The sequence below is a fragment of the Balaenoptera ricei genome, chromosome 17, assembly GCF_028023285.1.
Source record: "Balaenoptera ricei isolate mBalRic1 chromosome 17, mBalRic1.hap2, whole genome shotgun sequence".
NCBI classification, from domain to species: Eukaryota; Metazoa; Chordata; class Mammalia; order Artiodactyla; family Balaenopteridae; genus Balaenoptera; species Balaenoptera ricei.
The window spans coordinates 78,331,841-78,442,020 of NC_082655.1; the positions used below are offsets into that span (position 1 = coordinate 78,331,841).

Below are 110,180 nucleotides of genomic sequence, written 5' to 3' on the forward strand. Positions count from 1 at the left end.
ATGTGTGTGCATGTGTGTCTGTAGTGTGTGTGTGTGTGCGCGTGTGCACGCACATGCATGTGTGGGAGTACATGCTAATATTCTCTTGTTCTGCTCACCAAGGGGACCTGGGGGCAGCAACATCCCCATAAAAATGAACACACCCAGTGCCTAGATCTTGACTTCTAAATACCATACTCCTCTAAGAAGATACAGGACTCCTTGGAGAAATGGCCAGTTTCAGGCTGGGGCAAGGAAAGTACAAGATGAGGGTGGAACATCTTGTTGAGACAGAAAGCAGGCAAGTACTCAAAAAATGGTGGAAACGTCAAAATGACACTTGCAGTCACTTGCAAATCTGGATCAATTTGAGTGTAAAATAAATAGTGAGTGTAACAAATTACAATGAATTTTAGGTAACAGATGATAACCTATTGAATAAAATAGAAAGGATGAGTTTCTGCTGGCATGTAAATTGAATTTTGATGAGGAACAGGATACTTACATAGTTTCAAAGTTTCTCCCCACAAAATACTTATTAATTATAAAGGGATACAGAGTAACTGTTCGGTAGGAAAGCCTGGCAGACACCAATTTCATCAAGTGACCAGAGTAACGAGGTGAATTGACGTCATCATGACCTGCTAGAATACACTGAGAAAGAAAGACACAGCATTGCTTCTGTGACATTCCACCAAAACGCAGAACCTGAGCATAATCATGAGATGAAAGAGCAGAAAGGCCCAAACTGAGGGACTTTCTACAAATAACTGGCCTGTAATCTACAGAAGGGTCAAGGTCATGAAAGTTAAAGAAAGACCAAGGAACTGCTCTGGTCTAAATGATACTTAAGAGACCTGATAACTACATGCGACATGTGATTCTGGTCTGGATCCTTTTGCTCTAAAGGACATTATTGGGACAAGTGGCAAAACTCAAACAGGGCCTGAAGATTAGGTGGTAGTAATGCATTAATGTTAATTTCCAAATTTTAACAGTGGTTTGTGGTTCTATAGGAATTATACATGAAGTATTGGGGGGTGATTGTGGTTTAATAGCGGTTTTATTCTTATTTAGGTATGGAAAGACTAACAGATCAGGAGATGAAAAACCATGCCATTGAAAACATAGTTTGTGGGCTTCCCTGGTGGTGCAGTGGTTAAGAATCCACCTGCCAATGCAAGGGACATGGGTTCGAGCCCTGGTCCAGGAAGATCCCACATGCCGCAGAGCAACTAAGCCCGTGCGCCACAACTACTGAGCTTGCGCTCTAGAGCCCACGAGCCACAACTACTGAGCCTGCGCTCTAGAGCCCGTGCTCCGCAACAAGAGAAGCCACTGCAATGAGAAGCCCACGCACCACAACGAACAGTAGACCCCGCTCTCTGCAACTAGAGAAAGCCCGTGCGCAGCAACGAAGACCCAATGCAGCCAAAAATAAATAAATTAAAAAAACAAAAACAAAAAAACAACAACATAGTTTGTTACTCACAGTTCCCAAGAGGAGGGGGCACAGCATGCAGGTCCACATGGGAAACACCAGGGTCAATGAGGGGGGCAGAGGGAGGGAGAGGGAAAATTGGGCAAGAGCCTTCCCTGTGGTTTCCATTTGAGGAACAGGAAAGGCAGGGTTATCAGGCTCAGGAGACAGCTCTAAATGCTCTGTGCGTATGAACTCATTCAACACACATAACAACTCTGTGAGGTAGAGCATGTCTTGCTGAAACTGACGTACTGGAAGACTAAGGAATTTATCCAAGTTCAAAGAGCTACTAAGTGAGGTAGCCAGGATTAACCCGGGTAATCTGGCTCAGGAACTACTGTACTCTTCTGCCCAAATAAGACTTAACAAACTGGGGACCCCCTATGCCCTAGACCTATGAGGATACAGATGGGTCTAGAAATGGAGCCTCCCTCTCTATGCCTTGGTTTCTCCACCTGAAAAACAGAGATAATAGTGACATCTATCTTATAGGGTGGTCACCAGGGTGACATGAGTTAATGTTTGTAAGGTACTCCATCTGGTATGTGGCAAGGACGAGCTAGTATTAGTCATCATTATTCTTAAGGAAAAATGAGGAATCAAAGATGGTTGTCACGATAAAAACTGTCAACAAACTGGACATAGAAGAAATGTACCTCAACATAATGAAGTCCATAAATGACAAGCCCACAGCTTACATAGTACTCAACAATGAAAAGCTGAAAGCCTTTCCTCTAAGATCAAGCACAAGACAAGGATGCCCGCTCTCCCCACTTTTATTCAACATAGTACTGGAAGTACTAGCCAGAGAAACTAGGCAAGGAGAAGAAATAAAATACATCCAAATCAGGAAGGAAGAAGTGAAACTGACTCTATTTGCAGATGTCATGGTATTATATATAGAAAACCCTGAAGACTCCACCAAGAAAAGTGTTAGAACTAATAAATGAATTCATTAAAGTTACAGGATACAAAATCAATACGCAAAAATCTGTTGCATCTCTATACATGAATAACAACTATCGGAAAGAGAAATCAAGGAAACAATCCCATTCACAATTGCATCAAAAAGAATGAAATGCCTAGAAATAACTTTAACCAAGGAGGTGAAAAACCTATATACTGAAAACTATAAGACATGGATGAAAGAAATTGAAGAAGAAACAAATAAATGGAAAGATATTCTGTGCTAATGGATTGGAAGAAATGACATTGTTAAAATGTCCATACTACCCAAAGCAATCTGAAGATTCAGTGCAGTCCCTAACAAAATTCCAGTGCCATTTTTCACAGAAATAGATCAAACAATCCTAAAATTTGTATGGAACCACAAAAGACCCCAAGTAACCAAAGGGATTTCTTTCTTGAGAAGGAAAAACAAAGCTGGAGGTATCACACTTCCTGATTTCAAACAGTTTACAAAGCTACAGTAATTAAAACAGTATGGTACTGGCATAAACACAGACACACAGATCAATGGAACAGAATAAGAGCCCAGGAATAAAACCACACATATATGGTCAACTAATTTATGACAAAGGAGTCAAGAATATACAGTGTGAAAAGGACAGTCTCTTCAATAAATGGTGTTGGGAAAACTGGGCAACCACATTTTTGCACATGTGCATTGAATAAAACTGGACCGCTATCTTACACCATACACAAAAGTTACCTAAAGTGGATTAAAGACTTAAACATAAGACCTGAAACCATAAAACTCTTAGGAGAAAACACAGGGTAAGCTCCTTTATATTGATCTTAGCAATGATTTCTTTGGATTTGACACCAAAAGCAAAAATAAACAAGTGGGACTGTATCAAACTAATAAGCTTCTGTACAGCAAAGGAAATCACCAACAAAACGAAAAGGCAACCTATAGAATGGGAGAAAATATTTGCAAATAATATATCTGATAAGGGGTTAATATCCATATATATAAAGAATGCATACAACTCAATAGAAAACAAAAACAATCCAATTAAAAAAATAAGTGAAGGTAGGTGAAATGGGTGAAGGTGTTGAAAAGGTACAAACTGCCAATTATGAGATAAATAAGTCCTGGGGATATAATGTACAGCATGGTGACTACAGTAATAATCCTGTATTGCATATCTGAAAGTTGCTAAGAGAGAAGATCTTAAAAGTTCTCATCACAAGGAAAAAAAGTTTGTATCTCTGTGAGGTGATGGAACTTAGTGCAGTAATCATTTCACAATATATACATGTAGCAGACCATCACGTTGTACACCTAAAACTAATACAATGTTAGATTTCAGTTAATCAACTTTTTAAAAAAAGGTGGTTGTCAGGGTGTTAATGAGAAGCCTTTTATTTTAGGCTTTAAAACTGCCTTCTTGGGCTTCCATGGTGGCACAGTGGTTGAGAATCTGCCCGCCAATGCAGGGCACACGGGTTCGAGCCCTGGTCTGGGAAGATCCCACATGCCGCAGAGCAACTAGGCCCGTGAGCCACAACTACTGAGCCTGTGCGTCTGGAGCCTGTGCTCCGCAACAAGAGAGGCCGCGACAGTGAGAGGCCCGCGCACTGCGATGAAGAGTGGCCCCCACCTGCCACAACTGGAGAAAGCCCTCGCACAGAAACGAAGACCCAACACAGCCATAAATAAATAAATAAATAATTTTAAAAAACAAAAAAACAAAAAAAACTTCTAAATTAAGAATTTAAAAACAAAACTGCCTTCTTAAGAATTTTGTGGTTTTTTTTTTTTTCTTTTTGCAAATGAGTAAAGTTAGAGGCATGAGTATTAGAGTTTTTGTCTTCTCCTTTTTAAACCTAAAATCCTCACCTTCCTGATCACTTTGTTTTAACCACATAGAAGTGTTGCTATTGGGCTTGAGGTCATAAGAAGGTAACTTAATGAGGTTTGGGCAAATCATTCAGTGTCTCTGACTCTGTGCTCATTAAAATAGAAATACCAATTCTGGCTTCACAAAATAATCGGGAGGATACATTAAGAGACAGTGGAGTATAGTGGTTAACATATAAGGTCTCAGATAAGGTCACTCACACATGTGTTTATAGCCCAGTGTCTTGCTGAACCTTCCTTGGCTCTGACTGTAAAATGGATGTGAGCACATCTGAGGCGTGTTTTCGGGCTGAGAGCACCCAGCACTGTTCCAGACACTGCATCGCCTTGGCACATGGGAACTAGTATGAGGATGTCGCGGAGGGTGCCGTAGTGCTATGAAAGTGCTAAGAAAATTCAGCCCGTGGTCGCTGCTCCTTCCTAAACAACTCTTTAGAAAAGGATTCACAATCCTAAGCTTCGACATTAAAGGTAGTTCTGGGGGCACTGGTGAGACAGCCACGGGACAGCTCCCTGTCTGCCGGTTTCTCCTGAGCAGCAAGCATCTCGCAGTGGAGGGCTTCCCAGGTGTGCTCGCCACGTCGTGCCCTCAAGTGCAAGGGTGAAAACAGATTCTTCAGTACGTGCTGCTGCTGCTTTTTTAGTTTCACTACCGGAAAAGCCTGCTTGGATGGAAAGATTTCATTTGCTATGCTTTCTGCCTTTGAGTCTGGTTCGCATCGTAAGCAGGTGTTTTTTTTTTTTTTTTAAGCAGGTGTTTTTTCATTCAAAACATGTTGTGGCCCTTGGTGAAAGCCATCCTGCCGAAAGCAGCCAGTGCAGCGGGGTCGGGGTCAGGGAGGCGGGTGGGAGGGACTCGGTGTGGGGCTGGGGAGTGACTGATCCAGAAAATCTCCAGACGGCCAGAACCAGTCTCGAGAAATATTTAAAGTGAGAAAGCTCCACTTCCTGGCCGTATACCTTATCTTACTTACCTGGCACCAACTGGCCTTCAATTTCCCATAACTAACCAAAGGGCGTGGTGACTGTTGGAAATTTCTCAGTTATTCTGGGTTGGAGGCCAGCAAACTGTGGCCCACAAGGGCAAATAGGGCTCAAGATCTTTTTTGGAAGGCCTGTCAGATAAGAATGGGTTTTACATTTATAAATTACATTTTAAAATAGTTTTTAAAGAGAAGAAAAGCATTTTATTTGATAGCACGTGAAAATGAAATTCAAGTTCTTGTGTCTATAAATTAAGTTCTATTGGAACACAGTGCATTGACACACTGCCTCTGGCTGCTTTGGGGCTGGAAGGCAGAGCTTCACTATTAGTGGGGAGGTTCCCCTTCCATTCAGTTTAGCAAACATAAATGAATAAACAAAACAAGAGATCCTTTCGGTTTTTTTGGGGTTTTTTTTGTTTTATTTATTTATTTATTTATTTATTTATTTTTGGCTGTGTTGGGTCTTCATTTCTGTGCGAGGGCTTTCTCCAGTTGCGGCGAGCGGGGACCACTCTTCATCACGGTGCGCGGGCCTCTCACTGTTGCGGCCTCTCCCGTTGCGGAGCACAGGCTGCAGACACGCAGGCTCAGTAGTTGTGGCTCACGGGCCCAGTTGCTCCGCGGCATGTGGGATCCTCCCAGACCAGGGCTCGAACCCATGTCCCTTGCATTGGCAGGCGGATTCTTAACCACTGCGCCACCAGGGAAGCCCGATCCTTTCGTTTTGATATGACAAATTCTGATCTTCCAGCAGCGCCATAAGTCAGAATTTAATCTGTAAATATTTAGGAACTGATCCAAACAAAGGGGAAAACCATGACAAAAATAATCTTTCTTCTGTAAACCAAGTGCCTAATGGGCACTCCCTAACCCGTAACTGTCTCTGAAATATTTATTCAAAAAGGGAAGAAACAATTGTTCTAGAATAAGCCTTAAGCTGAAATTGATACTAGAAAAATGGAATTAAAGCCTCCAGCTAAATTATTCAAGACTGTAGCAGGAGTTGTTGAAATAATTCCCCACAATTCTCTATTTTACTTTGGTGGCAAAGCAGGTGAGATCATGGTGACAAGGTTAAACCCTGCCTGGACTCTCAAAGGCTTTTCTTCACAAGACTCTGGATGCTTCCTGAACTGCTCCAGGTTCCAGCGATGCATTAGCCTTTAATTTTATTGCTCCTTCCTTCTGCCTCGTGTCCCCCTAGGAGGAAACGAGTCATTGGTGTGTGTGTGTGTGTGTGTGTGTGTGACTTGGGAGAGAAAGAGAGAGTGTTAAGAACCACCCAGCTCTGAAGACTAAGCACCAGAAGCAAGTCAGGAATGCCATCTCAGGTCCAGATCGTGTAACACTAAAAAAAGTCAGGCTTCAGGAGAGAAAGAATTTAAAGGCAAAATACAACTCACAATGTAAACATTCACTGCAGTGCTCTTTTGAGTAACGACTGAAAATGGCCTGGATATCCAAAAACAGTGAATTGTTAAACCAACTGTGGTACATACACTAAGAGAAATACTACAAAAAACTCTGTAGAAGTAGTGTAGACACACTATGTGAGGCTCGGTGGAGAAGGGCCGTTACAGCAGCCAGGTAGACCTGGAGCTATTGGTCTATTGATCCACTCAGGGTCCCCGTTTAAGGGCCATCCCCTCTATAAAGAGGCTGCATGTCCCCAAGTCTCTGTCCTCGTCTCCTGCCCCTGGGCTCAGCATTGACCATCCACCTCCGTGTTACCATGGCCCCCTGACTTTCAAAAGTCTCCACAGCCTGGACCCTCCCCATTCCAAAGGAATAAGGAAGGGAGAGAGGGGAGAGAGAAAAATAATTAAATTGCAATAAACTTATTTACTGTTTTTCACAAGTAGTCATTTATTCAAATGATTACTTGAACTTTTAAATTTGATTTGAATGTTTGATACAATATCCTGTAGACAGAAAAATCAACGAGGAATTACTGAACTTATTTAACTGGAAGATAATAAATGATTTAAATAGCACACATTTTCAGGCAGCTCATCATCAAAAGAACCAAAGAAAGATCTGCATGTTGGGATCAGTCTGGGATTTTGTAAGAAGTCCCTTTGTGGCTCATCCCCTGCAGCGTTTGAACCCCTAGTCTTTGCTGTTTATTTAGTAGTTGTATGCTCTTTATTTGGTAATCATTATGGGCTGAATTGTGTTCCCCAAAATTCATATGTTGAAGCCCTAGTCCTCAGAACCTCAGAATATGACGGTATTTGGAGACAGGGTCCTTAAAGGGGTGATTACGGTAAAATGAGATTATGAGAGTGGGTCTGAATCCAAAGGGACTAGTGTCCTTATGAGAAGAGATTAGGACACAGACACACACGGAGGAAAGACCATGTGAGGACACAGGGAGAAGACAGCCACCTACTCGCCAAGGAGAGAGGTCTCAGGAGAAACGGCCAGCACCTTGATCTTGGACCTTCAGCCTCCAGAACGGTGAGAAAATGAATTTTGGCTGTTTAAGCCCCCTAGTCTGTGGTACTTTATGACAGCCTTAGCAAACTAACACAGTAATTAATCATGCACTAGGGAGAGAGATCTCTTCCAAGTTCTTTTGTAATTTGACATGAGTACCATTGAAAAGCTTGTGTTTATGTTTTTTGTTTTTTTTCCCCCATCTAGATGGTTGTTGAGGGCACTTCAGCCCAAACCTATTTAGCTCAGTGTCCTTGTAGAACTCACCAGATGTTTATTGACTTAACCTAATAACAAAATGTGTAACTTGATGAGTCTATGAAAAAAGAAGAAGTGAGAAAAGAGAGGGGGAAAGTTAGTACAGGGGAGATATGACATTTCTATGTGAGTGATTCTTTTAGTTAATAATTAAGCAAAGATTGAACTAGTGCTTGAAGGCTTTACCAAGTGATTTTCTTGGACCTAATCTCATTTGCTCCTCACAACGTCTGGGAGAGAAATGCCACCATTGGCCGCTCGTGCAGATGAGGACATGGAGCTCAGAGCCAGCACGCAACTTGGGTCACACAGAACCAGAGCAGCAGTCCGGCTCCAGGGACCAGGCTGATGGACTGAGGAGTCCCAGTCCCCTGCTGGGCTAGACTGCATTCACCAAACTCACCCCCTTTGGAAACCAAGAGGATCTGCAAGTCTTGCCTTTTCCAGCTCAGCCCTTTGCGAGATACAGAACCTTGGACCAGCCCGGGAGAGGAGCTGTGCAATGAAAAAGAAAAGTGTTTTTGTTTGTTGTTTGTTTGTTTGAATTCGGGCGAGGGAACCCAGCCGTGGTGCTGATACAATGCACTTACTGCAAGTTCTCAAAGGCTTCTCTGAGCAGTTTTTTTTTTTTTTTTTTTCCATTTGCGGTTTTCCGGCCAGGGTCAGGGAGGCTGTGCGCTTAGCTACGATGCTGAAACGGTCTCACTTCTCCGTTCCCTGGTCTTCCTCCTGGCTGACCAGCTGGCTAGCAGCTGGCCCTTCTTTGTAGACCTGATAAGGCACCCCGGCCAGGAGGGCTGTTTCCTGATTTAACTCTGCTCCGTCTATGGGGAGGCCGGAGGGCGCCCAGGCCGCCTCTCCCGGGTCCGGCCAGTCTTTATTTGAGGCTGCAAAGCCCTCTTCCCCCTCCTCAAAAACTCAGTAAATACAGTAATAGCTGTAATAGCTGCTAAACACCTAGAGCAAGGAAGGATTTATATGCTAAAGGAAGGGATTTTTCTACTCTCCAAAAAATTAGTTAACTGTCTGGGAAAATGAAAGAAAATGACATCCTTGGGGCAGGTCCTGGAATGAGAGCACGGGACCCCCCGGGGCACAGGGACGACCTAGCCTCACGCCGCCTCCCTGCTGGGGTCGGGTCGCGGGTGATGCAAAGTAAAAGCAGCGCTGGACGAGCCAGCACAGGGCTGCCCCCGCTTCCCTGCGTGCAGAGAACAGCAAGGTGCTTGCCCCTCCCCCAGGGCGGCTGGGTTTGCTTCCTAATCCGAAGGAAGCCGTTTAGGTTATCATTCAATTACCTTCTAGATTCCACGCTTCAACCTCTAGGACCCGATGTGAAGGACCTTGCAAGTTTCTTAAAAACAAAACTCCCCAACTGCTCTCCAACGTCTAACTGAAAGCTTCCACCATGTTCCCTAATCAGAGTTCGAACCTGATTGTCCTAAGGCGTCACTCACCAAAACTACGCTGCACACGTGAGTGTGCCACGCGGCTGGCTCTCCAACCCGATTTTTTACTTTCTGGGCACGTTGAACCCTATAACTCGTGGAGACCTTATTTTGATGAAGAGCTGGTTCCTTCAAGGCCGAGCGGGTGGGGGAAGGGTGGGTGGTCTTTGGGTCCCCAACGCCCGGCCCGGGCCCCCGAAGCCGGTCTCCCGAAGGGCTGCGGGGTGAACGGGGCCCTCGGAGCAGGTGGCCCGCGGGAGGGGTGGCCGCGGGGCTGGGAGGGCGGGGGCCCGCCAGGTGCCGACTGCGCTACACGGGGAGAGGTGGCAGCTAGCTGTGAATCTGGTGGGGCACGCCCACGTGGACCGGGCAGAAACGCACCTTCAGGAAGGGCCCCTCGCGGCGCGGCCTCGGGCTGAGTGGGGAGGAATCAGGGCAGGGCTGGAGGGGGGGAGAGGGCGAGGCAGCGGCTCCAGCCGCCCCTCACGGGCTCCCCTCCCCGAGCCTCGGCGGCTCCAGGGCCCGAGTGCAGCCGGACAGGCCGGGCTCTGGCTGCCTTTGTGCCGCAGCCCCTGCTCCCAGCCATCAGCCTCAGGCCCCAGGACGACTTCCAAGGGCATCCCCACCAGGGTCTCCGGGTCACCCCTACCAGGTCCCCATTGTGACCCGCTGGACGAAGGCCCTGCTGCTCCTGGCGGAAGGGAAACGGCGGAGGGTTCCGCGGAACCCAAGGCTGGAGAAACCTCCTCCCTGGGGTGCCCCCGGCGGCGGGGCGCGGGCGGGCCGCCGCAGGAGCTGGTTCTGGACGGCAGGTGGTCTGGGAAACGCTCTAGTCCCAACGCCTGCTCCCCGGGGCCCTTTAAATACCGTTTAGGCAGTAAGACGCCTTGGCAAGTGCCCGGTCTGCAACCAAGTGTGGACTAAAGGCTTTTCTTTTTCAACAGGATTACATTTTGTCAATGTTCTGTTTTTACACGCGCAGTTACCTATGACACTATTTTTGATTCCCAGAGGGGTGTCAAAAGTTTTGCCCAAACCAACGGAGGGGTGTAATTATTTCCTTTATTGCTGGCGATGATAATAATCCTGGGTGTTTCCACTGAGAGGCTACCGGATCCCGCCACCCACCGCGCGGGCCTGCACGGCCGGGGGTGTGTGTGTCTTCTATAGCAATTATTGATCTGCTCGTCTCTTTCCTTTCCAAACGTTTGCAACACACTCTATCGTTTGGACCACGTGGAGGGCAATCTCGGCAAGTGGCTTCCGTAGGCTCTGAGTTACAAACAGCAGCTTGACGTTTCTAATCTATACCTTCCGTCTATCACCTTTTATTTCATTCCCTCTTCCCTCCATCCCCATCGAGCTGCAGGCCGCACATATACAAGCCCCTGTTAGGGCCCTGGCTCTGCTGCTCTCCTGGCCACCGCACAGAAAGTGCTGGAAGGCAGGGCGTGGAGTGGCCCGGGCAGGCGGGACCCTCCGGCCAGCCTTCTCCTCCAGCATCTCTCTGTGATTGCCTGTCACCCACCGTTCTGTCCCCTGCCCGAGGCCACTTCTCTTTACATTATTCTAAGTATACCGATGGATGAGGGTTCAAACAAGTGAACCCCCAGGATTTGCTTAGCCTACGTGACACAGCAGCCTGGCGTTTATAAATCAAGGGGATGAACGACCAAAGAAGGAACTACTTAGAGAGTATCTGCAGTCAGGGTCCGAAAGAAACAGGCTTCTGACAGTGTTGCCGAGGGACGTCGGCTTGCAGAGGACGAGCTGGGGTCCGGGACCACCCACTCAGCTCCCTGCGCGTCTGCAGGGTGTCGCTGTCCAGTGGGCAGCCCGGCGGCGTGGCCACAGAGGACTAGAAGCGCGGGCAGGTCCGAATTGAGATGCGCTCTCTGTGCAACGCACACACGTGGTTTCAAAGCCTCAGTACCGAAAAAGAGGTACAAAATATATTTAATAAGTTTTGTATCAATTACGTGTTTAATGGTAATATTTTGGATACTGGGGGGTAAATAAATATACGGTTAGGCTGAATTTCACCTTCTTTTCACCTAATTTAACGTTAGAACGTTGTGATATATGCGGCTGGCATTATATTTCCAATCAGCGCCGAACAATGGCCGTATCTCCAGCCTGCCAGGAGCCTCTCCAGGGGACTGGCCTACTCCTCTGCAACCACCAGGGACAAAAGTTCCCTAACTGTGTCCCCTGCCTCCCACTGCCTTCCTGCTCAATTCTCATCTTCAGTCGGAGACAGTCACCTCATGCACAGGTAACCAAACGGACCATCATGATGGGACCCTTCAGACAGGAGACCATCTTGACACACGGGAGGAATGGCTTTGTCCCTTCCAGGCCGACTCGACCATTCAGCATCCGCAGGCCCCATTATGAGAATTCTAAGATCTGCCCCACCATAACCACACATCCGTCGCAGGTCTTCCCCAAGGAAAATGTGGCATACAGGGCTGAGAAGTTACGAGCCCCATCCTACCGAGACAGGCTAAGCATTTGGCCATGTCTACATGACAGCATCGCAGGTCACGTGGGACAGCCGTCTCACTAACAGATGGAGGCTGTGGCTTCCCCATTGCCGCAGAGCTCAGAGAAAGCAACGCTGACCCCAAGAGCCAGGCATCTGGGCCTAATCTCGTCTAGATTTCTATCGGATTCACATTCTTTTGGTGCCTATAAAGGAGGAAAATTAACTTCACATTCTTACAGTGCCTATAAAGATAATCCTTGTGCTATGACTTGCCCGAGGGATAAGATTTTCCCTCCTTTTAGAGGTTAGAATCCTGGTAAGTGATGAGAGAGAGAGAGAAATAACAAGATCATAAGATCTGCCTGCATGATATGCTCAACAGCTGGATCCTGGGGACGTCCAAATGGTCAATTTCATTTACACCAAAAAAAAAAAAAAAATCTGAAGAGCAGATGAAATGTTTTAACTCTTCATTCAAATGTTTGGGTCTGGCATAAAGACAGCTCTAGATTTATGAAAGTGGTGTAGTTATCGGGAAAGGCTGTGGGTTACTAGATTTACACCAGCTACGGATGGTGTAGCACAGTCTGGGGGCAGTTCCTGATTCTAGAGGCACAAGGAAATAGGCAGCAACACCCTAATACAGATGGCTCCTGATAATTGACGATCTCCTTTCCAAGTGGTCAAAAGTGTCACTTCCGGAACACAGCACAGAGCAAACCATCTGCTAAGGGTCTGGGAGGGGCTTCAGTCGGTCACACGTGGAGAACACATCAAATTAGGTGGAACTCGAGCCCGGCCGTGGAACATGCCAGAGGTCACCCAGCACCCCCTGCTGAAACTCTCACCAGAAGCATCAGACGAGGTCACCTCCCAAAGGGAAACAGCAAGACCTTCCTGTGTGCTCATTACTACGTACACTCTTCTGTTCAACACATGCCAGAGGCTAGAATGTTCTGGACACCTTGGGGGATGCAACGTAAGACACCCCTGGCCCCCCAGAAGTCCAGTGCAATGAAAGTGGGCACACCTGTAAATCATTCTCTCTTGTTTTTTTTAAATTTCAGAATAAAGTTACAGAAGAGTTGCAGGTACTATACAAAGACTTTTTTCCTTCAATCAGTTTAAGCCAAGTTGCTGATCTGTTGTCCCCTCTGTAATAACCCTATCTTTTATTTATTTCTGTATTCGGATGCTTGGACATCTGGGGCCTTGCTGACCCTGGAGCATCTGCCCCACCCAGATAGCCAGTTCCTAGAGATAACACCTTGCAAGGAGGGGCTTTTCAATGCAGACCAACCAACCCAGAGTCTACACCCCACCTCTCACAGTCAGGGCCCCTTGCCACCTGCCCTAATCACCAGGGCCAAGTACCAGACAGCCAGGGCTGGCCCTGGCCCCAAGCCCTCTGACCTGATTCAAACTGGTGAATTGCAGTCTTCCAGTAATTCACTCTCTTGCTTTGCAAAAATCACAGAGCTGTTGTGTTAGATGAGTTCATCCACACAGAGCATTTGGAGCCGTTTCCGCCCACTGTGAGCCCTGCGTTACTTTGTTTTACCACAGTTGGAGTGAGCCCCGTGGGGCTGTGTCCCCGCCCCGAGGATGCCTCGTGCTGATGGCAGGCACTTTCTCTAGGCGGTTCCCCGTGAGGATCCAGGGCTGGGCTGGCAAATGGCTTGATGAGGAAGTGACGCAGGTAAGGCCACATTAAAAATTATAGCTATATAATTATGTAATAAATACTACATACCTGTGACAAAGTATATTTATATATATATATAATATATACTTTTGCATTTTGTATTGTGCTAAAAGATACATACAGTTTACCGTTTTAAAAAATGTATAGTTCAGTGGTATTAAGTGCTTTCACATGCTGTGCAATCAACGCCACTCTCCTTCTCTAGAACTTTCTCATTATCCCCAACATAAACTCCATTCCCATTGAAAAGTAACTCTCCATTCCTGCCCCCTCCCAGCCCCTGGCACCCACCCTTCTACTTTGTCTCTATGAATCTGATTACTGTAGGGACCTCTCATAGGTGAAATCATACAAAATTTTACATTTAGAAGTACAGCTGGAGCACCAAGAACTCTACGTGAGTGAGGAGTTACCCATACGCTCCACTACCTCTTCTTCCTTTCTTCCTTTCTTTTTTATTTTAAAAATACACCATCTTTCTTTGTTTTTTCACCTGGGGAGTAGGGTAGGGTACTCTGGGACAGGGAAACAGTGGCAAAGAGACGGATGAGCGTCCTAAGAGAGGAAGAATGGGAGGTCATCTTTAGAGGTCATCCCTCTAAAGAAAGAGTAGTCAGGCGAAGAAGGCAGAAGGCAGAAGTCCCTGCCCCTTGGGTGGGCCCCTCCATTTTCTCATTTATTTTTTTAATCATGTTTTTCTGGACTCTTTCCATCTGATGGCAGAAGCAGTTAAAGTCGCCCCAGCTAGTTGTGTTTTGGTCTTCACTGCCGACAGGCACAGTCTTATGGATCAAGTCTCGATGGCCACTCTGTGCTAGGATGCTTTCAGTTGCAAGAAAACCAAGCTGATGCAGTTGAATTCAGTACTAATGTAGAGCTCATCAGCCACGTGGTTTCAGGTGCCACTGGGCCCAGAGACGCTTGGCCGTGGTTTAGCCTTGGCAGTGAGATGGTTGCTCTACCCCGAGGGCTATAGCTTCTTATTTATTGACATCTTCTCACTGATATGCAGCAAGCCCTACGTTCCTGCTGATTGAAGTGACCTAGATTGTGTGTACATTTCTGATCCGGTTGCTGTGACGGGGCCGATGGGACTATACTGATTAGCTCTGGCTACACAGGGCCCACCCTGAGAACAGGGCCGAGGGGCCATCAACACAAACCATGGCAGGGAAATTCAGGATCCTTTAGGAATGACCGGTAGGTTGGTAGCCACTAATGATATCCTCTGTGATAGCGCGTGGGTTATTGACACAAAGCCATGGATACTGTACTTCACAGGGCAATTTAGGGAATATCAAGGCAGAGCTTAAATTAAAACACTCCAAGTCCACCTTGCCCTTATCATGGATTGACTTGTGTAGGGATTCCTAAATCAAGTGCTGACTTGAGACCCTTGACTCCACTTCAGGAACTGAGTGTTGGTTCTGGGTTTAAAAGACCCAGATTGGAGTTCCTCAGATTCCATTCCACTGCTTCTGCAGAAGGCTCTAATGGTGAACAGCCAGTGAAGGAGTGAACTATTTTATCCTAACAGCCTAGCGTTGGATATTACTATTTTTAAACTGCTAACGGATGAGCTGTAAACTGTCATCTTAAGCCTGCACTAACTGGTGCGATGAAGTCCCAAAGTCTAGCAGTACCTGGCACTCTTATTTGTTTAATAAATGATAATTAGGGAATAAATCTGTTCTTTGTCTTTGCATACTATTTGCATTTCCTAATGTAAATTAACGTGCAGATGCTTTTTTTTCTATTTATTTAATAGAAAAATCATTTAAAGAAATGAATTTGAATGAAGAAAGCATATGTCTTAAAACAGAGTTAATGGTTCTCCTGTCCCTTAGAAGGGGTTTCCCAGAATGCAGGTCCATGTCTCTTGGAATCATTACCTCCCAGGGAGAGGCTATCAGGCCTGAAAGAATTCAAATTCATCCAAGATCCACAGGCAGTCTAGGCTCAGGAACAAGTGGCTGAAACAGTTACGACAAAAACCTTCAGCGCATACATTTACTATTTTTAATCTCAGTTATATAATTCTTAATTACTTAAAGGATTAAAAAAACCTTGAATATACTTCAGTTGGGCCAGTCAAACTAGAACAACATTAATTTAGGACTTGCCGAGGACTTGCTTACCTGAAATACTGTAAAAGACTGATCTCCGTGTTTCTAGTTGGAAGGAAGAAGCCTTTTACAGTGTCGTGTCCTGTGCTGACAAATGCAAATCTAGTCATTTCACTTTCCAGCTTAAAGTCCTATGGCTCCCTGTCACCTAAGGATGAAATCTATAAATTCCTAAGCATTTTAGAATTAATTATAAGGGGCCAGAAGCCTCACAATGAGAAAAAGTGTTCTTTTTGTTCTCCAGAAATCTAGATCTGTCTGCACTGTTTAGACAGGAGCCCCTAGCAACCAGCTGCATGTGCTACTGAACGCTTGAAGTGTAGCTGGTACAGACTGAGATGTACTGTAAGTTTAAATTACACACTGGATGTTGAAAACTTAGTAAGAGAAAAGGTAAACTGTCTCATTAATTTTTTATATCATTTACAAGTTCAAATAATATTTTCAATATAGTTAAACATACTATTAAAGTTAACTTCACCTGTTTGTTTCTACCTTTTATTTATTTATTTATTTTTGTTTTTTGAGGAATTTGTAATCTAGTTTTTTTTTGGAGTATAATTGCTTTTTAAAAAATTAATTAACTTATTTTTGGCTGTGTTGGGTCTTCGTTGCTGCGTGCCGGCTTTCTCTAGTTGCGGTGAGCGGGGGCTACTCTTCGTTGTGGTGCGCGGGCTTCTCATTGCAGTGGCTTCTCTTGTTGCGGAGCACGGGCTCTAGGTGCGTGGGCTTCAGTAGTTGTAGCACGCGGGCTCAGTAGTTGTGGCTCGCGGGCCCTAGAGCGCAGGCTCAGTAGTTGTGGTGCACGGGCTTAGTTGCTCCGCGGCATGTGGGACCTTCCCAGACCAGGGCTCGAACCCGTGTCCCCTGCACTGGCAGGCGGATTCTCAACCACTGCACCACCAGGGAAGCCCTGGAGTATAATTGCTTTACAATGTTGTGTTAGTTCCTACTGTGCAGCAAAGTGAATCAGCTATACGTATACATATATCCCCTCTTCCCTGGATTTCCTTCCCATTGAGGTCACCACAGACACTGAGTAAAGCTCCCCGTGCTCTACAGCAGGTTCTCATTAGTTATCTATTTTACACACAGCAGTGCATGTATGTCAACCCCAATCTCCCAATCCATCCCACCCCCCTTTTGTTTCTTCTTCTAAACGTGGCTGCTAGAAAGGGTACATTTACACTTGTGGCTCATATATTTCTACTGAGCATGTATCTATCCACAGTGGGGCTCTAGATGATTCCCACCGATATTCTCCTGCATTTCCACTAGGCACCTGGCTTGGTCACAGAACGCCTTCCCCATTCACAGCTGGGGAATTAACCCACTTCTCTGGCGCAGAAAAGACGGTGGTGTCTTACAGGGACTCCAGGAGCTGAGCGCCCATCAGGGGGAGCGAGCGAGCGGGGACGCGCTGTTTCCTTTCTTGGAATGTCTTGGCCCAACTGGTTAACCTGGAAAGCTCCTGTGTGTCCCCCGGCTGTTCAGGGGCGGCCTTCACGGCGCAGCAAGCAGCCCAGGCACACTTGCCAGCTCCCTGCGGGACACCTGGCCCTTCATCGTCTTTACACTCGCGACCCATGCCGCTGTTCCTCAGGTGCGCAGCGTTTAGAAAGAAAATGGATGAACTGTGAAAATATTAATACATAAAGGCATAGTGATCTTTCCTTTACGGCAGTATTTGAAATTCTTTTTCAAATAAATTTTGTTTTAAAAAGTTAGCTGAGTTAATAAAGAACTAACAGCACGTACGGACACAGATGTGGCAGCAGGATCATGGTAGCAGACAACTGTCTGCAGGTTGGGAAGCACTGGCCGGGCTTAAGTCTTGCCTCTGGCTGGTTAGGATGTGACCTAACCCCTAGGGCTAGGGGAGCGTTTCATGTTGCCTTAGATTCCGCTGCTATTTCCTCCAGAATTGTCTGGGTCCACTTACGAAGAGTCTGAGATAAGATAGTCACATTTGGGAAGAAGAGTAAACAGTGTATGAAAATTTTTGGGGCTAGTTTTTCAACCTTTTTATGACAGAAATTACTAACAAATGAAAAGTTAAAGAATGAAAGCAACGCGACTAAGGAGCCCGCCTGCCACAACTGAGACCCGATGCAACCAAATAAATAAACATTTTTTAAAAAAAGGAATGAAAGCAAATATGAGAAAATGTACTAACTTTATATCAATAAACCATTAACCAACATCTAAGTAAATGGATGTTTTCCAGGGAATTATAAATTTAAAAGAAAACAACTTATCAAGACATTTTTAAAAAACCTGAATGAAAAGATTAATGTTATTTAGCACACACAAAAAAATAAAACACTTTCCAGAGCATTCTGCCAGAACAGTCTAACTCTGACACCAAAACCAAGCAAGGTGCACAAAAAACAAACATAAACAAAACAAGACAAAACAAAGTAAACTCTTCAAGTGAAGTTCAGTAGTGAACTAAAATAATACATTATGATAGAGCAGGATTTAAAGATAAAATGCAGATATGGTTGAATAACTGGAAATTTCAAAAGTAATTTGGTACTTTATTAGATTAAATATGAACAAAAAACTCTAGGAAAGAAAAGCAGTATCTTTAATTTTAATGCAAGCCGCAATAACATTCAAAAGAAATGCTTCTAATCTTTCATTGTAAGATAAAAAGCAAGGAAAAAAATGCCATTATCATAACATTCCTGGCATCCTAACCAACGCAATAGGAAGAGAATAAGAATTAAGAGGTATACACATTGGCAAAGAGAACGACTCATGCAGATGTCATGACTGCCTATTTAGAAAATCAAAGTGAAATAACTGAAAAGCTATTAGAACTATTAAAAAGAGTTCTGTAAGGTGATTGGATGTAAGGAAGAAATTAAAAACACTGTTACATACATACAATACACCTGTTAGAAAATGTAACAACAAAAAAGATCCCATTCAAAATCAAACAAAAAGTGTGAAATATCAAGCAACAAACTTGGCAAAAAAAGGCAAGATTTATACAATTAAAATGATGAAGTTTTATTGAAAGACATAAAACAAATTAATGGAGAAATGTTAGTTCCCTTGATAGAAAATGATGTAGCAGTTAGCTATTCATTTGGTGACAACATTAGATGCCTAACACGTGCAATTTGGGTAATATATTGAAAATTGCTCACACCTTACTAGTAATAAGGACATGCAAATTAAAATAACTTTACTGTTTGTTCAGATTGGTAACAGTAAGAAGTGAAAAAATATGCTATGTTTTTGAGGCTGTGGGGAAAACCGGCCCCTTTCATGCATAACTAGTGAGAATATACATTTTTGGAGGGCAACCTGACATGATACATTAAAGAAAACAATAAGCATGAACTTTGACTTAAAAATTCCACTTCTAGGAATCTACTCTACTTAAAAATATACACCATAGTGCTATCTGCAATTGCAAAAACTGGGAACAATGTAAGTGTTCAGAGTTGGGTAACGGTTAAAAGAAATTCTCATAGATTTATATTATGTGATTGTTAGAAGATGTATACGTATTGATGTGGAAAAACTTGTAAGACATTAAATTAAAAACAAAACTCAAACGCCAAAATAATATAATCCAATCCCACCCCATCCCACTGTGTATGCACAAGCTTATACTGCAGAGAAGTGTCTTAAAGGATATACACCAAAGTGTCAATAGCGGCTGCCTTTGGGAAAAGGAGAGGAAGTGTGGGAGACGGGGATGGAGAGGAAGGGCTCCAGGCAGGGGCGGATGGTAAGGTGAGGGTGCTGTGTTCACTTTGTATTTAAATTGTTGGAATACATATTCACTTTTATAAAAGTGTCTTTAAAAAGTTTTATAATTTAACAAGAAAATAAAACCGAGTTGGACCAGAACATGATTTGGCTTCTCGGGAAGATTTTATTTGGACACGGGGGTTGCTTAGTAGGTAAGGTTCTTTTGAGCTCTTCTAATTTGTAAATGAATCATTTTATAAGTCAGCTATATCTGTGCCATTAGAGGGCAGGAATATTTTAACCTTGGTTAGGCTTCCTGTTCTACTTATACACGATCACACATGTTCAGGAAGACAAATTAGTTTTAATGTTAACAATATACAAGAAAATATATTGTGGAAAAAAGTATATCCATGAAAGGTTAAGTGACAAAAACTAAAAAATAATTGGTGATTTTGGAAATCTGCTTTTACCCTTCCCATCTCCCACCCCAAGTGGCTAAGTAAGCATATTCTAGTGCTAAGGGCCACGTACATAGCTGTTTATGACCAACGCTGCCATTATTTAAAAAGTGGTGACAAGTTTACAGTTTAGACACTAATCCTACCTGATGAAAAAGTATAAAAACCTAGAACATCGACAGATTTTGATGTTGCAAATTCAATAATAAGAAATTAATTTAATCCTTAATGATCAGTTCAACTGCTACGGTATTGCAGGGCAATCAGGAAAACTTTGTAAAGTTTCAAGAGACTAAAGTTAGCACTGCTCCATTCTCCAACAAAGTTGTTTTTTATTTGTTTTTTTTTTCTAATATTTACTGGAAATTTTCCATTTTATTTCAATCCCCCAGCTCTATCCCAGCCAAAACCATGTTTAATATGCCCATATTATTACAAGATAAAGATCCCAGATCCCCTGTGGCGAAAGAGCCCCCTGTCCCTGAATTTTGACCTACTTTAAAAATGACTGAACACACCTTTTGGATGAATAGTTACGCAACACATATTCTTCTTCTTTTCACTGCCATTTTAATAGAAAAAGAATATAAACTTCTATATTACAAAATATATTTCACATTTTTTTCAATAGAAACTCAAAAAACACTAACTTTATAAGATAAATGGATGTTTAAAAGCAAATTCCGGATGGTACTGCATCAATGTGGGGAAAAAGTATATTAGGGTACAAATACCCATTTGACTATGGGTACAAAGTATCAGTGAATATAGAGAAGAAATTCCAAGTGAATAGTGTTCTGACCGCTATGATCTTTTGGTCTCTATACCACCTCACTTATGATTCAGAGGCTGATCTGCGGATCAGTTCCCCAAAATAAGCAGTGATTGTCTTCAATCTATTATTAAGAAAGTTTTGTTCTATTTCCACTTGCCCTCCAGGCCCAGCCAAGGACGCCACCTAAAAAGGGAACAGAAGAAAGTCACACATACATAAGCATGGTTACAAAAGAAATCTTTCATTCAGATGCTTTATCAAATAATACAGCTCTGGCTTTTTATTTAAGTCTTTCAAATAAGGAGGCATCTCAAACGTTCACTGTTACTTTCCAGGTGGGTATTAATGCACTATTTGGTGGCAGAAATACTTGTTTCAGACACTTTTGACATTACGGGTGTGACCACAGTGCTATGTTATTGTATAAGACCTAATCTCTCCAATGCCAGAAGTTACGGAACTTAGAGGAACAGAAAATCAACATGTCGTTCCCAAATATCAGGTTTACTTATTAAGATGGAATACATCAGAGAGCAAGACAGACCCCGCCCGACTTTCATGGGAGCTCCAGCCTCTACCACCTACACCTTTTACTTCTCTAGGTGGGTTCTGGTGCTGTTCTCCCAGCTTGAATCACCTCCTCCACCTGTTGCTCTTTTGTGTGTGTGTAGTTTTAAGTCTCCCACTCCCCCGTTTTTATTGTGGTTAAATACATCACTCTTTTTGAGGTCTACCGTATATGGTGACTAACGCCGTTATCTGGAAGCTAAAAGCACCGTCCCTCTCCACCTTCACACAGTTAACCTCAAAAGGATGCTTCAAATTGGCAATACTTTGCCCTAAGTCCTTAGACAGAAAAGGTCTGTTCTGGTCCCACATTTCTTCATCCCACCTCTCAGGTCCGTTACTAGCAAATATACTCCCTCCTTGCCCATGATTACATCACCAGAGACCAGTCTGCCAGGGCAGCAGCGGGGATGAAGGGGAAGGGTACGCACGGAAGCCCGGGGACTCAGAGAACTGAAGACACGGGGTGCTGGAGAGAGGGCTCCCCAGGTATCAGGGACCAGCACCAACCGCAGAGACACCACCTCTGTAATTACGTCACTGTAACGGGCAAAACCGTAGCTGCGTGTTTTGCAAAGAGAGGTGTTGTCGGTCTAGTTTGGTTTGGAGGTGAGAGATCTAATCTCAGTGGTATTACACATGCTCCACCAGCATCGAGTGGAAGGTAAGATTTATTGTACCTCACCAATGAGTATGTATTTTAAAGCATTTCAACTTCCTCTTAGAAAAACGTCACAGATACAGAAATAGGGAAGAAGCAAAGCTCATTCTATAGTACACACTATAAGAAAAAAAAAAAAAAGAGGCTGTCCCACTAAGGCAGTAACAATGTCGATTTCAAGCCCCCCCACCCCCCACAAAGAGATGCAAAAGAGACAGCTGTGTTTTTACCAGTAGGAACAGATGACAGCAGAAGTGAAACACAGTACCTGTTACAAGGATGAGACGCACACACGCATCCCACTGTTTACTAAGGAGGCACGTCATTATTCAGGTAGAACCAGAGCAGCACTTCTTAGGAAGAAGTGTTTTATTTTCTATTTTCATATCTTTATGTCGGTCTGATTTTTCACAAGGAAGGGCAAAATGAAGAATTTGTCTTTAACCAATAAAAGGCATTTTGACTAGTATATTTAAAATATAATTGTTAAAAAAAATATAATTGTTTCACAGTAATTTTTCTATGACTTAAGATATAACTTAAGTGCAGTATTTCTCCCATTCTTTTAAATAGTGATTTATTTAAAGAAAGTGAGACTGGCAAGCAGACGTTTTCTCTGGGGGTGGGGTTAGGGAAGGAGAGAGGAAGAGGAAGGAAAGGAGGAGAGAAGAGGTCGGGTGAAGAGAAGCAAGGCAGAGCTGAAACAGCAGCAAAAAATCTGCTAGGACAGGGAGAGCAGAGAAAAGCAATCAGAGGCAGATTTAAATACCAGTTCTACCAATAATTTGCTCACCAATATAGAAAGCCATTAAGACAGGGTTTGGCTTCCGAAATCTAAAAAACAGGAATACTACCTATCTCTCTAAAAAGAGCACCCTGTAAGCCATAAATAGAATAACAGAAAAACAAATCTCTGAGAAGGTAGGGTTGCCTGGACTTGGGTGCTTTGGATAGAAAAAGGAATGAAGACGTCTTACGTGGGAGTTTTTGAGGTCTATTATAAAATAGTTATTTATAAATTATTATATAAAATAAAATATCTTATTCAACAACTACTGAATAAATAGCTTAAAAGTTTTGGTTCTAGGCAGTGGAGTGTAGCAAAACAAAACAAAAACAACAAAAAAACCCAAAGAATGTTGCCTTCATGGATCTTACATTCTAGCTGGGAGACTCAGATGATGGACAATTAAAACAAGTATTGAAAACGCCTATCTAGGGCTTCCCTGGTGGCACAGTAGTTGAGAATCTGCCTGCCAATGCAGGGGGCATGGGTTCGAGCCCTGGTCTGGGAAGATCCCACATGCCGCGGAGCAACTAGGCCCGTGAGCCACAACTACTGAGCCTGCGCGTCTGGAGCCTGTGCTCCGCAACAAGAGAGGCCGCGATAGTGAGAGGCCCGCGCACCGCGATGAAGAGTGGCCTCCGCTTGCCGCAACTAGAGAAAGCCCTCACACAGAAACGAAGACCCAACACAGGCAAAAATAAATATAAATAAATTAATTAATTAAAAAAAAAGAAAACGCCTATCTAGTGTTCAGAAAGAAATTAAAAAAAACAACAAACTTAATATGTTACTTTAAGTGTTCTAATTAAAAATAATTTCTAACTTTAGCCTTTTTGTGTTTTTCTAATATTTTCACAAGTACGTATATTTTCAAGGTTAGAATTCTAGAGCTGAAAGACTAAAAATTATGTAGTTCAAGACATTAAATAACATTTTGTTTCAAGCAAACTTAATGCCATCAATTTCCAGCTCTCTTTATTTTTCACTAGCAGGTTTAACTGACAAAATGTCATCTGGTTCCTTCCCCTTTCTTAAAGTTTAATAAATTGAGAGAGAGAGAGAGAGAAAGGAAAGGGGAAAGGAGAGGGAGAGGAAGAGGAAGAGGAAGGAGAGAGGGGAAGGGGAGGGAGGGAAATCAGCAGCTCTGGGTGACATGCTACATTTTTGGTATTGTACTTGATTTACCAAAATTTGGTACTAGATTTACGAAAAGAAATCACAATTTGTTTGGGCTGGAACTAGAACTAAGGAATGAACTCTCATCAACTAGATTTCATGTCAGGCAATAAGGCTGTTCTTTGGGGATGGGGAAAAGAGAAATGGGTAAAGATCACAATGCAGGTGATAACTTTAGTGAAATAAAAGGTACAGTGTAGAAGATTTAAGAGTTAAATAAAGATTCAAAATTGCACTTTTAAAAAAAAGCAAACTGATATAAAGTAAAAATATATGGTAACTGAATGAGAGAAAGTAATTTCTAAACTGGATCCTCATGGAAAAATATATAATAAATACTTTATTATAAAAAGGATACAGAACAATTAGAACACTGAAAAAAATGTCCTATTACTACACTGGAGAAGTGATTATTTCTGCAACATGCAAAATCTTGCTTAGAAGCAAATTACACCAAGTGAATATGAAGAGTACTTTTTATGGGGCCTATAGATCTCTGTCAATTACAGTGACATAAGCAAAAAGCATCTGAAATATTGGCACTGATTAGAAACCTAATGACTACTGTATAGTACAGGGAACTCTACTCAGTACTCTGTAATGACCTGTATGGGAAAAGAATCTAAAAAAGAGTGGATATATGTATATGATTCACTTTGCTGTACACCTGAAACTAACACAACATTGTAAATCAACTATACTCCAATAAAAATTAATTTAAAAAAAAGAAACCTAACGTCCAACAGACAAGTGTCTCACCCACAATTCCCTTTTGTCCTTAAGTTTCTTTTGTTACATCCAACTAATAACTTCACAAAAATGAAGGTTGGACAAAAATATTTCTGATGAACAGTTCTCTGGGAAATAAAAGAAAATATTTTTTATCAATGGAAAACCAGGCAATATTCAAACTTATGCATATTTATTGAAATTAGTTCCACATCTCTGAACATGGTAAATAGAAGTGAGATTTCTATGCTTAAGTGAATAAATCTTATTTTTTATTTTTTGCTGTTTTTCATATAACTCGAATGCTACCTCAGGCTCTCACAGACATTATTTCCTCTCTGTTTCTCTCTTCCTTCAAATATTTATTTGTTGATTAAAACAAATAAGATTTTAAAAAGCCATCACTGTCAACAGGAGCACACTGGTGACATGTCAAAAAAATTCTCCTGGGCATCAAAAGCTCACCTACATGCATCTCTCAGGAGAAGGCTATAATAACCAGAGTTCACTAAGCTTCGTCCCTCACCTGTTACCAGAACAGGTACTGGAAACAGGAAGACTGTTCTTAAATTCAACAAGTTCCCTAAAGCACAACAGACTAGAGAACAAGGAAGCCCCTGGTTAACGGCACAGGACTTGCATACAGCTCTGTGTGTGGCGTCCTTTATTGAAAAACCTGTTCAGAGGCGGGAAGGAAATATAAGCTTAGGTTCAGAAGCGTTTGAACTTTCTCAGTTAGCCTTAGGAGGCCAGCTTCACAGGCCCCCCCAAGAAACAGAATGTACGTGCCGTACAGGAATGAATAATACTGCTCTAACTGTCCAGCGGCAAACTTTCCAAGGGAAAGGCTGGCTGGTGAACGTTAGAAGCTGACCAGTTGTATCCTGAATTGCCACGTATGGTTAAGCAGTGAATTTCACTAAGAACAGAGCTGGTCTAGAAGCCTGGGTGCCAGTGGCTGGAAGAGAGAAGAGAATCCCCGCGGCAGATAAAGCTCCGCAGCAAGCGCCGGTCATTTGGAGGTGACGTTTCAGCCCCCTGTTGTCCTTCTCACCAGTCAGCAATGAAACAACCAATTCAGCAAAAATTCTAATTCCCTTCGCTTCTCTTGTCACCTCAACTTCTGTCCACGGCTCCCGCTCTCACGGTGGCCAACTCTGTGACTGGTGATGAGGACCTTGCCAGCGGGAGACAGGAAGGCACTGACTGCCGCCGCGAGAAAGAAAGACCCGCAAAGGCCTACCCGTCCCTCGTTCACGCATCGGTACGAGCGGGCCGATGACCTGACCGGCTCACTGCAGAGCTGCCATGAGGATCCAGTGGAACGTGCAGGGCACCCTGCAAACTCTAAGTACGTGTGCCACTACCACAAGGGTCCTATGTTGTATATAAATGCAGGGGACAGTCCTTTGCAGGATGAATGCAATTCTGTAGGGTGAGTGCCCTGCGTTTTAAAGGCTGGGCATTTTCAGGGAAAGCAGTTTCAGAGTTACTACTCCTACAGGTACCAGAAGTGCAGTCCAGCTCTCAGCCCTCTTTCTGTTCTCTCCTGCTTCCGGTGTCCACACCTGGAGTTTAAGGGACCTCCAACTGTTGGGGTGATTTTATCACATTTACCACATGGATATAGTTTTGGCTACATGAAAGTGCTGCCATCAGACCAGATTTCTACTATGGAAATTTCATTTAGAGCAATTTGACACAATTTCTTATCAAGCTTAATATTTAGAAGCTAGTAAGGCCCCAATTTTCCTTTTATTGAATAAGCAGATTGCTATAATAGCTTAGAACTAATATTTGCAAAGAAATTAGTGGTAAACATTTATTGTATTCAGCCAAAAATCAAACACTAAAAATGCCAATGAACTGAATTTTGTTATATTTAAAGTGTTTCCCCAAATAACAAAATTACCTAATAGTTTCCATATCTATAAATAGTTTTAACTATTCAAATGCATATAATTGTATTCGTTTATATGGTAAGTTTTAGAAATGTTCCCTATAGATAAGTCCTCCCTCCCTATCTCACAAAATAAACCATTAGAAGTGTGATGACTGTGACACTTCCTAGACACTATGTATTGGCTCTGATGGGAGCCTCAAGAATTCTGCCGACTAGAAACGTCTCTTGATTAAATCTAATGTCAATTTCTATACTTAAAGATACAACTTAAATAATCGCAGGATAAGTTTTACCTACAGTGTTGGGTTAACCTGTAAATACTTTCCTGCTCTATCAGGCAATAAAATAGGTGCGGTCTGGCCCAACTGTTCTCATGATGTCTGTCCGGGGAAGTCGTGGAAGGGGGGAGCACGCCTACGAGACAAGTGCCAGGAAGGCGCCTGGTTAATTTTCTCAACACAACCCTTAGGGAGGGCGCCCAGTGTTGCCCTGCTCTCTGTACTGCTGTGAACAAGTTATAAGGAAAAGTAACTTACATTAATTTGACTTGAAAAGTACAAAGGCTCTCACTTTTCTGAGTAATCACATTTTAAGAGTTATGAAATCAAACAAAGATAAGGATGAAAAAAACAAACAAAAAACAAAAAAACGAGGATAAGGAGGCACTATATCAAACTGACCGGGAGCTGCTCCTCTCTCTGTCTCCAGGTCTGTCTGGGAGACAGGACACCTCCTGTTAGACGTTCCACCCGCAGGGCTTTCATACAAACACGGTGTCTGACAATCGTTGCCGTGTGGCTTCTTTGGGGAGACTAAGCATTCCACTCTGCTCAAACCTCTATCCATATTGTATACATTTACTACTTAAAAGAGAAGATTCTCATGTTTGGAAAGCATGGTAAACCCAAAGCTAGTACTGGCTGCAAATCTATGGCTGTCAAAGGAAAGAAATGAAGGAAAACACAGCAAGATACAGGCATCAAGTAGATAATATACAATAATCCCTCACTCCATCTATAGTGATTTCAATGAGTGAGCTATAACTTGCCTCCAAAGAGCCTGAGTCTGACAGTGAGAGTCTGGATAACAAGGGACACATGTCCTGGAATAAACCCCAAATAGAGGAAGGGAATAAGAGACTGAAGAAAAAGGCGACCTGGAAAAATATTTTACTAGATCCACAAAACAATGAGACTTATTACTTATGTGGAAAGATTATAAGACAACTTATATTTGTATTGAGTCCACAGTCAGCTTAACTACCCTAAATATAAATGTTATCCAGAGTACAGATCTCCCTGGATGGGAACTTAACTGCTCTCTATAGGCATTTCTATGAGAGAAACGTAGGCTGAGTTTCAAACAGCAGGACTCATAACCTTAGAACCCAACCCATTTGTAAGTTCAGGGTGTTGTGATCTTCTAAATGCTCCTCAACAAAAAAGTTGACTTCTCTGCTACTCTGCTCTTTCTAAATCTTGTAGCACCGTCTCTTCTCTCATTTAAAAAATCCTACATGTGGATAGGTTGTCTTCATTTTATTATAAAAAGAAAAGGTGATTTCCCACCGTAATTTGATCTAAATTCAATACCAGTATAGTGTGCTTGAAATCTTAAGTTTTCTTTTTGACTTTTATTATTCTCTAGTGTCATTACTCCCTCTAGAGGTAGAAAATGTGAATGAACTACAAAGCGGAATTCTGGCAGGTGTGTGAAGTAAACCAAAACGAAGGAAAAAAAGTTAACTTTCTCCTTGGGCAAGTGTTAATTTAACTAGAAAAAATGTACTCACTTGAACTTTCGTAAAAAATAGTGAATTTCCTATTGTCATTCAAGTACCCAAATATGCCCACCTAATGTTTAATATAAGGATCATCTAGCCTCTCATGAGACTAGTTATGATGCATAATATCTTTTTTCTTTTCAAAAATTTTTTTCTTTTCTTGATGCATAATATTTACATACGAGAAAAAGAGAATTATGGAATAGGCTCAGCCTTATCTGGGAATCTAGAACGCAGATCTGAGTCACATGAGTAGCAGATGTTAGGTTTAATATTCAATTTGATATAAAAATGCATAAAGCAAGGGGATAGTGCTTTTTCTTCTGTCTTGTAACAGCACAAAGTACTGGAGAGACCTAATGTTTAGACACAATAGCTCATCAGTAGACAACAGGCAGCAAGATCTAAGAGCAGCCCCTTCTAACTCACAGAGTAGGGGCTTGTTAATTCTATTTCCTTTTCTTTTAACCCAGAGAATCTCAACTCTGGCAGCACATGACAATCACGTGGGGGGTTTTAAAAAATTATGCTTGGGTCTCATCCCAGAAAATAAATTAGAGACAATCTTTCTCAGTAGACCTGAGTCTCAGTAGTTTAAAAAAGCTACTCAGCTGTGACTGTAAAACTCTTAGAAGAAAACACAGGGGAAAATCTTCAAGACATTGCATTTGGCAATAATTTCTTGGGTATGACATCAAAAGCACAGGCAACACACAAAAACATCAGATAAGCTGAACTTCATCAAAATTAAAAACTTTTGTGCAGCAGAGAGTAAAGAGGGAGTTCCCTGGCGGTCCAGTGGTTAGGACTCTGCACTTTCACTGCCGAGGGTCGGGGTTCGATCCCTGGTCGGGGAACTAAGATGCCACAAGCTGCTCGGCGTGGCCAAAAAAAAAGTAAAGAGGCAACCCATGGGATGAGAGAAAATACTGGCAAAGCATATATCCAATAATGGATTAATACTCAGAAGATACGCACATGAAAAGATGGTCAACATCACTTGTCGTTAGGAAAATGCAAGTCAAAAGCACAATGAGATACCATTTCATACCCATTAGGATGGCTATTACCGAACAACAACAACAAACAGGAAATAACAAATGTTACTGAGATTGTGGAGAAATCAGGACTCTTGGGAACTGCTGGTGGGAATGTAAAATCGTTCAGCTGCTGTGGAGAACAGTAAGGTGACTCCTCAAAAACCTAAAACTAGAATTACCATGTGATCCAGCAATTCCACTTCTGAATATATAACCAAGTGAGCTGAAAGCAGGGACTTGACTAGATATTTGTACACCCATGTTCACAGCAGCCTTATCCACAACCGTCAAAATGTGGACCCGTGGACCCTAAACATCCGTGGACGGATGAATGGATAAACAAAATGCAGTGTACGCATACAACAGAATGCTACTTAGCCTTAAAAATAAAGGAAATTCTGACACATGTTATAACATGGATGAACCTTAAGGACATTATACTAAGTGAAGTAAGCCAGACACAAAAGGACAAATATTGTATGATTCCACATACATGAGCTATGTAAGTATGAGGTATACACGAGTAGTCAAATTTATAGACACAAAGTAGAATGGTGGGTGTCAGGGGCAGGTAGTGGAGGGATGGGCAGTTAGTGCATAATGGGTGCAGAGTTGCAGTTTCAGAAGATGAAAAGGTCCTGAGATGGACGGTGGAGATGCCTGTACAACAACATGAATGTATTTAACACCATGGATTGTATGCTTAAAAATGATTTATGGTAAATTTTGTCATGTACATTTTACCACAATTAAAAAAAAAAAGCCACTCAGGTAATTTAATTTGCAGCCAGATCTGAGAGAGACCCAGTGTTCCAAAGACTAAGCAGATGAACCAAAGACGGGAAAGTGTAACACATTAAAATAAGATATGTCCAATACAAGTAAGTATTACTGGTTTCTGAGAGGAGGAAGAGAAAAAAAATCTATAATCTGGGATGTGTGTTTATAAATTAAATCCTGTCATTTTACAAAAAAAAAAAACCACATTTTTTTTCTGGGGGGGCCATGCCACACAGCTTGTGGGATCTTAGTTCCCCGACCAGGGATCAAACCCACGCCCCCTGCATTGGAAGCACGGAGTCTTAACCACTGGACCACCAGGGAAGTCCCCATTTTACAAATATCAAAGCTGTTTATTCTCTCCTCTAGAGAAAACATGACATCTTTACCTATTGGTCCTCTTCAAAATCTTAGTAATGCTTACATTCTTTCCACGATAACTTTATGACAGGATCTTCTAAGTAACAGACACATGACTTTTTGAGGTTTATGGTCTAGACGCACTGTGAAAAATGCTTTATCCCTTATTTCATTTGTTCTTCAAAACCACCACTAACAAGTGGCAGGGCTGAGACGAAACTTGGGCCTGACTCTCAGCGTCTCTGTTTTCAGCCCGTTACCGGAACATTATCCACATCCTCCTACTTCCGTGTCACTGATGTTCTGGCCACCTTCTCCTCAACTCCTCCAGTCAAATCTGCTTTAGCTTTAAAGTCTGGTTTATCTGCTGTATCATAGAGGGCCTTTCCTGAAGTCATCCAGCAGAAAGCCAGGGCTTTTAATCTCTGCCTTTCTTAGGAGAAGGCTACACTATCACTATCCTGTAATCCTGAGAAGATGCTGAACTAGCGTGCCTGCTGACCCCAGTAAGACAGGTCTGGAGACACAACAGAGGGAAACCACCAAACAAAAGAAACCTATGGAGAGACCTGGGGTGGCTCGAGAGAGAGAGGGAGAGAGTACTTGTGTAGGATGGAGGGCAGTGCCTCTGGCCGGGGGGCAGGAGGCAGTGGCTGTGGGAACTGAAAACAGGAGGAAGGAACACAAGAAACGTGAAATTCTGCTCTCGCTCTTCCCCGCCCATTGCCGTGGCCTCGGCTAAACAGCATCTGTGCCGCGCCTGCAGAGCTACAGCTGGAAAGCGAGGGCGGCTGAAGAGAAGCTCTGATGGGAGAAGCTGAGAGCAGCAGGTGGGCACCCAGCCCTGGCAGCTGCCCTCTCACCCCCTGCTCTCCAGACATCCTCGGGCTGATGCCGGACACTCTGTGGTGAAGGGGTACAGCCTTCAGTCGCTGCTTTTGCCCAGCCCCTCCCCAGGGGGGGCCGCTGTCCTGCGATGGTGTTTGGTGAAAAGGAACCGCAGTCCTGAGCTGGCGGGTGAGCAGCCCCAGAGCTCACCCACCGCCACCCCTGCAGGTGGCCACTGGGGCCCACACAGCCCTAGCTAGTGGTTTGCAACCCAGGCTGCACATCAGAATGACCCAGGAAGCTTAAGAAACTGGTTAGATCAATTTCTGGGATGGGCCTCGGAGAGTCAGTTCTTACAAATGCCCAATGACTCTAAAGGGCAGCGAGGTCTGACGCTCACTGGATTCTGGCCTGGCCTTTCTCCTTCTGCATTACTCGAGAATAGCCAATAGCCAGTAAAACAAGACATCTGAGGACCACGAGTATTTCATGGAAGAAAAACAAACAGGCCTAGAAATTATATCAAATGCAGAAAGGATAAAAAAGATTCATGATTTAAACTTCTTATAATAATAAAAATATTCGAGTGCAAAAGAAGAAAACAAAACACAATGCAGAAACATTAGGTGTAAAGAATATAAAAAACACAATAGATGGGATAGAGAGAATTTATATATGTGAGGAATGAAGACCAGACTGAGGTAATCTCCCAGAAGGAAAAAGGGGACAAAACACCAGAAAATACAGTTATGGGAGACTAACATCCACATAACAGATGCCCCGAAAAAGGAAAAAAGATGGTGAGAAAATAGTTGAACAAATAATGGAGATAATGTCTCCAGAATAAAGCATGATGAACAAAGCTCAATGACAGAGTTGGCTCTCAAGTACCAAATGGGAGAGAAAGGGAAAACCGGCACCCAGCAACACTGGAGTAAAATTTAAATATGAAAGACAAAAGATTTTCAATAGAATGCTTCGCACAAAGCAGACATGTAATAAGCGCTTATAAAAAACACCAACAAAAGCATGAAATAAAGACATCATCACATCTTTGTGAGGCAGTTATTATTCTAGGGAAAAAACCCAACATGTTTAAAATAAATGTTTATGATAAGAACGGAACAAGGACATCTGAATGTTAGTCAAGTGTCCTATGGTTAAAACTGTTCCTGGACACATGGAGGTTTTATTTGCCTGTGGATTTCTATCTAGGCTGCCATTTTCAGGAATACCCAAAACCTATTCTCAAGGGCGGCCGCAGGAACGGGATCTCGGCTCGGCGAGGTGCGCACATGTGAGACACCACACATTCACCCTTTCAGGACGAGGAAGGACAAGCCCAGAGCGCTCTGTTTATGTTTATGCGGGCCAGGACCTGTGGAGACGAACAGGATGAAACAGGCACGGATTTAACTGCTAAGCACTTCCAGTTTTCTAATAATAGTCAAAAAGCCAGGGACTTCTCATAAACATGTTCTCAAGTAAAGAAAGACCCTGTATCTTTTTCCGTCCAATCTCTGTAACAGTCACACAAGAGGCTCATAGAAGTTCTTCAGTAATGGCTTACCTGGTCAATATTAGCATTTCTTGGAAGAAAATAAATGATATTATTAGTGATCTTCTGGGAAAGTCTGAAAATTTCAAAGGTGGACAGTAGTTAAGGAAAAGTAACAAAAACAGTAGTTAATTTCTGATCAGAGATATATTCTTCACTTACTACATCATAACCCAAACGTACTCCGATATGTAACAATACCCTCTAATGGGACCTAAAAGAGAATTAAGTAGCATACTGTCCCTGACGGGTCAGGGATTAGAAGTTAAATCTATTTATTCAATTATCCTAGTGGTAGGAAACCAAGAGCCGGAGACACACATTCTTTCTTTCGGCCATTTCCTAGGTTTTGTGACAACAGGAAGAATAGGAAAGCACAATACCGTCTCTTTCTAGTAAAGAGTAAAGACAAGTAACTCTGTCCACTGTATTTTTCTAAATTTTAATTAGCAACTTAAAACACAATTCCTGTTAGTCATACATGACTCCTCTGGGGAGTAGAGATAGAGAAAGGGACGAATAACAAATGGTATTCTTTATGAAATAAGGGTTTGCTTCAGCATCCTGGAAGAGTAACAGGGAAACTTTGGAGACACAGAGGATTCAAGTCAGAGTGAGCTGAAGAAAAGCTAGGGGACAGTCACCCAGACTCTAGGGACAGGTCTTGAGGAAACCCCCATTTCCAGACAATAATGCCACACAATTAATGCCTTTTAGTTCTTGTTTTGTAATGGTAAAATTGGAGAGCAACCAATGGAAATATAACCTCACAGTTACATAAATACAACGTAACTTTTGGAGATCACTCACCAGTTAATTTTTATGCAAAACAAACTGGAATCTATCAAGTGCTACTAGCTAATAGCTCTCCTCTTCACTAATTTCTTACACACACACACACACACACACACACCCTTTCTCTCCACAACCACTGCTTGAGGAAACTCTAAGGACTTCCAAAGGATATCCATCAGGAGACATCATGGTGCTGATGTCGAAGATCTCAGCGGTGGCGTAGTCTGGTCCTCCCCAAGGCGGGCTGAGAAACACGACATCAGCCTTTAAATGAGAAGCCAGCTGCAGGAAATCTCCACAGATGAACTCAATCTTCTCCGCTACCCCATAAATTTCTGCATTATTGCGAGCAAGATCGATCTTAACAGGATCAATATCAATGGCGATCACTAAAATGGGAACAAGAAGGATGAGTTAAATGATGCTGATTATTAGTTATATAGACTAGTTCATCTTCTGAGCAGTCGGTTTATTTTCTGTGCAAGACCCTTTTTAAAAGACTTTTTAAAGGGAGATTAGGCCATATATATGAGAGAGAGAATTAAACATTTTAATCTAAACTAGAAAGATTCACTTGTGTGGTACCAAGAAAATGTGACTGAAGGGTGTGGCCTTCAGAGCTGCCTCAGTCAGCCCGCTGGGCCGAGGCAAGAAGTGACGGTGGCCACCCAGCAGCCACTGACCCCGGTCTGTGGTCAGCATCGTGCTCTGTGCGGTGGACGGCCGAGCGGCAAACACTTGGGAAGCTGATGGCGGCTGCATGGAAAGCCTATAAAAGATTTCAGATGAGACCAATTTCCGCAAAAGGCGGCAACTTCCAAAGGAAGCCACATTTGACAACTTCTACCGAAAGGCAAAATAAAACATTTTTTGACAAACCGATATAGCCAACTTATGAAGAAGAGATGTAAAAACATCTGCTGGTGACGTTTAATGAGACATTTTAGGTAGAGGGAACAGATGTTATGTTTTCACCACACGGGCTTTCATTGAATTTACTGCAATTTCGTAATTAGCAACACAAACCTAAGTTAATTCTGGCTCACTTGTGTCTTGCGGTAAATTACTCAAGTGCACCTGTACGTGCACCAGGATGTTAGTGGCAATATTTTATATCTGCAAGGGCTAAGTGGAATCCTGATACATACGCCATGGTTGTCAAGGAAACAACTGCATTCCAGAAAATAGTGGTTTCAAAATGTGTTGATGCTTTTGAGAAATAATGCACTAAATAAATCAGCTGAACGATGGATATAAGCACCAGTCACGTTGCAAAATCAAGCATCTGCAACACTATTTCTTCTGTTCTAAAAAAAATAACATTCATATTTATAAAAGAGAAAAACGTCCTTTTTAGCTGCTTAATCTGCTACATTTATAGTATAGAGACAGATGCAAAGATATACTGACAATAGCAAAAATTCAACGGAAAAAAATGACTTTCAACACCAAATGTATTCAGTTAGTTGTCATGTTTTCATCTGCGCTCCCCTCGGAGGCCGTCTTTGTTGTCAGGCCTAAGAGAGTGCAAGCAACTCAATCTAGCACGTGAAGGAAGTGCTGACAAGTGCTGGTGGATACTACGTAGAACTGTGCTGTCCGATAATGGCAGCCACTAGCCACATGTGGATATTACCTTTAAATCGATTCCAATTAAATACTATTAAGAATTTAGATCCTGAGTCACGCTGCCATATTTCAAATGCTCGATAGACACATGTGGCTAGTGGCTACCATGCTGGACAGTGCAGGTACATTTCCATCATTACAGAAAGTCCTAATGGGCAGACCCGATACAGAGCCACTGGAATTCATATAAAGGGGGAAAAAAAACTTTAACAGCAAAATGCAAACTCTGGGAATTCTCTAACCATTCAGTTGAGTACCTGCATAGACAGCAGCTATGTGGGTGGAAATCGGTCTGACACAAAGGGATCGTGCCGACTACACACGCCATTTTCTCACGTGTATGCACACACGCGCGCGTGTGTACAGCTGACCCTTGAACAACACGGGTTGCAACTGCACAGGTCCACTTATAGGTGGATTTCTCTTACTAGACGTGTAGGACAGGAGCACGTGATCTGCGGGGGGTTGAATCTGCGGATGTAGAACGTCAGGGACAGAGAGCCGACCGTATGTTACACTCGGATCTCTGACATGGGGGCGGGCAGTGTCAGTGCCCCTAATTCCCGCATTGTTCAAGGGTCAAGTGTGTGTGTGTGTGTGTGTGTGTGTGTGTGTGTGTAAAGAGTAACTGATTACATGCATATGTGTGTACACACACACACAACTATACTTTGAACTCCCTGCCCCAGTGGAGTCAGCTCGCCCACACTAGGGCAGCACCCACCATGACTGTGAGGGCCCGTGAGCTCCTACTGCTTCGGGGAGAAGGTTCCCGGGACACCACGCTATGAACACACTGAGGACTCCTGAGCTTCCGGCTCACAGGCTGCAAGCCAGACCGTGACCGCAGCCGGCAGGGGTGGAGTCTGGGTGTGCCTCCTTTTCTCCCCAGGGGCTGGAGATCTGTAGGTGTGAGTGATGGGGCTGTGACGGAGTCGGGCAGAAGCAGTCTTCTTTAGCTTGGGACCCACATTAGACATTTTCCTTTACCAAATGTGCACTAAGCTACAGAGAGCCTTGGCAACAGACCTGTATTCGTAGAAATACAAAACTACAATATGGACTGTTTCCGTAATATTCTGAAAAAATTTCCAGATCTATCTGCTGTTTTATCAGAGGGCAGATATTTTAATTCATGTTACAGTACAACGCCAAATGAAGACAGATTTTACAACTTTTGAGGAAAAAATCATTTCCATGCAATAAACACTGATTTGAGCTCATAGGAATGGCTTATCTGGCAAAGGCAGAGAAGAACTTTAAGAGAAAGTAGTAAATGCAGGAAGAACAAGAAAGTAACTACTATTCCAGTAAATATGAAAACAGCTTTCATCCAGACTCTTAGGAGACCACACAAAGATAGCAAATGTCCTGCTCTGGAGCATTGGTGTGACTGAATAAGGGCTACAGTTCATCAGCACTGGTCTTAACATCAATGTTGGGTTGCCCTTCATCATTTCCTAGCTCCTATATTATGCTTTCCAGAATCATATGTTTTCCTAGTTAACATAAAGAACTTTATATAAATCAATAAGACAACTGAAATTTACTGAAATGGAAGTTTTATATATAAAGACATTGGTGAAAAAAAGCATGTTCAGAGTATGACTTAACAGTTGCTATCTCTAAAATATCACATTATACTACATTTTAAAAAGAACTGAGAAAGAAAGGGATATCAGATACAGAGAAAGCCAAGTAAAAGCCCTGGATTCCCGACTCCGCCAAGTCAACTTGGGCAGACTGTCCAGTTTCATAAAGCCTTCTTTCCCCTGGGAAACAGCACATGTACTGCCTACTTGACACAGTTCTTAGCAGATATATACTGATATATCAATAGTAACAGAAGTTTTCTTCCTTGTGATTCTGAAGTCAAGCAAGCATGAGGACAGTTCAATATTTAAAAGGTTCTTGGGCTTCCCTGGTGGCGCAGTGGTTGAGAATCTGCCTGCTAATGCAGGGGACACGGGTTCGAGCCCTGGTCTGGGAAGATCCCACATGCCGCGGAGCAACTGGGCCCGTGAGCCACAACTACTGAGCCTGCGCGTCTGGAGCCTGTGCTCCGCAACAAGAGAGGCCGCAACAGTGAGGGGCCCGCGCACCGCGATGAAGAGTGGCCCCCGCTTGCCGCAACTAGAGAAAGCCCTCGCACAGAAGCGAAGACCCAACACAGCCATAAATAAATAAATAAATAAATAAATAAAAATTTAAAAGGTTCTTAGTGTCTTAGAATGTCAGAGCTGAAAGGTATCACAGAGGTTCTCTCAATTTAATGTCTCCTTTCAATGAAGGCTAAAGGATGTCCAAGGTCATACAGATGGTGAGGGACAGAGCTGGAACTCCCTGCCTACTCTTCTCTTCTTCCAAAGAATAGTCTCCCATTTCCATATTTTTAGTTTTACATAATGCTATAATCTTGGCTCCGCCAAGCTGTGTCTGTGTGATCTTGGGCAAGTTACTTCATCTTTTACTTCTTGGTTTATTTGTGAAACACAGATAGGAGTAAAAGATAACATATCACAAGATCGTTGACTAAATAAATACACATTAAGCACTTAAACCAGTATACAAAGTGTATGCTTAATATACATTAACTCTTATCGTTAAATATTTGGCATTAAATTATCAATGATTAAATCTCAGTAGAGATAGGCCGAAGCAAAATGAAGCCTTTATTGAATAAACCGAAATTAATTAATGAATAAACTATTGATGAGCAATTACCTCTCTTTCCTGTTAAGGCAAACTGAATGGTATTTCCTCCAACTCCACAAAATGCGTCGACTACGGTGTCACACCCGGAGCACCCGCTGACCCTTCCGGCGATGTGCTCAGCGATCTTCTCGGGTGTAACTGAAAACCAGCCCTCTGCGAGGGAAGAGGGTGTCTGTTATGACATTCGATGGCAAGAAGCCAAGCCAAACACAAACACAGCCAACATTACTATACACTAAATGCTTAAAAGAAAATACTTAGTTTCTCTTTTCAAAAAATTATATATTATCTCGTTTGAAAGGAAAGGTCCACAGATCTTGTTATAAAAGGGGCAGTATCATTCCCAGACCCAACTTCCACAGAAACAACCCCCTCAATTCTTGCCTGATTCTTTTGCAATATCCCTCCAACAACTGAATGCAATTCTGATTTTTCTGTTTGAAGTATTAACAACTGACTACCCATCATGGAAAATGGAAAGTTAGCTATTTTAATTGACCAACTCCCCAAACTTCACCGAGGTTCCCAATTATTTAATTCCTGAAGGGGAAGCAATGAACCGCATCTGTACGGGACACTTAGCAAAATCTGCACGTGTCTAGAGGGTCAGAAAAGCAAGGAAGTGACAGCAAGACTGCAGAGCTGAGGCTCAGCAGAACCTTCATCATTTGCAGAAAGGAGGTCCCATGTCCACTCCACAGAAAAAAAGGACACTGCCCTCCTTCTTTCCCAATAGAAGGAATTTACGTTTTTCAGAAAGATATTTCTCTGAACAAAATGATGCACCAATTTTCCTGTTCCCTTTCTTCATCAAAACTTTAAATGGCTCCTCATTGCTGGAAGAATAAAAACATAAACTCCTTTTATAGAATTGAAAGCTTTTCTCCAGTCTTATTTCCCCAACAAACTCTTATGTACTCTCCCTGATAGACAACATTTTACAAATAATTTTAAGAGGCTCAGAGAAGCCCTGAAACTCCACACAGATCAATACCTCCTGATTTGGACAGTTAATAAAGACCAATGTTTAGGTATAGCCCCAGTATGAAAGCAAGCCTCAGTCTGCGCAACTGAGTTTAAGTTAGCTCTTCAAGGTCATGGTGGGAAGACTTGAGAAAGAATTCAAATTTTCCAGTGTGAATTCATTAACTTACATCTATCTGCACATCAGATGTTCTGTTTAATAATCTATCAATTGCTTTTGCTATCTATCCTAAGATGCAAAAAATACAGATTAAACCTGAGTCTGAAGTTTAAAAAACACGTATGTACCCAAACTGAGAGACATTGTAGAAAATAACTGGCAGCTGTTCTCTGGAAAATGTCAAAGTCATGAAAGACAAAGAAGCTCAGGAACTATCCCAGATTAAGGGAAACTAAAGGAACATGAAAATAAATGTAACACATGACCCTATACTGGAAGAAAAAGAATGCTATAAAGGACATGATTAGTATAATTGATGAAACTAGAGTACTGATTTGTTGATTATGATATTGTAACAATGTGAAATTTGTAACTTTATCATTGTCACATAAAAATATCACTGTTCTTAGAAAATACACACCAAAGTACTAAGGGGTAGGGGCAACTGGATCAGAAAACATACCTACATACATGCACACAGAGAATGACAAAGCAAATGTGGCAAAATGTTAAAAATAGCTCAATCTGAATAAAGGGGATATGAAAATTTCTTACTATTCTTGCAACTTTTCTATGTTTGAAATTATTTCAAAATGAAGTTAAAAATTACATATATACCTTACCTCTGTCTAATTTAATCCCATCGTCAAAGCGGGAGAAGAGCCTGTATCTCTGGGCCCAGTACTTTGCCAGCTCAGGCACAGCAGTGATCTCAGGAGGCAGACCAATTCCCTTTCTGTTCTTGCTTTTCTTCTTCTTCTTCTTCTTTTTATTTTCAGCTACAATAAAAGAATAGAAATAATACAGATGCTCACTATAGAAAGAGGAAATCACAGGTGAATTTATCTAACGTGTGGCCACAGCAAATAACTACAGTTTGGGACTGCGCGCCACCACACGTACCAGCCACACGCCGGAGGGTGGAGGGCGTCTGGAAACAGCACTGGCTTCAGGTTATAGCCTCCATTTTGCCACTTCTTGGCTCCTTGAGCTTGGAAAAGTAACCCAGGCTCTCTAAGTTCCAATTTTTAATTCCTCAAAAAGAATGAATGAATGGGTAGTATTTTAGCTATTTACTTCACAGGATTGTTAGGAGATGTGGAGAGGTACTATTATAGGTATAAAAGTTATTACGTAAGTGTTTCTTAGATAAAGTTGCTTTAGTGGGTGAATTATGGAAATTCAAACATTTCCCTTCCCTTCTTTGAAACAAAAGCTCCCAAGGACTGATTAAGCTCTAACTCTCAGCCACATCAATCCTCTGAACCCAGCCATGACCTGCAAGTCCTACAGCCTCTGAGAAATTCAAACAGGGGTCACTAGCTCCATTCAATAGAAAAGGATCTCATTCATTCACACTGACTTTTTCTTAGATAAATGATTTTTAATTGTTTGGTTATTTGGTTTCACTTCTGAGCAGATTAGATGCAGCAACTTAGAAAGACAAGAGTGCTGTCATACCTAAGTATGATGACAAGAACTGATGCTGACAAATAATAAACATTAAAGTAAACATTGAAACGGTCCTCAAACAAAGGACTGTGTCCTAATATGCTCATCTGATGACTGCAAATAGCAAAAGGTGTCATCAATAGCAAAGTGCAGTGAGTTTCTCAAGAGAGGAGACACTAAGATTTTGAGTCATGAACTCATTATTGTGCAAGACCATCCTGTACAGGACTTAGCATTAAGTAATCTAAAGTACGAAATGCCGGAATCCCCCAGATCGATCTAACCCATCTTCCAAATACCTGAGATGGTGGTATCACCCCAGGTGAGAACACCAGCATCGTGACAAGTGGTGGTTAGGGAGCTAGGGTAGGGTGGAAAAATGGGATTTAGGAATCACACAACTTCGTACCAAGTTCTAGCTTTGCCACTTACTGGCTGGGTGATCTCGGGCAAATTTCTTATTTTCTCTAAGCTTTACTTATTTATAGAACAGGGATAATTTCACCTATCTCTATGGACTACTTTACAGATTAAAGGAGAATAAGGCATTCTCATTTCAGAAATCTGCACGTGCCACATGAACATCAGTTGTACAATGGCAATAAAAATATTAAACTACCTTAAGTATGCTGTTTAGAAAGGCAAAGAAGTATATAATACAAAGATCACAGGTTTACACACACATACACACACACGGAAAAAGAAAATCAAGAGTCAAATAAGGTATTTCGCTCAATACTAAATAAGAAAGCATCACAAATATAATTGTTTCATTAGGGCAAGTCTGAAATAATTCATCAGTAAAAATGAATACTATGTCAAATGAAAATTTCTGCCTTATAAAAGCCATAATGTTCCACTGAGTATAACTATTATAAAATAAATTCAAATAGTACAAAAGGGCATAAAGTGAAAATGCTACACTATTCTTCATTCATCATAGCCAACTACTGTAAATACTTTTTTATGTCAATGTACCATCTAAAAAACAAACATCACTACCAACCACCATCACCACAAAAAAACAACAAGAACAAAGCAATTATCCAAAAGAAAATCAGGGCAATGCTAGATGTCAACAGGAATCAAAGGGACTGGCACCTTTCGCCCACGGAACAGAGTGGCGGCGGCAGAGACCAGTCTTAATGGCACAGATGGAGGCGCTCAAACAGCTTCCCCTACTCTTTAGTGTTTCATTTTATCATGCTTGTTCAGCCAAGGATGCTCTGGGTGCGAAATCACGGCCATTAGCACATTTGCACTAAATATGCCTTCTTTCAACTTACGAATAAACAGCAGTGAATCCTTAGGTATAGATGAGTCGTAAGTGATAACGAGGGAAAAACACACTTAAAACAAGGAATGGAAGTCCGTTAGCAAGCGGGGGCACGTTTAGCCTCACCTTCGGCTTCTACGTGAAGACGGTCTGGTGCAGCCTGGGCGGGGCAGTCCCCCTCATCTGGCACTGCTGCTTCTGTGCTGTCCCTGTCAGTCTTCTCTGTTCCCACTTCCCCAGCTGGAGACACGGCACGACGCGTCCCAGGTTCCGGCTCACTCGTCTCCGGTGGGTCATCCCCTTTTTCAACAGACAATTCTTGTTCCTCTGAACCACTGCTTGTGCAAGTATCTTGCACGTTGTTATGAGAAACTGGCTCCTGCGATGCTTCGTCATCCATTGGTTCATTAACCCATTTTAGGAATTTTTCTACCTGAAATTTTCAGATGTTACCAGCATGAATTAATTCGCAATTACACAGAATATTTCCACCTGCTTTACCATTTGTGACTTGACAAGCTGTGTCACAGTATTAGCTCTGATAAGTACACTGTATCATACAGGTTAATGTGAATAAGTAATTCCAACCTAATTACACTTTGTTATCTGGATGTACCATGACCTTATTAAAGAGCTCTTTAAAAGGAAAAAAACCATCAGCTTAAACACAAGACTATGACCTTCCTGTTAGCAATTAACACTAAGAGGATAAAGCTCTACTGTGCCAGTAACTTTCCATTAAGTCTTCCAACAATATAACCGTAATATATATTACCATTACAAATGTACTTACCTGTTGTTGAGCCATTGCTTTTAGCTTTTCAAATTATATAGAATTTTCTGTAATGGCCCCAGCTATACAATCTATGTTGAATGGTACTCAGCATCAAAGATGAACTCTACAAAGATTTAGTGCCAATCTGTAAAAGCAGTGCTATCTTGGAAAGAATGCGAGCTGCCTTCTAATGAAGCAGTAGAGCCAGTAAAATGATTCCTAAGAACTAAGTTTCTTCTCTGAAATGTTAACAAGGCTCAAGGTCAGATGATATATACTTCCTTGCAATCTTCTGTAACAAGAATATTCTTCACAATAGATCTTCATGACCTTCCTAAGAGTCAGGAAGTGAGAACAAGAGTGACAGAAGACGGACATGGACCATGACCCAGAATCTTCCTGTGAGGGGACTGTGCCTATGTATCAATCGGACGCCTGAGAGCACAACAGTCACATTAACTTTCTTCCTCGGCAATACGTGGCAGTTATGTCTCTGCTCTTCAGCTACAGATGAATGTATGGGAACTATCACATCCAACACATTATAAAAAGGCCCGTCGGGCTGATTGAACTGATACTGGGAAATTTGTTCCAGATATAACCAGGGCCACTAAAATATTAAAATATGACCAGTAACCAACCAATCTGAAATATAATAAAAATAAAACCAGCTATAAATTTGTAGCATGTTTTGGAAAAATGGTGACGTTAAGGAAGGATAATGTACCCTAAGGGTAAAACAAAGTCATCATGGGACCTGAGATTTTGTTCCATTGCTCTATAGTGCTGCTGGAGAGGTGACAGATACAAAATTCTGCCCACTGCATGGCGCTTTTTTCCTATATTGGAGAAGGATCACTCATCAAACCAAACAAAAGCAATTCTAATTACTTTTGTTTTCCAGGTACATAGAAGGCAGGTACAACAAAGAGAGGGGATATAAGTACTCCAGATAACAATGTGAATCACTAAATTAGCCTTGAGGCTCATGCCATTTGGATGAACTTGTTAGTGCAAAGTCTGATCGATCACCTCTAGATGACCTCAAGATTAAGCCTTTCAATAAACGCTGCACCAGAAATTGGACTTCCGGGATCGTACTTAGCCTGAGACAGACAAGCCGTCACCGCACACAAGGCGACTCTGCCTATTGATCGCGCCACAGGCTGCTCCTATGCAGCTTTCACAGAAACCCCTCTCGTATCAGCCCCAATTACCCTCTCTTCGAATTTAGTCACACAGTATAAGCCTTTAGGAAGCAAATGGAAAAGCATTCTAGGTACCCTTATATCTGGTAGAAACAGGGTTCCTGTTTGCAAACAGAAACTTTAAGGAGTCAAAGGTCACAAAAATGAGACTCGATTTGTAAATATAAAGCAAAATTTATACATACCTTACTCAAAGTTTTGCTTTTCTTGAAAAGAGTTTTTCCTGGCTCTTCAGTGAAGAAGATGTGTTTGTTTTTCATATTGATTTGTCTTCTCATGTCCAAGTACTTTGACTTGTACTTCACATCCTTGTGTAGATACCTGACCTGCCGGTGACTGAAATTTGAAATTCCACCATATCTGTGACCAAAGCAAAAGAAGTGGACTCAAACCTTAGGGTCTCGGAATCTGCTTCCTTATATGAAGAGAGAAGAGAACTAACAATTTTCACTATTTTCCTAGTAGCAGCCACTATTTTAATTTCATTTTTTTAAATTAATGGAAATTATGAAATAGAGTGAAAAATGCAGAGGACTTTTTAAGGTCTAGCTTGTATGTTAATTCTCAAGTAAATGTGCAACACCAAAAGTGGGAATATCAACATATCTTACAGATAACAGAAAGGAGAAATTACATTGTAAAATGTAATAAAAAAAACAGCAGGAAACTATAACCCCAATGCATGTTGGGGAAATATAATTCTTTCTCACAGTGAGGTGATGCCAAAGCTCTTTTAACACGTACCTGGATATGTTGAAATTGTCTTAAAAGTGGCCACTAGATTCTTAAATCAATATGAACTAACCTAAGAAGCAAACCCCCATTATTAAAATAATAGATATGTGTCTGCTATGAAGCCTTCGTTGACTCTATTAAGCCTCACTAATTGCCTCTCTTACAGACTGTTAGGGACCCACAGTGTAATATATAATTTAGCACTTATAAACCAACTATGAACAGTTTGGTTTTAAATGTCAGTTGTTATCGTCTACCTATATTATAAACTTCTTTATAAAAAGTGTGTATTATCCTTCTCTTTTAAGTGAAATTGGGTGCTCTAAAATAGAAGAATAGTTAAATCCCAGGTAACAGAATAAATCTCTATGAGTATATACCAGCAAGAGCTACCTAAGTAATTTCTCAATAAAATTACATGTGGGTAGAAATAAATTCTGCCAGGAATTTAAATGTGGCAGTTATCAGGAAAACCCTTTATATTATTAACTTTTATGAACTCTAGCCTTAAATGACTATATGGCTGAAGTACACAGAAATGATTACAATTTTGTAGAATAAAAACATTGGATTGCTATGAAGTGCAACTGAGTTAATACATGTGAATATATCAAATGTACGGTGATAGCTCTACAATTCTTACTAGCAAGAGAGGTTAGTGCTTTAATTGTAACACCTCAAATGTTATGAAATACATAACCATTATTCGCTATCTGGATACCAGAGAGCTTTAGGATAGCTGAAGTGGTTAAGATTTCAGGAAGACAACGGCATTTATGGAAAATTACTTTTGTCCTGAGCCATGCTTGAATCCTAGAAGGGAACCGTCAACATCAAAGTCTGAATCCGGGTTTTCATCGATGTCCAGTTCATGGCTAAACAAATAAACAAAGCAAACAGTGATAAATAAGCCAGTATCTCCAGAGCCCACCAGTTCAGGCAAATATTAAAAGGTACATACAGTTAACCCATGCAAACTTTCCCACCACGACAGTCAACCGCAGTTCACAAACCCAGGACGACAGGAAGAAGAGTACTTTAACCAGGATTTTCCAAATGAGATAAATTACCTAGCGGTGTTTGGGACACAGTAATGAGCACTCAAATCTTAACCATGTCAAGTAGTTATCTCTATTCCTGAACAAATATAAATTTCCCCATTTTCTTTTGGGAAAACACCAGTTAACCTGCAGCCTTAACTAATCTCCTAGGTGATATCTCTAGAGGTTTTCCTTAAAAACAAACAAGGAAACATTTGAGAAGTATCAATCCAACCAAGAAAATTACAAAAGAAAAAATACTGTTAAGAAGGTTGTGATATAAGTAACTCAGTAATCCCCATCTTTTGGGGATACCTTCTAGTGATCCCTACTACCTGGGCGGCAGCAACACATGCAAACGATGAGAAGTAACTCTTGCAAATTAAGTTAAGCTCACTGAACATTTATGGAGAACCCACAGGAACGTACAAGGGCCCGAGAATATAAGTACACACAGAGTCTCTGCCTCTAGGAACTAGTAGGAACCAGAGAGGAGTTAACAGGCAACGTATACCATCTGGAAGGAACACGGCAGAGGCACGCTTTTATGTACTAAGTTACTGAGCCTCTAAAGCTTGCTGACACGTTCTGCAGAGAGAGGTAGTGTGCGACTTGCCTCCTCTTGAGTTTGCTTGGCTTCTGTTCAGGTGGATCTTCGCCACTCTCATCTCCATCAGTGCCGATGAGGCGTGGTCTTTCTTTGATTGTGTTTGCTTCTGATGACTCTTGTGAATCTAAAGAGGTAGAGATACTGCAGTTGATTTCCGCCCTTGGTTTGACAACTCTTCTGTCATTTGCAAAGGCAATCAAAGTATTCCGGGGCCTCTCCTGCAATGAACTGTACGCTAGACCACATCTATCTATTCCACGCATCTACACGCAGAGTGTGCAGCTCGGTCTACTCAAGTCTAAAAGTTTCCATGACCTAACTACTTAAAAAGTGGACTACAGGGAATTCCCTGGTGGTCTAGTGGTTAAGACTCGGCGCTTTCATGCCTTCACTGCTGTGGTCCGGGTTCGATCCCTGGTCGGGGAATTAAGATCCCGCAAGCATTGAGGTGCGGCAAAAAAAAAAAAAAAAAAAAGGTGAACTATAAAACTACTTTTTCCTCACAGCTGTCTAAATCTATACAAATTAATCCACAAAGTTACCTCTGTGATAGCTGTTAGCTATCACATTTTGATGGGATTCTAATCTAAATGACTCTAAAAATGGCATGGTCACATTTGATTAAAAATAACTTCTCTTTATTAAGAAGCAAATACATCTAACTGCCTCTAATATAGCTCTTAAAGTAATAATGGAAGTAAGAGAAAGACAAACACCACCATTTAAAAAGAGTGTCTATAACCTGCGGTGGCTCCGCTGAGCCCCGTGTCTGTGTCCTGCATTCCTTCGGACTGGAGCCAGGAGGTTGGGTGGGACCGGAAGTGGAGAGGGGCCGACCCTGGAGACAGCGGGAGCTCTACTGTGTGAGGACAGGCTATTTCAGGAGACCCCAGCCGCAAACAGTAGAACACATACGTATGGAGAGATGCAGTGTATGCCTTACGTTTTGGTCTCAAGGAGGATCCAAAACAAACCAAAGCCTAGAATTCTCAAATGGATCCTGATGGTGGTCACACTGGAGCCAACTGCAGAAATGTCTAATTATATACCTACCTAAGGGAGCACGCAATAGGAACAGTCTATACACGCACCTCAGAACACAGGCAACACGAAGGCACAGACTGTGAGGTTCACTATGTTTAACAAAGGAAAAAGGTAGGAAGATAAGGGAGGGTAATCAAAAGGAGGAACGTGAAGCAGTTATTGACCAATCTACATACTCCAAGGTTTCTGGTCAAAGTAAGAACAGGACTTACCAAAAGACTAATATAAAATACTCACATTAAAAAAGGATGAAAAAAAAAAAAAAAGGGATGAAAATGACAGCAAAATAGAAAGGAATGAGAACACCATACTGAAGTAAGCGCCATTGTAAGAGGACAGAGAAGCTCATTAGTAACTCTCTAAAGGAAACTGTAGGATGAAGTAAGATCAGTGATCTGAGAGGAGCAAAGCAAACCCACTTGTTAAGTAAAAAGCCAAAACCTTTTGCTTTATATATATGAATGAGGCTGAGAAGAAAGTTGCTATAAACCAGACTTTTCCAGCACCAAACATCAAGGATGCCAAGACAACAAGTCAGTGGGCTTCAGGAGAAGTTCAGGTTATAAAAATGTCCTCCTCTCCCACTTTTCTGCTGCACCAGTTGATGGTCCCCTTCTCCTCACAAAAGCCTTTTTATCTGCCTACTCTAGCCTCTCCTAGCTCACCTCTCACTGGCTTTCTTTAGTCCCGACCCTGGCACCAGTCTGCTCAACAATTATTTCTTAACCACTCAGGCAGGAGTCAACCAAGTTCCTTATCCTGGATATTTTATGAGAATCCTGAAATCAATCCGTTCAGTTACAAAATAATCTTATGCCCTGTTCAGACTCTCTATAGAGCAAGACTTCACTTGTCCCGAGAGAATTCCAGACACAACCCCCATTCAGATTTGCCTAACGGCAAACGTATGCTCACAGCTACTCTTTAGCACATCTCCTATAAACTTAGTTGCTCCAGAGAAACTTGGACATTCCAAGCTCACGCTAAAACTAGATTCCTTAATGGATTTCCAAGTTGTAATTCACCAAGGTGCAAGAGGAACGACTGATACTTTTGAGAACCCTATGCAAATATTCTTTTTATTTACATAAAAGGATAATAACTTGTGACGTAAAAGTAAGATGGATTAGATCATTTCACTATTACACCATAAAATGTAGCGGGCATTATTTAACTCTACCATAAAGGATTAGTGTCAGTCATTTTGCTAAACAGACTAATTTTGTTACCCATTACTCAGTAGGATAAATCTTGGCCAGTCTTACCCTGAGCTGGCTGGCTCGTGCTTCTGTTCCCAGACGAGCTGCTTTCCTTGGTTCCTCCGTTACGTGGTTCACTTTGGCCCGAAGCAGGGCATTCTCTTCCGCTGTGAACTTCACTTAAACGCTGCTGTCCATCACAACTCACAGAGGGATCTAACCGGCTCTGTTCTACTTCCTCTGAATTCAGACTTATGTTACTAAGTCCATCAAGAATTTCACTATGATCTTTATCACTTGAACTAGAGCTTTCGCTACCCATTGATGAAGATGGAGAAGAAAGTTCATCTGCTTTCGTGCGATTTTCGTCTTTCTTGTTGTCAACTTCTGTTTTAGACCCACAAGTATCTGTATCACAGCTTTGTGAAGCATCAAAAGTCCAACCCTGAGCTTCCCAATACTGAAACTGTTCCAAATAATACCAGTACAGCTGGCTATAATGCTGCTCCCATTCCTGCTTTGTATGAGGGACGTTCCAGGGTTCTGAGCACAGCGTCTGACCTGCATGCTTTTCTTCCCAGCTTTGCCACAGCAGTTCTCCCCCGTGTTCCTTCCAGTACTTCTCCCAGAGCTCCGTAATTTCCAGCTTTGGAGATAATGCATTTTCAGCAGGAAGATTCTCACCTTCAATGTCTTTTTTGGTCCAAAGTTCGCACCTCCTGGTGTTCTCATTCTCAGATGAAGATGGGTCATCTGAAGCCAAAATGTCGTCTTCCTCACGTTCTTGTCTCCAAGATTCTCTCTTAATTTCATCTAAGTACTTCTTCTGATGTTTTTTCTTTTTCTTTTTTATTTTAACTTTGTTTCTGGTATTCATAGATACCTACAAAGGTCAATAACTTGAATATAAATTACACTTCAGAAACTGTAAGAAGTAGAATCTAAATCTATTTTGACACTAAATTAAACAAAATACCCTCAACCCCCCAACCTGGGTTTCAGTTACACCAACAGGTGAATCTTACCATCTACGTTTCCAAGAGGAGGAACAATCACACATGGGACATATCACAACTTGCAGTTTTCGTTCACTTACAAATATGTACGTACATTTAAAAAGAAGTGAAGTGCCCTAATTCATGAATGCATTAGATTCGGGATAAAAAGATTCCACGTGATATTTTATGAAGATAGCTAAGAAACAGAAACAAGCAAAGTAAACTAATACTCACCTCAAAATTCTTATGTGCAGACGCCCTACCAAACTGAAGTGGCAGTCCCATGCTTCTCATGAGTTCAGCCTCAGAATCAGGTTCACTTTCATCTGGGTCTACGTCTTTGCTGTCACGTGACTCTGCAGTGCCCTGGGGACGACCGCCTTCTTCCTCTTCTGCAGCTTGCTCTCCTACACGCAGCACTGTTACGTTAGCTTAGTTTTAGAGAAAATTTAGACGCAGGTTTCATCAGCCTCATCTTAAAGAAAAGGAACCTGAGACCCAAAGTTATTACATGACTTGCCCGAAGTAAAGGTGTGCCGATGTGAGTTTTCAAGGGGAAGAAAAATAAAAGGAAAAAAAAAGAGGAACTGATGGGAATACGGACTTGTGAAAAAACAGCCAACTAAGAAGCAGGAGACAAGCCCTAGTCCGGCTCTGCCGGCCGCTGTCCACCGGCTGCTCACTCAGCTCCCCCCGCGGGGCACCTCCTCTCGCTGGGCGCTGGGCACAGCACTGAGGACGCACGAGGGAACGCAGCAGGGCGGCCCCGGGGAAAATGTCTACATTTCCACGTTCCCATCTGCAGCACTGCTGCACTCCATCAGTGGATTTAAAATGGTGACTCGTGGAGTTATTTTAGGAGCTGTTAATAAGGGAGATGAGAGGTAGGTCTTCAGGCCCTCCACGGGAACTTCAGTCACGACTGGATTTACACCCTGGGACTCTGTGGGGAAGTTCATTTAATGAAAACGTTCTGCTGTTAAAAGTCTGAAATCCACTGAACTGGAAGATCCTTTCAAGCTCTCTGATTCTAGGTCTTAGAGAAAACCTGCTTTATCATAACAAAACAAGTTTTACGTTATCCTAATGTGGTATCTAAAAGTAGATCATACCACTAATTGGCCAAATGCCATCCAAATGCTCTATTTTAAAATGGGAGACAAAACACTTTATATATTAGCATACTCAACTAGGGCTGTGCTGCACTCCAGCTACGTGATCTTAGGCAACAGAATAGGGAATCTTCCCACTGCAAAGACGGAGACTGAGAAAAAGAGATCTTAAGTGCACAAATTCTATTAAAAGAAAGAGGGGAAAGAGACACCTATCTAAATAATGAAGGCGATTCCACTTGCCATTCCACTGAATGAACTTGTGAAAGCTCAGCAGACAGCAAAACAGGGAATGTGGATCGGCTCACCTCCGTGCTCCCCTCATGGTGTGCGTGTTTTCTTATGTTAGGTAGGACCCTAGGGTCTAGAGAAACCTTATTTGTACAATGTAACACTGAAATGTAACCAAACGTTTCATCCAGCGTGTAACTGAAGAGGCAGCGATTTGCTCCATCACTGTGAGAGGTGGGGGTTTTCGTGGGTAACGTGACACGCTACTTGTGCTGATTTTAGCCTGCAACTTGGGCCGCAGTTTTCCCCGTGTCCGGAGAAACATAAAAGATCTGTGTGGAAAGGACAAATGGGGCCCGGAGAGGGAAGTCTGACAGAGACCAAGATGGTTTTCAGATAACTAGGTGAGGCTCAAAGCGCAGAACAAATTCTATTCGCTATTTGGGAAAGTTAATCCAGACTGTGGCCTCTTTACTTCAGCCAAAAGACTGTGGCTGTTCACTTGGAGTTTATCCTGAATGGTTTATGTACAAAACTGCTGAAGTATTTAAACAAGGAGGCCGTTAGCGTAGGGTGGCTCTGATGCCTTAGTAGCCTTCCCGAACAAGCCAAAACCTAAGCCAGGGCCAGGGCACTCCGCCCGGAGGAAACGGAGCTCAACTGCCGCACACGAGCAGCCCAGAAAGCTTTTCCAAGTAAGGCAGCTGCGCAAACTACGGCCAGGCAAGTAATTCCCTTGCTTTGCTTCCGCCTCTCCTCCGTACACTACCATGGTTAGTCTTAGCAAAAAAAGGGCTATGTAGCTTCATACTGTATTACCTGCACTGATGCCATCGTCTTTAACGTAGTAGCCTTTTAATCCCAAACCGCACAATTTCCGATCTCTGTGAAGCAAATTAAACAGTCAATATTGAAAAAAATTAAACTATAAATTTAGTGAAAAAACATGCTTAAGGCAGCATAGATTAATAAAAAGGTTAAAAAACAGAAAAGCTATCTGCTAATACATTTTTCTTATCTGTAATATAGAGGTAATAATACATACCTCATAGGGTTCTAATAAGGATTGACTGCACATGTAAAGCATTTGGTATATATCACATGCAAAGCATGCTATAATGATAACTACTAATTTATTAAAATTAAGTGGCAGTTCTGGATATTGGGGAAAGAATCTGATCCTCCTTGTGATATACAAACAGTGAAATATTCTCTAAATTTGCTGTAGAAAGTGAGCATAAACGTGACAAGATTTATCTTACACCTTTATAAACCCACACGCAGACCCTAGTCCATTTGCAAATAGGCCAAATTATCCACTGCCTAGTAGATAAGATATTCATGGTCTGAGCTAAGGTTGTTTTGGGGACTAACATAAAATTAAGTTCTTATTTTATTAAACTGAAACATACATCGAAATAAAACAATTCAGTCTCAATGAGTTTTAAAAAGTGAATAGTTGAACTTTTCTTTACATATCTACTTCTAAATTTTTTCTTTACTAACATAGGAATTTCATAAGCAAAATAAACCTAACAGAACACTTAAAATAAAGGGAAGGGGGGAATTTTGCTATTATCTTCCTACTGGTAAATTAAGCTGTAATAAACTCCATCATAACTGCCATAACAAGGCCATCTGCAAGTAATAGCTAATACCACTTTTCTAATGGGAGCAACAACAAATTCAACAAAACAAAATTCTTGTGTACTTGATATATTTCCTATCCCCCATTTATCTTTTGACACTTTATAAAACGTAACCTAGGTGGTGACTTAGCAGGACAGTGAACGGGGGAGGGGATGAGTGCAGATGTGCTCTGGCAGCATGCCCATGGACCCCCAGCAACTTGGGGCCTGGGGGCGGTGGCAGCCACAGAAGGGCATCGACGGTGTGCCCGCCAGTACCCAAGGGTATGGGGCATGAAGGTGTCAGATGGAGAAGAGGGCCGATATGGTTGCAAGATTGATTACACCGAGCAAATAAGTAAATGCACTGAGGATCACGACAGCCAAGATTCTCCAACACACACATTTGTGTACGTACGTAATATGCGCTTGTAGCCCGCCTAACTGTGTCTGCCCAGGGTGCAGAAGCACTGAACACCCAGCAATGAGCACAGCAAGCACCCAAGTCCTAGTTTCTAAACACTGCTCTCCACTAAAAGGAACCGGGGCACCTGGGAGAAACGGCACTTCCATGCTGGAGCGTAGACTGGAAAATTATATTATTGTGCCAGAAGGTTAGGAAGAGCTCAAAGAATGCCAGGGACCCATCAAAAGGATACAGGGGCCAGTTCAAGGGGCTCCCACCAGCCATCTGAGATGAAAGGAACACCAAAATAAATGATGAGAGTAACAATATATCCATTAATAAATTAACAGTCCAGAGTCCATGTTAATAGAAATAAGGGAGTGAACAAACAACGGGGAGAGAAGGGAAAGTGCTCCACAGAGAATGCTAACTAACAAATGTAGGAGTGATGGACACACTGAATCGCTCTTTGGGAACCTCAGGGGTAGCTGGCTCAGACGGGAACCGGGCTACTCTTCGTTGCGGTGTGTGGGCTTCTCATTGCGGTGGCTTCTCTTGTTGCGGAGCACGGGATCTAGGTGTACAGGCTTCAGTAGTTGCGGCACGTGGGCTCAGTAGTTGTGGCTCACGGGCTTAGTTGCTCTACGGCATGTGGGATCTTCCCGGACCAGGGCCCGAAGCCGTGTCCCCCACATTGGCAGGCAGATTCTTAACCACTGTGCCATCAGGGAAGTCCTGTAATGGTTATTTTTAACAGCCCTATAACACTGTAATTATATGTCCACTTCATATAGATAGTGTATAGAAAATTAAGTGTGTAGATGAGACAGAATTATTACTCCAATTACTGAACTCATAAGACAGTATATTAATGTAATGTCCTCAGAAAATAAAAATTAGTTACAATATTATGTTCTATTTCCTGCCTTTGAGGGGAGGTGTGAAAATAATCTCTTAATTACTGAGCCGTTATTTGGCACCTATGCTAAAGCTCACTTTCTGTTTTCTGCTACATGGGACTGACCTTTCAGTTTAATAATGTATTTGAAGTTGGCCAACAATCAAATGTATTGTTCTTAGAGTTTGAAAACAGACTTTTTCCCTACCTAGAAAATCAGGGTTATACTCATGAGCCTCTGAGCTTCCAGCACGTCTCCCACTCCCAAGGACTTTTCCATGACTATTGGCGACAATTCTAAGACTGTATCTCCAAGATCTTTTTGTTCTAAAGGGTTATAATTTGAGCATTAACTGATCTAAAGGAAAAGACCAAGCCATTCTTTTCTCTTTACCTATTTTGAACTTAGAAGGTAGTTTAAAAAAGTGAAGTAGAGCTTCCAAGTTTTAAGAAAGGTATGAAATTATCTGTAATGAAAAGAATGCACATTTTAGCTCAAAAAGACTAAATGCAATGTAACTGGTGATTTATATGGCAACTGAATTATTTTTGCTGTTGTTGTTTTTGGTTGCGCGATCTTAGTTCCCCGACCAGGGATTGAACCCAGCGCCGGCAGTGAATGTGCTGAGTCCTAACCACTGGACTGTCAGGGAACTCCCAATTGTGTTTTAAATAAAGTGGCTTTAATTGAAATCCAGTTGCATATTGTTTTCTACAGGTAAGGTATTTTTCTCAACATTTTATAACTTATATTCCCTCCCCTTCTTTGCTTTTTTGCGCAGGAGACTTCATGAAGACGGCACCAAGACTCAAATGGGCTGCAGGCTAAGAACTAAAGATGTGCCTTGGCTGGTATGTATACAAGCTTCGTTCTAGGCCCGCACATTGCTGCTACTAGAGGCATCTTCAGAGATGCAAATCTGAACCTGTCTTCTACAAAGTCCTGCATGTCTAGACCCTGCGTATCTCACCAACCCTGTCTTCTATTTTTCTTTCCCAGTCATTTTGCTTCCCTTTCACAGGCTTTCTTTTGCTCCCTCGAGGCTTTTTACAGAGTTCTGCCTTGCTGGGAATGCTTCCGCCCACTCAAACATATCCCGGTTTATTTCCACTCACCTTTTGGACCACTTTTCAAACGCTACTTTCTCTAAGAAATCTCTGTGATCCATGGCAGAAGGTTGGGTTTTTGCTATAAAAGCACCTGGCACTTCTCTCCCATCTTGTACTTACAACTATAATTAACCAAATAATTACGTACCTACTGTCTTAATATTGATCACCTTTGCTAGAAAGTAAACTCTAAGGATGTAGGGAGGCTGTGCCTGATACCCCAGTGCTAACCAGTACCTACCACCACGGAGCACAGAGAGAATTCGCTGAACGAACACACGCCTGCATGAATACAGAGACGACAGTATGTTGCTTTTTTTTTTTTGGCCGAGCCCTGTGTCTCGTGAGATCTTAGTTCCCTGACCGGGGATCGAACCCCCGACAGTGGAAGCGCGGAGTCCTAACTCCTGGACGGCCAGGGAAGTCCCCAGACGACAATATTTTTTCATTAAATTTAATACAGCGCTTAATTTTTTTTTCCGGATTAATTTGCCGATTACTCCACAAAAACACATGGCGAATAGTGAGAATTCCTTGCAACTTAAATTCTATCTTAATTCTATAATTCTAAATAAACTATATTAAAAGTATCACATAAAATTCACTTCCACAAGTTGAATCTAACAATAAGCCAGTGAGAGGATTAGGGTAGATATACCTGTCTCAGAGATTAAGAAAAAAAAAAGGATTAAGTGGTGGAACTCACACACCTAATATATATATATATATATATATATTTAAAAAAAAAATCCCTAAAATCCAATTCTTGAGTCAGTGCTTTCCTACCCACTAACTGCCTGCCACGCAGGGCAATTTGTGGCCGAAACAAGTATTTTCCAAAAATAAGCACGGCTCAAAAACTGATGTGATTATAGTTAAATCTTTTCTCCCGGGTAATGAGAAGTTCTATTTATGTGCATTTGCGCTTTAATAAACCTTAAGGTTTAAAAAAAAAGATGTTAACCAGAAACGTTACTCATCTTCAAACCTCCACCCTGTGCTATCACATCCCAGATCGCTTTCATTTCACTTCCCCGCAGCTTGTGACCGTCCCCTCAGTTGACGAGTGTAAAATGACAAACCCGGGCCACCACGTTCTCTCCTAACAGCCCGCAGAGCAGACTTACTCCATCACTTCAGGGCCGTGGGCGAGCACGCCGTAAAGCCCGAGGACGGTTCTTCCTTTCTCTCAGGCACCACTGTGCCCGACGGTCGGACACTCTGGCCCCGGTCCCGGGGATCCATCGCCACCCCAACCCCTACAGGTCGGGAAACCGAGAGGCCCGCGTGCGACTTACTCCACAAACGCCCTGGAGCAGAGGCAGAGGATGCACGAGCCCTCCCGCAGGTCTTCAAGGAAGAGACACATCTCCGCCACGAAGCTCCACTTCTCGCAGTACATCGTAGCGCCTCAGAGGAGGCGGCCACGCGGCAGACGGCGCGGGAAGGCCTCCCGGCCGCTGTTCGGCTGCTGGGGACCGAGGGGAGGACTGGAAGCGCGCCCGGCTGCCGGGGAGGAACGGGCCCAGGAGCGTTCCAGCCCGGAGCACGGGAGAAGCCGCAGACGGAAGTGGTTCCGGGGGTGGAGCACAGGAAGGGACGGGGCGACGGGCGGTGTCACACTCAACGCTGCTCGGGCTGCAGCCGGCGCTTGGCTTTTTCCTTCCGGGTCTCTCGGGGAGAACGGCCGTTCGAGTGCCTCCGCTTCCCCGGGTGAGCCACCGAGGAGCTCCCGCCGCTGCTGCGCGGTGAGGGCGAGCCGAGCCCCCTCTGCTTGCCGCCCGAGGTGCGTCGTCCCCGCCTGGGCCTCCCCGCGCTCCTCGGCGCCCTGCCAGCCTCCGGGGCCGGGGCGCCGCGGCCGCGCTTCTCGTCTCGCCGGGGCCGCGCGGAGTCCCCGGCCTCCCGCCGGACTCGGGCTTCGGCTGGGGCCCCAGAGTGGCCGGGAGGGAAGGCCCTGCCTGGGTCACAACGAGCCCATTCACCTCGGCCCGCATCTCCCCTCGCGCCCCAAACGCTGCAGTTCGGCGGGCGCGGCCTCCACTTGGGTCGGGGCGAGGTGCCTCCCCCCGTCCCTGCAGGTCCCTGGGCTTCCCGGGGCCGCTCTGGTAGGGAGGCGAGTGGAGCCCACTGTGTGAAGCCGAAGGTGGTCGTGGGGAGGGGGTCGCGTCCACACACGTCAGGCCCGGGGGGAGTCCTGGTCGATGCCCCTTTATACCACCTGTGTGACCCGGGCGGGCCACGGAACCCTCCTGGGCCTCGCTGTGAGCATCTGTAAATAGGGATGATTCGTAGGACCTGCTTCCTCGGACTGCTGGAAGGATCGAAGTGGGTATCAGACCTCTCACCTGTGCTGTTAATAGTCCGGGTGGGTCTGTACTCTGGAGGCGCCTGGCACTGTTTCGGTCTCCGGAGTCTGCAGCCTGTGAAACAGGGCTCAGCCCTCCAGCTGCTGATTATATACGAAAGATACATGTGCACAAACCAGGATGTCGAAAACTGGAGCAGCGCTGCTGGATTTGAAAAAAGCAATCAGTGTTTGGTGCGTGGCATTGGTTGAGATCGCCCAGGCAGTTTCCTCCTGAAGCACGTTCAGACTTGAAGGTTGTCGGAGCACTTAGGACTTGGCTTGTGCGATGGATGCCGGAGTTGGTTTGGTATTCCTTTAGAATATGTAAGAGCTAAGATAAAATCCAGACGTTTAGAATGGCCCCTAATATTTTGGCCGCATTTACTGGTGAGTGGAAGTAGAAGGTTAATGTTCAAATGAAATGTTTATTCCCGCATCCTTACTGCTGCCTTACTCATGTTAGTGACTCAAAAAGATAAGACTGCTGCACAGTTACACCAGTACGGTCGTGTTAACATTTGGGGGATGAGGATAGTTAAGAAAATAAGGGTGGAACAATAATTATGAGACAGAGTGGAAGATTTTAGCTAGGACATTCTAGGATTGAAAAAACAACAACAAAAAAAACCACCTTGAAAGGTAATTCATCTCAGAAGCTAGAGTTCGAAGCTTGAAATCCAAAAGATATTGCTTTAGAGATAAAATGGTTGAGTTTGCCAGATATCATAACTGAAATATTAAACTTCAGTTTTATTGATGGTTTGAAGTAGAGTGTACTCACTAAAACTGAGTACAAAAGCCCTGTTGAACCATTATTAAATCTGCAAAAAGGAAAAGGGAAAATTAATTTGGGTTTCAGTGAGTATTTCTTGTAGTTGGCATTTTCAGCACATCCTCAATGTGGCTCATATACTAAAAGTAAGAAATGAATCTGCTGCCATCCATGGTGCTAAAAGTACCAGTAATGGTTAAAAAAAAAAAAAAAGGAATAGATTTATTTCCTTAAGTTTTTGTAGAAAACAAAACAAAAAAATCCTGTTTTATTAGTTTTTGAAATATTCTGATTTTAAACATCTATAAAGTTAATTATTGTAAATGTTCCTTGCCATCAATGTCAACATGCTGATATTTCAGCTTGTCAACTTTTTCTTACAAGTTATGTGAATTCCAGATGGCAAAATATGTGATGCATAGGACTGTTTCACTGGAGATTTCTTGGGGGGAGGGGTTAGGAAATAACCTAGAATTTTGGTAACTAAAATATTATATCTCCCCCAAAACATCTTTTAACAATTACAGTTTTTATTGGATTAAAATAAAGTGGTAGGGAGTCACGTACAGCCTATGGTAAATTGGAGGGGAAGAAGAGCCAGGCAGAAGTAGAGGGAAGATAGAAATTGCAATCTTAATATTTTCAGCCTTTCTGTTAGAGAGAGAGAGAGAGAGAGAGACTTGAAGTATAATGAAAATCAGGAAGTAGGAGAACTGGGTTTTAATTTTGGCTCTTGGTTTTTCACTGAATTAATTTAGTAACTGGGTAAGTCAACTTGGCTTTCTACTGTTAACTTTTCTGCAAAATTAAGAGGTTGTATTCATTGAGTTCTAAGGCCATTTTCCCATTTTATCATAAGTAAGTATTTTATCAATTCAAAAGCTTGTTATTTAAATTCCTTTGATAGTTCTCTAGTGACAAACTTTAGGACACTGTCTTGGTCCACATTTTTGTCAAAAATTTGGATGAACAGAGTTTACATCCATCTGTATTTAGTTAGCCAGCATTGGTTAGGTGCCTAGTATGTGCTAGGCATATTATTCTAAGTGCTTTTACATATGTTTTCTCATATAACGATCTATTTAGTGACATATCCCCTGTGTTTAGAATAGTGCCGAGTGCAAACTACATACTTGTTTGATAAATATTTATTGAGTAAATTAATTAAAAACCGAGTGATGTAAGTCTTTTTGGGGGCATCCTCTTTCTTATACACTGTATTCTATCCCCTCTGGCCTAGGCCTCAACAATAATCTCTCTTGCACATCCAGTTCTCGTTCTCCCATCGATACATCATCATTGGTATTAAAAACTTCTGTATTTTTGTTCATCGTAAGACATCAAACTTGATCCACATTCCCTTCTGGATACCCACCTGTTTTTCTGTTCCTTTTTGCAACAGTAATCCTCTGAAGAATTGTCCGTATTTGCTATTTCCAATTTATTCCCTCCCATTCTTTCTTGAACTTTCTCCACCTGACTTTTATCCCCACTGTATCAAAACCATTCTTATCAGGGCTTGTCAGTGCCTCTGTGTTGGAAAATCCAAGGATCAATGATCTTTATCTTACTAGACCTCCCAGCGTCAGTCATATGAAACAGCTGAGGACTCCTTCTTTCCTGAAACACTTTCTTACTTTGTCATCCAAGATGCCACGCCGGGAAGGAGAATGCTGGTTCCTCTTTGGCTTCCCAGCTTCTAAAGTGTTGAATGCCCCAAGGCTCAGTCTTGGAAACTTTTATTTTATATTCACTCCCTAAAGGGACCTTGTTTAGTTTTACGGTTTTCAATACTGGTCTGTATGTCACCGAATCCCAGGTATATTTCTTTAGCCCTGACCTTCCTGCTAAACTCTGCTTGTGTCCAGCTGCCTACTGAACATCTCCACTTGGATGTCCAGTAGAACCTTAACGTGTTCAGACCTGAATTCCTGATGGCCAGGAATTCCTGTGGTGTCTAAACCTGTTCTTCTGGCAACTCCATCCTCTCACAAGCAAGCTGACGATGATGATGATGGTGATAGTAACACTTGTTTAGTGCCTTTATGGTGGAAGGCACTCTTCTGAGCTTTTTTCACGACAGTCTCATTAGGTAGGTACTGTTGATATTCTCATCTTATAGATGGAGAAACTGATGTTACGTAACTTGTCTGGGTCACACAGTAAGTGGCAGAGCCTCCCAGGATACAAACCCATGTTGCCTGGACACCGTGAGGCCATATCGGACTTCCCCTCTCGCTCACATTCTGCATGCATTCACCAGCATATCCTGTTGGCTTTATCCTCAAAATATATCCAGAAGCTGATCATGTCTTACAGCCCTCACTCTGGCACACATGTCCCAGCCACTTTCATCACTCATCTCAGTGACTGCAATAACTTCCTGTTTGCTCCCTGTGCAATGTATTCTCCACACAGCAGTCATTTAGAACCCACCCTTCTGGTGCCTTTTCCATCTCACTTAGGTGAAAGCTGGCCCACAAAGTTCTGCAGTGCTCCCCACTTCTGACTGCCCCCCCCCCCCGCCCTGTCCCTCTTCCTCAGCCTGACTGCTTTGCTGACCACCCCAAGTGCACATCCTTTGTACTCACTGTTCTTTCAGCTGGAATTCTCTTCCAAATGCCCACACGGTTTGCTTCCTCACGTCCTCAGGTCTTGGCTCAAACATCCTTTTAGAGAAGCCTTCCGAGACCACGCTGTATAACGTAGCAGCCCTCTCCTCCTTACCCCCTTGCCTGCGGGATGTCGTCTCCATGGCACCTCCATCATCTAATGTAGTATATCTAAGTTCTACTGTTATCCCAGTTTTATCGATCTTAGCAAACCCAGGCCCAGGCGGGTTACTCTACCTGCTCTGCTCGATATTGGGTAAGCAGAGTCAGTCACAGGGTGTGACCTGAGTGGTGAAAGGTTACGGAACCAGGTCCGAGGGGTGGATGAAAGGATTAATAAGGATTCTGACTAGAAAAGAGGATTCTGTAGCTTTGTGATGGCTGTCCTACAACTTGAGAGGTTGTCTAGTGGAAGAGGTTCAATGGTACAGAGCTAGGTCCATGGGGAAGATTCCAATGAAGTAAGTGTAAGGAAGATCTTTTTAGCATTTCGATGAACAGTTTTGATGGTGGAAAGGGCACCTTTTGAGTTTTCTGTTCTGCAAGGTTTTAAATCAAATTCAGGGTTGATCATTTTTGGAGCAGATCCTTGCGTGCAGCACTTGGACGCTGTTAGCAGACGGCTGGATCTTGCGAGGGGTCCGCATAGCCTCTGTCCCTGGGAGTCTGCCTTTGCACTGTCCCTCTCTCCTCCACTGTGTGTGCTAAGTGTGTGTAATAAATCAGAACATAACTATGCACAAGAGGTATAGTTCTTTTACCAATTTGGGTGGGGTGAGGTACTAAAGAAGGTTTTAAAATCACAAGATTTTACAATCCTATTAAAAATTGGAAATGAAACTAGATTTTTTTTTTAAGTCTTTTTGATGTGGACCATTTTTAAAGTCTTTATTGAATTTGTAACAATATTGCTTCTGTTTTATGTTTTGGTGTTTTGGCTGCAAGGCACGTGGGATCTTAGCTCCCTGACCAGGGATCGAACCTGCACTCCCTGCTTTGGAAGGCGAAGTCTTAACCACTGGACCACCAGGGAAGTCCTGAGGCTAGATTATTGGGACAATTGTATTAAGCAGTAAGGGTCAGATCACGAAAATGATTGGTTTTCATGCCTGGGAAAAGCTTCTTTTAACATATTTGAGAAGCTATCATAAATTTTTTTTTTTTTGACAAATGATCTGGCATCATTTTCTTTGACTCTTTTTTTAAAAAATTAATTAATTAATTAATTAATTTTTGCTGTGTTGGGTCTTCGTTTCTGTGCGAGGCCTTTCTCTAGTTGCGGCAAGCGGGGGCCACTCTTCATTGCGGTGCGCGGGCCTCTCACTATCGTGGCCTCTCTTGTTGCGGAGCACAGGCTCCAGACGCGCAGGCTCAGTAGTTGTGGCTCACGGGCCCAGTTGCTCCGCGGCATGTGGGATCTTCCCAGACCAGGGCGCGAACCCGTGTCCCTTGCATTAGCAGGCAGATTCTCAACCACTGCGCCACCAGGGAAGCCCCCAATTGTAAATTTTAATGTATTAATATTTGAAAGCTCTTTCTGCTGAGATGTAATTCATCATAATATTCACCATTTAAAAATGTGCAACTCAGTGTTTTCTAGTATATTCACAAAGTCGTACAACCATCACTACCATCCAGTTCCAGAACATTTTCATTATCCCCCAAAGACACCTCTGTTTCCATTGGGAGTCACTTCTCATTGTCCCCTCCCCCAGCCTCTGACAGCCACTAACCTTTCTGTCTGTGTGGATTAGCCTGTGCTGGGTATTTCATGTAAATGGAATCATACAAGGTGTAGCCTTCAGTATCTGACTTTTTTTTACTTAGTATAATGTTTTCAGGGTTCAAGCATATCATAGTATGAACTAGTACTTCATTTCTTTTTGTGCCTGAATAATATTCTGTTTTCTGGGTATAGCATATTTTTATCCATCAGTGGATGGACACTTGGGTTGTCCATTTTTTGGCTATTATGAATAACGCTGCTGTCAACACTTGTATGCAGATATTTGTGTGAATATATGTTTTCCGTTCTCTTGGGTGTATACCTAGGGCTAGAATTACTGGGTCAGATGGTAACTATGTTTAGCTTTTTGAGGACTGCCAAACTGATGTCCATGGTGACTGCACCATTTTATATTCCCACCAGCAATGTATGAAGGTTCTAATTTCTCCATATTATCAACAACACTTGTTATTTTCCTTTTTTTTTTTTTTTTTTTGAATATAGCCATCCTAGTGAGGAAAGCTCTCATTTTAAAAAGTAGTAAGTTTTGCCATGTTGCACTCTAAATGATCAAACACTGGTAAATTTTAGCCGTTTGCCTCTTTAGATGGATTGATTAAAATGTGATGTAAATAAAACACAGGTTGTGGGCTTAATGTGTGCTGCTGTGTCCACCTTCTGTTACCATAACAGGCCCAGATTTCTCACAGATAAACGCTATTGGTTACAAGGAAACTGGACTAAATCCTCTAACCCTGGAAGAACAAGTCAATTCTGTGCCCTGCTAATATGCCAGTTATTAGCAAGATAATCTTGGCTTCAAGACAACATGTAATTGCTCTTGTATATCTGTCTCTCCCTCTCCCTCCATCCCTTTCTTTCATTTTTTCATTTCCTGCCTCATCCTCAAAGGACTTGAGATGATTTTCATTAAGTTTATATGGTATGGAATAATGATAAAATATCTCTAAGGGTAGAATCAGAAGCAGAGAAAATAGGAATGGAAGAAGGAAATCTTATGTAGGAGAACATGATCATGAGGGCTAATATAATTGCATCATCGAATATCATGTTTGACCATCAGCTTATTATCTGGCAATTACTAAAAAGAGACAGAGTCTGTTACACATCTTAACTTCATACTTTTTCTCTGAAGAAGCAAAGTTTCTATAGCTGTGAATTTAAAAAATGTCTTAGGTGGGGCTTTATAGTGTGGAACTAAAACAGAGTATACAGGTGTCCTCACTAAAAGCATTGGTAGTGTGAGTATAATTTTTAATTGTGATACACTAGTATAGGGCTGTAAGCATAATTGTCACACATTGGTGAATGTGTCTTGCCATTTATTTTATGGAAACTCTATCTCTGGGTATTAATGATTATCTTTTTTTAAATCGTATTTTTCTTCCTTTTATATACTGTGTTTTTCAGAATACAGACATTGAAGCTTGGGACAAGATATTTATCTAGTTTCTGGTAAGTTAAGTGAATGGTTTAGAGAATGACATAGAATAATTGTATGCTGTATTTTTTCAATCATTTAAGATACAAGAGAAATTTTAGTGACTATAAGATAAAAATGACACTGACAAATTTGTATTATTGTATAATGTCAGAGGAACAGAGAGCTTTTCTATAAACTTGCTTGTAAAAGGTAATATCTAAAAATGTATGTCATCATTTCCTAAGAATTGGGTTACTTTTATTGAATCAGATATTGATGTTTTCTTCTATGAAGAATAGTTATCTCAACATAACTTAGTTTAAGATACAAACGTTCAGTATGATCCACTTAAGATATAAGTCACATTATTAAGATCAATCTGAAATTTCATTCATCAGCTTTATTTTCCTCTTGTAATTGTAGCTTGTGAGTTATTTCAGAAGCTAAACCCAACACGCTTCACAAATGAAACCCATTTTCACATTTAAATCTGCAACAAAGTTAACTGTTAACAATCTACTCATTTTTGGTACTAAGAAAGGACTACACAGTACTCATGTAGGCTAAAACATTTAACATTTCAGCTGTGAAGAGAATAACTTTGGATTACTTTTCCCTTTTAGTGGCTAAATTAAAGACCTGCCATGACGTCAAAGAAAGAGACTGAATTTGTCATTTTCACCTAAAGAAAAATGATAGACAAAAACCAAACCTGTGGTACGGGACGGGATTCCATGCCCTACATGACTTGTCTGATCCACGTACTTGAAGAATGGTTTGGTGTGGAGCAATTGGAGGACTACTGGAATTTTGCAAACTATCTCTTGTGGGTTTTTACACCACTCATACTTTTAATACTTCCTTACTTTACTATCTTTCTTCTCTACCTTACTATTATTTTCTTACACATTTATAAGAAGAAGAATGTATTAAAAGAAGCTTACTCTCATAATTTATGGGACGGTGCCAGGAAGACGGTGGCAACGCTGTGGGATGGACACGCGGCCGTCTGGCACGGTAAGCGAGATTACTTTGAGTTCTGGGCTCCTATTTGTGTGGGTGGCGCTGAAACCGTGTTATCCTTCCATTTTGTTGATTGAGGAAATACTGAAAAATATAATGGAAGGGATAGTTACTATTTCCTGTTACCTGTTTGCATGCATTGTGCATATATATGTCTTTCTTAAAATGATTTTTTCTGAGCACACTAGTTTCCATTAAACAAAGAACCACGTAATAATGTAGACTATTAATATAAGCTCAAATAAAAAATTAATAGTTAAGAATCTAAGAGAGTAAGAGATGAATTAAAACAGTATAGAAAGCTGTTTTGAAAATGCTTTATTTTGCATTTACTTCCATTTTGTTCAAAATAAGTTTGACTTTCCCAGTGTAGAGATTTTTTTAAAATGAAATATTAAATAATATTAAATAGTAATAATATTAAATTAGATATAATATATGTACCAAAATTTACCCGTTTTCCATTTGCTGTGTGACTTATTCAGCTGACGTGTTGTCATTTAATCCTACATATGCCTGCAAATCTTTTTTGAGCGCTTGACTGTGCCATACAGTCAAATGCTTAACATGCATCAGTTCTTATAACGCTGTAGAGAGAGTCCATGTGTTATGTCCATTTTACAGTTTTCCCATAAGGAGACTGAAGAACGGCGAGGTTGTTATGTGCCCGAGGCACGCCAGGGCACCAGGGAGAAGGGCCAGGATGCAGCCCCCGATTCCTGGTTCCAGGCCTGTGCTCCTCTGATCGGTGCTGTGCCGCAGGCTTGTCCCCGGTTGGGCTCCGGGTCAGAGTAGTGGTCGTCAGCAGCTTTGCAAGCAGGAACCACATGCCGTCGATGTGTTGGATTCTTAGTATTTACCCATTAGTACGCATGCCCCTGCCAGTCCGTACAGCTCTCACACCTGCTCGTGGTTGTTCACCTGAGGGGGGGGTGCTGTTTCAGCATTCCGTGACCAGAGACCGTGTCTGTGTGGACTGCTCTTGTTCATTGTCTTTAAAGCAGTGAGACAGAAATTCAGTGGCCTCGTTTACAGTACTCGGGAAACTATGTCCCCCTCCCACTTATAACCCCCTATACTTCAGGGTAATAGATATTGTAGGGAATTTGAATTTTTTTCTGTTTCAGGAGACATGATTTAATGTGGATAAATTCAAGTGTTAAACTTATTTTGTAGGAGCATATATAATTTTGAGGTATTTATTATTTATTTCTCTGAGGTATTTAAAAATATGCACCTATGGCTCAGAGGAAGTAAAATATAGAGTTCTTACCATGTTTTAATGTTTTATTTATAATAACTTAACATATTTTATTAAGATAAGTGATGCTTTTTAAAATGATTTTCTTCACTCTCTTCTTTAGTGACATACACAAAAGGCGTTTGTGTGCATATTTGGATTTTGTATTGATGTCAAATCAGTTTTAATTTATGCTTTGTAAAGGATCTTCAGAGGAATTTTTTAACTAATAAAAATGTTCATTTTAGAAAATGTGGTGAGTAAAAATAAAGAAGAAAATAATAGTCACCTAAAATTTACCATGCAGTTGAATTCTGTGTGTTCATTGTTTTTTATTTGTGTGGCAGACTAGTATTTTCATGTCGCTAAGCCTCCTTACATGACTTATAAGGAACCTATGGACTCTGTAAATCCTGTAACTAATTTAGTTACCTATTGAACTGTTGTTTGTTTATAACTGGTTACTATAAGTATCTTTGTATAAGAATCTATCCAGTGTTTCCTGTTTTGAAGTTAAATTTTACCCTCTACCGTATATTATGTAAGTGCTCTATCATTTTTCAAAAAAATCTGATTCTACTACATCAAGAAACATGAATTTGGTATTTCTTAAATACCTGCATTTCTAGGTAGTCTGTCAATGAAGCCCCTACCCTCAAGTTGCTTACAGCCTTTAAACTATAAAAATTTTGACTTTTTTACTTCACATTTTACTATTATTTTTTAAAGAAATGGACATATTTTATTCACTAAAAGGGTCCTATAAATTAAACCATATGTAGTAGAGTTTCTTATGGGAAAATTAAATTGGGGTTTCAAGAGAACATTCCCGCTGTCCTTCAGTTGGGTAAGAGTTTCCTTCCCCCTCCTCTGTCTTTCCCCCAGGGAAGGACTCCTGGGTCCGACTCCTGAGTTCAAACCAGGCTCTGCCAGTCACCGCTGGGGGACCTTGGACACGTTACCTGATTTCTTCTCCCCTCCCTACTCCCCCTTCCTCCTCCTCCCTTCCTTTTGCAACAATTATGATTTTTTAAACTTTATTTTAAAAAAGTTTAGAATTACAGAAAAGTTGCAAAAATAGTGCAGAGTTCCTATTTTTCACTCAGCTTCCCCTAATGTTAACATCTTACATAACCATTTGTATAGTTATCAGATTAACAGTGGTATAACGCTATCAACCAAACTACAGATCTTATTCACATCTTACCAGTTTCCCTGCCAGCGTCCTTTTACCAGGATCCCATCCTGCATTTAGTTGTCATGTCTCCTCCAATCTCGGACGGTTTTTTAGTCTTTTATGACCTTCAGACTTCTGAAGAGTACTGCTCAGTGATTTTGTAGACTGTCTCTTAATTTAGATCTGATGTTTTCCATAAATTGATTGAAGTTGTGCATTTTTGATAAGAATCCCTCTGACGGTGGGTCCTTCTCGGCACATTGTATCCGAGGTTCATGATGTTGACATGTTTTATTATTGGTGATGGTGACTTTGATCACGTGGTTAAGGAGGTGTCTGTTAGGTTTCTCCACCACAAAGTTGCTATTTTTTACTTTGTAATTGATAAATGTCTTGGGAGAACTCCTTTAAGACTATGTAAATAACCCTTCTCTTCAAACAAGATACTTAACTTTTCTGGACTTCATTTTCCTCTTCTGTAAAATGGGTTGTTGTAAGGATTCACTGGGCCTTGATGTAAAGTACTTAGAATAATTTTTATTACATAATAAAAGTTCAACAAATGTTAGCTATCATCATTACAGAGCATCTTTCTCCAATAATTTGGAAAGCACTAAAATATATCACTTGGCTCTTGGTCACTATTAAGTTCAACTTCACACACCTACTATGTTCAAGGTTCCTAGTATTTTCAAGGTATATTTTTAGGCTATCAAAGTTTTGATTCTTATTGCTAGCAAGAAATGCATTTTGCCACCCAGTATATACATTACAGGTATATACTATTTCATCAAAAGTGTATATACTCTCTTCATGCGATCTGCTCTATTTTCTATTCTACTCTCTCTTATTTAAAAAGAAAAATGCTGACTATAACTGACTAAAGTGATTGCATAACTCAATGAGTGATGGCAACCAGCATTTGAAAATCACAGGTGCAGGTTAGCACGGGCGCACCTCTAGTAGGAGGTGTGGTGTGGGGAAGGGCACAGGTCGTGGAGTCAGACGCATGTGGGCTTGCGTCCTGGCCGTACCACTGTGTGACCTCGAGTAAGTTACATGGGCTTTTCTTACTTGGGTTTCCTCATCAGTGCAGGGATTCTGTGAGGACCAAATGAGACAGTTATTATGGATTCAGTACAGTGCCTGGCAGGTGAATGCTCAATAAATGTTCATTCTTGTTTCTGTGGGACAAAAGTGAAAGCACTATTCATGGAGAAAGTAACTTTTGAACGAGGCTTTGAAGAATGAGTGGGAAAGAAATTGAGTAACTATTTCACACCATTTTGTTTAAAAATTAAATAGAAAGTTTTGCAGGAAAAGAGAAATGATCAAACTTGGTTCAAGGAGAGAGAAACAGACCAGTAATCGTGAAATAAATTGGAACAGTGGTCAAAGTCTGTATCCTCCTCCCTTCACAAAGGGCCGAGAGCCCACAAGTTATACTAAACTTTTAAGGAACAGATAACGCCCATCTGTGTTTGAGAGGGTAAGAAAAAATGTGTAGCTACACAGTTTATTTTGCAAAGCTAGCAGAACTTTGCTATCGAAACTAAGGAGAACACAAAAAGGAGATTTGCAGGTCAGTCTCATAGAATGTAGTTTTATAAAATTCAATAGTTATGATTTAAAAAAAAATCTTAGGAAGTGAAGACTAAAAGGTACTACTTCAGTAAAGGGAATGTACCAGAAATCTTCAACAAAGATGATCCACATTGGAGAAGTGGAGAAGTATTAAAGTGAGTCCCATAAGCAGGCGCCAGGACAAGGAGGCTCTCACCACTACTATTTAACATTGTCCTGGAGCTCCTAGAAATGAGTATAGAGATGAGAAAAGAAAGAGATGCCTGAAAGAATCAAGTGAATCCACTTATCAGTACTAATAAGATTAGTTAGCAAGGGAAATGGGCATATGATAAACACAAAATTAGTAACTACTCATATACCACCAATAATCATTTTTAAAATGGAAAGAAAAAATGCTATTTGAGACTAAATCTAACAAAAAAACATGTAAAAACTTTATGGAGAAACTGTATACTTTACAAATGGAATTCAAAAAAGGTGAAGTGGATAGACAGTCTCAGCGTAGTGGAGATGTTGCTCTACAGCCCCCACTCCCAGTTCCTTTACCAATTCAGCGGACTTCTAACGCTTTTTCATCAACGTCTAAAATTCATATAAAAGGGCAAACAAGAATAACCAAGACAAATTTGAAAAAACAAAAGAGGAAGTTTTCCCCTATCATATCAAAACCATTAACATTTATAATGATTAAAATTACGGCGTTGGTACAGGGAAAGGATCATCACAAATACATCAAACAGATTAAAAAGTCAGAAATGTGAATTTAGTAAATGATAAAAGTGGTATTCCAGATCAGCAGGAAAAGATATAGGAAAATATTTGATGATCTCCAAGTACGGAAGGTCTTAAAGAAGATGCAAAAAACCAAAAACTGTTCAAAAAAGACAGAACTAAAAGACACATCAAAAGATGGGGCAGATCACCACAAGTCATTTACAACATAGCTTAGAAAATAATAAATTAGTAAGGAAAGAAATCCAACTTAAAAGTGGTCTCAGCATGTGGTCTAAAAATGGTCTAAATATAAATGCCAATAATTATAACAGATTCATAAGCCCACTAGTAATTAGGAAAGTGCAAATTAAAACTGCACTGAGATAGCATTTTTACTCAAAAGATTGGCAAATAATTAAAGTTTGTTGACATTAAAGGATGAGAACGTGGAGATGGGAACTCCCAGTGCATGTGAGAAAGTACTGTAGTGTGGCCAGTCAGGAGGATGATTTGGTAGTTTCTGTTATAATTTAAAATGGGCGTACCATATGATCAACAGTTGCCCGTCTTAGAATCCAGTCTAGTGATAAATTCACACATTCAGTGCACAAGGATGCATGTAAATGAAAGTTCATTGCAACCAATATTTGAAAAATTTGGAACAATCCAGTTGTCCCTAAATAGGAAAATGGCTAAATGAACTGTGGTAGGAATTCGTTATGGAATACTTTATAGCCATTAAAAAAATTATTTAAAAAAATCACTACGTTTGTATATCAAGTAGATGTCCAAGATATGTTGTTGAATGGAAAAACTGAGATTCATTACTATAGTCCTAATAGGAAACTACCTGTGTTAAAACATGCACACACCCCAGTACTGAATAAAATGCAGGGTGTATTCAGGACCAGAAGATGAATGATTCATGGGTGAGATGTATGCGGAAGGATGAACCTGGAAAAGTAGACTGAAATTAGGCTTTAAAGGCTCTTGAATGCTATGCTCAGGAGTTTGACTTTATTTTGTAGGTAGTTTGCCTCTGTGTGCTTTCCTGAGGAAGACTCAAAAGGATGGTATTGTTATTTTACCATAGTGTGTAGGTGTATAGCCTTAAAAATGGATTTTTGGTGACAAATTTAGAAAGGATCTGTCTCTTAGGAGAAGATTATCCTTATCTGGATTCATGATGCTGATGTCTAAAGCCAGTAGGCAGTAACTCATTTACATAATAAATAATTGCTATGGAGATGAGGCTACCTGAGCTCCCCGTGACCTTCAGATCCTCTCCCTGTGGGCGAAGCTACCGGGAAGCCAAAGAATCTGGAGAGTGCTTAGGATCAGGGGACAGAGCAGGGGAGGTAAATAAATGCGCATCTCTTGGCATCAAATAAGAGAACCACAATCGTCACAGAGTAGGGCTGTTTTCATTGAAGGGGCCCAGACCACTAGAAATGTGCATAAAATGTGCATACAGAGGCTCTCCGTCCCTGGACAGCGGATGGACGGACGGTGGCGATAGCTGCGTTCCTGGTTGCGTTTTCTGAGCTGGTGTTGCCCATCTGGCCCCCAGGACTGGGGTTCTGTAGGCAGGAGAGGACGGGGCCGCACTTCAAAACCAACATTAGGAAGAGGGAGTGATAGGTTTAAGAGTTTTTGGAGGTAAAAGGCACAGAAGCTGGTGACCAGGGGAATACAGAGCCTGAGGGTGGAGCAGGGAACGTGCCCCAGGATTTCTGCTTTTGCTCGACAGGGAAACATGGGACAGGAAGTGCTCCTTTAGAGGCGGTCACGTGAGCAGCACAGAGGAGGGAGGCGCCCTGAGTCCACGTGACACCGAAAGAATCTGACTTCACTTGATCGGTAATTGGGACCTAAAAGGCCTTGACATTGACCAGAGTGATTATCTGCTGGTGCTTTTATAGCGAGGGGCGGTATGACCACATCCACGCTTTACAAGTGACACAGTTGAATATTGGGGCTTAATATTTAGTGGCACGATGGTAAACTCTAGTTTTTGTCAATAATGAATTGATTCATTGAATTTTTCTACTTTCAACCAGGTGATTTGGTATTAAGTAACAATTATTTCTCAATTCTTTTTTTTTAAAAAAAGGTATTCTGGAAAAACAAGAGAGAACCTCAGGAATATTCTGTATAGAATCCCTGAAAGAAGTATTCTTTATTTCTTAGAAAATTTATCTGATGGGACAATCGATCCTTTGGATAACGTCAGACAACTTCAGTGACTGTTCTAAGTAAATTGAATTATTTGAATTAGAATTCGGTAATTGGGAAGAAATGTTAAAAGAATAGGCACATACAGAATCTTGAAATATCATTAAATTTAGTTTTTAAAAACATTCTCTTGAGCCCATTTGAAATATTACCAAGTAGTTTATTCCTTCAGTAGTAGAGGAGGAGGGCAGTGGAACTCTGTCCCTGCCCGTGTCAGATACCTTTGGCAAGTACCGGTTCTTAGAAGCGGCGGAAGGCTTTCCTGCGCTTCTCCCTGGGCCAGGTTTTGCTTTTACAAGAGAAGCTTCCGGGAAGCGAGGGGGGTTTTGTTCTCTGATTCTTTAGCAGGGCCTCTCGTGAGTCTCTGGCCTGCCCTGCCCCTGGTTTTCTTGTGCACACGCGCTGAGGCCTGCGTGAGGCAGGGGAGTGGGTGCAGACTCTTGTTCGTCGCTGGGTTCCCGGGAATCCTACACCGAGCGCTCGCCCACATTCGGTCTTTACGTGTTTGTTAACATTTTGGTTGTTTTCTTCTCTCCCACTTTTATGGGACCTGCCCTCCCTCCCACCCGGGTGAGAGAGCGACCTCAGCTTTCTAACGGGCTGCTTTTTCTCCTTCTTAGGGTGGGAGTGAGGTTCTCTTATGGCTGCAGAGTTGATTTTAGTTTTCTCCTTTCCTGTATTTGCGACTGTTAACCTTCTCCAACAGTGAGAAACCAGGCTGACATTATCCTTAATATGTAAACTGATTTGATCAGTCCCCCTGGGTGTAATCGATCTCCCATCACTGCCACCGTCCCCTGCCACTCAGGGATACCACCCTGCTCCAGTCGGGCTCTGACCCCCAGCTTCGTGCCACGTGGCTCCCCTCCTTTGCCCACCCAGGCCCCAGCACCCTTTCTAGGCTCTTCTCCTGTATGGGTGCTCTCGTGACCGTTTGGGCTTTGACTCGCCACCCCGGGCCACCCTGTACGGATGCCCTCCTCGCCCTGCCTGGGCTCCAGCACCCACCACAGGCCACGCTCCACCCAGGCACCTACTGCGCGCCGGCCCACCCAACCGCTGTAGGACCGATATATTCAGGGAGGGAGGGAAGGGGAAAGTGGATGGAAACAGGGGGGCTTGCGCTCCCGAAAGAAAGACTGAGTGTCTGAGTTACTAACCGTCCTTTAGTATAAATAAACTAATATTAAATACATTTTAAGTACCAGTATTTTGTCTTTCTAACAGGTTATGAAGTTCATGGGATGGAAAAAATACCAGAAGAAGGACCAGCACTGATCATTTTTTATCATGGAGCTATTCCCATTGATTTTTACTACTTCATGGCTAAAATTTTTATCCATAAAGGCAGAACTTGCCGAGTAGTAGCTGATCACTTTGTTTTTAAAATTCCAGGTAAACTTTCACTGTAGCTGGTGATATAAAAATGTTTAATTAACATGATCAAATTATGTGACAGTCTGTATGTCTTTGAGTTTAGTACCTGTTTTAGGTAATATATCTAAATATAAAAACATTATGGCCAAAAATGTTATCTAATTTCTTTCTCTATTAGCAGGTAGTCATTATTTTTTGAAGTTAAATCCTAAAAGAAATTGTAACTTTTGCCAAACAATTAATTTATATTTTGGTATAGAAGGTAGTTGATTTTTCATGGTGAATTTTTCCATGAGATATTGATTTGGGAGTTTAATTTTATAGTAATTAGTGTTTGATTACTGTCAGTTTGATAGCAAATCAAAGTTAAACAAAATTAGCCAGGATATATTTTGTCTTTATAGAATCATATAATATTGCCTCAGAAATCCTAACCTAAAGAGCCTATTATGTCTCTTATCATACTTGACTTGCTTGGTAGAATTATAACTCTTAAGATTGAGGACTACATTTTTTTTAATATTCATGTTCATAAAGGCTTCATACCTTTTTAAAAAGATTAATAAACTGAATGGTTTCAAACATGATAAGAGTTTTAAAACAAATCATTCTAAAGTAAACTCATTAAGATTAAATCTAATTTTCTTCTGTCACGAAGTCAGCAGAAACAAGCCAAGAAAGTTTATAGTATGTTCTCTGGAATTGTAAAAGCAAAAGCCAACCATCAACCAGATAAAGACCAGACAGTGAATGAAATAACAGTTCTCTTAGTGCCTTTCATAGACATGGTTAATGTTTCCAGCATCCTTGTGTCACTAAAAAGCCGTTTTACTTTGTGTATAAACTAAATTGGCTATAAAAGGTATTTCTTTAGACAGTAATATGATCACTTTATAATAAGCTTGGAAACTAGAGGAAAGAAAAACATCATTATATGGTCTTACCCCCCCCCAACATGTATCCAGTTATCATTTTGATTTATTTTGCTTCATTTTTTAAAAAATTAATTTATTTACTTATTTATGGCTGTGTTGGGTCTTCGTTTCTGTGCAAGGGCTTTCTCTAGTTGCGGCGAGCGGGGGCCACTCTTCATTGCGGTGCGCGGGCCTCTCACTATCACAGCCTGTCTTGTTGCGGAGCACAAGCTCCAGATGCGCAGGCTCAGTAGGTGTGGCTCACGGGCCCAGTTGCTCCGCGGCATGTGGGATCCTCCCAGACCAGGGCTCGAACCCGTGTCCCCTGCATTGGCAGGCAGACTCTCAACCACTGCGCCACCAGGGAAGCCCTATTTTGCTTCATTTTTAATTTGCACATCTTCACGTTATGCAAACTGTTTTGTTCTTTTTTTTAAAATTTAATGTAGCATTAACATTTTCCCATGTTTTATAAATAGCATTTTAAATATATGACTAAAATATTTACTTAACTAGTTTTCTCTTATGGAACATTAGGTTGCTTCCATTTTTTTCTTTTTATAAATAATAAACGTGAATATTTTTATTTAGCATTTGACTTAAAAATTTCCCCCTTTATGATCTTTATGATCTTGTAATTTATTAACCCTCCCCTGTTTATTCATTTATCATGAGAATACATCTAGTGAAATCAGTGAACTTTTAACATAGTATAGGATGAAAATTATTTCTTCTCAATAATATTGATAATCTTGCTTCAGATCCTTAAACCTATGAGAAGTTTGGTTACTCTGCACAGTTTTCACTATCCATCCCCATATTTCCCAGTCTCAAGGGATAATGTATACAAACATCAGTCCTCTAAAGTTCCAGTTTAGGATTTGGTTAAAATATTTAATTGCTGATAGGATTACTTCTTTCATCCATAAATGGTTGTAATTTGAAAAACTGTGTAATATTGAGACTGGAATTAATTGTTCCTGAGCCAACCACTCACTTTATTAAAAACTCTTAATGATATTGCTATTATTGCTATAATTGTTGATTTAAAAAAATTTTTATTGTGGAATTAGCAGTATGTAACTTTTAATTTCAATAGATTTAACTGTGGCTTGCCAATTTTGGTAGGGCTAGACCAGTGAGACTCACATTCTCTTGAGTGATTCTCTTTCTTATAGGGTTAATGGAAGATTAGATGTGTGATTGCTGATGGGATGTCCTTTCTGATTGCTCTAATAAATACTGTAGACAGTGTTTGGCCATGAGATGCAGTGGAAGGAGCTTTGGACTAGATATACCTGGACTGGAATCTCTGCCCTGCCCTTTGCTAGGTGTGTGACTTGGAGCAAGCTTCTTAACTCTCTGAGTCAACTTTCCTCATCTGTAAAATGGGGATAAGAATCCCTATTTTCCCAGGTGTTTTTTTTTTTTTTTTGGCCGCCACACAGCACGGCATGTGGGCTCTTAGTTCACCGACAAGGGATCGAACCTGTGCCCCCTGCAGTGGCAGCATGGAGTCTTAACCACTGGACCACCAGGGAAGTCCCCTGAGTTTTAATTAAGAATTTGAATATGTAGCCAGAGTAGTAGGTGATCACTGAGGAAGTAATCAACAAGACATAGCTATTAATTTACCAGCAATATTAATCTTATGTTAACCTTAAGAGTTGTTGTTGGTTTAAAAAAAAGTAAAAAAAAGAATTTACTGATTTAAGTATAGATAGTACATTATGTAGGTTGTAAAGATTTTTGCTCTTGAAGAATTGGACAAGAAGTACTTAAGATATATCTTCATGCTAATGTTTCTTACAGGGTTTAGTTTATTACTTGATGTATTTTGTGCTATACATGGACCAAGAGAAAAATGTGTTGAAATTCTGCGGAGTGGTCACTTGTTAGCTATCTCACCAGGTGGTGTTCGAGAAGCCCTGATTAGCGATGAGACCTACAACATCGTGTGGGGTAATCGTAAAGGCTTCGCTCAGGTTGCAATTGATGCAAAAGTGGTGAGTTGTATAAAACTGATTATTAAAGGAAAGCTATGTCTACTTTAAAATAAATGCTTAAATAGCTTAAGAGTATATCAGAATTTAGATACCGTCATTGCACTACTTTAAAAATTAGTGTCTGTAACTCTAAGATAACAATAGAGAAATATTCCTTGTGCATGGGAAGCCATCTTTATAAAAAAATTCAATCTGGAAATTTGCAAATATCTAGCAAAGCTTTATTTTATGCTTCAAAATCCAGCTTCTTTTAATCAGATTTGTGAAATTTTTTGTATTCCTCCAGTTATACTTTTTTTCACAAGTATAATCAGTCCAACTCTGTGTATTTTAATCCTTTGGTTCAACTGAGTTGGCATGTTTCAGTGATGGCTATTGGTTGGTTTCATTATAATTCTTGTATCTGTGACCAATTTATATAACAGTAGAGCTCAAATAATATATGGTTTCTACCATTTTTCATCAGGAAATATGATCAGCTCTCTAATAGTATGAATAAAGATGAGAAAGAGATATTGGTGTAATTTAGATCTTTTTAAAAGAACGAATTTGTCAATAAAATTAAGTGTTCCTCTGGGATTCACTGTAATTATTCTACTTAGTAAACTGGAAAATCTGAATGCCATCTTGTTCTTTTCTTTTGCTTTGGAAAGTATATCTAAGCTTTTTGGTCTCTGTATTGTACTTTATCCTATGAAACATTTATTACTTATGGAATGTTTCTTCTTTGTTTTCTGTTTGTTTTCATTTTAGATTGTCTATCAGAAAAAGAAATCATAGCACTTGACAAGGTGGTTTTCTTTTTCCAGGCCAATTAGTTAGAGACAGCTGCTAATACTTTCACATTTCTGTTTTTTGTGTACGTGTTTCCACTGCTGTCATATAGACACCAGTCTGCACCCTTAGCTTGCCTGTTCATCTTGCAGATACAGACTTTTGATTAAAAAGGAAAGGATTATGTATGACTCCTTCTAACCCAAAAGCAACATTTGAAGAAGAATGGACATTTTCCCTTTATTTTTTAATTGCAGAGTTACAATAAAATAAAATACATTGAGCTCTATTCTCTACTGTACATATTTGTATATGTAATTCCTAAAGTAAGTTATTGCTATAGTGCTTTAACAATGTGATCTTTGTATAAGTTAATGTACTTGTCCAAGTGTTTAATAATGGACAACATAAAAATTTAAACACTACTGTCCTATAGTAGATTATAAACTCCCTTAGGACAAAGCCACTTTATATTCTGAGTTCCTAGTACAATGACTAGCACTTAGTAGGCTCTCTGTATTTGTTGAATTGATTTTTTAAACACTACAAGAAAGGAGTCTTTTGAATTCGTCTGTGTTAATAGTATTAATGATACAGAAAATTAATTTATAGCCTATTTTATTTTCCAAAAAGTCTTATGTACTAAGGTAGAAAACAAAACCTTAGACTTTATGAATAATGTAGAATATAAGATGATATATGCACAGTTGTTCAGAGATTAAGGATAATCAGCGTAAATGTACATTAAAGCAATGATAACAGCTAAAAACTTAAAGATAGTTCAATTTTCAGGTTTGTATTTTGAGAGAATTATTTCTTCCAAGGTTTAAGATAAAAGTGACAAAACTGGATTTGGAATCACACAGATTGATCATGGAATTCTAATTTCTCATCCTTAAGTTACAGTTTTAAGGACCATTGCCTGGAAGAAGTCTTGAAAGAAAAAAGTTATATAGAGAAAGAAGCCCTTTTATCAATCCCTGAGTTTCTAGATAATTAATTAAGATAACCTAGATAGGGCTTCCCTGGTAGCGCAGTGGTTAAGAATCCACCTGCCAATGCAGGGGACACGGGTTCTAGCCCTGGTCCGGGAAGATCCCACATGCCGCGGAACAACTAAGCCCGTGCGCCACAACTACTGAGCCTGCGCTCTAGAGCCTGTGAGCCGTAACTGCTGGGCCCACGTGCCACAACTACTGAAGCCCATGTGCCTAGAGCCCGTGCTCCACAGCAAGAGAAGCCACGCAATGAGAAGCCCGTGCACCGCAACGAAGAGTAGCCCCCGCTCGCTTCAACTAGAGAAAGCCCGTGCGCAGCAACGAAGACCCAACACAGCCAAAAAAAGATAACCTAGATAATTTAAGGTTTTTTTATGCAAACCTTGAGAAAATTTAATAAACAGCCTTTTACAAGTTAATAAACAAAAATCTTTAACGTTGCTGATTTACAAAATAGCACTGTATCACTGATAAATCTTGTACCACCCTAACCTTTCTTAGCACTTTTAAAGGCTTTATGTTGGTACCCCTGTACAGTAAGTAGGTGACATATGTAATTATTAATGTTACAGATGAGGAAACTCAGGCACACAGAGATGAAGGGATGGAGGGACCCTGTCACACAGCAAGTCAGAAGCAGAGCTTACAGTTCAGGACCGCAGGCAGCTGGTACACTTCACAGTGAGTCCGCAGACCCCAAGATTAGAGGGCCTTGCAGATCTGCGAGGGAAGCCTTTCAGTCACATGTGGACACAGTTGTAAATGGCACCAGCAGCTTATTTGAAAAAGCCCTTCTTAGGTCTCACAGAATTATCATAAACTTTGAATAAAAAGTTATGACCGTTGTTACAAGGCTAACCACGTTTAAATTGAAACAAAGGAATGGAAATTCAAGTGAAAACAATCTAGGTCATCAACGGAAATTCACAAAATATTGGCAGAAAATATTTAAGGCTCCTCTGAAAGTTACAGGCTTTTTGATATAATCTAATTCACTCTTATTTTGTGAATTCCTGAGAATTCTGACTTTGCTAAGAATTTTTAGGTAATTTCATAGCTAAATAATTTGGGAGAAAAATGAGCCCGTTTAGTCTAATTGGAAAACAAATAACAGATGTAAAAGAAAATAGCATTCGTTTCAATAAAATTGTTTATATGTATTATCTCAATCTATAAAAACCTTGAGATGGGATAATTATTATTATTGTCATTTCATACATGAAGAAACAGGTTTAGTGACCTGTCCAATGGTTCCCACTTAAATTTTTGTGGCAAAGTTAAGACTCCAGGGCCACACTCTATTCCCCAAGAATAGTTTTAACAAAATACACATTCTCTACCTCTTCACACACGTGTACATACATGTACAGAGATACATGTATACGTGTAAGCAATTTGATTCTAGGTTACTTATACAACTACCTTGTTATACAAGGTGTACACAAACAAAGGAACGAACTACAGTATGAAATTGTAATAAGGTAATGCTTGCAGCTGTAAGGCTGCAAGCTGGAATGTAAACTTAGAAACCAGGGTATAGCCTGGAATACTGAGTTTGTAGGGTGAGCCTTCTCCTGTTTAGTATCTTCTAGAAATGCCCAGCTTCTGGAGAGTTAGCCATTTAAAGGATGATATATATACCTGAAGAGTCTTTATAAAGTGCATCCTTCAATACTAACTTCGGGGTTCATGCCAGTCAGTAGACGAAAATCTAGCAGCACTGGTCAGAGAAGGCAAAGTGGTGTATATATGAGCTGAAAGCTTTCTGTTCCTTCTTGGGCATCTTAAGTTCTCAACTCTAAAGACATTGTAGAAGTATTTAAAACATTAGGATTCCAACCATCACTTTATTCTACAAAACTAGTGGTGGTTTTAGGAAAATCATAATCTGAATTTTTTTTACAAAAGAGTCAGTCTACTTTGTCTTAGGTGTTAGCTTTGGGAATTAACTCCATCTGATTTTAAATTATTCATCAGGCTGCTCTTTCTTTACCCGGCTTTTCTGGTTTTAAAATTGCTGCCGCCTGTTTCCTACCCTTTGTATTCAGAGAATACAAGCTAATTCCTTAGAAGCATTTTCTCTCTGTCCTGTTGATTCATTCCTTCTTTAGTTCACCTGTCACACTGTCTTTTAGTACCTGCTTTATTCCAGGCACTGTTCTAGGTGTTTCCAGCAGTGAACGAAACCAAGTCTGCTATGGGGGGGGTCTTCCTTCTAGTGAGGGGAGAGAGAGAATAAATAAATGATCAGTTAGGTGATTGAGAGGGAGTAAGTTTTATGAAGAAAGCTGTGCCTGTAGTCTCTTTCCTTTAGTCCACCAGATTTTACTGCTTTCCAAAGCTGAAAAGGAATGGCTTTTTAAATGTCAGCTTATTTAAATGTTTCAAACCCTGCTCACTCAGGCAGGTAATTCTGTATTAACAAATGCTGATAGTAGACTCTAAGTAAAGTGATCCTCGCCCCCCCCTTCCAATTCTGTCTATTCTAAAACGTCATTTAATTCAGTATATTTTGTGTACCTTTTAAAGTGTTTCATTCAATTTTTTATCTACTTCAGTTTCGCCGTGGCGTAACTTCCTTACATGATCCTTTGCTACTTTATCCATTGTTTCATAACATTTAGATAAGGTCTCCACTTTTAAAAAATCATATTTAATCATTCATATTCATGGAAAAATAAAAACCATGAACTTTTGAGCAGATATCCTCCAAAATAGTGATAGAAAGTGTTCTTTTATGTATAGGTTTTTCCTTTTTTTTGGTGTTGAGTATTACACTTACTTCTGATTGATGTTGAACATTATTAGCTTTAATAAGTGCACAAAAAATGGTGTTTCACTAATTCCATGACAGCACCTTGCAAAAACTTGTCATTTGAATATATGTAAGTTTCTCCATAGAGAGAATTTCTGTCTTGAAACTTTTTCTTCAGTAGCCCACCGAAACCAATTTAATTATCACGTTCATTTTACTTAATGATCACTTTAATCTTAATTTTGAGTTTCAAGAGTTCACGTGGAATGATAGGAAAGTTGGTAAATGAAATATTATATATTACCACTAGAAGGTAGTGTTTCCAATTTATATTTTTTTTACAAATGATCATGTTAATTTTAGCCTGATAAATCACACTGGTGGTAACAGTATACCTTTATTTTTAAAATGCCTTGATTTTGTAACTTAAACAGGCCCTCAAAAGTTTGCATTAGAGACATCAAATGGATTAATGTATTTACTTTTTAATTCAAATTCTCTCTTTAGCCCATTATTCCTATGTTTACACAAAATATTCGAGAAGGATTTAGATCCCTCGGCGGAACAAGTAAGTTCTGATTCATATGATTTTTCTAATTGTAATGTAATATTTAGAATGTAATATTTTAAGTATTTGGGCTTTTGAACACTACAGGGAAACTTTGAATTATTACTTTAGAAAATACATATACTATTTAGATGTTTTTCTCTTTAAAATCTAAATGATAACTGGTTCTAAGTAATGGTGGTTCTAGATGTTAGATTTTTGTTAAGAGCCTCACGTATATACTGAAGCTTATTTATCATGGGCTTTTTAAAATTACAGAGTGAATTTTCTAATTTACTGTGTTAAACCATGTTGTTGAGGTTTAAAACAAATGTACTTATTTGTAAATAAAGACTATCTTCCTAACTCATTCCTGAAGAAGTGACAGCTTTAAAAATGGATGACAATAAAAAAAATTTGGGGGGAGGGACAGAATTTGAAAGTCTATTTATCTTGAAAAAAGTATATATATATATGTTTGTATAAATCTCTTTTAAAAATTTTTTTAAATTAATTTCTATTGGAGTATAGTTGATTTGACAATGTTGTGTTAGTTTCAGGTGTATAGCAAAGTGAATCAGTTATACATATACACATAGCCACTCTTTTTTAGATTCTTTTCCCATATAGGTCATTACAGAGTGTTGAGTAGAGTTCCCTGTGCTATACAGTAGGTTCTTAGACAAGAAAATATTGAATTAAGATTAACAACCTAAGGATATATCATTTGCTTTAATTTATTTCGGTTACTTCTTGTTTTTTTTTGAACCATGATAGATTTACATTGAAAAGTTCTTTTTGCCTACCTTTAATTTATAGATAACAAAATAAGCTTTGAACCTAGCTATAAGAGTGATAACAATTCGATGTGCTTTCTCTTTGCAAAGTCTCTCTTTTTTTTTTAATTTTATAGTTTGCTTTGTACCCTATGGTTTATATTATTATATTTGATTGATTATGTTTTATATCCCTAGTGCTATATTGTTAGTGTTCCTATCCACATACAAATCCCATCCTGAAAACCTTAATAAACTTCTGTCGTTCCTTTTATGTCTGTGTTGGTATATTGTTGATATTCCATTATGTTTTTTTTAGTTCTTTTTCTTCAAATTTGAAATGGAAAGGCAGATTTATGTGATGTTTAACTTTTGTTGTGTAATTAATCCTTCTAATTTTCTCTCAGATCATTTCTTTAGAATTTAAGTTGCATACCAGAAATTATTCCTAATTTTGTTTCTTTAATTGTAAAGTGGTTTTAAAATTCTTTTTGACTGCTTTTTTTACTTTAAAAGTTGAATATCTCAAAAGTTGGTGTGTAGTGGTATATTTTTTTGAGTATTACTTTGGGTCTTATGGTATATTCTGTGTTCCCATATATAAAGTGTTTTAAACTTTCAGTACAATTCTTAATTATGTATTCCATGTTGCTTGTCATTTTTTGGATTGTTTTTTTAAAACTTACTCCATCAGTTTATGTTACATCACTACCACTTTTAATCTTGCTAAACTTCATGGTTGGTCATTAGCATTAATAATTCTTTTTCCTAGTTTACAGTAATGTTTTTAGTCTTTACTTAGTTTATTGGTGCATTTTAGTCTCATGTTTACTTGAATTTATTTTATGCTTTCATTTTTTCTTTTGTTTGTGTAAGTCACATATTTGTGAGTCTCTAGACTTTTTAGCTTCTAGCTTTTTGTTGCAATCTTTATGCTGTGTTTTGCAATAATAGTAATTAGTTTGCCTTTTTAAATTCTTATATTTTTAAAAGCTCATCTTTCCTTCCTAATTAATAGACCTTATTTTTTTGAGCATTTTTAGGTTTACAGAAAAATTGGGCAGAAGGCCTAGAGAGTACCCACAAACCTCACCGCTCCCCAGTTTCTTCTGTTATTCACATCTTGCATTAGTGTGGTACATTTGCTACGATCAATGAAAAGCTCATCTTTTAAAAAAATATTGTATTAATTGCCAGGAGGTGATCCTGTTTGCCTCCATCCTCTAAGTCTTACATAATTAATTTGAAAGTTTACAGTTATACGCTCAGAATATTTAACCAATTAAAATGATTTTGTTTTCTTTAAAACAGGGTTATTTAGGTGGCTGTATGAGAAGTTCCGCTATCCATTTGCTCCAATGTACGGAGGTTTTCCAGTGAAGTTACGCACCTATTTAGGTGACCCCATTCCATACGATCCAAAGATCACAGCAGAAGAACTAGCTGCAAGGGTAAATTATTCTTTCTTTCTTAGTTTTAGGACATATTTGTACTTTCAGCTTTTATTTTAAAAATTAATTAATTCTACAAGCATGTTCTGGATCAGTGGTGATTCTTCCCCCAGGGGACGTCTGGCAATGTCTGGAGACATTTTTATTGTCACCACGGACGAGACTCGGGAGGTGGTCGTGCTGTTGGCGTCCAGTGGGTAGAGGCCGGGGATACTGGTAAACATTCTGTAGTGCACAGGACATCCGCCCCGCCCCCAACAAAGAGCAGTTCTTTCTAAAATGCCAATTGTGTTGAGGTTAAAGTTCTTGGCACCGTTAATTAAAAGGTTTCGTTAAGTGATATTCAGGAGAAGAAAGCTTTGACCTCCATGAAAAGAAATTGCTTTTGTCTGGTAGAAATACCTTGGGAGGAAAATGGAATCGTGTTTAAGAGTGTGGGTTGCGAAGTCGGATTGTTCTAGTGCCACTGTTTGCTCGGGCAGGGGAGCAGGAGAGAGAGAAGAGCCCACTCACGGAGTTACCCCTGAGGGTCACATGCGATTGATGACATCCATCATTGAGAGCAGTGTCTGCCATCTAGTAAGTGTTCCATGACTGCTGGCTACTGCTGTTATTCTAGGAACTTATGGCCCAGTGTGGCAGGTAAATAACTAAATCGATGCTTTTAAGGTGATGTGTTAGCACAATGGTGTGCTCGCGGCACGATTTCTCAACCTGGGCACTACTGGTATTTTGTTGTGTGGTTGTCCTGTGCACCGCAGGGTATTTACTCACCAGATGCTGGTAGCATCTCATCGCTATCCCTCACTCACCGTGACAATAAAAAAACATCTCTAGATGTTGCCATTATCCCCTGGGAGACAAAATCTCCCCAGGTTGAGAACTGCTGTTTTAGGGTATTATGGAAACACAAAGGAAAGGCATCTAAATTAAACCAGGGACGCCTCCTTGAAGGAAGTGATGCTTGAATTCAGTTTTGAAAGGCAAAAAGGGATTCGCTGGATGAAGAGTCGAGAGGTAGAGGAAACAGCGTATGAAAGGATGGCAGCACGAACTGGCGTAAAGTCTTCAGGGAGTTGAGGGTGGTCTGGGGTAGCTAAAGGGATAGAGAGTATAGACAATGAGGCTGGAAACACAGGAGTGTCTGGACCACGAAGGTGCATCCTTGATTTTGTTTCTTGAAAGCCAGGGGTAGCTACTGAAAGCAGATGACTGATGTAATAGGTTTGCTTTTAGAAAGATCGCTAGAAGCAGTAGGGAGGCTGAGTTTGAGTGAGACCAGGAGAAGCTCAAAAGGGAAAGAGACTGCTTTGTGAGGGAAAAAATAGGAAACGCTTCCTAGAATTGCGGGCATTTGTGGTAGGTCTTGAAAGACGGACGGGACTTGGACATGCGGACTTGGGGCAGGAGGGAAGAGTTCCAACAAAGAAGCGGTGGTAGGAAAGTTGACTGCACACACCAACAGTGTAGAGTAGCCTGATGTGACTAGGACAGTGAAGTTGGGAAGGGTGCCTAATAAATTCACCTTCAGGAATTTCGCAAAGCATGTGAACATCTTGAAGGTTCTAAGAAGCCCCGCAATAAAGAGGTCTATTTAACTTTGTTTCAAAGAGCATTGCCCAGTCTCATCTGACCAAAACCAGCTCCTGGTTCTTCCTGGAATAGCAGCTAATAACAGCTGTGGAATAAACTGGGGGAATCACTAGCTGAGTGGGTAGCGAGTGTTTGGTTGAGATGAAACTGGAAAAGTAAGTGGGAGCTCTATTTTTCGGCCCGTGAGTATCAGACTAGGGATTTTGTTTACTAAGAACAGTTCCGTTAGGAGAGGCCATTGGTAGTAGCCATTCACCCCCAGTGACACTGGCCAAGGCAGGCACACAGACACACGGGGCGTTAACGGGGCAGGACTGGATCCTTTCCACCGGGATGGCCCAGAAGAGGCAGAGCAGAAGAGCAACTGTGATACCCAGGGCTCAGCAAGGTCTGGCACTTAGGAAAGGATGTCCAGCTGAGGCAGCTAGAATGTCACATCAGATAAGACTGGAAAGATCAAGCAGCTGTTACGTAGGAAGCTTGACAGAGGCGGCATTAATGATACATTATGTTCCTTGTCTGTGAACTTCATTCTTAGAGAACGTACCCCCTGCTAGTTATTCTATTAACTGGTTAAGTGAGTTAACTCAGAGCCTGTAGCAATCCTTTTCCTGAAAGGAAACCCCTCCCACACTGGTTTCCCGGGTCCGGGCAGGCTCTGCGCACAGCACTTCTCCCATCCTCAGGTGACGCCTCGCTGTGGTGGTGACTTCAGGTGACACCAGGGCTCAGACCTCACCCTGTCATGTTGCTTCTGCCCACACGCTTTATTGTTCCTATACCACATCTCTGCTGCTCCCTGACAAATGCATTCTCCTTCAGCATAGAGCTGAATTCTGTTTTGTTCTTTAAAAAGGTTTTTCCCACCTAACTATTAGGATTTAATTGGGTCAGAGCGAGTTAGGAATACTTTTTTACAAATACCGTCCATTTTTATGGTTAAGATACAAGGTAATGGAGAGAGAGGGGAAAAGAAACTGGCCTGGAAATTGAGGGATCTGAGTCCTAATCCTAGCTCTCCCACCAGGCAGCAGAGTCATGTTGGATAAATGGTATGTTCCTCCCCGAGTCTCAGTGTCCTCAACTGTAGAATGGGGAAATTAAAATAGATACCTCAGAGGTTTCGTCCAGGTCTAAAATTAAATGAATCCTGTTCCCTTATTTTTCTCAGTTAAGGAAAATGTATTACTGACCATTAAATTCCCGGGACTTGATTTTTCACATGAGGGTTTTTCATATGAGTGAGAAATATATTCATGGCACTGGTAGAGTTAGATATTTTAGATGTTAAAATATATATTTATATATTTACCAATTCAAACTAGTAAAAAGAAGAGGCCTTCCTGAATCATTGAAATACCTCACTTATCATCTCCAGTTACTTTTATGTACTTTATTATCAGTATCTAAAGTAACAGAAGTTGTCTACGAAAGCATAGTTTAGTAAAATTTCTTGAGGGGATTTCCATAAATATATAGTTGCCATATCCATATTTTTGATGGTAAGTTGTCATTGTTGAACTAAAGTAAACTTGAAATAAAGAATACTTGAAATTTTCCTTTTGTGAATACATTGCATGAATTTCCAATCTTCATTGTTTACAATATAAGCATAAACTGTAGCAGGATGATCCCTGGATTATCGCAAATTCGAAATTACTAGCATCTAAATTAATGTAGAAATGAAACCTCATTTAAGAAATGGGAGCTAGACTGTTCAGGCATTTGATTGTGGAGAAGATTCATTTTGTAGACACTATCTAAATCTAAATTAAAATACACTGTACTCATGCTGAAGAGGGCACTTGGGATACTTCAAGTTCTCTCAGTCTTAAAGAAATCTGTTCTGTTTCCATCTGTCTCTTTGCCTCGCTCTCTGCATTCTGCATACACACATTCACATATACGTTAAGTACAGATTTATTTATATGTACAGGTATATATAATATACATGTCCTATTAAGGTGGAAGGAAGATGGGGAGAAGTGGGTAGATTTGAGTGGTACTGGGAGGTGAGCTAACGGATGCCACCAATGGATTCTTATTCTCAATGAATGAGAAGCAGGATTTGTTAAGGATGATTCCCAGGTTTTGGTTACTGGGCTGGATTCATGGCCATTTGCTGAAATAGGGCGTGAACTCAGGAAAGGACAAAGGATGGGGTGGGGGGAAAGAGTGTTAGTTCAGTCTAAATTAAGCATGTTGAGTTTGAGGTGCCTTTAAAATATTCAAGGGAAGTCATACTGAACATTCCTATCCGAGGCTGGGCGGCTAAAGATGTAAATCTGGGAGTCGTCAGCAAATGGATGGTAATTAACGCTGTGGAAAGCTTACGGAGCCTTGGAGGAATAAGTCAGTGCTTGATTTGGGGAGTGTAAATCTGCAAAAGGCGGTTGAAAGGGAGCGTCCTGAAAACCTAGCTTTTCCTCCAGGAGTGTGGGTTCCAGAAGCAGGATCAACGGTGACTAAGAGGTCACGTCAGATGAAAAGAATGTCCGTGGGATTTAGTGACAAAAGGGGGTCATTAGTGATCTTCGCGAGAGCTGTATTTTCTTAATGCACAGACCTCATATTTCTCCACCCAAAAGTTCTTCCTTGATACATCAATTCATACTAAACAAAGTCTCCACTTTTTCACTTGGTATTTAACTCCCTTCATGATTTAACTGAAACCTACCTTTAAAGCCTTATACTGCCCAGCAAATGAACACATACCCGAAATGCCAGCTCGCCATCGCTTAACTGTTTTCTTGTGGTCTTTTCCCTCCTGCTCATTTCTTCACTGTTACTGAAATCTTACAGGCCTGGGGAGACCCAGACCAAACAGTACCCCGTTCACGCAACTTCCCTGGTCACCGGCCATCGATGAACTTCAGATGTGCTCTTTTCACATCTCAGATGATACAGCTCACAAATGAGCTTACATTTTAACTACTTTGTCCCTGATTATGCTTATTATGAGCTCCTTGAGATTAGAGACTTGTTTCACTAACGTTATAGCTTCCAAAGCATCTAGTATTTTCTGAGTGAATGAATAAAATTTTAAAAATATACGGCACAGAACACAACCTGTGTGTCAGTCGCTGTGCTAAGTGCCTGAAGACGTGGCTTCAGTTTCATGTAATCCTTATCATAAGTGTATGAAATCGTTCTCATCTCACAGATGTGAAAACTTGTGCATTAGAGAGGCATATTTTTAAAATACATCTTTGGGCTAGGGTTTCTTAATTATATTTAAAAATAAATGAAGGTCCAAGATTTGTAAAAAGAAGGCTTAATAAAAGGTTAGCATCTGAAAAGAAGTGTGTACGGGCGCGCCTGCCTGCACTATGTGTGTGCATAAAATTTTTTTTCGAGAGCCACAAACTGATTTCAAGTAAAAATTGTTATTGTAAATCAACTATACTTCAATAAAATAAATTAAAAACAAGTAAAAATTGTTGAAATTTGTCATGAATTTAATGGGAACAAATAGTTTTAGAAGATTTCTTGATATATCCTAATTGACTTTTCCATTGCTATGACTTAATTTAAATTCCTATTAAACTATCTAGAAATTGGAGTAAAGGACTAAAGCGTATCTGCTCGTTCGTAGTTTTCCTCACTTTTTCCTATCACACTGCCTGATGTGATTGGTGTGTATGGTGATGAAAGACAAATACATAAAAGTTTATTAACGGGTGAAAAGGAGTGAAAACTTCCATTTGCCTACCAGAAAATTTCCTACTACATTTTTCTTCTGATTTTTTTCCCTTCAGTTCTTTTTAGTGTTTATTATGTCCAAGGCATTGCTGTGCTCAATGCTGGAGAAATGCTAAGATGTATTTTAAGGAGCTTACAACCTGGTGTAGAAAGTTGCCATGCAGACAGTATCTGTAATTCAAGTGTAATAGAGTAAGTATAAGAAATATGCTATGCACAGGGAAGAGCCACTGCGTCAATGAAAGTTCAAGAACCTGCTGTACTAAACACAATTTGCAACGTTCTGTTATTTTTTTGTATGTTTAGAATGCTGAAAGGTTTTTGAAGTTAAATAAACAGTATTACATTAAAAAAAAAAAAAGAAATATGCTATGGGTGTGCTGAGAAGGAAATCATTTATTCTGAGGAGCGATGGGTGCTAAGTTAGGGAAGATTTCTTATAAGTAATAGTATATTAAAATCCTTACTAACTAAATATCTACATTAAGAACTAAAAGAATAACGACTTTTCTTTTGTTTTCTTGATAGACGAAGGATGCTGTTCAAGCTTTGATTGATAAGCACCAAAGAATACCCGGAAACGTTATGAGTGCTTTGCTAGAACGTTTTCATAACAAACAAAAGATCAACTAGAAGACTCTTTAATACATTTATATTAATATGTTTGTGTCTGTAAGACTGTCTTCAAAATTTTGTGGGTTCTATAATTAGTATTTTTTAAAAAATCATGTTAATAAGCATCTTTCACTGAACTTGTTTAACATTGTTTTGTCAATTTTGTTTCTGCGATCCATTGTGTCAGATTTAAACAATAACTCATTACATGCCTAATTATTCAGAAAATGATCATGGTTCTTTTTATAAGTTCCTAATAATGTATCATAAACATAGATTCCTAAAGTTAAGTTTATTAATAACAGCAATGGAGGTTAAACAAACATTCCTAAATAATGCATCTAGTTTCTGTATCTCTTGCACTGAGCTAGTTTTGCAAGGTGGCATAACCTAGGGTTTAGTACAGACACTTCAGTTAGGAAAAAAAATGCTCTTTCCTCTGCCCCTCATTCCTTTCATGACCTTGGGCAAATCACATAATGTTTTTATGCCTCAACAATTCAATTTTTAAAAACATGCTAATATTTTGGTGAGGAATATTGTTTTAAATTCTTTATATTTGCTGTGATTGATAACTGCAGAACCGAAATTATAACTGAATTAATTAAACAATACCAAGATCTTTTAGAAGTTTATATATATATTTTGTCCATAGGATGTTTAAATTATTCCTTCAGGTATGATGTCAAGTTGCCAAGGACAATGAAAAAGAGGTACTGTTTTTCAAATTGAGTAAACAGAAATTAGGGAAAGTAAAATTTCTAATTATTGTTATTATTCTTTCTGGTATTACATTTTCAATGAGACTCTGTAGACAAGCCGTACAGGACGTGCTGTGCATTGTCAGCCCTCTGATATGGCATTTAATAGTGTCAGGTTAGAAATCACGGTTGTGCCCTGCATCTCATACGTTAGAAGCTGATTCTAGGCTGATGAAAGCACAGAGAGAAAGCTCTGCTTTTGCTCAACATCATGGCTTATTCAGCTTGACTTTGCAACCAGTCAGATGGTTTATTGTTTCAATAAAAATATACTTGAATAATGAATTTATGTGAACATAAGTCTTTCTGAAAACTTAATGGCTTTCGATTTGTTGTCTCCTTGAAATCTGAATTTAAAAGTATTTAAACACAATAGCACCAGGAGTCAAATGCAGTATGTCCCTCTCCCTTTTTAAGATATTGAATTACTTGGATTTTTGTATAAATTTTTGTATAACAAGTATGTATGTATGATACGTGTAATGTATATAAAATTAAGCAGCATAAAAATAAAAGTAAAGCTGAGCTGAAGTTCATATTCTTGTGAGATTACATATGTGACATTTTCTTATTTTAAACTGATTTTTTTGTTTTACTATTTATGTATTTTTCACCTACAATCATATTCATCAATCTCAGCTACAATGAATAAACCTGACTTTCCAATGTAATAAATATATTTCAATTCCAATTTCAATGAAAAGAGTCAACTAATGATATTTTGCAGCTTTTTTTCCCTCTCTAGCAGTGAGCAGTTTTTGTTTAGAATTGATAAATATTTCCGGAATGAAGAAATAAATGATCATAATATGAACGAGAATAATATTTTTTGGCAACTATTGGGTTTTAAAAACTGTAGAAAGAACAACATTCATTGCTAATGTAGCAAAAGCCATTATTTTTTACAGTATTTAAGTTTTACTGCTTTACTTAAAACCTTTTTTTCTTCTTGGATACTCAGATTAACAGGAAGGCTTTCTATCTTGTTTGATGCAAGATCTCTATCTTTGCTATTTGAATTTAAATGCCATTTAGAAGAATGAGGGAATGTGACTAAATATAGAGACAAATAATAGTAGAAAGGAGGAAGTGTCGGGGGTTTTTTTGTTTTTCTTTTGTTTTGTTTTTAGTTTACCATTTTGTCTTACATTTAAAAATTTTTTTGTTTTATATTGGAGTATAGTTGATTTACAATGTTGTGTTAGTTTCAGGTGTACAGCAAAGTGAATCAGTTATACATATACATATAGCCACTCTCTTTTAGATGCTTTTCCCATACAGGTCACTACAGAGTACTGAGTAGAGTTCCCTGTGCTCTACAGTAGGTCCTTGTTGATTATCTATTTTACATATTGTAGCGTGTATATTTTAATCCCAACCTCCTAATTTATCCCTCCCCCCAACCTTTCCCCTTTGGTAACCATACATTTGTTTTCTATGTCTGTGAGTCTGTTTCTGTTTTGTAAACAAATTCATTTGTGTCAGTCTTTTAGATTCCACATATAAGTGGTATTGTATGATATCTGTCTTTCTCTGTCTGACTTACTTCACTTAGTATGATAACCTCTAGGTCCATCCATGTTGCGCAAATGGCATTATTTCATCCTTTTTTATGGCTGAGCAATATTCCATTGTGTATCTGTACCACACCTTCTTTATCCATTCCTCTGCTGATGGGCACTTAGGTCGCTTCCATTTCTTACTGTAAATGGTGCTGCAGTGAACACTGGGAAGTGCATATCTTTTCAAATTGTGGATTTCAAGGAGGGGGCGTTTTTCACCCTTTTTGAAACATGTGTCCTCAAGTCAGAACCTGATGAAAGCCAGGGAGTCCCTCCAGAAGCATGAACTTGGCCCACTTTTATGGGAAATCTTTCATACTCTCTCAAAAAAACTTTCATTTTGAAACAATTTCAAATCTACCAAAAAGTTGCAATTATGGTGCACAGTACTTCATATACTTTCAACCCAGATTCCCCAACTGTTATGGCACGTTTGTTTTATTGTCTTCACACACTCTCTCTCCCTCCCTCCCTCTCTCTCTCTCTCTCTTTCTCTCTGTCCTCTCTTTCCTCCCTCCCCACATATATATCTATAAAGTTTTCTCCTACATCGTCTGATGGTAAATGCAGATGCCATGCCCCTTCCTATGTGGCCGTCCATTTACGGCACCACAGAGCAATGATCAAAATCAGGAAATTTATCATTGAGATAATAGTATTATCTGATCTAATGACCGGATTCAAATTTCACCAGTTGTCTCAATAATATCCTTTGCATCAATTTCTCCTCCTGATGCACGGTTCACAGCAGGACCACACACTGCATTTAGTTTTCCTATGTCTTTAGTCACCTTTAATCTGGAATGATTCCCCAGCCCTACTTTGTCTTTAATGATACTGACATTTTTGGAGAAGACAGACTATCTGTTCTGTAGCCACCTCTTCAATCTGTTTTTCCCTGACGTTCCGTCATGATTTGATTCAGGTCATGCATTATTCCAGAAATGCTACGTAAATGATGCTGTGCTCTTTCCAGTGGGTCATATCAGGAGGCATAGAATGTTGGTTTGTGTCATTAGTAATCGTAGTAACTTGATCACTTGGTTAAAGTGGCGCCACCAGGTTTCTTCCCTGTAAGGTTATTATTTCCTTCGTAATGAATAAGTTTATGGAGAGAATATGTAAATATCTGTTCCTCATCAAACTTTCACCCACTAGTTTTAGCATCTTTGAACTGAGTATTGCTGGGATAAATTCTTACTCTGAGGGTTTCAACATGTGAAACCCTCTTATTATTATTCTATTATTCTACGTTTATGAGTTGGCATCCTACTGTAAGAAGAAACTTCCCAATTTCTACCCACCCCACACACACCAAACACTTATCTATCATCTGAGGTTCATATTTTGTTTAAAGGATAATGCATATACTCTTAAGTGATTTAAATATGAGACCCTCTGAAGTTTATGACATTTTATGAACCATTGAAATAATAGACATTTACAGGGCTAAGTTGCATGTGTTTTTGTATTTATGTATATGATTACTATTTTTAAAATATATTTTTGTTACTTTTTTATTGGGCAGATATACATACCAAGATTTACAATTTTAACCCTTTCTAAGTGTACAATTCACTGGCATTAAGTACATTCACAATATGGTGGAACCATCACCACTATCCATTTCCAGAACTTCTTCACCATCCCAAACAGAAACTCTGTACCCATTAAACAATAACTGTCCATTCACTTCTCCCTCATTTCCTGGTAAACTCTATTCTACTTTCCGTTTCTATGAATTTGCCCACTCTAAGTACATTATATAAATGGAATCACAATATCTGTCTTTTTGTGTCTGGCTTATTTCACTTAACATAAATATCTGAGCTCTTTCCTGACACCAAATGACATAGTTCCAACGCCAGTTCTCTGACATCCTCTGGGTGTCCTCCAATTCCATTCAAGTCTGACACTAACTACTGGAGTCAACACAGACCCTATAGGGTAAGGGCTCAGTCCCACAAGACTGCCCCTACTTCAGATGCCAGCTGCAAATGGGGCCCCCAGGCCACTCCCACTTCCACCTGGCCTACTACAGATTTGGAGGTTCCCATGACATCCCCTCAGGTGGCATAATTCCATAGAACAACTCAGACCTCAGGAAACTGCTGTACTAAAAATTTTATTATCAAAGATTCAACCCAGGAAAAGCCAAATGGAAGAGGGCAAGCTACAGGGGGCGGGGTGCAGAGCTTCCACGCCCCCTCTGGGTGCACTACCTTCCCAGCATGTCCAAGTGTTCACCAACCCAGAAGCCTTCCCAAACCTCACAGTGATCACCAGTGGTGGTTGAACTACATCTCTAACCCGTCTCTGCTCCCTGGACGTTGAGGCTGGGGCTGAAAGTTCTAACCCTCTAATCACACAGTTAGTTTTTCTGGTAGCCAGCTCCCACCCTGAAGCTATTTAGCCACCCCCGGCCCCCCCCCACCCCCGACCAGGAGTCATCTCATTAACATACAAAAGGTATTCCTAACAGGACATTCTGAGAGCTTTAGGGGCTCAATGCCAGGAGCTGGGAACAAAGACCAAATATATCTGTTTATTTATTATACCACAATAATGTTTTCAAGGTTCATTCACATTGTAGAATGTGTCAGAATTTCATTCCTTTTTACAGCTGAAAAATACTCGGTTGTAGGTATGTATCACGTTTTGTCTCTATATTCTAAATGTTTCTGTTCCTTGGCTGTTGTGAATAATGTTGCTATGAACATTGGTGTACAAGTATCTGTTTGAGTCCCTGCTTTCATTTCTTTTGGTTATACACCTAGGAGTGGAATTGCTGGATCATATGGTCATTCTATGTTTAACTTTTTGAGGAATCACCAAACTGATTTCCTCCAGACCGTACCATTTTACAGCCCCAGGAGCAGGGCACCAGGGTTCCAATTTCTCCATATCCTCACCAACAGTTGTTATTTTTATTTTTTTTTGAGAACAGCTATCCCACTGTGTGTGAAATGGTGTCTCATTGTGGTTTTGATTTGCATTTCCCTAATGACTAGTGATGTTGAACATCTTTTCATGCGCTGGTTGAACATTTGTATATCTTCACTGGAGAAATGTCTATTCAAATTCTTTGCCCATTTTTGAATTAGGTTTTTGTTGTTGTTGAGTTTTGTTTTTTTTTTACTGAAGTAGAGTTGATTTACAATGCTGTGCCAATCTCTGCTGTACAGCAAAGGCACTCAGTTTTACACATACAGACATTCTTTTTTTAAAATTTATTTTATTTATTTGGTCACGCCGGGTCTCAGTTGCGGCAGATGGGCTCCTTAGTTGCGTGTGGCATGCGAACCCTTAGCTGCGGCATGCACGTGGGATCTAGTTCCCTGACCAGGGATCAAACCCGGGCCCCCTGCATTGGGAGCCTGGAGTCCTAACCACTGCGCCACTAGGCAAGTCCCTACATTCTTTTTTTTAATATTCTTTTCCATGATGGTTTTTCCCAGGAGACTGGATATAGTTTCCTGTGCTATAGAGCAGCACCTTGTTGTTTATCTGTCCTAAATGCAATAGTTTGCATCTACCAACCCCAAATTCCCAGTCCATCCCTCTCCCTCTCCCTCCCCCTTGGCAACCACAAGTCTGATCTCTTTATATGTTCTGAATATTAACCCCTTATCAGATATATGATTTGCAAATATTGCTCCCATTCTGTAGGTTGTCTTTTTACTCTCTTGATAGTGTCCTTTGATGCACAAAAGTTTTCAATTTTAATGAGATCTAACATCTATTTTTTCTTTTGTTGCTTGTGCTATTGTGGTACTGATTGAGGCGGGGATCAAATGATATAACATACAATTTGTTACATGCTAGTTGCCTTTCTCACGAACATTGGAGGGTAGTGGCATGGTGACGTGGGGTTGTGTGTAAGAGCTTTGGATTTCAACGTTCTCAGATAGTTTCCTGGCTCTACCTCCTCACAGCTGTGTGATCTTGGGCAGAATTACCCCTCAAGCCACAGTTCACCTCTATGAAAAGCAAGAGTAATAAAAGCTCCTGTCTCACAGATTTGCTGAGCACATTAATGGAAATCATTCTATAAAGACTTTATTAGCACTTTATAGCATCTAGTAGCATCATATATAAAGCACAGAGTGTAGGGCATGGTAAAACTTATACAGTGAGTAAACAAGCAATCAATCACCACAGAATTTGAAAGCTCAGTGTATGAGTTAGGACTGGTTTGTCTGCATGTGACAGAAAACCCCAAATAATAGTGGCTTCAAAACATTAGAACTTTCTCTTTAACTTAAAAGAAATCCACGGGAATTCCCTGGCAGTCCAGTGGTTAAGACTCTGCGCTTTGGCTGCCGAGGGTCCCGGTTTCAATCCCTGGTCGGGGAACTAAGATCCCACAAGCCGCGCAGTGCGGCCAAAAAAAAAAAAAGAAATCCATGCTTTGGACCCTTCAGTTATGATCTCCTGCTGCTCCGTGAGGCGGGTCATGGTCCCTGAGGCGGGTCAAGGTCAGTCCAGGCTACAGGAAGGAGGGTGGGCAGAGGACGGCTCTACCTCTTTCTCTTAAAGCTGAATCTGGCCTCTGTCCCCCGACACTGATTTAAATCGCGGAGACAGAGTTTTGGGTGAAGTAGAAAAGAATAGCTTTATCGCTTTGCCAGGCAAAGGAGGCCACAGTAGGCTGATGCCCTCAAAACTGTGTGTCCTGCCTGGAGCGGGTAGTGAGGAGTTTTATAGTCACGGTTCAAAGAGGGCGTGGTCAGCTCGTGGGCGTTCTTCTGATTGGTTGGTGGTGAGGTAAGTGGGCGTCGGCATCACCAACCTGGCTCCCGCTGGTCTGGGTCTCCGTGCTTGCGGGCAGCACACGGCTAACTTCTCCCACCCGGTGGAGGTTTCAGGATCTGCAGAACAGCTCAAAGGTACTGGGATGTGTATCCCTCGAGGGGGGGCCGGGCCCCTGCCCCCCGGCTGCGCTCTTGTTTCCTGACGGCCCCTCCCTTGTCTCCGCACCCCCTCCCTTCCCTGATTAGCAACTGTTTGAACCTGCCCATGGGAACTCAGGGAAGGTCGTGGAGGCTGAATGAAGCCTATTTCCTGTAATCAGGAAACGGGGGACACAGGAAGGCTTTTGTGCCCAGGAGCCCCCCAGGGTCCTGCTCGGTCTCCCCCATAGAAGACATTTCCTGGGCTTTTTCACACATTGGTTTAGCTTGCACCTCAATGGCCAACACTTACACGACTACGTCTAACTGCAGGAGGCTGGTGGTGCGTGCCCAGCTACAAACTGAGGTTCCTGAAAAGGAAGAGAGGACACTGGGATACAGGAGGCCATGGCCACCTTGAAGAAATCATGAGTGAGAACGATGTTGGGTGACTGTGGACTCGCAGCCTTGGTCCACTTCTCCTGGCAAATACTCAGACTTAGAGAGGGGGGCCCACAATTTGGAAACTTTGAGGAAGGGAATCCCCAGAAATGAGAGATTTTTCTTGCTCCAGGCAAGAGTGATAAACCAAGGCACATGATCTGGTACAACTCTGGCCTGGGTTCTACCCAATAAGGGGGAAAATCAAGTCCAGTTTTTTTTGTTTGTTTATTTTTTAAACTTATATACTTATTTATATTAGCCTAGAGACAGAAGGAGTCAAAGTAAGTTGTGAACATTGTGTATGCTGCATTACCTTTCTTCAAGTACATATTTTAATATTTTTTTTGCTTTTGACAGAAGATGTATTACTTTTGTAATTTAAATATTTAATCAAATGAATTTAAATAAGAACAGGCACTGTGATAGGTGCTCTTACTGAGGTGTGTCCTGTGAAAGCAATGACATTTCGTGCAGTTATGCTTTTCTATTTCAAATTGACTGGGACTGTTGTGAAGACACCAACAGAATCATAAACTATGATATTTATTTTCTGTCAGCGTTAGCTGAGATAGACAGTAGATGATAAAAATATAAAACACCATTTTTCAAGGGAATTTGTAATATGAGAGGAGGTGAAAACTAGATTGAAAATACTTTGTTACATTCAATTCTTCACTTAGGATGTCCATCTCCCCAGGGGACTAAGCATTAAGTTAATTGAGATGACAATTCTGTGTTTCCGGTCTGCATTTAGATAGAGTCCCGTGTTACTAACAAGGGTTACAAGCAAGCCTGCATTCTTACTACTCGCCCTTTCTTCCTCCTCCAGTCACTTGCTTTTAGTCATACAGGTTTGTTAGTTTTTAGTTTCTCTGCACCTCGCCCCTACTTTTCCTCTGCCTAGCTGCACAATCCCCTCAACTCCTCCAGCTTTCTTTGGCTAACTCTTGTTCAGCTAACAAGTCCCATCCCTGATGGTCTTCTCTGTCCCCCTGCAGGCTTGAGTGCCTTAGATTTCCTTTCTTTTTCACTTGTCACACTTGAGATGCAATAAACATTATCTGCCAGAAGCATGGTAGCACTGTGATTAAGAGCTTGGGCTCCAGAGACAGCCAAACTGGGTTTGAATGTCGCTTCTTCCACATCTTAGTAGGAAGAGCTTGGGCAACTCACATCACCTCTTCAAGCAAAAACCGGATGTAACTTACTTGGCATGGTGCTGGCATAGACGCTGGAAACAGGTCATATATTGTTAATCTTAAGAATCAGCAAATTAAGAGTCATAGCACTGACAGTTGTGCCCTTGGTTCCTTGAAAAATACTTACCATATTATAAACAGTTACTGAATAAATGAACAAAGTGTATGAGAAGACTAAAATATTTTCTTGGGATAAAAGAAGTCATGTGACTGACTTCATATAAAAAAGCAATTTAATTGATTTGTAAAAACTCACCATTGTATTTAAATCCCAAGCAACAAGTTCTACTAGCTAGAAAATTAGAATCAGTTCAAAAATAGTTTGCTCTATTGATTAATCAAAAGAACTTGATTCCCCTAAAGATCAATGTTCAGGACTACACTAACCCTAGAATGTAGACAACAAACAAATCCTCTCTGTAAAATGTATTGCGTTTAGTTTCCTGCAAATCGAATCTAGGAATCGTTCATTTTCATCGATTGGTACTACCATCATGAAATGCTACAAAGAGGTTTCTTTTAAGTGTTCCAGGATACAATTAAATGGATTTTGTGAAATCTGTGTGGGATAACTTTTGGAAAAGAATAGTGTATTTTGTGTGCGTTAAAGACCGAAAAAGAATAATTGGCCTTAAATTTAGGCAAGTGCGGTATTGATTAATTTCTTGAGCCTCAAGGTGATGAGGTACTATAATAGGCTGGAAAGGGAGGTTGTGAAGCCCAGAGAGATTTTTTTTTTAAAAAGATAATACTACATAAAAGACACATTCCATCCATTTTCTCCTGAAAGAACCTTCCTTTCCCTCCTCCACTCGGGTCACATTTGAGCATGTATTCATTCTCTCATCTTTCTTTCTTACTAACATGGGCGATGTTAGTTTTTATGAAAAAGGTGGGTGCCAAATTCTTTACGCACTTTGCATTGTCGTGCCTGTTACCACCTGGAGGCCACTATTTGGCCATTTTAACCAAACATAAACAAAAACAAAAGCGTCTTTTCATAACCTTCTGCTTCAGCATCATTCATGTGCCTCTGCTGCTGCCACCTACTAACCTCCTGATGGAATCAACAATCTCCCCACGCTACCCCGCTGTGACCCTGGACCCCCTGCAACATCTGTTTGAATGGATCATCCAGCATTCTACGTTGCACTGGCTTTGACGCCGGAGGTCCACTGTCCATCCTGAAGCAGCATTCTGTTTCTTCCTTGCTAAAGAGCCACACTTTGTTTTGGGTGACCACCTTCCCCACAAGGCACCTAAAGGTTGCCGATCAGCCTAGGGAAGCCCCTCCCCTTTGCCAGAAATCTGTTCAGGGGTTGGTATGGGACCCACTTCGGGCTCAACTTTTTGAGGAGCTGCTATACTGTTTCCCAGAGCAGTTGCACCATCTTACATTCTCACTAGCTGTGCCCAAGGGCTCCAATTTTTCCAAATCCTTGCCAATAATTATTTCTGGTTTTTTGATAGTAGCCATTTAATGGGTGGGAAGAGGTGTCCCGTTGTGGTTTTGACTTTCATTTCCTGAATGGTTAGTGATACTGAGCATCTTTTCATGTGCTTATTGGCCATCTGCCTGTCTTCTTTGGAGAAACATCTGCCAAGTCCTTTGCTCATTTTTGAATTGGATTTTTTTGTTGTTGAGTTTTAGGAGTTCTTTACACATTCTAGATATTAATCCTTTATCAGATGGATGATTTGCAAATATTTTCTCCTTTCTGTGGGCTGCCTTTTCGCTCTTTTGATAGTGGCCTTTAATGGACAAAAGTTTTAATTTTGGAAAAGTTCAATTTACTTTTTTTCTTTTGTTGCCTGTACTTTTGGTGTCATATCCAAGAAATCATTGCCAAATCCAATGTCCAAATGAAGTTTTCCCCTATGTTTTCTTCTAAAGGTTTTATAGTTTTAGTTCTTACCTTTAGGTCTTTAATCCATCTTGAGTTCATCCATTTTTGCATATGGTGTAAGATGCAGGTCCAACTTTATTCTTTTGCACGTGGAGTTTGGAAAAGAACAGGATTTTCTTTTAGATGCAGCTGAAAACATATTAGCATTGAGGTTCCCAAACTGTCTCAGGTCACAGCATCCTTAGCGTCCCAACAAATTTTGTATGGGGCACCCAGGCCAAGAGCAATACCTAACAATTCCATTCACTAAATAGTTAGATCTAAACAACTTCACATGTATTCAAACCTGAACAGTTTAGCCATTTGAAAAAAGTACTACACATAAATTTGAAAGAAAAAAAACGATTTTAATTTATTCTTAAATAACACAATTACTTACTCGTGGAGTTTCTGGGTCTGTTGGGTGATGCACAACATCTCGGACCTTGGAATCAAAGTGGACACTGCTGCCAACTGAGATGAACTCAGTCCCTTCATTAGGGAAACACCTCACAGAAAGTGCTGTGAGTTTTTTGCATGCTGGGGCAGAGCAGGGCTTAAAATAAAAGTAAGTCCTCAGTGGCGTGCAAATGTCCTCCGGATGGAATGAGGAGCGAGAGGGTTGTGTGCACACTTATTTCATGGGCTCCGTCCTTCCACTCACCCCTGCTCACAGCCACAGAGGTTTCGTCCCCACTGCCCTCCAGCTCTGCAGGAACAAGCTGCAACTCCAGAGCCGGCTGGCTTGCATTCCTCTTAAACCAAGGGATTCAAGAAGCAAATTTAAAACCTGAAAATCTTAGAAATCATCAGCGCAACACCACAAACCACATGGGACCTTCTCCTGGTCTCTTCCAGCCTGGGGGAGGTCAAGTCCAGCCCGTCTGGACGGATGGTGAGGGATGCGTGCAGGTGAGTCCCTTATGGCCCTAGGCTCAGCTCCAACCTGCGCCTTCCCCGTGTGACCGTGGGAAGGTTGCTTATCCCCTGTAAACCTCAGCTCTCTCCACCGTGAAAGGGGATTGGGAACAGACGACAGCAGTTTCAATGTGAGGACTGAATAAGATCACACGTGTCGCACTGTTGCCGTGGCGTCTAGAACGTCACAACTGCTCAATAAGCCGTAGTTGTTGCTATATTATTATTTAGTTTGTTATCAGCATTATCACTAGCCAGAGAATGGCATTTTCTAGAAAGAGTTGCCATAAAGACGTATTAAAAGGTGCATCTGTATCCCACCAGGGACCCAACAAGAAACAGATGACACAGTCAAAAGTGGTGATGGAAGTGAGACGAACGAAGGGCCTAGTTACCATGGTCGGGGGAGGGGTAAGGGAGACCAGGAGAGCACTCCTGGGCTAGAGGCCACCTGTGGCTAGAGACCACCTGTCCCAGCTCTAAGCCAGGGCCGCCCAGGAGCAGCTGTGGCTTGACAGACACAGACAGCCACTGTCAACTCAAGGCTCAGCCTGGAGGGGCCCAGGGGGCTGTATCAGCCGACCTTCCCCTCCTCCCCCTCCCCAGCTTTCTGCACAGGCCTGTTGGCCAAAACTCCAGCCGAAGCCAGAGGGCAGGGGAGTGGTTCACCCTGCCGCTCCCCAGTAGCGGAGTGTATCTGCAGGGACAAACGGGGGAGGACCTGGGCAGAGGTGGGGGGATTCGCCTTGACAGGAGGAAGGGAAGCTCCCGACCATGAAAGGAGATGCCTGGGTCGACGGGGGGATATTTGTGGGAGTGTGGTAGGAAGCTGTGTGAGTTCTAGCATGAGGATTATGATTCTTATTTTCTTGGTAAAGTTCATGGAGCTGCTAATTACAAGACAGAAGGCAACGTGGTGGGACTTTCCAAAAATGAGGGGAAAGTTTGGAAGCATTTTGGGATAGCCACTAAGATTATATAAAGGGTCTTCAGGTTTAGAATCTTGATGATGTTGGAGACCACAGATCCCAATTTACATGGGGTTTTTTTTTTTTTAAATTTTATTGGAGTATAGTTGATTTACAAGGTTGTGTTAGTTTCAGGTGTACAGCCAAGTGATTCAGTTATACATATACATATATTCATTCTTTTTCAGATTCTTTTTCTCATATAGGTTATCACAGAATATTGAGTAGAGTTCCCTGTGCTATACGGCAGGTCCTTTTTGGTTATCTATCTTATATATAGTAGTGTGTGTCACATGGAGCTTTTCATGTTCGGCAGGGTGGGGTCTTAAGCAGAGAAGTGGAATGATTGACTAATTAGGGAAATGCTTAAGCAGAAAGACGTTGATAGATGGGTAGAAAATAGAAAAGTGAAGAACTCTGAGAGCTTCATGAAGTAAAAGTAGGAATTAGGAGAGAGAGTGTGTGATGGATAAAAGCAGATCAGGGTACGCAAGAGTGGAACGTGAGGGTAAAAGGTAAAGATATTCCAGGCTATGACAAAGACAAGTGTGGTCATGGGAAGAGTCGGCTGAGGGTGGAGGTGAAGTTAAAGCAGTTGCATCAGCTAAGACACCCTCCCCCAACTGCTCCACGTGCTGAGACGCTACAGCAGACGCACGGGTACCACGCTCAAGGCAAGCACAGAGATACCGGACATCTTTCAGACACCGCATGAATCACTAGCTTGAAATGGTTCACAATTTCAACATTGGATCACACTACTTACCTTCCATGGCATTATACCTTTGCAAAGGTGTTTTCCAGAGTGGCTGAAATAGAAAGCAAATACCACACAAAACCCAGTGGTTTTCCTGTGAACAGGAAATGAGGGCAGCAGTGTCCAGTTTGATTCCAAGGTTTGAGATGGTGTGCATCACCCAACAGACCCACCCTGTTAATCTAAGTTTTTCCACTGTGTACCCACGATTAGAACTCCTGGTCTAAACCTAGAGGCCTAAGAATTGCCTTCAGGGTGTTGATAAACTCACTGAAATTGCATAATTATACAAGAACCGGGTGGCTGGCTGGCTCAGGATGCATCAAGAAGAGTCCTGATTCACGGGTGGGAACCCAGCAGCCTAAGCCCATTGATTAAGCTTGGACTCCAACGTTAGCTGAGCCAATCGGTATCTTTGCCCTGGAGATTTTGCTTGTCTGTTTCTAAAATTTTTTCACTTTTATTTTTCCTTTACTAGACTGCTGCTCAAAATAAACATAACTTTATTTTTTTCTTTTAATGAAAATAGCACATTAATAGAAATAAATCCAGAAAATACAAAAAGGTGTACAGTAAAAATGACAATTAACCACCACCCAGAGAGAAATCTTATTAACATTTTGATGTGTGCCTTTCCATGTTTTTTCTATGCATATAAAAAATGTGATTATATTACAATGTTCTGTAATCTTTCTTATTAAGCATAACATATCGTATTTTCCTTCATAAAGAATATTGATCCTCAAGATTATTTTTAAATCTGCCATGGCAACAGTCATTGAGTGGCTGTACCATAATTTATTTAACAAGTTCCCTATTGAGAATTGAGAAAACATGCTTTTCATTGTTTTACTATTACGAATAACACCATGATGAACGTATTTGTGCATATAAATTTGTATGCCTTTCTAGCTCTTTCCTTGGGATAAATTCACAGAGGTAAGATGGCTGGGTAAAGGGTATGCATATTAAAAATCTGATTACATATTGCCAAATTACCCCCTAGGGAAGCTGATCTTATTTACACTCCTGGGATCTTGGCGTGAGAATATGTTCCTCCACACGTTACCAATACCAGCTCTTAGTAATCTTAAAATTTTGCCAATCTGTTAGGTAAAAATTATACTTCTTGTTTAATCACTTTGATTACTCTATAGGGGAAGCACTGATCAAATTCTGAGCTAGAAAATTTCACTTTAGCCTTGGGTGCCACAAGGGTTCGGTCCCATGTTGAGGAAGTAACCAGTGACCTGACTCTGATAAAGGCTAAGGTGACGTCCTGCTGACTACATTTTTTAAACAGTCTACCCTTGAGGTCGATACACGTTAAGTTACTGGCTGCTTTGATTTTCTGAATAACTTTTTAAAATATAATGCATACAACCCATAAGTTTCCAATAATACTAAGAAATTGGGTCATAATGGCAAAATGAGCTTGATAATGCAGACCATGGGAAAGTTAAAGAATATATCATTTCTTGGAAATACTTGAAGCTTTAAGAACTAAAACCTCCTAAAAGACATGGACTTAAAATCCCCTTGATGTAAAAGAAAAATTGAATTATAAAAACAGATTTGGCCTTTTTATAGAGGCTCACATTTAAAAGTCTTGGACACCACAGTGGTGTCCAAGTCTCCAAAATTAAATTGAGAAGAATTTGGGAGGATCTTGAAGAAGTTATATATTACTCTTACATCCCCTCAGCTCAGTGTGAGACAGCATGAAGCAGGTCTGGCCCTTCAGTTTACCCCTGTAACCATATCACTTTTCTTTTTGTCCTCACCTTGCCTGCTTGAAATATTTTTTTTCTCAGAAACTCTCTTTCTCATCCAACAGTGACTTATTCCTTTTTCCCCCATTCCACTGTTCTTTTGTCTTAATTGAATAGTCTCATAACACAAATGTAACTATTAGCTGTTTTAAGGTGTCCAATTAAACGGCCTTTAGTACATTCACAGTGTTGGGCAGCCATCATCTCTATCTAGTTCCGAGAACATTTCATCACCCCAAAAGGAGACCCTGTGCCCCTTGAAGCAGTCACTCCCCATTCCCTTGTGTGGGAGCCCCTTGCCGGCCTGGCAGGGATGCTTAGACACCGGCACTCAAAAGTAAAACGATCGAGCGTCACACGTGTTTCTTGTGGGGCATGAATCTCAGCCAGGAATGCAGAAATGAACGTCTCCTTGAGCTGTTCTTCTTGCTGTTGAGATAACAGCATATTATTCTTTTGTCAGAACGGGATCGAATCTGATCTGTTGAAACTGCAACTTATGATACTAAAGCTAGAAATCTCTTAAGTTGGAATTTGAGTAGTATGCAATACAATATTATGGAAATATGCATAAAATATCCATTTCCTTCTAGGTTTTATTCACATTTGCTATAGAACTTTATAAAAAATTGTTGGCTGGATTATTCTCAATGAACAAAAGCACTTCAAACAGTAAATAACACTAACACCTATTTATATTTTATTTAATGTCCATTTTATTAATATTATGATTTATTTAAGCATCCTTCAAACATTAAACATAAATGATTGATATTCTTCTAAGTATTTACATGCTGCTTAAGATGAATAAATCAAAACTTACACATTTAACAAATTAAATTATCCAAATGCTTAAGCATTGATTGCAAACATTTAATCATACTCTTCTAAACATTCAATAAAATCACGGGTTTCACCCATCCAATGCTTCAAATACCTTAAGGAGCAGAAAAAAAACATGCACAGAAGTATAGTGATAATTACCAAACTGATGACACTTGCTAATACCAGTTGCAAATGTGGTTATGTCATGGATTGATTGATTGATTGATTGATTTTGCGTATTTTTCTGGAGTTGCCTTCCTAGAGTTGTAGAGAGATTTAAGAGCCCTAAGAGGAAAAGACTACCTCCTCAGACTAGCTGAGGCTGCAGGATTTGGTTGTCAAGCAACTGATTCTTGGTCAGGACCCAGAATCCACTGTGGTGTCCAAGACTTTTAAATGTGAGCCTCTATAAAAAGGCCAAGTCTGTTTTTATAATTCAATTTTTCTTTTACATCAAGGGGATTTTAAGTCCATGTCTTTTAGGAGGTTTTAGTTCTTGAAGCTTCACGTATTTCCAGGAAATGATATATTCTTTAACTTTCACATGGTCTTCTGCATTATCAAGCTCATTTTGCCATTATGACCCAGTTTCTTAGTCTTATTGGAAATTTGTGGGTTGTATGCATTATATTTAATAAACTTACTCAGAGTTTTTGTCTATAAGTGAATGAGGGATAATTTAATCTTTGGGACAGTTGGCTAACTGATTGACAACTAGTATTGATGACCTGCTTTCACCTGGGGATCTCATAGTTCCCTGAAGTTCTGTTCACTTTTTAAAATACACATTTTTTCCCTCTGTTTTTCATACTGGAAATTTTCTATTTTTATCTTTTTAAAAAATTCTGACATTCCCAGTCTGCTCTTAAGCTCATCCAATGAATTTTTAATTTCAAATATTAAACTTTTCAGTCATAGAATTTTGATTTGGTTCTTTTTTATGGTTTCTATTTTTCTGCTGAGATATTTTTTCTCTTTGCACTAATTATGAGCATATTTTCTTTTGTATCCTAGAGCATATTTTCTTTTGTATCCTAGAGCATAGTCTTAATAGCTGCTTTAAAACCATTCCAATCTCTGGATCATCTCAGAGTTAGTATCTACTGATTGTCTTTTCTTTTAAGTACGGGTCACGTTTTCCTGTTTCTTTGTATGTCATATAATTTTGGAATGTGTCATGAATGTTGTGAGTGATATACCATATAGATCTTGATTCTGCTATGTTACTACAAAGAGCATTAGTGTTTTGTTTGGGCAGATGGGTAACTTGTTGAACTCAAACCACAAGCTCTGTCTTCCCTGTTTCATTCTACCTGGAGTTGGGCTGTGCAAGTGTGATTTAGAGGTTGGCAAGGGTCTGGGCCATGTTGACACCCAGAATTTAGTTCTCTGGCTCTCTTGTTTCTGAGATTTTCCTCCTCATTTCCCAGCTGCTAATTCTATCCAATCTCAATTCTCTTATTCTTCAAGCAAATAAGACTTTAAAAAAACTTTTTAAAATCTCAAGCGGAGGCACATGGTACAGACTGGGACAAACCCTCAGGTTAAAAACCATAAAAATAGAAAATTCATCCTGTGCCTTCCCTTCTTCCTGTGCTAATCTCCTTCTGATATCTTCCTGCTCTTGTCTGTTCTCTAGTATCTTCAGCTAGTTGTTTTTATATTTTATCCAGAGTTTATAGTTATTATTTGTGGAAAGATTGGTCCAACAGGAACTACCTGGCCATTGCCAGAGCATCTTTTTAAGGTCAATGGTTAAGCCAAATTTTTCCAATTTACCACTATATATGTTGTTCTCACTCCTTTTTACAATATGAAGTCTCAGTGACGTAAAATCGTTTTATTGCATTATCAGAAATGATTGCAAGGGAAGGATTTCCTCTAAAAAGGGAGTACTAAAAAAGTTGCTTAATCTTGTGTAAATGTAATTCTATAGTATTTTGCAAGAGGTTATGGGCGGAATGATCTACACAGATTCTGATCCCACCTGATCACAATTACACAATTTGGGGAAGACTTTTAATTTCTCAAAGTTGTTTTTTCTTTTTATAAGAGAAAGACTGATTCACTCTCCTCTCTACATCCACAAAGTTGACATTAAAATTAAATGATATGCTACACTTAAATGTATTTTAAAATAAAAGCGATTGTACTAACTTCCTTCACCTGGTCTCACCAAATATTCTGAGTATTCAGAGGGGGGATGAGAACACATGGCTTTAGCTCAAACCCTTGACCGCAACTGGAGGACTAGGATAGGGCAGTGTGATGGGTGGCCTAGGGGCCAGCCACTTAGGAAATGCATCCCCAGAAGGCAGTACCATAGGATGGTGTTCCAGGGCCCGATCCTCAATTTTAGGTATATGTAAGCTCAGTTTTACTAGTGTTTCAGAACAGATGAGACTGACTTAACTAACCAAACTCGCAAGTCTGGTGTGCAGGCCAATATGCTAATTTGCAAGAGAGACCAGAGTATCCGTGTTTGATGTGCAGGGTACTTTAACCACTGTATCTATCGGTGGGTGCTAAATTCATAATCCACGTGTTGTTTCCTGATACGGAAATGGGGCAAAGAGAGATGAACAACAATTAGGATAAAAATAACGATAAGACACCTGCTATTGCTAAGTGTTTTATATTCCTTTTTGTTCATTTTCACAACAATCTTGCAGAGAAGACATTATCATTCCTATTTTGCAGCTGAAGGAGCTGAAAGTCAGAGAACTGAACCATCTTTTTGAAGGTCATAATCCCTGGCAGCATTCAAGCCTCTTTTCTGGCTTGAGAGCAGAGCTCTCGTGTGACAGGGAGATTTGTGTCCACAGATCCTATGTCTATGGTAGATGGTGCTGGATAAAGACATGCAAATTCTCTTTCTCAAGTACACCGGCAGGCAAGTGGTTTGTTAAGTCTAGGAACTGGCTACCCTGGGAGGGGTCATCTGTCCAGGTAGGCAAGGCCCCAAAGCATCAGAATACAGAAAACAAAAGACATGGTTAATAGACCAGCATGAAGTTATGCCCCCTGACTAGTGACATTTTGAGCATCTGCTACACTAAACATCGGGCTGCAGTGTTGATCACGTGTGTTGCGGAGCAGAGCTGACAGAGCTCACGAACCTCTCGAATTTCTTTTACTGCAGATCTCAAGGTCACCATTATTCTCACAAGAAGTTTTTGGGGATCAGAGCGTGAAAGAGAGGTGGCCGAGGACCATTTCCTTGTGGCTTCCAGGCCCTCATGCACCTGAACAGAGAGCGCTCTGTGCCCTCGGCGCCCCCAGGGCAGGCCGTGGAGGTCTTCTTCACCCTTTCCAAGGTGCGGGGACACTTTGTGTGCCGGACACTTTGCTGAGTGCTTTAAGACACCTGAATTCATGGAGCCCTCACATTGCGCTCTGAGGTGGGTATAATAGTTGTTCCAGCTCCTCAGATATGGGAATGGAGACGCCAAGAGACGAATAACTTGCCCCGAGGTTGCACAACTAGCAGATAGGGTGGAATCCGAATCCAACCTGTGTGAGTGCAAAGCTGTATGCTTAGCTGCTATGCAAAGATGCAACATCGTTTCCTGGTGTGACACCTACCTTGGCTCTGAAAAAGCAAAGAAGTTGACTTAGTAAAAATGCATTTACTTCAATATCTTGTAATAACCTCTAATGGAAAATAATATGAATATATATGTATACAAATATACATTTATATTTTATATATGCATATAAAGCTGAATCACTTTGCTGTACACCTGAAACGTACACAATCTTGTAAATCAACTCTACTTCAATTTAAAAAGAAAGAGAAAAAAAATACATTTACACCTTTTATCTTCTCTGCCCCACCCCTCCTCAAAATTGTGGGAGAGCATTTCAATAACTTTTACAATTTGCATCATCCTGCTGCCAGTTTGGTCTCGTGGACCTGAAGTAGCAGAGAGGGAAGGGAAAACTTGTGAGGACTTTCCAATGAGCATGCCTCACCCCAGATCTCTAGGTTTATCAGTTTAGGAAGAAAAATAAATATGGACAGCATATTCACTGGAGTCTCAGTGCCTCCAGGATTTTAGGTGGGAGGTGATGGAGTCAGACAAGAAATACCAGAGGCTGCCCCGGACGTCATGCTCTTTCAATGAGCATGTGGTCCAGCCCTACGTTTCTCTCTGACGACGCCCAGTAACATAAGGGGTGGGGTCTAAACTGAGGATGATCACGGTGGTTATTCCGGCTATCGTTTTCTACTTTTCCAGATTTTAGGGAAGTTACTCAGAAGAGACGGAAAAGGAGACAGTTTGAACTCCATCCTTTATTGCCCATGGCTGGGTTCTGCACTCTTCCCTCCCTGTAGGTTCTGAGCCTCAGAAGATCTACACTGTGTCTTACTTAGAAATCTGCATTTTTGACAAGCAGGAAAATCTCAGATTGACGGCGAAGTGACAGCCGCAGGCATGGTGTAGTTAGGACACACTTACGTGTTAGATGGTAATATTATGTTTTAAAAATATCTTGACACTTTACATTTCCACTAATACAAACAAGAGAAAGTTGAATAGAATAAATATAATGAACTCTGTTAGAAATAAATTGCATGTTGGTAGCTCTAATATGGTTCATATAAAAAAGAGATTGTAGGATGTAACATGGTACAACATAAATATAGGGTTCAGGACAATCAGTGTTAGCGTCCAAGTCAAACGATGTGATAGTTCCACACCATACACTTTTGTATCACTGTACACTTACATGTCCATCGGTGTCATTACTTTTTGAGAGAGCTCCTTATGCATTGGAGTATATCTGTAAAAGGATGACCAGAATTAGAATGGGGTAGAAGCCCTCAACCGAAACCAACCCCTGCAAAATGTTCAGGGTTCTGTAGCAAAAGAGCTGAATTTATTCTGTGCAGACACAAGGCACAGAACTAAGACCCACTGAGAAATTCATGGAGAAGTGGATT

The 110,180-nt window shown here is 40.8% G+C and overlaps 2 protein-coding genes across 7 annotated transcripts; one reads left to right on the forward strand and one right to left on the reverse strand.

Annotated features, from left to right (window-relative positions):
• Positions 1-19,794: 19,794 nt before the first annotated feature.
• Positions 19,795-56,432, reverse strand: TGS1 (trimethylguanosine synthase 1). The gene is made up of 13 exons (XM_059901270.1): positions 56,162-56,432; positions 51,641-51,705; positions 49,713-49,885; positions 48,547-49,363; positions 46,244-46,361; positions 45,376-45,462; positions 44,038-44,212; positions 41,996-42,302; positions 39,765-39,920; positions 38,007-38,150; positions 33,826-34,042; positions 32,871-32,949; positions 19,795-20,869 (listed from the first exon to the last, which is right to left on the reverse strand). The coding sequence occupies exons 1-13, from the start codon at positions 56,263-56,265 to the stop codon at positions 20,747-20,749; spliced, it is 2,565 nt and encodes an 854-aa protein (XP_059757253.1). The 5' UTR covers positions 56,266-56,432; the 3' UTR covers positions 19,795-20,746.
• Positions 56,433-56,525: 93 nt separating this feature from the next.
• Positions 56,526-90,294, forward strand: TMEM68 (transmembrane protein 68). 6 transcript variants are annotated; one of them, XM_059901266.1, is made up of 9 exons: positions 57,530-57,597; positions 63,014-63,151; positions 63,752-63,796; positions 64,388-64,781; positions 72,968-73,135; positions 75,844-76,037; positions 81,072-81,132; positions 83,199-83,338; positions 89,162-90,294. In XM_059901266.1, exons 4-9 carry the CDS (start codon positions 64,457-64,459, stop codon positions 89,264-89,266), a joined length of 993 nt encoding a protein of 330 aa, XP_059757249.1. In that variant the 5' UTR covers positions 57,530-57,597; positions 63,014-63,151; positions 63,752-63,796; positions 64,388-64,456; the 3' UTR covers positions 89,267-90,294. The 6 variants fall into 6 exon arrangements, 5 of the variants coding, with proteins under 5 accessions (XP_059757248.1, XP_059757247.1, XP_059757250.1 ...); XM_059901265.1 differs by lacking the exons at positions 57,530-57,597; positions 63,014-63,151 and adding an exon at positions 56,526-56,576; XR_009498357.1 differs by lacking the exons at positions 57,530-57,597; positions 63,014-63,151; positions 75,844-76,037 and adding exons at positions 56,536-56,649; positions 78,382-78,490 and having other exon boundaries at positions 89,162-89,249.
• Positions 90,295-110,180: the final 19,886 nt, after the last annotated feature.

What these genes read in the sequence shown, in the direction of transcription:
- TGS1 (XM_059901270.1), bottom strand. Translation starts at nt 56,265, where the DNA reads ATGTACTGCGAGAAGTGGAGCTTCGTGGCGGAGATGTGTCTCTTCCTT. An exon ending in TGGGATTAAATTAGACAGAG is followed by an intron (nt 38,151 to 39,764) that starts GTAAGGTATATA and finishes CTTCCCTCGCAG; the next exon opens with AGGGCTGGTTTTCAGTTACA. An exon ending in ACCATGATGTCTCCTGATGG is followed by an intron (nt 32,950 to 33,825) that starts ATATCCTTTGGA and finishes ACTACTGTCCAC; the next exon opens with CTTTGAAATTTTCAGACTTT.
- TMEM68 (XM_059901265.1), top strand. Translation starts at nt 64,457, where the DNA reads ATGATAGACAAAAACCAAACCTGTGGTACGGGACGGGATTCCATGCCC. An exon ending in ACACGCGGCCGTCTGGCACG is followed by an intron (nt 64,782 to 72,967) that starts GTAAGCGAGATT and finishes TCTTTCTAACAG; the next exon opens with GTTATGAAGTTCATGGGATG. An exon ending in TAGATCCCTCGGCGGAACAA is followed by an intron (nt 81,133 to 83,198) that starts GTAAGTTCTGAT and finishes TCTTTAAAACAG; the next exon opens with GGTTATTTAGGTGGCTGTAT.